This window comes from Lampris incognitus, chromosome 8 (assembly GCF_029633865.1).
Source record: "Lampris incognitus isolate fLamInc1 chromosome 8, fLamInc1.hap2, whole genome shotgun sequence".
Taxonomy (NCBI): Eukaryota; Metazoa; Chordata; class Actinopteri; order Lampriformes; family Lampridae; genus Lampris; species Lampris incognitus.
The window spans coordinates 15808064-15952242 of NC_079218.1; the positions used below are offsets into that span (position 1 = coordinate 15808064).

The following is a 144179-nucleotide window of genomic DNA, read 5'->3' on the forward strand; positions in this document are numbered from 1 at the left end:
TATATTACTCATCAGTACTGATTGCACCAACCATTGGTGGAATGCCTCTATAATTTTAGCGTTAACCCAGTGTGTCTCATACAGACGTGGAAGTAATCGCTAACCTGTTGCATTCTATACAGATCCAAGGGTACCTTGAACATCATACATCAATGCTTTGGCAAAAGGGTTAATATACTGCTATGAGAACTGGCTCTCTGGTCAGGATGCATGTCTTGGTGGGGAGGTGGAGGGAGAATCATACAGTATTAAACAAATTCAAACTAGAATGTCATCAGTATGTATTCAGGGCCAGTTTAGAAGCTACATATAGGAGCTCAGGGATGCTTGCATCTGTTCTGTTAACAACGCAGTTCAGCGGCTGATCTGTATCTCTGGGATCTCAGGAAACATGGTTGAATTTTGGGTTCGGGACACTGGAAGCAGGTCACAAATGATGTAGCTGTGCTTAAGAGTTAGAAGGAGAAAAGTTTGTCAGCAAAACCTCGATGGCGAAAGTAAATGAAATACACCATCTTCCTGTTGGAGAACTTCTGCTATTGGGGCCCTTGAGCAAGCTGTTTCAACAGTCAAGTACTTAAACAAAATTTCTCTTCACCCTTTTCTTTGGTTAAATGGAAATCTCCCATTTCTTTTCAGCCATTTATTTTGTCTCATGTTTTTAAGTACATATTATAGTACATATTGGAAAACCCCTATTGGTTTCTTGCCGTTTGTTTTTTTTTTTCATGTAAATTCTTGTCTCGTGACGTGTTTGAGAATAAAAATCTCTGAAATGATCTTGGCGTCTCTGTCTGACTAAGAGCTTTATTTTTAGGAGCACTGTGCCCCGAGGCCGCACTGTTTTCAGATGGCAGGGTGCTGTGGACCAGTGGACTCTGTTGCAGAATCCACCGGGCCAGCAAGACAGAGGGTGACTGGCTGGACATCCATTTGACTTGTGAATAAACTCCGTTGTCATTCAAATGGAGCTTAAGCGTTCATCTAATTTTCTTGCATACCTTATCAGCTGGACACAAGTATTCCCAATTAATTTTCTTTGCTAATTAAAACTTGTATTCATTGCATGTTGGCTTGAGTATAGATGCTTAGCTACATATAATTTGAAACATTCACCTGCTGTTTCCTTCCTCTGATTGCTAGACACCAGACAGAAGCAACAGTCTCTATTTTCTTCAGACAAACCTACTGTACATTCCATGTGGTGCAGAGCAGTCTGCCAAGTGCCACGTACAGCCACTTCTGAGGCAGAGTGGGAGTGGAGACAGTTATACCAAGCTACCAGTCCAACAGGTTTACTGAGCACCCACTCAAATTGTGTTGTTTCGTTTCAAACATAATTTGAACATTAACGTGCGCAAGCATGCATAGTTAATAACACAAGCACATCCCTGCATATTGTACATGTGCAGCTTTTCCAAAATGGACAATGTTCCATCGTTAATGTGGCGTTTCAGTCACGCTGAGTCATGCAGAAGGGTAGGCTGGGGGAATTCAGTAATTTTGTTTCACCTGTCATGGGTAGTCTGACCTGCTGAATGACTCATCTCAGCAATGGCAGTTGACATAGTGTATGATGGATGGATTGTCTCATCCTTGCTTTTCAGAGTTGAAGTGCTGATCTTAGTCTACTTTTAACACTTTATTGCCAATGTTTTTAAAATGCTGATCAGATCCTTGGTCAACGCTGCATTTTACTGAACTTTGATCAGTAAGTTGATCTTTTTACTTTCACTTTGCATGGTTTTGCTGACGCTACAGGTAGATGAGGAGTCATACCTTATGTTCTCACAGGTGTTTAATTCATTAAGTCCAGAGTAAAAAGATCATATAGTTTGAGATATACCATGAGCTGAACTTAACAACCCTTTCCCCTTAATGTGCATTTCTGTAAAGAATATGATATTAGCAAACAGAATCTTATGGTTGATTTTTGGGGAACACATTTTTTTTTGAATGAATGAATGAATGTGTAGTATATTTTGAACTGAAACCTTCGTTTGACCTTTCAGTGTTGACATGGTTTTTATACACAGTAATCCCTCCTCTCCGGGTGTGTGTGTCTGTTGTACCATCATGTTTGTAATAGGCTTTAGGTTACAAAGACGCCCCAGGCCGTTTAACAAATGGACGACTGTAGTCGACTGCCATCCTGTGGACATTTGATGAACTACCAGAGCTATTTTTGGTATAATCTTCCCCCTCCCCCCTCCCATTGCGGCCATGTTAGTGCCTAATGCGTGTCAGTAAAACAACTTTCACATTTTATTTATGTTGTCTGAGACGGATCCGCAGTCTTACTCTAATAGGTCCACCCATCCATTATCCGGGTCACAGGGATGCTGGAGCCTATGCCAGCAGTCACTGGGCGGCAGGTGGGCCAGACACCCTGGACTGGCGGCCAGGCCATCACACAGGGCCGACATACTCGGAGAGGGGTCCGCAGTCTTTCTCTAGTAAAAGGTCCACTTCAAAGAAATTGGGGAAAAGCAGCCATATGTTCAGATGATAGTTACGTTTCTTTTATACACTATTAGTTTTGGACCAAGTTAATGAACCCAAATGTTCACAAAGGCCCAATCCGCGATTTATCTCATCATATGAATTAGATCTATATTACATACATTATTTAAGAGTCATAGATTAAAATGTGCATTTTGTGTCTTTCTTAATTGAAAATATGGACCTGTTTTACTCCAGTATTAACAAATATTATCGATGAAAACAGACAATTTCCAGTATGAGAAGACATAAAAAAAACGTTGTTTAGTGTAAGCCCTTCTATTAATAGATCCGTCAGCCCATTTGGGAGTGTTTACATCAGACCCGCATTACGTAATCCAAAGTAGACCGTCATTACCACGCCTCTTTTTGGAGGAAAAGGAACACATCCTCAAACTATTGAAAGCTATTGAAATGCATAAATTTGAATGTCCTCAAACTGAATTAAATTAACTTTAAGCCAAAGAGTAGTACATATAAAGTTGGTTGCACCAAAAACAAAAAAACAAAAGAAACCCTGATCTCCGGTTTGTTGCCCATCCGTATATCATCAGAGACCCTGAAATAAGGGCTCCACTGGGTACCATGACCGGACAGAAATGGCATGCAATGAAACCCACGGTATTTCTCACTGTCGACTACTTCAAGCAGTGACTCGTTCTGGAGAAGTACTACTATTACTACTACTTTGGGCTGCTCTCGTTAGGGGTCGCCACAGCGGATCATCCGTTTCCATTTCTTCCTGTCTTCTGCGTCTTCCTCCGTCACACCAGCCACCTGCATGTCTTCCCTCACCACATCCATAAACCTCCTCTTTGGCCTTCCTCTTCTCCTCTTCCCTGGCAGCTCCATATTCAGCATCCTTCTCCTGATATACACAGCATCTCTCCTCCACACATGTCCAAGCCATCTCAATCTTGCCTCTCTTGCTTTGTCTCCAAACCGTCCAACTTGAGCTGCCCCTCTAATATACTCATTCCTAATTCTGTCCTTCTTCATCACTCCCAATGAAAATCTTAGCATCTTCAACTCTGCCACCTCCAGCTCCGCCTCCTGTCTTTTCGTCAGTGCCCAACGTCTCCAAACCATATAACATAGCTGGTGTCACAACCATCTTGTAAACCTTCCCTTTAACTCTTGCTGGTATCCTGCTGTCGCAAATCACTCCTGACACTCTTGTCCACCCACTCCACCCTGCCTGCACTCTTCTCTTCACCTCTCTACTGCTCTCCCCGTGACTCGTTCTGGAGGAGTACGCGCTTCGCAAATTGGATTTGGGAGTACCAACTCGCAAGATGGCGATCAAGTTGAAAACTCAATGTACACTTTGAGATGAGCGCAACTTGCCGGTGGATTCCTAGCTCCGAAAAAGTCGGAGCAAATTGTCACCCTGGTATTTATTTTCCAAAAAGCACAACTAATTTAAATCTACACTTTCGATTGGTCACCGCAGTTTTTCTCGGAAGTTAATTTGGTGACAAAGGCGGGGCCACGGTGTTGCCTGGCGTTACTATAGCAACCTCAAGATTGGACATAGCAACTGCAAAGCAACCCCAACAATTTCGTTATGAAAACTAATAAAAATATAAATTATTTAAAAACTTTTCTTTATTATTTTGGTAATATATTGTGCGAGTTTAATACGAACACAATGAATGAAAAAAATAGTTAATACAGTCTTTTCTCAAACGAAGTCGCGCTACTCGCGTCTCGTGACCAAGAGTCAGAGGTCGTGACCTTTTTGGTTCAGTTTAGCGCGCTCCAGACGCTAGCTAATGCGGGCTGAACATGGAGATTCCCTGTGCTCAAAAAGCACTAACTCCAACAAACGTCGACAGAACTGTCAACTTTAAACCTGAAACACAATTTATTCCTTGAAATGGAATCGCTACCACCCGTGGTATGAGCCAGCATTACGGGACAACGGATGACAATTAGCAGCACTAAATCCGGCGGCTCCTTGACCGAAAAAAAGCGGGGACAGATCGTGAACACTACTCAAGAATTTCTGTCTCTTCTCCGACCATAAAAGGACGCGTTTATTGATATACACCGACTTTTGTGTATGTCAGTCCCTACCCGGCGACCTGCGAGCGCAGCTTTTCTTATTCACGCCGTGTCGAGGAGCAACAGCGGGGACAAGAAACGGCAACCTTGGCTTTACTGTCCAGCAACACCCGACGAACGAGGGCCCTTAATGAACAGTGTTCATGAACCACAACAGGCGCATTGCTTTGCTATGACAGCCGTCCATTGGTGAGTAGGCTAACCTTAAGTAATATTTCGGTGACCATTTGGCATTTATGCTATCGTAACGGTATGCGATGTGCTGGAGATTCTAACAATAGGATTGTTGTTCCCAGCTTCTGTTGTTCCGGGGAGCAATTACGAGTGTCACGCAGACCGCAAGTAATGCTGGCTAGAGCTGAGTTTAATGTCAAGACTGTTACGTTAATAAAGTCAAAAGTAAGCAAGTCCATTCGCTATAGTTTAGAAAGAACAGAACAGATTGAAACAGTAGTGACAATAGACCACCGGAACACTTCCGGGTACCTTGACAACAGGACGCCAGGAGAGGGGGATAGAAAACCCAAGCCGCCGAGCCGCACTGTATTAGATACGCAGCATAGCCGTAGCTACGATGCCCAAAAGTTGCTGTGTGGTGGACTGTACTGTTAACAAGAAAAACAACCCAAATATTCGTTTTTTTGTATTGCCTAAAAGGCAGAAGGAGGGAGAACAACGATTGAAATGGCTCCAGGCGATCAGAAGGAAAGACGAGGATGGACAACTTTTGGGATCCTGACAGCAAACATGTTTACGTCTGCGGTCTGCACTTCATCACTGGTAATGTTAGCTAGTTTAACTAGCTAATAATAGGTTACGTCTATTCTACATTTTATAATCACCAAAATGTCAAGTTAGAATGCCAATAGATCAGTGGGCCCAGATGGGAAAACGAATTTAGGCAGTGTAATAGGCTAGCTACATTGAACGAGATGTAGCCGAGTTAGCTAGGCTACAACCCGCATAATGTTAGCTACACTGTAGTCTCCCTCGCCAGACTCCCTTCAGCTACACTGTAGCAGCTAGATGTGAAACTCAGTTGCTGGGTAGGTTGATTCATCTCCCTCTTCCCCTCCCCTTGCCTTCCCTCCTCCACTCATATTTTCTAAGACCCGCTCTGGCCCCTCCCTCACCTCCTCCCCTTCCCCTCTCTCTCCCTCCCTGGAACAGTTTGGTCTGGCGCAGGTTGAGCCGGTGGCTATATGGAATTCCACAGTTAGCTAAACCTGTCTGAATGGGATCACATTCTTCAAACCCATATGTATTTTTATCCATTAAAAATCATAAAATGGTCCCTCCCCCCTGAATATTTGGTCACATGCTAAATTTTGTTTATCTTTCCTAGAAACAAGGGGTAACTACCCCAGTCTCCCTTACCCAGTTAAAATGCAAACATTGTTATCACATTATTATTGTCATCCTTATTGAGTAGTATATCATGCATCATTGTATGCAGTCATGTGTAATCCAGTAAAAAGTAATAACTGAATAAAATGCAAACATTTGTTGAAAATGTAGCTTAGTTCCTATGTAATTGTAGACGTCGCCATAAGACACATCTGGCCATTGAGTGGGGTTATTAACCCATTCCCCTGTTCGATTGAAAGGACACTGGCCACCGATACTGCGAATTTTTCGCAAATATCGGTTCTTGTCCGCAGCAGCCAACGTAGCGACATAGTTAGCCATTTAAACCGTGTTCAAACTTGCCGGCTTCTATCCCCCTCTAGCTCCCCCTGCTCTAACGTTCGAACGCGGAAGTGCAGTGGTCTATAGCATACTAGTCGATAGTATTCCTAGTATTCTGGTGGAGTTTGTGTGAGATTGTGATGTTGCCAAGTGATGGTAATAGGATACGTTTAATGTTCATGATATGCCTTGGGCAGTCAATGACTGTCAGTGTGTGATGGCAGTCGCATGTTGGTGCTCGCGTGCTGTTGTTCCTAGTATAAATCAGTGACTCCATAAGTCATTTTGTATAAAAGTGTGATTAGTGCATTATATTCACTCTGTAAGTCAGTTTTAAAAAACGTGCATAATTCTCCCTGTAATAAATCTGACACCGCGCTTCTGTTCTCCATATGCCTGCTCACCAAAACTCTACTCTGCACTCTACTAGAGTAGTTAACGTTATTGGATAGGATTTGAATTGTGATATTTAAGATGAGCTCTACTACTACAATCAGCTGCTCCTGTTAGGGGTCACCACAGCAGATCATCCGTTTCCATCTCATCCTGTCCTCTGCATCTTCCTCTGTCACACCAGCCACCTGCATGTCCTCTCTCAACACATCCATAAACCTCCTCTTTGGCCTTCCTCTTTTCCTCTTCTCTGGCAGCTCCATATTAAGCATCCATCTCCCAGTATACCCAGCATCTCTCCTCCACACATGTCCAAGCCATCTCAATCTTGCCTCTCTTGCTTTGTTTCGAAACCGTCCAACCTGAGCTGGCCCTCTAACTTACTCGTTGCTAATCCTGTCCTTCTTCATCACTTCCAATGAAAATCTTAGCATCTTCAACTCTGCCACCTCCAGCTCCGCCTCCTGTCTTTTCATCAGTGCCACTGTCTCCAAACCATATAACATAGCTGGTGTCACAACTGTCTTGTAAACCTTCCCTTTAACTCTTGCTGGTACCCTTCTGTCGCAAATCACTCCTGACACTATTCTCCACCCACTCCATCCTGCCTGCACTCTTCTTCACCTCTCTTCTGCACTCCCCGTTACTTTGGACAGTTGACCCCAAGTATTTAAACTCGTATGACTTCATCACCTCTACTCCTTGCATCCTCACTATTCCACTGTCCTCCCTCTCCTTCACACATATGTATTCCATCTTGCTCCTACTGACTTTCATTCCTCTTCTCTCCAGTGCATACCTCCACCTCTCCAGGCTCTGCTCAACCTGCACCCTACTCTCGCTACAGATCATAATGTAATCCGCAAACGTCATAGTCCATGGAGACTGCTGCCTGATCTCGTCCGTCAACCTGTCCATCATCATTGCAAACAAAAAAGGGCTCGTGGAGGTGGGATTACATCCATCTGTCATTCCAACCACACACTTCACCACTGTCACACTTCCCTGCACCACTCCTACATACTTCCCTGCAACTCCCAACTTCCTCATATAATACCACACACCTCCTCTCTCAATATCCTTTCATATGGGTTCTTTAAATCCACAAAGACACAATCTAACTCTTTTTGGCCTTCTCTATACTTCTCAATCAACATTCTCAAAGCAAACGTCACATCTATAGTGCTCTTTCGTGGCATGAAATGATACTGCTGCTTGCTAATCATCACCTCTCCTCTTAACCTAGCTTCTGTTACTCTTTCCCATATCTTTATGCTGTGGCTGATCAACTTTATACTTCTGTAGTTGCTACAGTTCTGCGCATAGCCCTTATTCTTGAAAATCGGTACCAGTATGCTTCTTCTCCACTCCTCAGGCATCCTCTCACTTTCCAAGATTGTGTTAAACAATCTAGTTAAAAATTCCTCTGCCATCTCTCCTAGACATCTCCATGCATCCACAGGTATGTCATCTGGACCAACTGCCTTTCCACTCTTTATCCTCTTCATAGCTGCCCCCACTTCCTCCTTGCTAATCCACCACACTTCCTGATCCACTATCCCCATGTCATCCAACCATCTCTCGTTCTCATTTTCTTTATTCATCAGCCCCTACTCCTTCCACCTTCTCAACACACTCTCCTCACTTGTCAGCACATTTCCATCTCTATTCTTGATCGCCCTTACCTCCTGCACATCCTTCCCAGCTCGGTCCCTCTGTCTAGCCAATTGGTACGAGTCTTTTTCTCCTACCTTCATGTCTAACCTCTCATACAACTCACCATACGCTTGTCCATTGCCTTTATCACCTCTCGCTTTGCTTTACACTGCATCTCCTTGTACTCCTGTCAACTTTATTCATCTCTCTGACTATCCCACTTCTTTGCCAATCTCTTCCTCTGTATACTTTGCTGTACTTCCTCATTCCACCACCAAGTCTCCTTGTCTTCCTTCCTCTGTCCTGATGACACACCAAGTACTTTCTTAGCTGTCTCCCTCACTATTTCTGCAGTGGTTGCCCAGCCATCTGGCAACTCTTCACTGCCCCCCAGTGCCTGTCTTAACTCCTCCCTGAACTCCACATAACAGTCTTCCTTCTTCAACTTCCACCATTTGATCCTTGGCTCTGCCTTCACTCTCTTCCACTTCTTGAACTCCAAAGTCATCCTACAGACCACCATCTGATGCTGCATAGCTACGTTCTCCCCTGTAATCATCTTGCAGTCCACAATACCTTGCGCCTCCTGCATAAGATATAGTCCACCTGTGTAAACTTTCCTCCACTCTTATACATCACCCTGTGTTCCTCCCTCTTCTTGAAATATGTATTCACCACAGCCATTTCCATCCTTTTCGCAAAATCCACCACCATCTGTCCTTCCACATTTCTCTCCTTGACACCATACCAACCCATCACCTCCTCATGACCTCTGTTCCCTTCATCAACATGCCCACTGAAGTCTGCTCCAACCGCCACTCGCTCTCCCTTGGGTACACTTTCCGCCACTTCATCCAACTCACTCCAGAATCTTTCTTTCTCACATCCAGCTTGCGGTGCATATGTGCTGATAACACTCATCAATACGCCTTTGATTTCCAGCTTCACACTCATCACTCTGTCCGACACTCTCTTCACCTCCAACACACTCATGACATTCTCTTCCTTCAGAATTACCCCTACCCCATTTCTCCTCTCATTCGCACCATGGTAGAAGAGTTTGAACCCACCTCCGATGCTCCTAGCCTTACTCCCCTTCCACCTGGTCTCTTGCACACACAGTATACCTGCCTTTCTTCTTTCCATCTTATCAGCCAGCTCTCTCCCTTTACCAGTCATAGTGCTAACATTCAAAGTTCTGACTCTCACCTCCACGCTCCTACCCTTCCTCCTCTCCCGCTACCTCTGGACAAGCCTTCCTCCTCTCCTTCTCCTTTAACCTAGTTAATTTTATACATTTAACATATTAGATATACATAACTGAATCTTCCCCCAACTTGGAACATGTGGCAGTATAAAATAAAAATGTAAGAAAAAATGGCTAATAATCAAGCTACAAAGGACAAAAATTTACAATGAAAAAAAGAAAAGGAAATTATATATATATAAATTCAAATAAGAATACAATCACATAGAACAGCATACAGCACACATTCCTCGCAATAGATTAGATATTTTCAGCGTAACTTCACACTATCGGTGCCTCGTCAATGTCACCATTTTTAACAAATTTCAGAAACATCTCCCACATGTTGTACAACTCAGAAGCTTTCTTTCTAACTATGTGAGTGAGTTTCTCAAGAGCCAAACTTGATGCTAAGTTTTTTAACCAGTGACCAAGAGAGGGGCCATTAACCGTCTTCCAACACAGGATAATGTACAGGAATTTAAATGAATATCGCTCTGAGCTCACAAAAAGACATGCACTTAGTTCAGCACCATAGCCATGCCCCCCTAAGTAGATTTTTTTAACAATTAAATATTTTGAATAAAATTTTCACACTCTTGCAAATGTTTACGTAATTTTACCTGTATTGCTTGCTTTGATTAGTTCAAAACTCCGTTAGATGTGTGCGGTCAAGGTGATTCAGAAACTTGAATCCAAATTGAATTCTAACGTCAATAATAATTTGAAAAATGCTAAACAGAATTAATTATTCAATAAAAATGAATAAATATACTACTACTGCAAACCAGTTTGCTGTCTCTACCCCCTGCCCCCTGGCGATCGGATCGCATCTTGAGTAGCCACGATTGGACGACATGAAAATAGAAACAATCGCCCAATCCTAACACCTGTGGCAACGCCATGCAATGACATAGCAACTGCTAAGCTCCGCCCATGTGACCAAATAACAGCTTGCTCTCTGCCATTGCTGTAAGGACCTTACTGCATGTTTTGCATGTTGCAACATAATTACTACAAATTTTGTCTACTTTGCATTACCTCTGACCATTTCCATAACATGCCAAAACTATAACAAACCATTTCCGAAGAGTGTTGTAGATTTTTTTGAAAGCATTTTTCCTACCTTCCAGGTTTCCTTTGGTTTCCATTCATTTCAGTACAGTGTGAAAATCAATTTGCAGAGACCTGAAACTTGGTTGAGACTGGTAATCCATCACAGCAAACAATTTAGTCGGCTTTATTTCTTATTAAAGTCTTGCTTGCATTGTGGGATATAGCTGTTGAAAATGCAGATTGATTTGAAGTTTTCCAGGGCTTTCAACTGCATTAGGGGACATGACTGAAGATTAATGAAATTCATCTTTTTTTGGGGGGATTTTTTCCCCCCCATTTTATCCCCTATTGTATCCAGACAATTACCCCACTCTTCTGAGCCATCCCGATCTCTGCTCCACCCCCTCTGCCAATCAGGGGAGGGCTGCAGACTACCACATGCCTCCTCCGATACATGTGGAGTTGCCAGCCGCTGCTTTTCATCTGACAGTGAGGAGCTTTGCCAGGGGGATGTAGCACGTGGGAGGATCACGCTATTCCCCCCCAGTCCCCCCCCAACCTGAACAGAAGCCCCGACTGACCATAGGAGGCGGCAGTGCAGCAACCAGGATACATGCCCACATCTGGCTTCCCACCCACAGACACGGCCAATTGTGTCTGTAAGGACACCGACCAAGTCGGAGGTAACACAGGGATTCGAACCGCCGATCCCCGTGTTGGAAGGCAACTGAATAGACCTCCACACCACTCAGACGCCCCGAAATTCATCCTTTTGATGCATCTTATGTGTTCTATGGCAGGCAAATTGGACATATATTTCCTAGACATAGTAGTACCTTTCAGTCATTATAAATATCTGCTAGTGATGCTTACACTGCTATTTTACATTAGAGTTTATGGCAAGTTTTCCACCATGGACATGTTTTTTGGATTTTGGTAGTGGGAGACCCTTTTGCTTACATTTGAATCAAGGATTGTACCTTTAAACTTACCTTGCACACAAAATACCATAGACCTATTCAATTCAAGAGGAACACTTAAGTTACAACATTTTCCCCTTGATAGAAATTAAAAAAGGTTTTAAATAGCGTCTCTAGATATTATGCCACTGCCAGTATACATTAACAAAAACTTCATTTTTGTAACTGATGATTGTGTTTTTGACAAAGAAGCTCTAATTAGAGACCCATTTCATCTTTTTATTAATTGTTCAAACACCTACAATATCAGTAGTTAAAAAGCTAGGTTCAGCTATGTTTTTGTTTTTTTTTGCTCAGTGGTGGGAAAGTAGTTGACACTAAAAGCACAGGCAAAACTTTTTCATTTCAAAAGGATTTCAGGGATTTGTAGCAATCAAATGCCACCAGAGTTACCAGTGTCAGTAAATCAAACAAAGCAATCTTCAGGATTGTAGCTATAACCTACTGAGCGACGGCACAATTAATCTCCATGTTGAGTTTCTCAGTGCTATTAAACCAATTCACTTGATTTCTGGAGTTCATCAAACTATTTTTTTGTTTAAAAAAATGGTTTTGCTTTGTCCATCTTCCATCCATCCATCCATCCATTATGCAAACCGCTTATCGTGCTCTCAAGGTTGCAGGGATGCTGGAGCCTATCCCAGCAGTCATTGGGCGACAGGCGAGGAGATACCCTGAACAGGCCGCCAGGCCAACACAGGCCCCCTCCCCTTCCCCCCTTAGTAAGGCCAATTCACTGGACCTACATGTCTTTGGACGGTGGGAGGAAACCGGAGCACCCGGAAGGAAACCCACGCAGACATGGGGGGGAACATGCAAATTACCACACAGAGGACGACCTGGGACGACCCCCAAGGTTGTACAACCCCGGGACTTGAACCCAGAACCTTCTTGCTGTGAGGCGACTGTGCTAACCATTGCGCCACCGTGCCACTTTGTCTGTCTTAAATGATAGTTATTTCATCCCCAACCTTTTTCTCGCTTTCACGCACATTAATTTTCATGGTTGTTTTCTGACAAACAGCAGCTGCTGTTGAAATGAGACAAAACAACCACAACGATCATCTGCATACAGTTTGTCTTCCTTCACGTGTTTTGCAACTCGTTTGTTCAGGATATTGTTCTCCTGCCTTATTCCATGTATCAGCTGATGGAGGCTTAAGATGAAAACGTGCCTCAAGTTGTGTTCTAATAGACAAATTGCATCTGGCCTCATTTGCAAGACAGGCAATCCAGCAATGAGGAAAAGAGACATTATTTTCACTAAAGCCTTGTGGTTAACCCTGGTAAATCTAGGGCCTCTGTATTATGTTGACTGTAGATATTGAACAAAGAAGCAGTGACATTTAATACTTATATAGATATCGTCACTGTTCAGGGGTTATTGATGTCAACTGGGGGGGGGGGCTCTTTGTGCATGACAGTGACTGCATATACCACACATTAATCCATCAGATGAGATACTGCAGATCCCTAACTTGAGCTAGCAAAAGCCTTGAAGCATAATTAGCCTTTCTGCTTTGGGACATAATCCGTCATCCATTTACCATGGTTATCACCAAGATACTGTGACGTCTAATCGGCTCCTGAGTGGTGAAAAAGAGGTAATTGCTGCAATTCTTCCATCTGACACCATTTTGTTTGATAAATTTGGCTCTTTTAAAAAAGCAGATTATGAAATTGAGATGAGTGCGTCTTTGATCTCAGCCCGTCTTGTCTGGGAGTAAAATTTTCAAATGTTTTTTTTTTTTACCATAACTTATATTGACTTATGAGTTTGCTCTATTATGATAAATGGTGCAAAGTGTTCTCTGTCTAAATCCTTAATTGGAAATGTCAGTCTCCGTCGGGCTGCACAGATTGGTCTGCAAAGACCTGTTATTTGCCTTGACTTATTGGTGCAATATTTTTATCGCTGTTACTAAAGCACTAACGTATTTTGCATTGATGCATTTTAAAGGTTGTATTGGATATGGAGAGGGAAATGAATGAGCGATAGATGGGATGAAAGGTCATACAATCAGATTTTAAACCACAACACTGCAAGTATATGATGAACCTCAGCTGAAAGCAGGGTATATACACAATGGGGCAAACTTTGAGCTACGTAAATGGGCTGTAGTGAACTGTTGGCTCTGCGTTAAAGAGCCTATGTGAGTTTATGCACCCGAGAGTTGAGAGATGGAGGAGGAAAGAGACGTTGGGGTAGTTTAGCTCCTACTATGTGTTTTACAGTTAGGGAGCCTGCTCCTTTCTGACCTTTGTCAGCAATCTCTCTCAGTACCTTCAGGAACACATGCATCTTCTTTTAAAAGTCCTTACGGGCTGTCCTGCAGTGATCATGCAGTTATTGCCCAGCTGTAACAAACGCAAGGACAAAACACTCAACACCTTATTCAACAACGGGCCCATCCAGCTGACCATAGGACTATATCGGTAGGTCTCCGGAAGGGGAAACAGAGGAGGATGTGCACGGGCCCGGTTATGACCCGGTAAGTGTCAAAGAGCAGTTGATGAGTCAGTGCTTTGCTCAAGGGGTACGCTCTACATCTATTCCCACACTGTGCCGTGATGCCACAAGCCATGGTAGCAGACAGCAGCCTCATCATATTTTGAAAGACACCAAGGCTGTGAATTTGAACACAGAAGCGTTGTTTAATGTGGTCAGACTGCTGTTTCACACTCCTTCAACCCCAATATGGTCCTGTGAGGCTCAGGCGGTAGAGCGCCTGGTGTAACACTGGTATTTGTATGATTTTTTTTTTTTTTTATGTGAAAGATTTGTTGATGTTGATAGAGTATTTTGAGTTCCTGGCATTATGGCTCCATATACTTAAGCATGGTACCGATTCTGCTAAAGATTAGGGGTTCAATTCTCTCTGTAATGTGATGCAATCATTCTAATGTAAAACACTTGGCAGCCTCGCTTCACTGATTTTTTTTTTCTTTTCTTTCTTTATTGGCATATGATTTTTGGATAGATGCTTTTTGTTTGTGAACGTTCATCTCACCGTCTCAAATGTATTGTCTGACCATGTGACACAAAATAAACTTTGGTTCAATGCATTTTAAAGGTGAATATTTTAGATTTATGAGCATATCAAAGAAGTATGTTTAGACACAGTTTAATGTATTTCTCCCATCTGTATATAAGGAATCACAAAGAGGCACTGCTTACAATCATACAAATATATGTCATTTATTGAGTAATATTCCATAGTAAGACATTTCCCTTTGATTCACGTATGAGTTGTAGAAATGTACACTGGTGTGGCGAACTCAGAGACAGGGTGAAGTGAGGGTTCTTCTGTCTCCAGATACTGAGAAGGCATAATCCCTTATGAATCGAGGAACAATGACAGATGCATGCTTTGCAAAATACTCTGATGTCAATCTGTGATAAATGCGGAGTGCGGATTGTCTTTGTAGGCTGCAAATTCTCCCGTGTTGTCGTCGAGCCTGAAAATCCTCCTCATTGTCTTTTAGCCTGTTGGAATTCTCCCTTCGTGGGGTGCAGACTGGTGGTCGTTTTTTTTTTTAATATATATATATATATTGCTGGTCTTCAGTTGTTGCGTTCCCGTCGCCTCATTCGGCTCTGCTGTTATGAGGAGTCCAACATGGGTCTGAGGCCCCCTGTAACACTGGGGTGGGCTGGGGGTGGAGTGGGGGGGGGGGGCTGGGATTCATCCCTTCTCTTATTGGCTCAATCAAAGTCAAGGCCCATTTTTTTATGTATGGCTTTTTTTGTGTGTTTTTTTTATTTTTATTTTTTTAGCTAGAACTGTTGTTTTTGGAAGACAAGAAGAAAAGACTGAGATAGAGTAAGATTCCAGCGGAACAGGGTTAAGGGGTTTCGTGAAATTTTTTTGGAAGACTTGTGGAGGTCAGATTTCTGAGACCGCCGAGGTTAATGCTGGGTATAATAGGACACATGTTGGTGTTAGGGGTTTGCATTTCCTGACAAACTGTTGTCACATAAACTCACCCCTACCTTATCCCTCACCGCACAGCAGACTCCCACGTACGTGCTGCAAGGGGAGTATCAAAAAAGCCGTGAGCATAAAAACACTGAGCAAATACAAAAAAGTTCAACAAAATGTGAGCGGTTCGGGAGGGGGGGCAGTGAGAGGTGATTAAACCAGTTCGCCTCCTTCTGAGGAGACTGGATCAGAATAGAGACGTGGGGTGAAAGGACAAGACAATAAAAGACATTAAAAAAAATAAAATCAGCAAGACATTTTCGGAAAAATATCAGTACAGGACCCCACGGACATCAGGTAACACAACAATGTCACTGACACAATAGACATGTAAACCGACAGCCTTCCGTACACTCCCCTTTCATTTCCTGGACATGATTGATTTGATTTGAAGGAAAAATACAAAAAAAAAAAACCCTCTCACTTTCAGCTTGTTAGAAAGGACGCGAGGATGACAGTGTTTTGGACACAGAGGCTCACTTGAGAAATCCTCGTTGTCCTTTTAGCTGTTATTCAAACTCCGTTCTCGGATATTTATTAGGGTTGCCTGTCATGGCCTCATTCTCAACACACCGGTTAGTTACCACAGATATGTTCAAAAGACGAGCAGGGTGAGTAAGAAGAGTTTGAATTCACGGAGAGATTATTACATTTAAGAAATAGTCCCAATTTTTGGTGGGGGAGCTAAAACACATTTTGCTATAAAACTCATTTGTAACAGAACAAAGCATATGGAGATGTAATTGGGGAAAAAATACTTTGTCATTTGAATCGTTGGTTTCACAATTTGGGGTTAAGGGTCACCTGTACGGAATACTGCTATGTACAATCACCAACCATCAGTGGATTTTGACTTATTATAAAATCTATGGGACAGTGAAACAGGAGAGCACAAAAATCACATGTATGATGTGGCTAACACTTTGCTTTTTGTTCATAGGTTATCCTAGCCACAAACATAACAAGACTTGTGAATGCATCATAATCGCTGCCGAACATGGTTTACACAGCCCAACATCATCATAATTTGTTGAAGTCACACAAAAAAGCAATGTGTCCTTGTTTTCAAACCCTGCGTTAAAAAAAACAAACAAACAAAATAACTCATCATAGACTATCACACTGTAGTGCAATTGTATATTACTTTGAAATAGCCTCCATAACACCAAATGTGTGGAATTCACACCCCACATTTAGTGTTGCAGCCAGATATTACCATAATGGAGATTCATCAATAGAGGGAGCTAGTCATTCAAGGATTTTCTGAATAGTTTGACAAAACCCCTTAATATGTTTTCCTATGCATTGTGTGAACACAGTGAGAAGATAATATATAATGCATATAGCACAGCTAATTTTGACCTCATACTGTCATTGCCAAAGAAACATTCTCTACTGCATTGTCTGAGACAAGAGTCTGCTGTTCTCCTGATCATTGTGCAATGACTGCCAGAGGATAGTTAAGCACAAAACCTCATACAATGGCAGAAGATGGTGGATAGAGTGGATATTTTCTCAAAACCATTTCCATAATACCTTCACAGAAGGCACATTCAACCTTTCCAGATTGTTCCCATCTTTGAAAAATACAATTCAAAAATCACCCAAGGGTTCACCCTAAAATTGTTTAGAGGTAACAAATAAATCATCCATTCATCCATCCACCCATTATCCAAACCGCTTATCCTGCGCTCAGGGTCGCGGGGATGCTGGAGCCTATCCCAGCAGTCATTGGGCGGCAGGCGGGGAGATGCCCTGGACAGGCCGTGAGGCCATCAGACAGGACCCACACACACACACCCCCACACCCCCACACACACACACCCACACACACACACACACACATTCATACCTAGGGACAATTCAGTAAGGCTGATTCACCTGACCTACATGTCTTTGGACTGTGGGAGGAAACCAGAGCCCCCGGAGGAAACCCACGCAGACACGGGGAGAACATGCAAACTCCACACAGAGGATGACCCGGGACGATCCCCAAGGTTAGGCTACCCCGGGGCTTGAACCCAGGACCTTCTTGCTGTGAGACGACCGCGCTAACCACTGCGTCACCGTGCCGCCCACGAATAAATCAATAACGAGAAAAATTAACAAGTGAGGATTGGTTAACAGCAGTCTCATGGTACAGACGTTTGTACTGAATGATAATGTAACTTTCGTTATGCGGCACTCATAATTTGTTTAAATTCCCCAATGGTTCCTTAGAAGCCAACCTGCCTATACAAACACAAATGGGATTTTGCTTTATTTTTAACTTCCCTGGATTGTGGTGGTCATGTGCAGTAAAACATTCCTCCCATAACTCTTGTCAAAGACGGGGCTTCCCTGATAGCTAACCCTTTGTAGCACCTCCTACAATGGCGAGTTAAGTTTTGCAATTGTCTAAGCAATGTCTGATGCTTGTCGAGATTAATATACTTACAGCCCCCCTCCCAATCTGGAGAACACCTGTGCCACCGAGGCGTGCTATGCCATATGCAGCTGTTGTATTATTCAAAGATGAGATTCCTAATGTATGATTGCTGATGCTCATACTGTTTTGGACAAGTCCACGAAAAAGTTGTGTGAAGTTTATGGTTCAATGGGAAGTTGGACCCCTGAGGAATTGAATGAATCTGCTCCTCCTGAATGTGTCCAAAGAGGCTCATCTGTCCAGTTTACAGGTGCAATAGTGTTGGAACAAGAGCTCTCTGTTCACATCATTATCGGCAAACATGGTTTGCGTTCTCTCGTGAACTTTGGGGGAATGATTGCACTTATCACCGGGGCTATTGTTCCCCTGTTTGGCTTTCACTGAGTCAATCAATTATTATTTTTTTCTGACTCATGCCCTCTTTTTCACTCCCTGCACCTCTTGTTTCTCACCATTCGCTCTTTAACACCCCCTCACACACACACACACACACACACACACACACAAACATGAAAAATAGGTCATTATACACACTTTCACTCTTACTCACTTGAACACTCGCAGATGTATCCACCCACACATACTGTATAGACATGCAACTCGTTGGAGAGAGAATTAACAGGCTTTAGACACTTTGGACATGGTGTGGGAGAATGTACAGGAAACTGAAGCACACAAGGGGGCACATAAGTCCTTGTATTCCCCCATCACCATCACCCTTTGGCCATAAGTAACTTGGCAAAACATGTCTTAGGGCTTTCCGATCTTATTATGGACAACTGACCTACTAACTTAAGACCACACGGTAATGTGACCCCCCCCTGGCTTATTTGTGATCCGTATAATTTACATTCAACAACCGAGCTAGTGTTGATTCACAGCCTCACGGTCAAAATTCAAACTAATGAATGGCCTTCACCTCACTTTGTATGTTGAAGTCTTTTTTTTTATCAACTCTTGAACGGTCTCTTGATTACTTACCGTCTTGTACTGCATGGTCAGTACAAAAGCCCTCTCTTGATTCCAACTTTCTGTCTTACATTCTACGTCAGACCAAAACCCCTTCTCTGCTTCACATTCAATAACATGCTATGCTCAGCTTGTCTACTCACATTCAGTATCAGACCTGGACAACTTACAGAGACATTCAGCCGAACAGTGCTGGGGACTAACAGCTTATGTTCAGTGGAGGGAGGAATTCAGACAACTGTGATCTTAAAAAAAAAAAGGAAAAAAATCACAGTGTTAAAAATGTCCTCAACACAGACCTTGAAGGCTTGATGAAACTGCAAAATATTTGATCAAGTCTTATTTTAACAGCAAGGGCTTCCTTTTTTGTTATTTTTCTGTGCTCAAGGTGCTTTGCGCTTATGGAAAAGGTCTAACAATCTAATATTGTCGTCAAAGAATAGGGAAGCAATTTAAAAAAAAGAAAAAGATAAAATAATCCTAGCTTTTATGCACAAATCTGAAACAGGTATGTAGTGCACAAGTATGAATAAATTGCATAGCAACTGGTATTACAGCCAGATAAATCTTTTATCAGAGACAGGTAAGAATATTTATAAGGTGAGGAGCAAAAGTTTGCTTACTTGCATTCATATTCCAGAGGTAGCTGTGATTTTACGAGGAGGAGAAGCATACATATCTTTATACACATATGGTGGTTTTTGTCATTGTGATCGCTGACTGCAAGTGCTTGCCAAAGTTCCTAAAATAGGAAGGGATGGCATATTTTCATGGGCATTTAAAACACTTCTCATCATCGTGTGTCCTCACTTTGTGTTAGTTGCATTGCTGTAATGCTCCAACAGATTATATTCTATAGAATGGCTGCAGTCAGAATGCTGTGCCTTTATAGTTAGCAGTGCACAGTTAGTAATTCTCTACATCTGCATTAAACCGGGCTGTACCAAATGCATTGGGGACAGGGAGCATATTCCCCTATCAGAAATGCTGACTTAGAGCCCAGCTTTTTCAAAGCCCTTGATAAGAACAAAAGATTCTAAAGATTAAGACGGGCTGACCATCCATCTTAACAAACTGAAGCACAAATGGAAAAAAAAGTAAAGTAGTCATCTGATTCCCTCCTCAGATCCCCTATCATAAAATGGCATACAGCCGCTTAGACGTTTCTTTGTCTTACATTCGGTATCACATCCAAATGCTGCACAAAAAGCCTCACCAAGAATCTTAGTTACCTAACGGCAGAACATCCTCATCTACCTTCTTGAACAACATACAGTACTTGTCAATCCTTTGTGTTTCCGCCTACATGTGCTGGCCATATTTTAATCCGTACATACCGACTCCTTTTCAGACATACTCCCGCCCTCAGAAGACAACATCCTTAAAACCTCCCTCTCACATGCTGTGACCTTTCTAAAGAAACTGGGAACATCCGGCAACATTCCAGTGTACAATTCTTTCTTGGGATTACTCTTGATGTTTTTGTGACATTAATGTACATTTTTACGGTCAGTCCGCTGAAACTGGAGACTCAGTAGTGGATTTCGTGAGCAGTACCATCTCTCTTAACATAGCAAGGAGGTCACTCCAAGTTTACATTGTGTTTCGTACTGGCACGGCATCCCCGCTCAGTCCACGCATCGCTTGTGGTAACATTTTCTCCCTCAGTGACTTACTAGACTGGACAGCATCCGGGTCACACATCTCTTTGCACCCCCTCCAACCATGACAGCCCCATTGCCATGACAACAACATGTTAACACCGCTTACTCGAGTTCAACCAACGCCCCGAGACGTCTGGCTGCCCCCATGCTGTATGACTGCATGCCACCGCCGCCACCAGGTTATCGCGTATCGTGCCGAAACTATCACTATTCTTCAAAGTTGGCGGCAATGATACAGGGAAATGACACGTCCCAAATATCAGCCTCCTTGCAGAGACCACAGTGCCACATCTCGAAGAGGAAGTTACTGTCACCATGTATTGTTTTCACAGGCACACGGGTCAACACCGACTCATGCAGTAAAGACATACAGACGCAGGGGTAAAACAATCATGGAAATTAAAAATAAATAAAAAACCCCAGAGAAGCCACATACACAGACATACATTTTTTGTGGGTGATTCTTCCAAGGTGATTTGATAAGGCTGGTGAGTGGACGAGTTGCGAGACATCTTCAGAATAGTAAGTAGGTGCCACGGCTCACAGCCTCCTGCGACTTTGATGTTAGCTTTAAAAACAGCTTTATGCTGACAACACTTGCCAAGCAAAGCACACACTGAGATGCTGCAACTACCACTCTATTTTAGGTGGATGAGAGTTAAGATCCCTGCCGGATTGAAAATATAGACCTGGTTCCCCCACAAGCCCATTCTACGGCCTATTTTGTTATCCGAAAATGACTTAGTGCAATATTAATTAAATCAACGGAGAAGATAAGAGAGGCTGGCAAAAGGGTGTCACTCATCAGTCAGTCATTCAGTCAGCCAGCCAGTATTTCAGTAACTAGCCAGCAAGACAGTCATCACTCACTCACTCAGTCACTTGAAATACTCTTTTCCACTAAGAGTCTGCTATGGCTAGAATTGGTACAAATATTGCACACTTTTTTCACACTTAACATAAAGATTTGGATGGCTAACTCTCAAGTAACACTTCCAATTACTGTGTATTGTATGGCTCAGCTTCCATGGGGAAAAACACTTATTATAATTTTTTTGTTTGGGTCTTTTTTTCTGACTCAGAGGGCCTGAAGCTACATTATTTTCTCACATTTTTGGAGGCAGTAGCACCTGCACAGCACACGCAGCTCTACTCTGAGTGTCTTCTGTTATGAGCCTTGCAAAAGAAAACTACTGAGAATAAAACACATTTTTGGACATGGTGCTTTTTTCCCCAAGAATAATTATACAATTTTATAAAATGTTGGAGAACTGAAACTGAAAATGTCTGGGTCATCATATTTGTGGTTGCATGTTTTTTCTTTGTGTTATTACAAATTTATAGTGTGGTATGGTTGATTGGCATCATTATGAGCGTGATCGTCATGATCATCATTGTTACCAGCATTGGCGTCACTCCGTTACATCGTTACAGTCATCAACCCTGTCACATCATTATAATATTATCGGGTCATTATTATTGCCATCATAATCATCTTTTACAGACTGTGTTTCTCCACCACATAGAAGTACTAATCATTGTCTGCTGGTGGATTCTAATGTCCATTTATCAGCATTCACCAAAGGCTAGAACCAAAAATGATTGCTTTTCTTTTTACCTGAAGTTGGGAGGCAGAAGTTGCAGATCTAGTTTTCTCTGAGTTTTGCTTTTTTATCTACATTTTGTTACCATACACTCACCTCTCTGTACCGAATTATAACTCCAGCTTTCAGAAGACATCCTCCTATATTTACTGAAAATTGTCATTTTTAGCATCAGCCGACTATGCTATTCTTTGCGGCACACAGCCACCACTTTGAGAGAGGGCCCATTGACTGTGGACATAATGACATCTACTCCATACTGTCAATCTCTCGCCCATGCCAAACATGCACAGAAAAAACAAAATATAACAAATGGAAGTGTGTGAGTGGTGAATGTGGAGAAGTCAGAGGGAACCACTGTGATAACAGAACGAGACGACAGCAGGTCGTAGATTGCCTTTGAATGACAGAGAGATGAAGGGGGCTCTGCCAAAGATAGCCAGGGGAGGCGGAGAAGGAAGCTAAGGAGTGAGAGTGGAAGGGTCAGGGAGGGTGTGGTGGTTGTTTTAACCCAGGCCCTGATTCCATTTGTCTCTGGTGACGGGTGAAGGGGATCTCCCCTCTCAGGCCTTTGTTGGCTGCTGATGGACCGCTGATGCATTGTCCCTCAACATTTGGTACTGCACTCTGGGAATGAGGTGGCCCGTGGGAGCCATTCCTTCATCCAGCATCATTTAATCACAGTAGACTGTTCCCAGTGTCACTGGTACCCGAGGCCCACCCTCAGTCTCCTATGCTATGAGGCATCAGCCTTTGGGGCTTCTTGTCTTCCATTCTTTAGGGATGGTGAGTCGGATGTCTTCACTGTCTTCCGAGGAGGACTCTGTTCATTGGCTAGCTCATGTAGCGATGGCTCCTTATACATGGCGACTGCAGGGCGAAAGTAAAAAGGTTGGTTAAATAATTAAACAGGCAGTAAATACTGATTATCAACAAACATGAAACATCCATCCATCCATCCATCCATTATCCAAGCCGTTTATGCAAATTTGGGTTGCGGGATGCTGGAGCCTATCTGAGCACTCTTTGGGCAGCATGCGGGGATATACCCTGGACAGGCTGCCAGTCCATCACAAGCCCGGTACACATTCACACCTTGGGACAATTTAATGAAGCCGATTCACCTGACCTACATGTGTTTGGACTGTGGGAGGTAACCGGAGGAAACCCATGCAGAGACGGGGAGAACGTGCAAACTGCACACAGAGGATGACCTGGGATGACCCCCAAGGTTGGACAACCCCAGGGGGGTTCAAGCCTAGGACCTTCTTGTTGTGAGGCAACTGCACTAACCACTGTGTCACCATGCTGCCCCAAACATGAAACATGAAACGTCCATCCAAGTGTCTCTGTTCTTTGGTTTGGAAGCCGGTCTGGCCGCGCATGCGTGTTAGTTCAAGTGAGGTAGCTAGCGTTAGCAGGATAGCTAGCAAGCTAATAATTAAGTTACATAGATTTAGGTCACTCAGCAGATCAAAGAAATAGCTCCTTACCAATCTGAATATGTTACTAATAACTATACTGTAAAAGTCCATATTCCAACCAATGAAATAGCCAAGAACAAGAAATAGCCAAATAGCAAAGAACGCGAAGGTAGGGGGGAGCGGGGAGGAACAGGAAAGGGAGGGAGAGGTTTGTTTAGTTTTCAAGGCTCAGCATTTTCAGTTTTTACCGATTTTCGATGAAAAATACCCAGATTTTTCAAAAAAAGGAGCAGATCGGTTTAAACGGATCCAAAAGTTGTTCCTGTTCGTGTGAGGTTATGTAACAGTGCCCTCTTGTGGCGAAATTCGGTATGTTGGATGGCTTTGAAAAATAAAAAACTGAAAACGCTGAGCCTTGTTTGTTTTGTACTGGTGCTGAATGTTGTTTAAAGCACCTTTAAAGGGAGACCGTTACGACTTTCAACATTCTCTATATTAGGGATGCATGATGATATCGGCACGACATCAGTGTCAGCTGATTAAAAACTCAAGAATTTAAGTATCGGCATCAGCAGATAGGAAAATGTCTGCTATTGTGCCATGCCGGTAAGGTGACGCGTTAATTATGTGCACGCGATGATGCTAAATGTTTATTTTGAGCACCAGCAACAAGCTTCAACATGTCAGCTGTATGGAAGTATTCTTAAGTATCCGAAACAGATAACAACATTGCTATTTGCAATGCTTGTAAAGTACTAGTAATGTGAGGAGGGGTAAAACTATACTCCTTTAACACTACCAATTTAATTATCCATCATAAATTTTATGTCCATTATAATTCTGTTATCCTCTTTCAATGTTTTATTATGTAAATTGCGTGAACACAACATCCATTGCATGCTGTCCGTCTTGGGAGAGAGATCCCTCCTCTGTTGCTCTCCCTGAGTTTTCTTCCTATTTTTTCTCCTTGTTAAAGGGTTTTTTAGGGAGTTGTTCCTTATCCGATGAGAGGGTCTAAGGACAGGATGTTGTGTTGCTGTTAAGCCCACTGAGGCAAATTTGTAATTTGTGATATTGGGCTATACAAATAAAATTGATTTGATCTTAAGAGCCGTCCTCCTGAACACCAAGAGTTTCTGAAAAGTAGACAAGAAAAAACAGTGCCAGCGGACACAGCAGCCTCTACTTCAGCCATCTGACAAAGCTAAGCAACCACCCAAAGGTGAAAGCCCTGAACAACAACAACATTGCCAGTGCAGTGTTTCCCAGCCCAGTCCTCAAGGAACACCAATCCTGCAGATTTTCTTTGCAACCCTGAATAGGTACCTGTTTGTAGTTAATCAACAAATCAGCAATGGATTGTCAGCTGTTGCACACCTTGCATAATTAAGTGCTGTGAGATGATTGGTTGAGTAAGTACAAGCAGGGCTACCTATGCAGGGTTACAATGAAAATCTGCAGGATAGGTGTTCCTTGAGGACTGGGTTGAGAAACGCTGGCCCAGTGCAGTGCATGTTCGCCCCTTCCGGCCACAATGTGGGTTGCAATGACAGTGGCACTGTTCACACGGTGACAGACACAGACAGACAGACTGATTCCTTTCATTTTAGTTACATAAGAATGAGTGATTGTCTATTGGGTGGAATCAAATGAAATGTTTTATGTCTGCATCTACAACAAGTAAGCCATCATAGTAAGAGTAATATGTTTATTCTAGTACAGGAGAGACTTGGTGTTCTCTTCAGTGAAATAACAAAAAGATGTGTATATCAGTATCAGCATTGGCAATCAGTCAAAATGAGTTTGGAAATATCTTCATATCGGCAAAAATTCAATAGTGTGCTTCCCTGCTCCATATATATGTTGTAGGGATAACACTCCTCTAGCAGCCATAACACTAAGCTGTCTTCTCTGCATCTAAGAAAGGCAGCCAAAATTGTGTGCACCGCTGGTGAATGTGAAAACATATCTCGTGGTTTGGCAATATAGTAGGCAACATAAGAACATGTTAATGTCAGTGCCCCCTATGCACAGCTGTATAACATAGCATTGTTTTACGCATTTTCTGATACAGCTGTCCAGGATGTAAGTTTTCACATTCACAGACTACTGCCAATGACGTCACTTGCAGACACTTTTCAGCACAATTTCAGTGGTGTTTTAGACACACACAGGCTGCTAATGAAGTGTTATCCCTACACTCTGTATCGAGTTAATGTTGAGATATTGTGATCCCTTCAGACAGAATCATCAGAGCTAGGAAAGAGAAACGATACAGACCCTCTATAACTTTAGGCAGGAAGTGTGCAGCTCCTTTGGTCTTCTTAACCCGGTTGCCCTTCATGACCTGGCCATCACGGTTGATACCAATATACCAAGAGCGGCCTGACTGGGTCTGGCGATAGAGCATGGAGGAGTATGTCACGTAGTAGTTCTCAAACACACTCTCCTTGAACTTACACTCCGGAGTGAAGTGCTCCTACGAAGAGATTAGGGGCGGGGTAGGGAGGCATTTGCATTAGCAATCCAAGCAAGAAATAGAAAACAAAAAAAAAACAACAACACAGTAACACACAAGGTCGGACACAGACTTTGAAACACATTAATTAGGTGAAATTCACCATAGGGGAACTACATGGAAAGTTAGAATTCCATCTGCTCACATGTTTCTTTGAAAGCATGATCGTTCTGGTCCTAGGGGATGTGCGGCATACAGTTGCACATGTAAAAAGATTGCATTAACATCCTTAGTAAAATTAACATAGTCCCCTAAGGAAAAGTACAGCTTAGATGAAAAACACTGCTTTACGCCCATACCAGTAACATGCCCATAAACACACACACATGTACATATAAATGAATAATTTTAATTATTTTCCAGTAGATGCATCTCAAGTTATGAATCAGTACTTAAGGAGTTCCCAGACTCGTGTAATCCACATGCATTCCCACATGAAAGAAAGAAAGAAAAGAAAACCACTTTGTTTTTTCATTGTTCAGTTGTTCAGTTACAATAAAATTTGTTTTCTGCATTTAACCCATCATATTGTATGGGAGCAGTGGGCAGCTGTGGTGCAGTGCCCGGGGACCAACTCCAGTTCTTTTTCCTATTGCCCTGGTCAGGGGCACAGGCAGGAGTATTAACCCTAACATGCATGTCTTTTTGATGGTGGGAGGAAACCCATGCAGACACAGGAGAACATGCAAACTCTACACAGAAAGGATCTGGTCTGGCCTGGGGTTCGATCCCAGGACTTGCTCGCTGTGAGGCAACAGTGGTAACCACTAGGCCACCATGCCGTAAAACTGGATTTGAAGGGCAAATTATAAATGGCTGAGGATCGCATCAAATGTCTCTATGCAGATTCTAGAAGTGATCATGTTCCCACACCATTCTCGCTCCCTTTCAATCTCCAACATAGAGACTACTCAGCCCTGCATAATGTTGACTGGTGATGGTAACCAGTAGCGACAGATATACATCTCTCTTAGTCACCATCAGGGTCCTTCCTCTGTCAAAGAGCAAAGCCAATCTGCAGGATTGATTTAGTGAGAGTAGCAGGGCAGAAATGGCTGACTGGAGAATTTTTCTGGGACTTGGGAAGACAGCGGAGGGTCCAAGGATGACAACTTGGCACCAAGGAGATTTAGTAAGAGTCAAAAGTAGATTGAGGGGGTATATAAGATCTAGTGTCGGACTCATCACATATCATCACCCCTCATCTTCACAGGTAGTCTTCACGCCTCGGCCTGAACAGGACATTATATGGTTTGTGCCCATTGCTTCTGTCCACCAGACACTCTGTCTCCCTGACTACACCCATTTAACCACTCTCTCTCCCCATCATACAAAACAACCACCCTCAACTCAACAAACTCACCTATTACCACCACTGCCACATCGCAGAGCTATTTAAAGATCCTCTGACAGGTTTGATATCTTCTGCTGTGCTAACACAAAGAGGAAGAGATCGATAGATGATCCTCATCATTCATTATTAATCAGGCCCAAGAGCAAGAGGGGTGGGACGTGCAGGAGAGATGGAAGACAGGCGGAGAAAGGTAGAAGGAGAAGGGAGAGGCGAGGAGAACAACAGCAGAAAGGACAAACGGGTGCTGAGCAAAAAGGAAGAATGTGTGAAAGAGAGACCTTTTTCCCTATAGGTCTCCTCCTGGACCAGATGATGGGTGCTGAGAGGTACTTTTGGTCACCAGCAGCAACCCAGTCTCTGACATTCCCCTCTATCTGACATGAAGACCCATTGCTCCAGAAAAACACACCCTTCAACTCAACCTTTGAAATGACATGGATACCCCCCACCACAACACACACACACACACACACACACACACACACACACACACACACACACACACACAAACGCTACCTTTTATGTTCCGTTCCCTGAAATTATCCCAATGATGGAACCCACATCTAATTTATTCAATTCTTGCACAGTGAGCTTTCCAGAGGTTTGAATCTCTCCAAGAGAGAGAAATACAGTTAAGTGAGGAATTAGGCAGAACAATAAAATTAAAGGGAAACAATCATGATTTTCAACATTATGTTGTAGGGATAATGCTCCATTAGCATCCATAATACTGAGCAGTCCACTGTGTGCCTCTGAAACATGCTTACATGCTGGTCCGCCACTGATGTCAGCGGTGGACAATCTGCGAATCCCTGTCTTTGCTGGCCTTAGCTATTCATACTTACTTAAACAATGCTGCCTATTCTAATGACGGCCCACCAAATGTAGTGTCAAACCAAGAAGTAAGTGTCATTTTCACATTCACAGCCTGACATCGACAGACTCTTTTCTGCACAATTTGGCGCTACTTCAGAGACACACAGTGGACTGCTCAGTATTATGAGTGCCAAAGGAGTGTTATCCGTACACCACGAGATAATGTTGAATATCCTGTTTGTTTCCCTTTCATGTGAAGAGGAGTCATGGACAGCCCTGGGCGTTGACTCTTAAAGATAAGTGTGATGCCAGTATGATGCCAGTGTGCCAGTCTACTGAAAACTGATACAAGTGGTTTGCTGTAACTATCCCCCATCCCTGTAACTCAACCTTGTGATGACCTTCAGGGCTCAGCAGAGCCACAGGGACCACCCAGGGACTAACCCCCAAATAGATCTGTGTATCCTCAGAGCTGTCTCCGAAACCACCAATTTCGGCTGGCTAGAACAAGTGCAGAGGATGTATTGAGTGTCACGCTGAAAGTCACAGTTTTTTTTAAGGAGGGTGAACAGTTGCATGTGTGCTCGGCCAAGAGTATGAAACGAAATGGAAACATCATCGTTCAAATTGGGACTTATTGAGAGACTTGAGTCAGAATGAATTCTAACAAAAGCAGACAAGAGAGGTAATGTGTCCCATCCGTGCTGAGAATCCTGAGGATGGGAAGGACCTTGTTATCATGCAGAGTGGTGTCCCGACCTTCCCCCCCCCTCTCCTTTCTCCTGCCCTCCACCCTCCACCTCCTTCTTCATCCCTCGTGTCCGATTACATCTATTCTACCTGCTTCAGGAAGCTTAACTCTCAATGCCACTGTAGACTGGGATTGCATTTATAGCAGAGGAAGGACAATGAAGTACCCGGGCCAAAGTACACGCTCCAAAACTCATAGGGAAAAGTTCAGTGACTTTGTCTAACACACACATACAATCCAAAAATAAGGAGGCATTTGTAAAAAAAAAAAAAGTGGCTGTGGTGGTTTTCTCCCTCTTTGAGAAGCGATGTTGATTGGTTGTTTAACTCAGGGGTCCCCAACCTTTTTTTGCACTGCAGACTGGTTTAATATTGACAATATTCTGGCGGACCAGGGGAGGGGTGGGGGTGGGTTAATTACGACCAAAATATAGGTTAGGCTTACAAATCAATAGTATCCTAACATTTTTAGTAACGTTTGGATATTAAACACAGCATTCATTTTCCTCGCATTAACATTAATTAATTCAAACATTCATTCATCTTCAGCCGCTTCTGCGGGGTAGGGCCGCAGCGGCAGCAAGCTAAGTAGGGCACTCCGGACGTCTCTATCCCCAGCCCTCCAGCTCCTCCTGGGGGATCCCAAGGCGTTCCCAGTCCAGATTGGACATGTAGTCCCCCCAGCGAGTTCTGGGTCTACCTCAGGGTCTCCTCCCAGTTGGCTTTGCCTGGTAAACCTCCAAAGGAAGGCACCCAGGAGGCATCCTAATCAGATGCCCGAACCACCTCAACTGGCTTCTTTCGACGCGAAGGAGCAGCGGCTCTACTCCGAGCTCCCTCCGGATGTCCAAGCTCCGCATCCTATCACTAAGGCTGAGCCCAGACACCCTATGGAGGAAACTAATTTCAGCCGCTTGTATTCGTGATCTCACCCTTTCAGTCACTATCCAAAGCTCATGACCATAGGTGAGGGTTGGAACGAAAATTGACTGGTAAATTGAGACCTTTGCCTTCTGGCTCAGCTCCCTCTTCACTACAAGCATTACTGCTGATGCTGCACCAATCCGCCTGTCAACTCACCAATTGCAACTCACCAATGTCACTGAATCAGTGGGAGCCCTGGGCTTGTTTCCCTGCAGCAAGATGGTCCAATCGATGGGTGATGGGAGACGGCGACACCCGAAGGGTGTTACTTATGTCCAGTCTATTCCGCAATTTTGTTTTCGTTGCATTCATTACAGAAAACCCCGCTTCACAGCGATATGATGTTAGAAATGGAAGCAAAGTTTTCAGTGCTTTCATGGCTATCTCAGGATATTCAGCCTTGACTTTGATCCAGAATGCCAGCAGAGATGTTGCGTTAAACACTTCTCAGCCCACCATCATTTGCAAGCTTGTGGAGATGATCTTCCCACGCTGACATGGACGATTCGCAGAGGACATTCACAAATGGGTCACGGATCCATTCCTTTACATTTCTTGTGTCATCTGCGGTTGGGAAGTAATGCTCAAATTCTGTCGACAGCGAAGCCAGGTGATCGCGCATCAGCTGGGAGAAGGATGGTGCAGCCTCAGTCTCTCTCAAAATCCCAGCTAAAGTTTGGAACATGTCAAATATGCCCCTGTCCACTCGCCGTCCCCACGGTTCCAGTTTGGCTTTGAGTGCAGACACTTTATCTGCCAACTTGAAGACAGTTGTCATTCTGCTCTGAGGTGACAAATTGAGTTCATTGAAGAGGTTGAAGATGTCAGACAAATAAGCGAGTTTTCTTATCCACTTCTCGTCACTCCCCTTTACCAACAGATCAGCAAGGCTGGCCATACAGGCTGAGTGCTGTGACCTCCGAAGGACATGTGCTCACCTCCGCCAAGGCACCCACCCCTCAAAGAAGCTAACTAACATACGTGATGTTAAACGTTACCTGAATGTAGCCACATTATCCAACGATGTTCTTTTGGTGATGCGTCTTAAATGTTACCTGAATGTAGCCACATTATCCAGCAATGGTCTTTTGGTGGTGTGTCGCCATACCCGCTTGCTTCCTCAGCTGACTGTATCATAATTCCAAGGTTGGTCCTGGATGGCCTCCGTATGTCCCTTCTTTAAAAAATTTGATCACCCTACAGCTGGCCAGCTGAGATTGGTTGTGCAACACAATTTCTATACTCTGGACATGGATGCTGCCATCCAACGTGTCACTGAGGGTTGTCACCAGTGTGCTGCACGTAACAAAGTCCCTGTCTTTGTGGTGGACCAGTCAACATGTGATCCGCCAGTCATCGTCGGTGCATCCTTTCCAGCCGATGTGTTCAAATGTGAGCACCAGCTCATCCTTGTAGTCCGTGAGTGTCATCTCTTTCACGGAGTCCACTCTCATTGAAGATGAATGGCACCAGACACTTCATGATGCTCTGATTTGCTTGTGTATTGGCTTGCAGCCGCTGGATGATCCATTGGCTGTGATGAGAACTGACCCAGCTCCTGGCTTTGTGGCATTGGGTGGCAACACGGCACTTGCCAGGCATAGGCTGACTATTGAGGTCAGCAATGCTAAGAGCATCAACACAAAATCCTGTCGCTGAGAAGGCCATTCATGAGCTCCAGGGCGAAATACTGCGTCTTGAGCCAAATTGCAGGGCTGTCATCTCCCTGCCTCTGTCAGTTGCCACTGCCCACTTGAACAGCCGCATAAGATCCTGTAGTTTGTCTGCCCGTGAGATGCTATTACAACAGGACCAATTCTTCCACAATCAGTTGCCTATTAACGACTGGGACATCATTATGCAGCAGCATGCACAACGGTTAATCAATCATCCATATAGCATGAAGCCAAAGCTCCTATTGTTGTATCGCCTTCCATAGTTCGTCCTGGCAACCTTGCATATCTCTATATAGTGATCAAAATAAGTCTAGGGCCCGAGAGACACCTTGTCATCAGCGTTGAAGGGTCATGGTGCAATGTGCTGAAGTTCATAGGTACCCAGCTCCATCGCACTTCGTACAGAGTTAGAGTGAGTGATTGCTATCAGATGGCGAGTGATGCTCCTGACGTGGTCTTCTGTGATGACGCAGACGAAGACACGTCTGACACGGATCCTGATGTCTCCCCTGCCAAGGGCTCTGACATTCCACCTGCCATAGCCGAGCCTACTCCAGCACCCTTTCTGCCCACTGGGGTTCTCAATTCTCTTTCTCCAGACGAACCCTCTGCTGGTCCAGTTAGTGATCAAGCATGATGAGGAAACTCATGGGACTATTCTGCATAAAGGTGGGACTCTTCAGCGTTCCAACCATTCCCGCAGGTCTCCCATGTGGTTGAAGGACTTTGTTGCTTTGTAACTTTCTTGTTTTTTCCTCCACATCACTGGTGGACATTCCAATAATTCCTTCAGGCTCTGTTTGTTCTGCCTTTGCAGCGTGTTTCAGGTTCTGTTACTGTTCTATCCTATAGTGCCTTATGCTCTGTGCCCTTTGTAATGTTTGTGCCCTTAGTGGTGTTTTTCTACACTGTTTTTGGGTTGCCTTATGGTTGTTATGGGTGGGTTTGTTTGTACTGGAAAAGAAGGTGGCGCCAGGAATGTATTGTGTACTTCCAGGTTACTTGGGTTGTGTACGTCTCTCTCGTTACCTTGATATCATTCAGTAAATCATCTATGCACTTACCAGATCGTGTCTGTAGCTTTGTGAGTGTCCTCACCTTATACTAGTACAGTCCAGTTTGCCTGACATGTAGTCATCCCAGTTGTGTTAGTTGGCAGTGACAGAGCACACAACATAACCTCATGCACATCAACTTGAAATATATATATCGCACATAAACCAGCAGTATTGCCTTGTCGACATCGGTAGACTCATTGACCTGGATAGCATACCACGGTGACTCATTAAGCCGCTCCAACTGTGCTTCTATGTTCGCTATTTCATCAGTTCCCCTTGAAACTGTGGTAGCTGAAAAAGGAACCTTTGCCACCTTGTTAGCTGCAGCTTCCCCCAACAGTTCACGGCACATGTCCTTGGCAGCAGGCAGAATCAATTCTTCGCTGATAGTGAAAGGCTGCTTAGCCTTAGCAATAGAACTAGCCACTAAGTACAACGCTCTCAGAGCAGCAGCATGTGTAGAGGTGGTGGCTCTCAGCACTTGCTTCTGCCCCGCTTGCTCGCGTTGTTTTTGCTCAAAGAACTGCACAGGTTTGTCTTTAAGTGGAGGGTGCTTGGACTCAAGGTACCGAAGCAGTTTTGAGGGCTTCATGCCTCATTAGACAGCGTGTCTCCACATATCACACACAGGGGGCTCGGAGCATGCCAGTCACCAGTCGCAATAAACCCGTATTTTAGGTACGAATCATCGTATTTCCTATTTAAGGAAGCTTTCTTTTTTTCTCTGCTGTCTCGGCCTCTGCTGTCTCTGCATTATCATCGTCATTAGACCTTTTACCTCCCCTACCTCTTCCGAAGAAACTCTCGGGCAACATTTGTTTTTTTACCAGTACTCATGGTAGCTAACTAGCTGCTAGTAGAAAGCTGACTTGAGTTCGTCTCTGAGTTATGAAGTTAGTTACCATTGGGCTGCCGAATGCCACGTGCATTAGGGATAAAATTACATCATTGTACACACTTCAAGCATCCGTTTCAAATTAAAAGCACTCTAGCATTACGGGCTTTTATTTGAATATTGTATATCATATTGTTTCCTTGTGGTCCAGTAGCAAATGCTTTGCGGCCCAGTGCTGGTCTGTGCCCCAGTGGTTGGGGACCCCTGGTTTAGCGTATCAAACATGCGGAAGAGGGGGCTATGAATGTATAACAAAAAGCCTGTGCTCTTGTCATCCCACAGATCATGCAAAGGACAGAGTTATTAGGCTATAATCGATTCTTGAAAATTAATAGAGATTGTCTTTGCAGGTGGAATACTTGAACTCAACTCGCAGATTAACTCTGTCTAGGACAAATTGGCATGCAGATTCCCTGTGCTGTATGCCAAGCCTGCAGACAGCACATGTAATTAAAAAAAAAAGGGGGAGGGACTAAGACAGGTATTGCTGCTCCCATTCTGGACAATTGCTACTCCCAGTCTGGACAATGTAGACAGAAAAAATATCAAATTTATTTCATAACAAATGAAAATGTTAATTTGATTATTTTTGCTTTAGTGTACCTTGCAACAGAACAATGTCATACAAGCCACCGTATGTTCAGTGCCCCTACTGAAGTCCCCTAAGGCGCAGCATTTACATTGGGATGTAAAACATATTCAAGGATTTCTTTGAGGTGTCAATCCATGCAGTTCACTTTTTCTCTTTTTTTTTTGTTTGACATGCTTGCAGTCCCTCAGTCAAACAGCAGGAGTCGTAGTGTCATACAAGCTGCCTGTGTTGATTGACCGTTCCATCCGCTCCCTGGGTAATCTATGGAAAGCTGTGAAATCTGCCTAGTGCAGTAATCCTAACATATTTCCATAGTACTGCATTATTACTGCAGCAACCCACTCGAATGATAGCCTCAAATGTAAAGCTCCTTAACAACCCCCCACCCTGCCCCGCCTCCATCTCCACCCCGAATCTCCAACTCAGGAGCATACACACCCCGACTAACGAACACATCTTGCGAGTGAGGGAGTTTAGTGCAAGTGTATGCTCTTGAGGATACTACTACCACATGTTGTTGATGTCGTCGAAGGGCCAGATGTAGATGCTCTACCTACATGTCCCCATTACATAAGTCAATAAGGCATGGATGCACTTATTGAGAGGGGTTTACAGAGGATGAGAGCGGCGGTAGGACATAATACCGTCTGGCACCAAATATGTATATGGTTTGCCTCTAATGCTTTCTGACGGGGCTAGTTTGGCACGATGTTTGAGTGGCAAGCACAGAGTGGATGATAAGGTGCAGGGACTCGTGCCCCCGCTATGTTGACTGACATCTGGAGAGCCCCCTGTCAGTGTGCTACAGCTGACAGAGGAGTGTCAGCTGACATCCCTCCCTGACCCTCGGTGATAGAGGTGACCATCTCCATGTTGCCTTCTCCCTTTACACTCTCATTAGTGGCCGGTACCCCCTTTACCCCCACAGCCCACCCCGTATCCATGAGATAGAACACAAATAGCGAGAAAGTGAGATCATGGTTTGAGGGAAATTGGATGCCCTTCCCTATATTATATGCACCGAGTGTCATCTACCCTGACATATCGCAACGACCACAACCAGATGTTTTTTTGCATCCTACCAAATCTCAGACAGCACTTGCGGGAACAACACCAATGCAGAGCTCATGAATGAATTGGAAAGAGGTTTTGCCTCCTCTACGCTAATTGTACTGAACTGGCTGCCTGAAAAAGAACTTCTCTGTTGTTTAATTTTTCCACTTTATCTCCTTTTTCTTGCTCTTTCCTGTACAATCATTCTCTCTGCTCTTTCTCAGGTGTTTTACCTTTCTCCTCTCCTGTGATGAGGGCGATGCTATCTAGCTGCCGGTGTTGTCCTGCATCCTAATAACAACTTCCTTGGTAAATAATAGACAGAGCAACTTAATAGTCTCCCTCTCTCTTTCTTGCACGACACGTGCCACACACAAACACACACACAAATGTGCATACTCTATTTATCGCTTACCCTATCCCTCTCCCACAAATACAGACATAATCATACACATATTGATCATTAAAATAAATTTACCAACATACAATAGTCATTAAATTCACAAGTACCAACACTATGGAAATCTGCTCAGAGACCTGTATACAAAGGGTACACAAACAACATCCAGATTAGAGTAAAAAAAGGTAGATATTTGTATATGAACAAATAACAATGAAGGCACAAACATGCAAATGTTTTGAAATGGAATCAGCACAAATCATTTCAGAATTGGGATTTGTATGAAAACAACTTCGATGAAAATTTACCTTTGAACAGTGATACCTATCAACCAAAACATTAAAACGACTGACCGGTAAGTGAATAACATTAGTTATCTCATTACAATGGCACCTGCCAAGGGGCAGGATATATTAGGCAGCAGGTGAACAGTCATTTCTTGAACTTGATGTGTTGGAAGCAGGGCAAATGGGCAAGTGTAAGGATCTGAGTGATGTTGACAAGGGTCAAATTGTGATGGCTAGATGGCTGGGTCTGAGCGTCTCTAAAAGGACAGGTCTTGTGGGGTGTTCCCAGTATGTAGTGGTCAGTACCTACCAAAAGTGGTCCAAGGAAAAACAACCGGTGAACCGGCAACAGGGTCATGGGTGCGCCAGGCTCATTGATGCATGTGGGGAGTGAAGGCTAGCCCGTCTGGTCCGATCCCACAGAAGAGCTTCTGTAGCTCAAATTGCTGAAAAAGTTAATGTTGGCTATGATAGACAGGTGTCACAACACAGTGCATCACAGCTTGCTGTGTATGGGGCCTCGTAGCTGCAGACCGGTCAGAGTGCCCATGATGACCCCTGTCCACCACCGAAAGCGCCTACAATGGGCACGTGAGCATCAGAACTGGACCATGGAGCAATGGAAGAGGGTGGCCTGGTCTGATAAATCCTGTTTTCTTTTACATCATGTGGACAGCCGAGTGCGTGTACCACCTGCGTAGACATCGTTGCAGACCGGGTACACCCCCTCATGTTAACGGTATTCCCTGATGGCAGTGGCCTCTTTCAGCAGGATAATGCTTCTTGCCACACTGCAGAAATTGTTCAGGAATGATTTGAGGAACATGACAAGGAGTTCAAGATGTTGCCATGGCCTCCAAATTCCCCAGAACTCAATCCAATCGAGCATCTGTGAGATGTGCTGGGAAAAAAACAATCCATGGAGGCCCCACCTTGCAACTTAAAGGAATTAAAGGATCTGCTGCTAACGTCTTGGTGCCAGGACACCTTCAGAGGTCTTGTGGAGTCCATGCCTCAGTGGGTATGATCTGTTTTAGTGGCACGAGGGGGACCTACACAATATTAGGCAGGTGGTTTTAATGTTTTGGATGATCAGTGTATTTCACCATCTCTCTAAACAACCCCCCCTTCCCACCTATCTCTCTCTCTCTCTCTCTCTCTCTCTCTCTCTCTCTCTCTCTCTCTCTCTCTCTCTCTCTCTCTCTCTCTCTCTCTCTCTCTCTCACTCTCTCACTCCTGCCCCCTCCTCTCTGTTGGTCTGGGGGTTTTCCAGAGCACGTAGATTGTAAAATGGGGCAGGACTGAGCCAAGTTCTATTTTCGTCTCAGGATCAGCCATTTTCTCGTGTCTCCTATAGGTAGTGAGGCTGAGATGCATGTCAGAGACAAGGTGGTAGTGGCATGGACCTGCTTGTTGAAGCAGCTACTGTAGTGTGTGTGCAAGTGTGTGTGTGTGGGGGGGTGGGGTGAAGTAAAGAGAAAGAATGGGAGTGTGACAGGAGATTATAGGGAGATAAGTGTCGAAGCAGAGCAGAGAAAGAAGAGGCAACGTTTGCAGCAGGACAGGAAAATACCTGAGCTCCCAAACTGCTGCCATTCACCTCAAAAGTGACAGTGATGAGCTTGCTTATCATGAATTCTTATCATGGATTTATGTGCACATCTTCTCAAGGTGCTCGACATGCGCACATCGCCTCAGCACAACGTTTGTAACGCTCACAAATACTCACACATTAGCCACTAAGTATAACTGGCACATGTACTTAGAGAACATAGTACATGTAGTGGTGATACAATAGCACCTATACACGCCACTATAACAGCAAAGCAGTGTCCCAGACACACGCCACTAGTAGTCAAAGCAGACATTAAATCTAACAAGCATAATATGATGAGAAGTGACAGCTGTCTACCGTCAATATATCTGCTCTAGTGTGTGTGTGTGTGTGTGTGTGTGTGTGTGCACAAGAGAGTGAGAGAAAGAAAGCAAAGAAAAGAGAGGGAGGGGGGGATCCTCTGAAAGAGGCCATAGTGGGCTGCAGTACGGCTTATTGACTTCTGCTGAGGAAATCCCTTCTCTTCTCTGTTCACAGAAGCCTGGCACAAAAGCCTCTCTGCATGCTAATCACAAGCCTGGGAAATCATAAGAGTCAGTGGGTTGGCCATAATTCAAGCTTTAACTCTTACTTGCAAATACATCCACACACTCTTCAATTTACATCTCATGCATAAAAAACGCGCTCACACTTATTACTTTAAGTCACAAAGTGCACAAAAATAATCATGTACGATCGGATATTTGTATAATCACGTGCGATCGGATATTTGTTACTGAAACCAAAGTGCATTCAGCAGTGCAGGTTATGCATGCACATAAAACCTCACACATTTACGCACTCAGATGAACTGTTCCATTCACCGAACATAGGCTACCGCTTGCATATAAATTTACTGAATGGCTTTCAGATTCAAAATTAAGTCACGGTTTTTCTAAGGTTCGAAAATATACAGTATGTGTCTTCAAAACAAATGTGTTCCAGGTATCTCGGATGTGGTATGTAAGAGGTATTCCAACAGAAAAGCAATTACATTAGCCCCCAAGCATTAGCATAAAGCTAATTTGCACTCTCTGGACAGGTGCAGAGGACAACATTTCATATTTACAGCAACACCTGCGTGCTGATAATTGTGTTTAGAATGTTATATACCTTAAAGGAGAATCATGGTGTTGCTGGTTTGTTTTTTTTTCCTCACACAAACACAACTAAGAAGTTTCTGGGCACAGGAACAGATACACTGGGATGTCACCAGAAGTCTTAATGTGATTATTATATTATCACCATCACTTGTAGTTGGTTTGTGATCGAGTGTGCGTTAACCAGAAATACGTCCTACTGTACATTTACAGCAATGATTGGCTCTCCGTACACAGTGGAGATTCATTCATACCATGATTTACAAGTCATTTTGGGCCTCTTTTCCACAAGTTAAACGCCAGAGGTCATCACTTTTAGTTTGTGTCATGCAATTTTCCCATTATCAAAGTTTTATGTAAGCTAACAAACGTATGACTCAAAACAACTTGACAGTACTTCAAAATGTGCTTAGAATGTCCAACAGCTTGTATTTTTTAGTGACCTTTCCTTGGTGTCTGACAAAAACACTTTTATTAAAAGGTGTTTGCAAATGGGGGATAGTGTGGGGGAGTTTCCAAGCCTGGTCGGTACACACCAGGGTTTGCAAACTCGAAACAAATGGAAAAAAAGGCCAATATAGTATCTGTGCATACCATGTAAGAATAACAGTAGTTATAGCCCTGTGCAGTGGTTCTATGATGTTACAGTGATTAACAGATTTGATTTGAACTGGATAGGACACAATGCTATAACCCCACATGGTAATGAAAATGCAACTGATAAAATAACAACTTACAAGCTTCTCTAAAGTATTTAACTTTTATTGAATAAATAAACCCCAAATTAGTGCAGAAAACCAAAAAAAGAATTATTACACACTTGAGGAAATTCAGTATGCAAATTACCCTTTGACCAAAGATTTGCCTATTCTGTTACTTAAGTAGAGCTTACTCTGAGTCATATGTGAAGTAGTTTACTTAGACATAATTAATAAAAGAATGAAATCTAAGTAGAAAAAGTCTCAACTAAATATTTGATGTGTGCTTTTTAATGACGGATTATGGGAAAAAAATAATCCCCCAAGAACACAGTTCTGCTGTTCAAACACTGTGGTAATGGCGAGCTGGCACAAATATACAGTAGGTTAACTATTATAAGATATTGAGATTCTACTGATGGGATTATGCTATTTGATGTTCATTTGATATTGCTGGGTAGCTGTTTCTTGCTGACCTGCTCTATTAGTGTTAAAGACATGCAGCTAAATAGTTGCAGCAAGCAACTGAAAGGAGAGACTGCAACAAGATAGCATGATTCATTTTCAGATTATAATCAGTTGTCAAGGGAATAACAATTTGTAGACACATTGAAAAGAACAGCAAAATAGACTGGTTGATATCACATCTTCTTTTTTTTTAAGTAAAGGGGGGAAACGTATTTTCCAAATATGCTACATGGCTACATTACAATTACATTGCATTACAACAGGCTACATGGTTTTCATTTGACAGTTGTACATTTGCATTTTGAATAAAGAATTATTATTACAGAGCAAATATTATTAGTCTAAATCAAACATTTCTTCTACTTAGTATTTCCTTTTTGCTTTGACAATTTACATCTAGGTAGGACATTAATTTTGTGTCCTGTTATGCCCCACCACTGTTGCTTTATTCAATCAAAATTTTCCTTTTGCTCAGTTGATAAGACGCAACAAATGAAAAGCATCGATAACCGACTGTTATTATGCACATTACATAACTCGCTAAAGCTACTGAATTTTATGGATTAACTTAGTCATGCATTGGCTTTCTGTGCAGAGTTATACCTTTGTGCCTAAATGGCTGACCTCTTACTGAGTCTTCATGAGGCATAATAAATTTATTACCATTAAAACAGTCGGGGTTTTTTTTTTTCTTCAAAATAGGCCAGGCAACAAAATTATGCAAAACTTCAGGAGCTTGAAAAACAGATCAGAATTGCAGAGTCAAACTTTAAAAAAACACATCCCCTGAAAATCTTACCAGGTTGACTAGACTGAAGTATGAGTTTAATTCAATTATGACTCAGAGGGCAAAATTCACTCTCTTTCAAGCCAGACAGAAATATTCTGAGGAGGGTGATAAGGCTGGTAGACTACTCGCTAGATACATTAAACAACAAGAAGCAATGAGCACTATTCCAGCCATTAGGAGGGAAGATGGGCATCTTCTGTCTGATCCCAAGGAGATAAATGTCGCTGTTGGAGATTTTTTATGTTAAACTTTACACCTCTGAGTCAGAGGTGGACAGAAATGACATTACTTAATTTCTGTCAACCCTCAATCTTCCATTGTTGTGAGAGAACCAGCTTGGACATCTTGATTCACCCATTACTATTGAGGAGATAATTGACGTTATCAAGCACCTACCCTCAAGTAAAGCACCAGGTTTAGATGGCTACACGGCTGAGTTCTACAAGCCGAGAAACTAGCACCATTACTCCTAGACACCTATAACGAGAAGGGAAAACTTCCTCCCTCTCTATCAGAGGTCATTGTTACCCTGATTCCGAAAGAAGGGAATGACCCTTTAGATTGTAAAAATTTCAGACACATTAGTTTGACCTCCTGTGACAGTAAGATACTATCTAAAATTTTAGCTAATCAGCCGGACAGGGTTATAACCTCTTTGATCCATCCTGATCAGGTTGGTTTCATATGCTCCTGCTCCTCAGCCAACAATATTAGGTGATTTGTAGATATTATATGGGCTACTCAGGATAACACCTCTCCTATGGCTGCCATCTCGCTGGATGCCAAAAAGGCATTCGACAGTGTGGAGTGGCAATATCTGCTCTCCACCCTGGAATGTTTTGGTTTCCGTAAGAAGTTCATAGATTGGATTAGTCTCATATATAGTATATATATATATATATATATATATATATATATATATATATATATATATATATATATATATATATATATATATATATATATATATATATATATACCCAACCCAAGGCATCTGTGCTCACCAGTGGCATAATATCTCCCCCATTTGAACTCGGAAGAGGCATCAGGAAGGGGGACCCTCTCTCCCCTCTGCTTCGCTGTTGCACTAGAACCATTAGCAGTGGCTATCTGTAGAGAACCTACATTTCCAGGCTTTCAAATTGGTGACAAATGTCATAAACTGATGTTGTATGCAGATGATATTCTTTTGTTTATGTCCGATCCTGAACTCTCTCTTTCCTCCCTATTTAAAATTATTGACAAGTTCTCATCCATTTCAGGTTATAAAGTGAACTGGACAAAGTCCTAGGCTCTCCCTCTTATGCCATATTGCCCCAAAAACGTCTCCAATCAGGTACTTTTGCTTGGCCTAAGAAAGGCATCGATTATCTTGGAATAACCCCCCCCCCACTGTCTGACTTGATTAAAATAAACTTTGACCCCCTATTGGACAAACTGCGGGCTGATATAGAGCATTGGTCTCCATTGTATCTCTCTATATGGGTAAGACAAACATCATTAAAATTAATTGTGCTTCGAAATTCAACTACCTACTGCAGGCTCTCCTGATCCAGATCCTACTACACTACTTTAAACAATTTGATCAACTTTGTAATAAATTCTTATGGAACAATAAGCGCCCAAGAATGAGCCTGTGAAAACTGCAGAGGCCAGTGGACAGAGGAGGCTTTGGGGTGTCTAACCTGTTATTTTATCATTATGCTTTCACTCTCAGGCATATGGCACAGTGGTCCTTGCCTCCAGAGAGAGCTCCCCCGTGGTTCCATCTTAAGAGCACCATTTGCACTCATCTTATGCCCATGAACTATATCACAGCCAAACCAGCCCCACGGTATCGGTCACATCCTTTTTTGCCCCATATTCAGTGAATTTGGAAGAGAATAGCTCAGATCCTTAAATTTGACCCCTTTCTTCACCAGTCCGCCAGGATCTGGCTAAATCCCAAGCTCTGTATAGATAAATCACCCTTCCTCTGGAAGTCCTGGTTTCAGAAAGGTATCACAGTCCTAGGGGACCTATATTAGGAAGAAGCACTAAAATAATTTGAGACACTTAGACAGGAATTCGACTTACCACTGGAAGTGTTTGCGGTTAAGACACCTGCTGGTACAAATTTTCAGCTCCCCCTCAATAGCCCCATCTGGTGGTGACACTCTAGAGAGGGTCCTTAAGATCTTTGGCTGTGGTCAGGAGGCTTCTGTCTACCATTCTATGATCCTTACGGCCTCAGATTCCAATATATTGATCCCAAAATTGACATGGGAAACTGATTTAAAGGTTTAATTTTCAGAGGCACAATAGGGAAGAATACTTAGGAATGGGGAAAAAAAGTATCAAGGGAACTGCAAACAAGGCTGATCCATTTCAAAATTATAAACAGTCTACTGAACGCCATCTCGGCTGTATAGATTGGGTTTTGTGGACAGCTCAGAGTGCTAGAGGTGTCTTGACACAGATGGTACTTTAGTACACATGCTTTGGAGTTGCCCAAAAATACAAGAGTTCTGGTCTGCTATACATATTGATGTAAAAAAAAATACTGGTCTAGACATCCCTTTCTCCTCCAGTCTGTTTATTTTGGGTGACCCCTCTAAATTAAGTGATTTGACTCCACTGCTTGCTGACTGGATCCAGACTCCCTTATGTTAGGACGGAAACTCATGGCCAAAGAATGGAGAGCCTCCTCTGCACCAGCGCCATCTTTTTGGCACACTTATCTTGGTCAGCCGGCTGCCCTAGAACAGTTATCATATAGGCTGCTTGATAAAGTGGAGGAATATCACTTGAAATGAGTGGCAGTACCATTCTTATATATTGAGTGTTTACGGGTGTTTCCAGCTCATAAAAATAACATTAAAATATCACGTAAAATGCAAAAAACTGAGAGATACGTATACATTTGGTTAGAATACCTGTTGACAAGCAATACTGTACACTTTTAAGCATTCCATGCATCACAGTCGTGTTTTTTTTTTGTTTCTTCTCTTTTTTCTTTCCTTATCTCAGTTTGTCACTCCTATATTTTATTTATTTTTGGTCTGGTTGTGTTTCTTTCATTTCCATCGTATTCTGGTTTAATATCCATGCCATTTTTAATTGAAATACTAGTATTAGTAGTAGTATATATGTTTTGTTTATAGTGAAAAAAATAAACAATTAATCATTAAAAAAAAATAGGCCAGGCAAATAGTTTAACTGCTCATGCATTATGTCCTTTATTTCTCTAAGCAGCACTTGCATTTCTCTGTGCATTTCTCTGTGCTCCACTTGCAAATACACTTTTTGTGCATGCAAGAATACGTCATTGTTTTGGAGCACATCTTAGGTACATTATTGTACTGCCTTGACTAACTGGCACCAATCAGTTCTTGACACCTGGTGTGTTTTGTTGCAGGTGTTGTCTGCAATGAGAACATTCACAGACGTGTTGTCTGGACTTTCCCAATCTCTGCTTTCACCCTCCCTTTATCAGCTTCGAACGTTTTTGTCATCTCCTTTAAATATGTTCTTGAAGTAAAAGTCATCTCTTGTGCTGGCATAATGTCAAAATTATAATGATAATAACATTTATTTGACCCTTTATTGATCGTCGTACCTAAAATCCTCTTTTTGTTTGCCCTCCTCCATGGAAAGTCACCGACGTAACAGTGCCCTTGGAGTTGCAAAGATTTGGTGTCCTCCTCAAAAACATTCTGCGGGATGCTTGCCAACGCATGTGAAGCTGCTCCCTTAAGGGTGGTCTTCCAAACCGCTAGGTGAACGTGCTGTCCAACTGTACAGTAACCATGGTTTTGAAATGTCTTAGTGTATTAACTCAATAAATCAGCTCAACTTAGCATAATGTAGCATAGTTACCTTGGTATAGTGAGGTAATTGCCTTCAATTTTTTCTTTGTATTTGTTTAACTGAAGCCAATGACTCGATTCAGAAACAATAAATGAATGAATAACTACAGCAACTGATAAAGTTCATCGTAATAGCATGCTTGCTCTCTAGCACCATTAACCTGGATGTATCAGTCATTTCTAAATTTCCATTGTTTGCCTGTTATGTCATGGATCCACTCTTAAGAAAAAAGATGACGATGGCCATGATAGCTTGAGCATCTCCAGCAGGTCTCGCTCTGCTTCCCTAATTTGGGCCTGTTATAACTGCTTTCATCAACTGATCTACAGCTACTTAGAAGTGTAAAAGTTTAATTTTTCTCTTGCTGCTTGATCTTTTTTTGCCGAGTATTTTCCCTGTGCAGAAAATAACTGTTTGGTCCTCACTATGGATCAGCGCGAGGTTTCCCTACAAACAATTTGGGACACCATTCAACCGATAAAAGTTGAAATGATGGCTCATTTTGACCCCAATATTGAGACCATCCAAACTGGTCTTATAAACATTCAGGGATCTTTATCCTCACTGGGTGAGCAAGTCTCGGAGCTCGAACACAGGGTGAGCTCTAACGAAGATAACTTTAATGACCTAACAAAACATTTGCAAACACCCAAAAAGTAAAATGCCTACCTGAAAGATAAAGTTGATGACACTAAGAACAGAAGTCGGTCATCCATCCTTCATTTTATTAATTTTCCTGAACAAAGCGAAGGAAAAGACTAGATATCCTTCTTGAAACGGCTGATCCCACTGTGCCAGTCATCAAAAAGGCTCACTGCTCTCCCACTTTCAGCTGCAGAACTAGATCTGCGCCTAGACCCATCCTGGTCAAGTTCTTACATTTCCAGGACAAAGTGAGGATTTTACATCTGGCCAGGGGGAGAAGGGAGCTCACCTATATTATAGCGACAGGCGTTGGTAAACATCTGATCACAAAGGGCCACGCATATCAATAGCTCTGACAACGACTCCTAGAGGATAAATACTGAGTCTCATCACCAGCCAGTCAGACTAGCTTGGTCTAGTCAGAAAGGCACGAACTGAGGAAGCCTCTTGGATGAGAAGCTAAACGTCTTCACGGATATATACTAAGTCCAGTTGCACTTGATTCAACTCCTTTGGATAACCATGACCTGGATGAATGAGAACATTCACAGACTCTCTGCTGTATCCTTGCACTCTGGGAGTTATGGTGGAGGGAAAGCCAAAACTGTTGTGCTATCCTGAGGAAGCTGAGCTCTTTTTCCAAGAACTCTCCTTCTCCTCCCCATGAAAGTATTGTGAGTAGAGCACCCTGTTTGTTTTTGAGCTACAGACGCGTGAAATATATCAAGTCGAGTGGCTCGGTCCCACTCAGGTTGCTACAACAAAGACATCTCAAACAATGCCAACTTTGCATTAAAAATGACACGTTTGACCGAATTACACTTAATGACAACAGTTATAAACATATTCCTTCATGTTTGTGACAGGTGTCATGTCATGGTTATAATGCTTGCAACTGAGGATTTTATTAACACAGTTTTGAAAAAAGTCATGTAATCGATATACTCTATACTGTACAGCAAATGTGACAAAGAGATTTGTGTGTAGATTATGAGGCGCTCAAATAAAATGCATTTTTACATTAAAATGGGGTGTGTAAATGTCATACATCTGACCTGAACCCCTATTCATCTGGATTTAAAGTAACTATCTCCCTAAAGGTCCCACCTCTCTCCTACACTGTTCATCTGGCTTTTTCTCTCCTCCTGCCCCATGCAAAGAATGAGAATGGACAAGTGGGTACTCAGAGACTAACTTTTACTATTACAGCATGTTATAACTGATCTTAAAATGTCTTATGGTTTGTGATATTTCGGGCTGTCGTGGTATTTCAAAGATCCAGCTTCTGCTAACTTCTCCTTGCCTACCTGGCTCTTGTTGCCTGCCTACACACAGCCCAGTCTACAAACATGCATACCAGAATAGCGAAATTTAGGCACCAAAAGTTGGATGTGACTTGGAGGTGTTTTATTCTTTCAGTACTTTCTATCTTTCTTATACTGTGACTCAAGTCAACCAAGCTTCTGTGCTGTGCCTGAGTCTTAGACCAACTAGTGTTTCTTTAGTGGGTAGATTTAATGCTTGTGTCAGAGGCTAAACAGTGATTGTGCAATAGCACGTATTTTTAAAGAATTTGTACACCCCACATGCTTTCTTTCTCTCCATTCCTCGCTTCCCCATCTCTCTCTCTCTTTCTCACACACACACACACACACACACACATGCACACACATGCACACACAAACAAACAATCACACAATCTACATAATCTATTGTGTGCACTCATGCTGTTACTCTCAGTATTTCACTGTTGCATCAAACACAATGTGGGTAATTACTCATGGCAACTGGCCTTTACTCTACTTCAGCCTTTTAATGTAGGACAGTTAAGTAAGTATAGGTACATAAACCATTATTTATAGAGCTTTTATAATTAACACACTCACATGTATGCATACACACATACGCACATGTACACGCACACACACGCATTTACACCCACACGCACACACACACAAGCCCACCAGTAATCACACAAATGACTGGTATTCTTGATGAGCATCTAAAATACCAAATCATTAGGCAAAGCCACACATTGTCCATTCCACCCTGAAATTGCAGACATGCACCTGCAATAAAGACCGAGCGATCAACTGAAAACAACAACACCACAAACAACAAGTTAAAGTTATATAGTGCCTTTCAAGGGATCCAAGTATGCTTTACACATATTGGAGAGACAAAACAAATAATACAACAGAAAATAATAAAAGCAAAGATTGCAGAGGATGATATAAGTAACTAGAGACCATAGGCCTTGGTGAACAGGTGAGTTTTCAAGAGTTTTGTAAAAGTGTGCAAAGCATCAGCGTTGCGGATCTCTGCCTGGAGAGAGCTCCAAAGGGTGGGGGCTGCCACACTGAAGGCTCTGTCCCCAAAAGTCCGCAGGCTGATGTGGGGGATGGAAAGAAGGCCTGTGTCTGTGGGCTACAGATTCCGGGACAGAATATAGTGGTGGAGTAAGTCTGATAGGTACTTGGGGGAAAGGGCATGGAGGGATTTATTGGTTAGGAGGAGGATTTTGTAGGAAATGCAGGACTTGACCGGGAGCCAGTGAAGGTGGACAAGGGTGGGGGTGATGTGCTGGCATCAGGGACCAGAAGCTGCTGGTAGATAGAATCCACTTTGGCCTGGAAGGAGTCCAGGAAATTGGAGCAGAGGTTGGGGTATCTGAAGGGTGGGAGGCATTGAGGGGGCAGAGTAGCCAGTTGATGGTGGAGAACAGCATTCTAGGGTGATTTTGTTAGTTGCCAATGAGAGTGGAGTAATATTGCATCTTGGCCTGGGAGAGAGCTTTTTTATAGGTCTTCACATGATCTTTAAAGGCCTCAAGGTGGACAGTGAGACCAGACCTTTTATAGAGACTCTCCAGTTGACAACCCATCTTGCCCCCTGGTCTGGAATTCGGTGGTCAACCAGGGGGCAAGATGGGAGAAGGAAGACAGTCTGGGTTTTGAAGGGGCAAGAGAGTCAAGGCTGAAGGATAAGGCTGCATTGTCGTGGGCTACCGGGCCATCCACTGTGGTGTTGGGAAGATCTGAGGCACTCACTGTCTTGATGTTCTTGAACGTGATGATACGTTTTGTGTTCTGCGTTGGCAGGGGGTATGGGAACAATAAAGTGAATGGCATGTTGGTAGGATCCAGCTAGATCCAGGCACTGCAGATGGGAGAGAATTGTACCAGTAGAGCACACTATATCCAGCGTGTGACCTTTGACGTGGGTGGGACCTTGGACATGCTGTGTGACGTTGACACAGTTCAGCAGTGACACGAACTCAGTGGCAAACCTGCAGCTGCTGGAGTCCACATGGATATTGAAGTCCCCTAACAGGAGTGTAGATGGAGATATGGAGCAGATAGAGGTGAATAGCTCAGATAGCTCAGACATGAAAGTAGTGGAGGCTTTAGGGGGGCGGTAGACAAGGACCATCTGGAGCTGTCTTGACACAGCCGGTGTGAAAGCAACACACTCAAATGAGGAGACTTTGAGTACTGGAAGTTCTTTAACCAGAATGTCAGGAAGACCCAAGGCTGAGGATGAAGCTTGGCCATTCAGCTCCATGATTAGGTAATGGTCTCCTCTGGCACAGAGCTCAAGGCCACGAACATTCATTCATTTATTCACTTCCCAAGGCGCTCATCCTAATTAGGGTTGTGGGGTGCTGGAGCCTATCCCAGCGCTCTTTGAGCAGAAGGCGGGGAAACACCCTGGACAGGTCTCCAGTCCTTTGCAGGGCCGACACACAGACAGACACATTCACGCACACATTCACACCTAGGGGTGATTTGGTATCTCTGATTCACCTGACTTACATGGAGGACTGTGGTGAGGAAACCAGAGTTCCTGGTGGAAACCCACGCGGACACGGGGAGAATATGCAAGCTCCACACAGGGAGGACCCTGGCCAGCTGGCCAGGAATCGAAACCCAGGACCTTCTTGTTGTGAGGCAACAGCGCTAACCACTTAAAACTTGCAGAACATTAAAATGCATTGTTCCAACTACAGCATCATATTATTGTAATATGAAAGATGTGATTCAAATGTGATTTAATTTAAAAAAAAAATTATGACTAGGATTTATATGTAGCAAATACTTACAGAGGTATAGAGGTATCCTTCACTGTTCATGGCAAGGTATAGCCCTGTCTTTGCACCCTGGATTGCCACAATCCTCAGTCCCACAGGAATCAAGTTGAACTGTGCTAAATTGGAAAAGAAAGTGGAAGTAAGAGAAAGAAAAACACAATGAGATAGATAGATAGATAGATAGATAGATAGATAGATAGATAGATAGATAGATAGATAGATAGATAGATAGAGGAATATGAGTATGTCACTCAAAGCTTATCTTGATTTGCACAGTAGTAAAAGAAAGTCTGTTTTTTGAATTGGTCTAGTTTGTGAAATATTGTATGTTTTGAACTGAATGTTTGGATTTCAGATTTCAATACATCCGTCCTCACAAGTGCAATTCTTCACAAGCCTACTGGCTTGCCAAAACCTAATTTTGTGAGATCTGAATACTTCTGTAAAATAGTTATATATGGAATATAAAGGGAGGTATATAAACAACAACAACAATGACAACAAAATAACACTTCTTTTTTATGTTTAGTTAATTTTTCTGCATCATGGTAGGGTACAAAATTGCTGCTTTAATTCTTATTTGTTGGAGAAACCCAGCAACAATAAAACCGAAACCCGGTTTCATATCTTGTGGGTGAGGTGAACAGTAGATCTGAGAGACATCCAAGCTTATTGGCTTGTCCAATTATCCACACTTGATCGGCCATAAAACGCTTTGTGCACTTGGCCCACATGTTAATGTACTTAGTGTAAGTGTGGAATTGTGTACTGTTTCTCTAACAAGCCAAAGAACAGTGTGCTTGATGTGCACTTTATTTGGTCTTAAGCTAATACTGCCATGGAACAGTATTTGGCAGTGTATGTGACCCACAAAGCACCACGTTGGTGATGCTGTGACGCCAAGTGCCCAAATATTCAAGCTGGGATCGAGTGTGGATAACGGCCCTATATTTTCCCTGTGAAATCACCATAGGGAGCAGTAGTGGCCAGCGTTAATCAGTTTGGAAAGTTGAGATCGTATTGAGATAAAAATTGCTTGACAGATTGGATGCATTCAAAAATGAGGAGTGGACCCTAATGATTCTGGAAAAGTATTTCAGCCATACCGCATGAGGTAAAAATTTTATCATGTAAGCAAGAAGTAATTAAAATTGCCCAATTTTGGCATGAAGTTAAATGTTATGCTTATATATATACGTACATATCCAAACCCCACTTATCCTGCTGTCAGGGCGGCGGGGATGCTGGAGCCTATCCCAGCATGCATATATATATATACGGATACAGGAAAAAATATTTTAATATATTGCAGTACAGGCCTGTTTCATGCGTCTCGCACTCATCTATGATTCTTTGTGAGAAAAACATTAGCAGCTGATGAGCGCGAGACGCACGAAACAGGCCTGTACTGCAATGTATTAAAATCTGTTTTCCTGTATCCGTGTTGATATTCCACTCCTCATTAGTCGAGCACTCAACACCATTGACAGTTTCAGAAAAAAAACGCTATATATATATATATATGTGTGTGTGTGTGTGTGTGTGTGTGTGTGTATATATATATATATATATATGTATATGTACACAACTCCAGTGTACTGGCACAAGTTGAGGCTATAATATATTTGATGCATGAGGAACCTATTTAGCTTGAAGCTAAATTTCTTTTGCCAAGCTTACGAATCCTGCCATACGTATCTGTATCCAGGTGTACCTGGATACATACATGTATATGTATGTATGCATGCCACTGTGTAGCTTATTTTATGCCACTAACGACGCCACAGTCAGTGATGTGATTCTGTCTGGAGTAAAAGAAAGTGGAATGTAGTGTTTCATACTTAAACGTACAAAGGTTTCAAAAGAAAAAACGGTGTGAGTTATTGTGTACAGTGCGTGGCTCTTATACAGCATTGATTTGCATTTCAAAGAGTCAACACCCTGAGTCAACAAGACCCCGAGCAAAATAAAATACCTGGCAACAGTGTTAACACAGAGATGTTAAAGATGACAGTCACGTGCACCAGCACACATTCATTTACACCACTGCGCTGAAGTAATTTCAACTACAAACACGCAGACACACTCACAGAAGGAGCTGCTTTCGTCCCTTGTGCCGTCCATGGTGCCATCTGGTTGCATCTGCAGGTAATATCCATGTTGACTGTACAGCCGGGTAACGATGCCCTTCAGCTGGGGCTCTGCAGAAAAATAGGAGGGAGAGTTTTGTGTAAGGTGAGGTTTGGCCAAAAAGCGGTAAAACATCATCACCTAGACAGTCACTGGTTAGCAAAGCCTGTAAGAAAAACAGTTGATAAAATACACCAAGGTGAGGAGACACGGTGTAATGTTTGGAAACTGTAGCATATGAGCGTGTTGCATCTAAAAGGGCCAAAATAACCAACATTTAATATTATACTTTTTTCCCCTTTTTTTATTTATTTTTTATCCCCAATTGTACCTGGCCAATTACCCCACTCTTTCGAGCAGTGCCGGTCGCTGCTCCACCCCCTCTGCTGATCCGGGGAGGGCTGCAGACTACCACATGTTTCCTCCGATACATGTGGAGTCACCAGCCGCTTCTTTTCACCTGACAGTGAGGAGTTTCACCAGGGGGACACAGCATGTGGGAGGATCACGCTATTCCCCTTAGTTCCCCCTCCTCCTTGAACAGGCGCACCGACCGACCAGAGGAGGCACTAGTGCAGTGACCAGGACACACACCCACATCCGGCTTCCCTCCCGCAGACACAGCCAATTGTGTCTGTAGGGACGCCCGACCAAGCTGGAGGCAACACGGGGATTCGAACCAAAGATCCCTGTGTTTTTAGGCAACAGAATAAACCGCTACACTACCCGGACGCCCCTGAATATTGTAATTGTGTTATTTTTATGGTGAAGAGCCCCCTCGTCAGATTTAGTGAATATTAGCAACTCTCCCCCAACATGCAGTTACAACCTGGTAGTTGGTCTTGAAAAATGTAGGAGACGTATTTTTGTCTAAATTTTGTTCAACCGTGTAGCTTTATTATGGTAGTGCTACCAATTTATAAACTCTCATTCTGATTTTTTTTCCTTTTCTCCTCCAATTCATTCATCATGGAGCTGTGATCACTGTGGTTTCAGTAATAATTGAACAAAGAACTAGAAAACCTAGCATATGGCTTGTTATGTATGTAGTTTTGTTGCACGGTCCTCTGTGTGGAGTTTGCATGTTCTCCCCGTGTCTGCGTGAGTTTCCTCCAGTTGCCCTGGTTTCCTCCCACAATCTAAAGACATGTAGGTCCGGTGAATTGGCCGTACTAAAATTGTCCCTAATTGTGAATGTGCATGTGTCGGCCCTGTGATGGTCTGGCGGCCTGTCCAGGGTGTCTCCCCGCCTGCCGCCCAGTGACTGCTGAGATAGGTTCCAGCATCCCCACAACCCTGAGTAAGAATAAGCGGTTTGGATAATGGATGGATATACTACAGTCTATGTAACTGTGCATTGATATCTATTGTGATGTGGGCTACGTGACCTGAGTTGAGTAAGTAAGAGAAGACGGAGCTAAGCTCAAGTTCCTCATCACACAACATGTCTGTGTCTCTATTAAGACAACGTTTGGCTAAGGTTGAATGCGAGTGTGTGATAAGAACATACACAACAATTGGCACAGTGCTCCATTTCACGTGAGTGAAGGATAAGAAAAAATTCACGAGGGAAGGAAATGAGAAAGTGGTGCCTTATCAGAAGAAGCATCTGGACAGACGGGACCTGTGAGTAGGCTGTAGCGAGTTAAGCTGCCTGCCGCTAACTTGGATAAAAAATGAACACAAAACAGATAAATAATGGCTGAAGGTATTGGAAAAATTGACAGTTTTGATAGCTCCACAGAAGATTGGGCAGCATATGTTGAAAGATTAGAGCAGTACTGTCTGGCTAACGACGTTAGCGAGGGAAAGAGGGTAGCAATCCTACTTAGTGTAATGGGAGCTAAAACCTATAACTTGCTCTGTATTCTACTGGCTCTCAAAACCAGCCGTCAAGTCTTTTAAATATACTATCTTGGATGTGCTGCAGAATCACCTGAACCTAAAAGCCACTCATTATTGCTGAACCTTTTATGTTCCACAAACTAAACCAGCTGAAAACTGAGTCAATTGCAGATTTTGTGGCTGAGCTTCGGACTTTGGATTGAATCTGACAGATTGAATCTGACAGATGTACTGAGAGATAGATTTGTATGTGGCTTGCACAGTCCCAGCAAACATGCCTCTTTGGGGCCCATGTGGGGCCACTGCGGGCAGGAACAGAGGGCCCACTGTGGGCAGCCCACTGTGGGCCCCATTACCGGCATAAAATGCGGGGTACGTGTGGGCCCGCAGCATGCCCATAGTATGCCCACACTTTGGGCTGGGAGCAGTGGTCCCTAGTGCCCCATGTGTACCTGGTATGCTAGTGACATTTATTGACATCCAGCTCAAACAAAAAATGAAGAAAATAGAAATTATACGAAGAACAAATTTATTGAAAATTGGAAACAATTGGAATTGAAAAACAAAACTATATACCTATAAGTCTAAAAAAAACTCCCAAACATTAAATCTATTTATTTTTTGCTCCATCTGCTCCTTCCTCCGTCTCTATCCCTGGCATTTCTTAGCCACATTTTGATGGCAGCTTCCACCTCGGATGCTGTGGCCGGGCTGCTTTTTGTCACAGCATCTGAAGAAAACAACAATTGAAATGTAATTGCACAGTATGCGTTAGCCACAGGTGGAGCATTTAATGTAGCCTGGGATTCCATTCACCTGTTGGGGTAGAGGCAAGTCTCGAACAGAGATGTCTCGAAACCTGGGCAAGTAAAGCCAAAATTATCTGTATGTGACCGTGTTTTTTTATTTAGGTAAATGGACACTTTGATTGTTCCGTGGACTCAGGCGGGGCAACATTCAAATTAAACTACCCAAATCCAGCTTCTTGGAGTATTTAAAGTAATGAGGATTGGCACCACCTTGTGACCAAGCCCAAACTGAACCAGAGCTATAGGCTATATTTACTTGTGTACTGCTAGAGTGATGGAGTGTGTCAAGTTTATTACTGCACACATGCACAACATGTCAGATGTATTGCAGACTGTATGAGACTACAATAAGCTGCTGTGTGTGTATGTTCGCTAAATTTCTGGTGGTTCAAAATTATTAAAATTGTAAAGTTATGAGTAATAGTTAATCTATAATTAAGTCGGTTAAATAAACAGCATGAGCTGCTCTATGGGAACATTTAAGGGACAAACAATTAACAGAAAAACTAGTGTTCTTTCTCTTAACTATAATATGAAACAGCTGCGACAAACCAAAAAGTTTGAGACAGTACTTGTCTTGTTGGATGGGCAGTTTTAGTTAAATATGGGATGGACCGGTTATACCTTGGACAACTTGTTTACATTTTACTGTCAGTTTTGCAGAGGTCTGACTATATGCAGCATTGGGCATGGGCAGTAAATAAAAAGTTTGAGTACCGCTTACCCTAAAGCAGTTGTAATCTTAAAACGTTTTACTGTACTGTCAACAGGGGGTTGACCTCAAAGGTCAAAACTGTTGTGGGCCCCACATGGGCTAACCCACAGAGGGCCCATGTGGGCTTGCCCACAGTAAGCCCACATAGGTGCCTCAAAGGGCAAAACTGCTGTGGGCCCCGCATGGGCTGACCCACATGGGGGCTATATGGGCTTACTGTGAGCAAGAGCACAGTTGGGCTTGCCCACAATAAGCCCACATAGGGGCCTCAAAGGACAAAACTACTGTGGGCCCAGCATGGGCTAACCACATGGGGCCCATGTGGGATTAGTGCGGGTTTGCCCCTGCCCACATTGCCCCACAGTATACCCACACCTACCCACAGTAGGCCCACACAGGCATGTTTGCTGGGGTGAGAACATACAGAAAAGACTGTTAATGGAGAGGGTGCTGATATTAACACCTGCAATTGAAATGGCCACTTCAATTGAAAAAGCTGCCAAAGACACAGTGGAATTGCAACAGCAGGTGGCACAAGCGTGCACTGTGTACAAAGTAGACAGAAAAATCCCACATGCTTTCAGTGTGGAAAGAAATCAAACACTCCAACTGCCTGTTGGTTTAAAGACAAAGAGTGCAGACAATGTCAGAAACCAGGTCACATTCAGAAAATGTGCAAAGTGAAAATAAAAGAAAAGGTTTCACAAATACAAAAAGAAAATCCAAAATGTGCATGATGTTGATGAAACTGACATTTCTGATTCAGACTTTAATGATTTAGCTTGCTTTGACGTCTGCTCACTCAAAGGTCACAATTCCCCGGTGGAAGGTGGACCCAAAGACACTGGGTCCGCCTTATCCGTGATCTCCAATAAAGATTACCAGGCACATTTCTCACACCTGGAATTGCAGTCTACAGCTATGATGCTAAAAACATACACTGGGAGAGAATAACGCCAATGGGAGTGGTCACAGTGCAAGTCCAACATGGTGATCAAAAGTGTGTTGCCCCTGTATGTCATCGAAAGATGAGGTTTGCCTCTTTCTGGATGTGAGTGGCTACAAGAAGTGCGACTAGATTGACAATTGATCAAGGAAATGCAAGCTACAAAAGTGATGGGAAAACTGCGCAGCTGCTCTACAAAAATTAATTGGCATAGGTGTACCCACAGATGGAGATGGATGAGTCATCCAAGAAATACCTGATGATCAACACCAAAATGGGGTTTTATCAGTACAACCGCCTGGTGTTTGGCATAGCTACAGCCCCAGCAATATGGCAGAAGGCCGTGGAACAAGTCTTGCAAGGCATACCAAACACAGTGTTACCTGGATGATATTGTAATTACAGGAGCAAATGATGAACATTTTGGCAATGGTCCTTAAGAAGCTAGAAGATTTTAGATTTAGGGTGAACAAAGCCAAGTGCGAGTTCTTCCAGGATCCCACTGAGTACTGTGATCACTGATAAAGATTGGGTGACTGATAAACAAGGGTGACCCATCTCTGCCAGCTTATTCCAGTCAATGTGTGAACCAGGGATGTGTTTTGTGGGAAGCAAGGGTTGTCATACCTCCAAAGCTGTGTTCCAAGGTCCTGACTGTATTGCATGAAGGGCACCTACGCATTGTGTAAATGAAGAGTCTCACCCAAAGCTTTCTATGATGGCCGAGAATCGATGAACAGCTGTAAGCTTTGGCCAAGACATACAATGGGTGTCAACAGAACCAAAAATCACCATCAACAGTGCCTGCACATGTGTGTGAGTGGCCTACCAAGCCTTGGCAGTGGGTGCATATTGATTATGCAGGACCTTTCCTCAACCACATGTACCTGGTCATGGTCAATGCACACTCGAAATTGCCCGAGGTTTTCTGTACGAAGACAGCAACATCCTCAGTAACTGTTAACCTCTTAAGAGCCTTGTTCTCACACACAGGACTTCCACATCAGATTGTGAGTGATAATGGAATACCTTTCACTTCTGAAGAGTTCCAACGCTTTGTCAGGAAGAATGGTATACAACACACTACCATTGTGCCATATCACCCGGCTTCCAGTGTAGAGTGGAACGCTATCTAGACCTTCAAGCAATCCACCAAGGCCAAAGACAGTGGTCATGTGGCACGCCACATCTGGACAGACATCAGCAATGCTTTTCCTTGGACGTCCACTGAGATCACATTTGGACTTACTGAAACCCAACCTACACCAGCGTGTTTACACCTTCCATGTTAGGCAGAATGTACTGGCCAGAGACTACTAAAACAATGCTCAGAAATGGCAGTTGGGCACCATTGCATCACAGATGGTACCGTTAACCTACACTGTAAATGTGGGTCTTGATAGGGTCTGGCGTAGACATGTTGATCAGCTGCTGGATATGGCTGGACAGACGGCCATGAACTCAGAGCCTACACATGACTCATATGGACCTTAGTGTAGAAGCCAAGTGCCTGACATCACTGAAGATGATGATGGTGGCTCTGAGACAGTTGCAACTACAGCTCTAAGTCCTACTATTAGTGTTACTTCAATGTCTGCGAGGCATTACCCAGAAAGAGTTCGTAGACTTCCAGAGAAACTCAGAGATTAATTAATGACACTTGAATGGATGTAGTGCACTATTAGTTAAAGCATGTAGTTAATATGACCTCCTATGTGTTTCTGTAAGTTTTTAATGTGAATATCAATGCTGTGAGGGAGGAGTGTTATGAATGTAATTTCGTTGCACTGCGTTTTGCTCACATCATCAGAATCAGAATCATGTTTATTGGCCACGTAGGCTTGCACATACATGAAATTCTCCCTGGTTTCCTGGCTCTCTTAGTGTAATTAACATAGAATAACAACACTACAACGCCACAATCTTCAGATATATACACAATGATTGACTTATACAAGGAAAATAAGGGGTGATAAAGTGCAATGGTGCAGAGAATATATCAGAGATGCTGAAATAAATGTTAGAAGGTTACTTACATACTTGAGGTAATCAGACATGAAAGCATACTAGTATACGGACAATGTACAGCACAGTATAGTACAAAATGGTTGGATTTATTTGATGGTGTTAAGCATTCATTTGAATGACATCCTGCGGAGAGAAACTGTTTTTATATCTGGTTGTTTTGGGGAACAATGCTCTGTAGCGCCTGCCAGAGGGGAGGAGTTGGAACAGGTTGTGACCAGGGTGTGATGGGTTTACAGTGATGTTGCCTGCCCGTTTCCTGAGTCTGGAGGTGTATAAGTCCTGAAAGGAGGACAGGTTGGCCCCAACAATTTTCTCTGCAGACCTAACTGTCCATTCTAGTCTGTCCCTCTCCTGTTTGGTGGCCAAACCAAACCAGACAGTGATAGATGTGCAGACTGATGGATGTGCAGACTGATGGATGTGCAGACTGAATTATTGCATTGTAAAACTGAATCAACAGTTCCTGAGGCAGGTTAAATTTATTGAGCTGGTGGAGAAAGTACATCCTCTGCTAGATGATTGTGTCTATGTTGGATGCCCACCTTAGGTCCTGAGACATTGTAGAACCCAGAAATTTATAGGTTTTCACCATAGACACTGTGCTGTTGAGTATGGTGGGGGGGGGGGGCAGTGTTGAGGGACTCCTCCTGAAGTCCACTGTTATCTCCACTCTTTCTGTTTGGCACCAGGTTGTTATGGCCACACCAGCTGATCAACCTCCCATCTATATGCAGACTTGTCACCATCCCGGATAAGGTAAATGACGGTTGTGTCTTCCAGAAACTTCAGGAGTTTAACAGACTGGTCAACTGAGGTGCAGTCATTTGTGTAGAGGGGAGCACACACATGCCTGGGGGATGCCAGTGCTGTTTGTCCGGGTGCTGGATGTGATTTTCCCCAGCCTTGCCAGCTGCCTCCTGTCTGTCAGGAAGTTTTTAATCTACTGGCTGATGGAGGCTGGTCCAGTGAGCTGGGTAAGTTTGGAGTGGAGGATATCTGGGATGATGGTATTGAACACTGAGCTGAAGTCCACAAACAGGACCCTTGCATATGTCCCTGGGGGAGTCGAGGTGTTGGAAAATGTAGTGCAATCCCTTGTTGACTGCATCCTCCACTGACCTGTTTGCTCAGTAGGCAAACTACAGTGGGTCGAGTAGGGGGCCTGTGATTTCTTTCAGGTGGGCCAACACCAGTCTCTTCAAGGATTTCGTGACCACAGGCATTAGAGCAATGGGCTTGTAGTAATTGAATCCTGTGATATGGGGTTTCTTGGGAACTGAGATGATTGTGGAGCTCTTGAAGCAGGAGGGAACTTCACACAGCTCCAGTGATCTGTTGAAGATCAGTGTGAAAATGGGGGCTAGCTGGTCAGCACATACTTTCAGACAGGAGGGTGACACACCATCTGGGCCCAGTGCCTTCCTGGTCTTCTGTCTTTGGAAGAGCTGGTGCACGTCCTCAACACAGATCCTGGGTGCGGATGGGGGTTTGGTGAGGAGGGGAGAGTTTCTTGCAGGGAGTGGAGTTGGTAGTGTATTGTGGCCGGAGAGGATGAGGGGTATGGAAGTTTGTTTTTCAAACCTGCATTAAAATCCATTGAGGTTGTTAGCCAGTTGATGGTTCCCTGCAATGTGGGGAGATGGCCTCCTGTAGTTGGTAATGTCTTTCAAACCACGCCAAACTGATGATGGGCCATTGGCAGAAAACCTATTTTTCCACTTTTCAGAGGAGTAACTTTTTACCACTCTAATCTTCTTTGTGTGTATATTCCTGGCTTTGTCATACTTGATCCTATCTCCACTCCTGTAGGCTTCCTCTTTGGCCTAAAGAAACTGCCTGAGTTCTGCTGTGAACCAGGACTTATAGTTGTTAAAGATACAGAAGGTTTTGGTGGGCACACACATGTCCTCACAAAAGCTGATGTAAGATGTCACTGTGTCAGTAAGTTCACCCAGGTCTGTAGATGTGGCCTGTAAAAACACTCCAGTCAATGCAGCGGAGGAAGGCCTGGAGCTCCAACTTTGACTCATTAGTCAATTTCCTCACAGTTTTAACCAAAGGCTTTGCAGATTTTAGTTTCTGCCTGTAGTTTGGGATAAGATGAATCAGACAGTGCTCATAGAGGCCCAGGGCTGCATGGGGGACAGCGCAATAGGTATCCTTTAATATTGTGTAGCAATGATCCAGTGTTTTTGTCTCTGGTGTGGGACATTTAACATGCTGTCTGTATTTTGGCAGTTGGTGGCCGAGGTTTGCTCTATTAAAATCCCTGGACAGTCTGGATATTTGTTCTCCATGTTTGTAATTTGATCAGCCAGGTGTTTTAACGTCTCTTTAACACAGGCCTGGGGTGGGATATAGACACTGACCAGAATAAATGATGAAAATTTCCACGGTGAATAGAATGGTTTACAGTCAATGAAAAAGGTATCTTAAGTGAGGGCTGCATGATTTCTTCAACACTGTGACATCTGTACACCAACCTTTGTTTATATACTAGAAGCATATCCCAATGGCTCCGTTTCGTGGTCCGCCTGGAGGAGTTGGAGCTGTGGCAGATGAAGTGTACTGTCCGTGATATGCTCATTAAGCCAGGTTTCAGTGAGACACAGAGCACCAGATCTAGAAAAGTCCGAGTTTTTTTCCATTTATGAGTAGCAGCTCGTCCATCTTGTTGGCCCAGACAGCGGACATTCGCCAGATGGTTTGACAGGAGCACAGTTCTAAATCCCCACTGTCACAGTTTAACGACTGCTTCGGCTTGCTTTCCTCTTCCGCATAGTCTGCACAGGGCTATACCAATCAAGACCTTGGCAAAACTTTCGTTAAAATGTTCAACTAAAGTTGGTAAAAAAAAAGCGTGTTCAGTTTGTCCAGTAGATAGTTGGAGACTTAAAAGTTCTTCCCTGCTGTATGTGGTCAGTGAGTGGGCGCTGGAAACTAAAAAAGAAAAACAGAAAAAGTACAAGATCCATGGCACCACCTTGATACTACAGTCTATCTAACTGTGCATCTGTAGTGATGTTGGCTATGTGACCTAAGTTAAGTAAAAGAGAAAACGGAGCTAAGCTCAAGTTCCTCATAACAACGCGTCTGACTCTATTAAGACATTTAGCTAAGGAATGAGGCAAGGCATTCAGTCTATCCCAGACTACAAAAGCTCCAATAGTGGTCCCACTGTCGATGATGCCTCTCTCCCAGACAAGCTAAATCATTTCTACACCCGGTTCGACAAGGACAATACTGAAACAGCCTCAAAAATCCCCACCCATCCAGAAAACCGGGTGCTCGCTATCGATTGCAGAGGTCAGAGAATCACTGCGCAGAGTGAACACATGGAAGGCTGCCGGACCGAACGGCATAATGGGTCGGGTCCTCCGGGAATGCTCCGACCAGCTGGCTGAGGTCTTCACAAGTATATTTAATCTCTCACTGTCCCAATCCATAGTCCCAGCATGCTTTAAGGCAGTGGTCACCAACCCTGCTCCTGGACAGCCACCATCCTTCCGGTTTTCACTCCAACCCCAGTTTAACACACCTGATTCTACTGATTACCTACATACTAAGATCTTGATCAGTTAATTCAGGTGTGTTAAATTAGGGTTGGAGGGAAAACCAGCAGGACGGTAGCTCTCCAGGAGCAGGGTTGGTGACCACAGCTTTAAGGCCACCTCTATCATTCCTGTCCCCAAGAAATCAACACCCACATGTCTGAATCACTACCGACCCATATCACTCACCCCCATTGCCATGAAGTGCTTTGAGAGATTGGTTCTGGCTCACATTAAAAACACTATACCCCCTACATTTGACCCACTTCAGTTCACCTACCGTCCCAAAAGGTCTATGGAGGATGCCGTTGCCACTGCCCTGCACTTTGCTCTGACCCACATTGAATTTAGCAACACATACTTCCAGATGCTGTTCATAGATTACGGCTCTTTCAACACTATCATCCCCACCAAACTAACCACCAAACTCCTCTCCCTTGGCCTCAACCTCTCCCTCTGTAACTGGACCCTGGACTTCCTGACCAACAGACCTCAGCCTGTTAGGTTAGGTGACCACACCTCCTCCACCCTGACCCTCAGCACAGGTACCCCTCAAGGCTGTGGTGGAGCATCTGTGGTGATCTAAAAGTATTGGCACATGCAGCTCGAATATACAAAGTACTGTTGTTTCCTTTGTGAATGGGATAGCTGTGCTAAAGAGTCATATTACATTAAAAAGAACTGGCCACTCCGTAAGCATTTCGTTCCATGGCAGACAAATGTGGTGCATAAACCACTTGTCGACCCAACATATATATTTCTTTCTGTCTTTCTTTCTGCTCTTCATATAAAACTCGAATTGATTAAAACATTTTGTGAAAGCAGTGAATAAAGAAGGTGATGGACTTCGCTATTTGCGACAGATGTTTCCAAGAACAACTCATGCCAAGATTAAGGAAGGCATTTTTGTTGGTCCACAGATCAGACTGGTCATCAATGACAGGGAGTTAGAATATCTGCTCTTGGGGCCAGAGACAATAGCATGGAAGGCATTTAAGGATGTTGTTGAGAATTTTCTTGGCAACTACAGAGCACCAAACTACATTGAGCTACTTGACAAGATGCTTAAAGCACACAAAACCATGAAGTGCAACATGTCATTGAAAATTCATTTCCTGCATTCACACTTGGACTTGCTGATACCTTTCCGGTGTGGGAAGATGGCGGCGCAAATTCCCGTTTGCAGCAGCCTCACCCAGTCCCATCCATGTAGTGTCTTTATCCATGGCTGCATTTGTTTGTCTTTGTTTGATGGTTGGGAGAGCTGGTGCTGGATCGGCTGAGAGAGCTTGGTCTGCTGCGTCCTGTGGGCCCAGGGACCACGGCCCTGCCTGGAGCTGTACCCAAAGAGGTAGCACCGAGGGCCGTCTGACAGGACGTGGAAGCGGGGCAGGCTAAGCTAACTGCTAGCCCATGCAGACTGGCAGTTCTGATAACACCGAGGGCGGTCTGGCGGCGGCCTCACCTAGCCTTGACTGTGTTTTTAGTGTTGTCATGTGGAGTACGGGGAGGGGTGCCGACAGTCATCCTGACTGGTGATTTTATTATTTTTTTTCTTAGTTTAGATATTTGTGTTAATTTGGATATGTGTGTTCTTGTAGTTCTTGGATGTGTTTTGTCTTTGTGTTGCACTGCTGTGGGCTGGGGAAAACAATGTTTCGTTCCATTTCATGTGCGCAAGTGCATGAAATGAAATGACAAATAACGCGTTTCTGATCTTGGTGCAGTCAGTGATGAACATGGTGAAAGGTTTCACCAGGACATTGCGACCATGGAAAAGAGGTCCCAGGGCAACTGGAATCCATCAATGCTGGCCGACTATCGTTGGACACTGACATGAGAGGCACCAGATGCTGAGTGCAAACGAAAATCAGTTGAAAAACATTTTAAGCTCAGTTGAACTAACACAATGTGTCAGCATCATTATGCAATTAAACATGTTAAATGCAATAAGAGTTAATGTTTCTCCAAATTCCTACGTGATTCAGCAAATCTGAAACTATTTTTGTGTTCAGCTTGACATTGTCTCTCATAATCTCTCCTCTTTCATCCGTTTCTATCCGTGGACGTCTCTTGTTTTTTCTGAGACTCACTATGTATTGGCGGTTGAATTCACAAAAGGATTGCGCGGCTTTTAGGACAGCTAAACCTGCACAAATAAGACAAAACGAAACCATGTAATTCTCTAAGCAAACGCAGAGGGTGAAATGCACCCCCTAACTGCGCTGCCAAGTAAATAGCGTCTCGGTGCTCCAGTGCTGTTTGCTGTCACATTCCCATGGTGGTGGCATAATTCCTCTCTATCCGTCTGTGTTAGTCTTTTTTTCTGTTAGCCCCATGAGTCTACACACACACACACACACACACACACACACACACACACACACACAACACACTTTTCTTACCTGCCATCCTCAAGCTGTCCACCAGATGCCCTCGGACTTTCCCTCCTTTCCCCAGCCACACACCTGTTCCCATTTCTCATGTCCTGCCGTTACCTGGCCTACTCCGCCAACTCAGCACCTGCCACTCATTCCCTAGTCAGCACTTGCTGCTTACACCGGTTCACTTGCATTGGTCTTCTCCAGATTGTTAAGCTGCCATGTGCTTCATGCCGCGCTCTCTAGCCTCTGTTCTGGTCTGTTTATCTGCAACCTGTTACCTGCCTGTTTTGAAACTTACCTGTTTATTGGACATTTGATTCTTGCTTGCTTTCTATCAGATTTGTTTGCCTGGACGGCCTTTTCTGGTTTTGACCCTTGCCAGCTTCACCATCCCCGTAAGCCTTTGTACCACCATTTTGTGTGTTAAAGTCATTGAACTGTATCAGTCTGCCTCGGTCATCTGCGTTTGGGCCTTGTCCTGTATTCCTGTTACCCTGCTTGCACCAGCTGTGACAATTTGCATGTATTTAAATTATGTAATATGCATACATTTGACCCAAAATTGGCCCCTTTCAATGCAAATGAGCCTCATTGCAAAAAAAGTCCCAATTTGCAAACATCAGTGCCAACTGCCACACGTAGTTGGAGTGAAAATTATAAGCGCCTTCAGAGAGTTGGTGGTAACTTAAGTGCATTAATAATAAGGGGTGTCACGCCCACACTTTTCCAGTGATCATAGCAGCAGTGGCCGGGTTTCCATTAATCTGCCCAATGCGCAGTTTGGAATTTCGAACGAAAAAAAACGAGTAATGGAAACGTGAATTTCAAAACAACTCTCAAATACCGCCTAAAAGTTTATATGTTCGCATGAGGTGGTTTTCCAGATGATTCGACAGAGCCATATTTTGCGAAATTGAAATGGAAACATTTTTCGCATTTAAGTCAAGGTAGCCAGTTGACGAGCCATGGGCTAGGTCAGGTCTAGTCAACTACTTTCGTATGAGGGCCAAAATATTTAAATGTAAATGATAAGGGGGCCAAACTTTTTTCAGAGTAATTATCGGATCTTAGCACTTACATGTGAACACGAAAAACAACCCTAAAGACCCTTAATACTGTGTATCAAAACTGTTTATTAACAATGTGTTTATATAACATACAAAATAGGCAGCCATTTCATACTTTTATCTATTTATATAGGCTACCTTTATTTGATCTAATGAATCACTTCTCACCATCACCAATACTGATGACCAAAAGGCCCCAATTAAAGATACATTCAAAACAGATTATATTACATTGGTAGATGAAAAAAAACAAACATTGAATTACTTTTAAAAATATTATGATCATCTCTTGCCTTCTCACCAATGTGCTACTACTCAACACATCACTCAAATTTCATAAGTAATTTCAATTCAAACGAAATTGTCTCCGCCATAAACATCTACAAGTGCTGTTTGTCTTCTATCAGTGAGTCATGCCATCTCACCTCTGCTACCTCACCTCTTATCGCTCATAATTAATTCCATAACAAGTAATTTTTTTAGTTTTATCAAATGAATCACTTTTCAAAAATGCTTATGATCAAAGCCCCCAAACAAAGATGCATTCAAAAGAGATTGAGGCAGATGGACATGTACAAGTGCTCTATTTGTCTTCTAATCAGTGTCATTTCACATGTGCTACAACGGACCACCTCTCTTTCAGTTCAAAAGAAATGGCTTCAGCCATAGATACATTTAGAAACCAGTGCTCCGACTATTTGTTGTCTAGTCAGTGACTAAAATTGCACTTATTTGACTTTGCAAGAGCTGTAAAGTTAGGCTCATAGGAAGTGAGAGCAATCCACAGACACTGGTGGAGGTGGGTAAGGGAGGCACGTGTGTTTATTTTTATTGCATTCATATATGAGAAGCTTGGCTCACATGTATACGTTGTACCAAACATAGTCAGTAGGAAAAAAGCCAACCTTCTGGTGTTTGAGAACTGGACCAGGTTAAGTTGCATCCGAAACTGCTCACATCCCACAGATTTAAGTTTTTGCTTTAAATCAGATGATGCTTGGATGTCTATCAGTTCTAACTGCAGGGAGCCTTCATCCAGTGACGCGAGCACCTGTTTGGCTTTGGCTGCAAACTCTCCCCCAGCATCAATAGCAAAGACGGCCTTGGTAAATACCATCACCTGTGTGGGTATATTGAAATGATCAAACTTTGCTGCAAAATTCGCAATCAGTTTGTCAACGAATGCTGTCATCGCTGGGGTAATCTGTGCTGATGACGAGTTGTCGATCAAATCAGGCAGTGTTGGAAAGTGCAGCATTTTCGTGGGGGTCAGGTCGGTAGAAAATAACTCCAGTTTCTTTTTAAATCCATTCAGATTGTCCACTATGTCGCTAACAGTTTTGTCCTTACCTTGCAATTGCAGATTAAGTCTGTTAAAGTGGTGGAAAATGTCACTTAAAAATCACACATCTGCCATGTGCTCCTCATCTAGCATTTGGGCTAAGCCGCGGAGAAAGGCAATGGCCTCATGCCTGAGTTCACAAACCCTTTTCAGTGCGTTACCCTTACTTAGCCATCTGACGTCATTGTGTAAAAGTAAGTCACTGTATCCGGCTGACATATCTGATAAAAGTTTACGAAACAAGTGGTGCTGTAGGCTCGATGTGGCTCTGATGAAATTGATCATCGACATCATATTGTCCATGGTGCTTTTCAAGTCACCATAAGTTTTGTGCCGAGAACGCTCTGATGTATCAGACAGTGCAGTGGTTTCATCTGTGGCGTGAGGGCAGCAAGGTGAGATGAGAGTCCCTGCACTCTCCCCGACATGGAAGGGGCTCCATCTGTGACTAGCATATTGACTCATTGAAAAATGAAACAATCGTCTCAAAAATTATTTGACCGGTTGTTTGTCCCTCCAATGGAATTAAACCCAGCACATCCTCACGAAAGCACTCGCCATCAAAGAATCTCACATGAAGACATAGCTCTGCTATATCGCTGCCATTGGTAGACTCATCGACAGCAAGTGACATTACCTCCGCCTTTTTTAACTTGTCCAAAAGCGTTTCGAAGACATCCGTTGCTAGTGCTTCGACTCTTCTGATTGTAGTTGTGTCAGACATTGGTATTTTCCAAATAGATGAAATGATAATCTTCTTTACCTTTTCATCCATCACCACATCCTCTAGAGCGGCTAGCATGCACTCTTTCATAGCATCTGAGTCGGTGAACGGTTTTTTCTTTTTCGTGAGAATCCATGCTAGGCGGAGTGAGGCTATTGTAGTCCTCTCTTGCGTGGAACATGACTGGGCCATGAAGCTCGTCTCTGCTCATAGTTCATGGTTAGGCTCTGCACCTCCTGTCTGCGTGCATCCGACCCTTCTGGAAAATTTGTGTTGAAGCTCGAGTGTAGAGTGTTGGAAGTGTCTTCTCAAATTATATTCCTCTGAGACAGCGATAGATTCGTTACACAGCAAACATATTGGCTTCGTTCCGATATTAGTAAACATATATTTCTCAGTCCATTTGTTATTAAATTGGCCATTTCCATTGTCAACTTTCCTCTTTTTCAAAGTGGACAGTGACATTTTGGGGTTGTTTTGTTTGCTAGTTAGCAGCAGCAAGCAGGTTAGCGTGGCACACTCACTAGCTTGGCAGCTGGTGGCGCGCACGTAGGGAGCGTCGGGAGCAGTTAGGGCCGGGACAAAGCAGTCTCCCATTGGAGGAAATTGATTGGGAGTGCATTCTTGCAGAAAAACAAAATTTTCTTCGCGGGAAAATGCATTATAATGTTTAATGTTTTTATAAAAATTGATCAAAGGGCCGGAAAAAATAATCCTAAGGCCAGATTTGGCCCGCGGGCCACCAGTTGACTAGGCCTGGGCTAGGTGCTTCTCAATTGGAACTGGCTCCCTCGGGCATGATACCAAGCACCATTAGGAGTCCTATTGCGTTGCATAATTCATCACATGTTTAGCGGGTTATTCTGAAGTCGGAATCACAGGACCTCTGTAAAATCATTGCGGACAACGACCGCCCATAAATCCCTGATACATGGCCATTGCCCCAGATATGTGGGGTTTGCGTTACCAGATATATGGGGTTTGCCTCGCCGTCATTGCGTGCATCACATGCCCTCGTTGCCTTCGATTAAAAACTACCATGATCAGCCGGGATCAGCTGCCAACATACCCGTAAGGGGAGCAGCCGAAAGTAGCAGTAGATTATATATATGTTCTCTATGCAAAGATTTGTTTCTCTGAAGGCTAGTACAATAGGTATACATACATATTCACAATAAAAATGCAAAGACAGTTTAGGCTGCAGTAAACAGAAAACACTCAGAAAAAAACTGGTGAGATAGCCTACATGTGAACTGTTTTTCAAATTGAATGATGAATTGCTGTGGTTTCATCTTGTGTATCTTATTTTTTCTTTTAACACCATATGTATGCGATGGGCCCTCTTATGCATCCAGAATGAAGTTTGAATTGAATATATGGTAACCACTTTCAAGGGCAGTCAGTAAACTGCACAAAGTACATTTATAGAATTTATAATAATAAATATACAATCAATCTGTAAACTAATGACTAGTAAAACTAGATCTGCAAGATGTCGAGGATGAGGGAAACCGTCAAGGAAAGGTAATGCTAAGAATTTAAGTTTAACACATGACTTACTTTATGGCACTCTCTTGCTACAGCTGGTATTTCAGGCAACATTTTGGGTCATGGGAGGGCGAATTCAAGTGAGAAAGCTAGTCTGTCTCCCACAAAATAAAAGATAAATAAGCAAGGGGACAGGGTGGCAGAGGAGAAGATGGAGGATAAATAGCAGGGGGCTTAATGTTGCATGAGCCCAATCCCTGCAGCCTACTTTGCGTTCAGTTAAGAAACTGACGGAATCGCTGCAGCAGCTCTCAGGCATCGCCGGGGTCTCCCTCAGTTACAGGAAGCATTCTGCGTGTTTTTGGAAATATTAATTTGTCTCCCAAGCCCGGCTCCTCCTCCCCGGGCAAACACTTCTCCAGCAATGGAGACAGGGGGGATAGCCCTGCAGGTCGCCTGCCCTGGGTTAGAGCTCAGTCACTTTCATTTAGAGAAAACAGCCTGGTTAGGCCCAGTGGACTCAATCTCCTCCGATGCGGCTCCATGGAGGAGGATAAAACATGGAGGGATGAAGCAGCTGTTTATGACAGGAGAGGACTATCCAGGAGTCCCCCTTTCTTTAAACCCCACCCATGCCCTCACACACACTCCCCAGAGAGGGACCTAGGGCACTGCGCAATCTGCTCATCTTATCCGTGTACTTTGGACCACCACAGAGGGAGGGAGAGAGAGAGAGAGAGAGTGTGTGTGTGTGCAGGGATGTAATTTGGAGGACGATTTCCTGTAGGAATAGCACCAGGGTCAAGACATCAGTAAATTGTGACAGACTCCTATAGTTTCCAGCATGATTCTACAGCACTCCCACTGTATCCTCTCCTCTAATCTATTTCCATAGTTTCTTCACCCTCCTCTCTCTTGCCCTCCATTTTTAAAGGCTGCTTGCCAAATCTTCCCTGTATGTCTTCCCCACTCCTTCACTTTCCTCTCTCTCTTGCTCTCTCTCTCTCTCTCTCTCTCTCTCTCTCTGTCTCCATTTCATATCCTTTGAGCAATGTGCGCTTTCATCCTACCTAATAACATCATACATCACCCAATCAGTGCAGGGAAGCCGTTCATTACTTGTCCCCACAGATATGTGGGGAGAGAGAGAGAGAGAGAGAGAGAGAGAGAGAGAGAGAGAGAGAGAGAGAGAGAGAGAGAGAGAGAGAGAGAGAGAGAGAGAGAGAGAGAGAGAGAGAGAGAGAGAGAGAGAGAGAGAGAGAGAGAGAGAGAGAGAGAGAGAGAGAGAGAGAGAGAGAGAGAGAGAGAGAGATAGGCGGTTGGATCAGGGAGTCAGGGAGAACAAGAATGAGAGCACAGGAGCCAAGCGAGTGAGATGACAATGTCACTTCATTAAGAGTGACGACTGTACATGTTGTAGAAACAGCACATTTAGGCAGGAATTCAATAGAAAGCCCATGCAATATGGGGCAAATCAAAACACCCATAGTTGCATTAGGGGCTCTAAAATTGATGCTTCACTCACTAGCACGTGCTCTAGCCTGAACATCTGATGTTGAAAGGCCAGCATACCCATAAATTGCAACTTAGGGTCTGAAAGTATGTCTGAAAGTATGCTCGCTTATATGGCCCTGAGTCTCCAAACCAAAACCAAAGCCCTTGTGCACCACTGCTGACACATTAGGGATCTATAGATGGTTATTATGGCCAGAAGAGCTCTTATGGACTTTTACCAGCCGAATACAAAACTATGAAACAGTGAAGCACATTTTTCATTTTGGAACAGTAATGGCCTGAATGATAAATACACCAGCTAGCTAGATAGATAGATAGATAACTGTACTTGGAAGAAGAAGAAAAAAACCCAGCCCATTGCATAAAGTTGGACACAGAAGAGGAATAACCATGTTCAGCTGTAGATGTGTCTTCATTTGACACTGGGTAATGTATCCCTACTGAATGGCAGCTCAAGTGAATTCCTCTTGGAAATTGCTTTCCAGGACTGAATAGTGTAACAGAAAATCTCTGGGAAGGAGTGGGATTGGCTTATAAAGTTGCAAAGTGTGTGTCAGTAAGTGCCGCTTGTGCTGTTTTTCGACCAGTGAGTTTTGTTTGACCAACAACAGCCCCAATTTGGTGTTATTTGAAATAAATGAGGCGGCTTCTTGAGAACTTCGAAAGTTTTAAGTTTCATTTTGATAATAATAATACAACATACTGATCGGATGAATAGGCACTGATACAGTCGTCAGTATTAGCTGAGCCATGATGATCATACACGATTGTGTTTTTTCCCATTATACCAAATAATACAGGTTGCCTTGATATTCTATAACAATGCATTGAAGATGTTAGCTGATATTTTTAAGTTGTCATCAGTTTAGTGGGAATTTGAGTTTTTTTGTATTTGGTAACAAATGCAACTTTTAAGATCAGTGATAATTCTCGCAAAACAGCCCCTAAAAATGTGTGAGTCATTCTGGATTCCAGTCTCAAATAAGGGATTTGGGTCTTGAAATGTCTTTCAGTTTAGTTTCATTCACATGAGAAGTGTCTGTAAATGTGGGTCACTGCCGTCTCCACCTCTCTCAGAGTAAGTCGTTCATGTCTTTGCTTCGTCTCGTATTGACTTGCCTCAGCCATCAAGCTCTTTCTAGTTTCCTACTAATTTAGTGTACAACTGAGGTGTAAACTGAAAATGAGAAATGTGTTATTGCTACTTCTATTTTGGCTGTCTTCCCTTTGCTCCCAGATTCATGATGATGATATTCAGATTGTAAATTAATTCAATGGCTGTAAAACAAGACATCATAAAAATCCTTTCGTTGATTTTAGTGAATTTTTAGTTTTATAGCGATGTATGCCTTGACCGCTGCTGAGGTAACTTTTAACAGAGCTTTCACCTTCCAACATTCAGTGATGTAGTCTTTCATATGCGAATCCACTTCCAAAGTCTAGAATCAAAGCCGATCGTCCCGGGTCATCCTCTGTGTGGATGACCCTACAGTCAAGACACGTGGGTCAGGTGAATCGGCCATACTAAATTGTCCCTAGGTATGAATGTGTGTTTGTGTGTGTGTGTGTGTGTGTGTGTGTGTGTGTGTGTGTAGGTCAGCCCTGTGTGATGGTCTGGCAGCCTGTCCAGAGTGTCTCCCCACCTGACGCCCAATGACTGCTGAGATAGGCTCTAGCATCCCGTGACCCCAAGAGCAGCATTATCCAAACCGCTTATCCTGCTCTCAGGGTCGCAGGGATGCTGGAGCCTATCCCAGCAGTCTTTGGGCAGCAGGCGGGGAGACACCCTGGACAGGCTGCCAGACCATCACAAGGCCATACCCGAAGGCTGTTATGAAGGTCTTCATCAAGGCCTGCAGGGCCTGAGGTCAAAGCATTTAGATAATATGAAGATGTTGTAATACTTTATAAAATACTTTCTGGGGTCCACCCTGTCGTAAACCCACATGGGGACTACACTATTCAAATTTTATTAAATTATCATTTTAATATTTGGCAGTAACTTTAGCAACAGTTGAAAAAGTAGTAGTAGTGAAAGTAGTAGAAACCCATGGCAGAGCTAACTTTTGGATTGGCCGATAAATGAACATAAACATCATACCTAAACCACTCTATTGCTGTCACGCATCCGTACATACAAGCCAATGTCTGCATGTACATCTATAGTGTTTAGTACAAGTACATGCTCAATACATGCAGTGTTTTCTATCTTTGACTATGAAATGAGGTAAAATTTACTGTAAATTAAATTGGTGTGAATACACTGATGTTCTACTGACGGGCCCATTCTCATTCTAACACGAAGCAAAATGGATACCGCAACACAGGCACACACACACACACACACACACACACACACACACACACACACACACACACACACACACACACACACACACACACACACACACACACACACACACACACACACACACATTGTTACTATAATCCCCATTTCCTGAAGGGATGAAAGGTAGGACAATGTAACTACAGAGAGCCGGTGCTGTGGATGCACAATTGTTTCCTTTCTCTCACAAATGGATATAGAAAGACTTCACACATTTCGAAATGCTGAATGCTAAGCAAAGAAAGGGAGTCCAAAAATCTCAAAAATGTTAAATAACGTGGCCATGTCAATAATAATGATAAACTAATTATACTTTTTAAAGCTGATGTATTAAAAAAAAGAGCACGGTTGGCTGGAGTGTATCATTCAGTAGAGACATGCTACCTCTCAAATTAAGTGAATTTGCGGACTGAATATTTGCTTTACATCGAGATTGGATGGAGGATAAGCTCATTTTCTTCGATTGTTGTATAACACTGGTAAATAGTTAGGTAAAAGCTGAACTCGGCAAGAGCAAGGGTTCATACCCAAGGTGTAGTGGCGTGGTTACAAACAAGCAATTCAATTTGTGCTTTACTTACATATTGCCCCTGTAATAGTGGACACCTCAGTGGAGCAAATGCTGGTTATGTGAGCAGAAACCCTGTGTCTATATCATGACGGTGCATAAACCACAAGGGGTGAACAAATACTCCCTAAGGGGTAAACAGTAAAGATGATAAGTTGTTAGGATTGAAGGACAGCGACTCATGGGCAGTGTGTAACACCTTAGGTGTGTATTAGAGCATGTTTGACATATATGAGGTCATAAAGTGACCTCAAAGAACTATCCGCAGCAAATTATATGGCACATGGACTGAACCAACAGTACATGAAGATCACCTTCACTTTGAGCAGGGGTAAAAAGCATCGCAGCTTTATGGGGCAGTGTTTCCTGGCCCAGTGCATCAAATGTTTCAAATGAGACATCATATAATGGTCACGAGACCAACACAGGATCCCATAAGGGAACAGCTCCCTTTTGCACTTCATATAAAATGCAGAGCCATGTTGTGGACCCCTCGTGTTTTGCCATCAGCATCCCAGTGGCACACTGATTTGGCAGACGAGTACGCTTTGAAAAGGGAATTAATCCAAAAGCACCTAGATGTAAGAATGTCTACAATACAAGCCTTGACGCACATCATGTCGTCACAGTAAGAATAGTGGTGCAATGCACAAAATTTGAATATATTCTGTGAAAAAGATTGTACACAAGTATGCAGCGTAACATTGGGTATGGCACGGTATCCAAGCAAGATACAAACACAATGCATGCACATACATGCAAATACACTGATGAGCCAAAACATTATGAACACCTGCCCAATATGCTGTTGGTCCTTCACAGCGCCGACCCACCGAGGCATGGACTCTACAAATGGTAATGGTAAATGGACTGCATTTATATAGCGCTTTTCTAGTCTACTGAACATTCAAAGCGCTTTTACGATGTACACCTCACATTCACCCATTCACATGCACATTCATACACTGATGGCGGAGGCTGCCATGCAAGGTGCCAACCTGCTCATCAGGACACATGCTCAGGGACACATTGACACACTCTCTGGAGGAGCTGGGGCTCGAACCAGGAACCCTCTGATTACTAGATCTACCTCCTGAGCCATGCCACGCCATACAAGTCCCCTGAAGATGTACTGTGGTGTCTGACACCAAAACATTAGCAGTAGATCTTGTAAGTTGCGAGGCGGAGCCGCCACGGTTCAGACTTGTCTCAATCACATTGAGATCTGGAGAATTTGGAGGCCAGGCCAACACCTTGAATATTTCATCATGTTCCTCAAACCATTCCCAAACAATATGTGCAGTGTGGCAGGGCACATTATCCTGCTGAAAGAGGCCACTGCCATCAGGGTATACTGTTGCCATGAAGGGGTGTACCTGGTCCACAACAATGTTAAGGTAGGTGGCACGTGTCAATTTGACGTCCACAGTAATGGATGAACCAAGGGATTCCCAAATGAACATTGCTCAGAGCATCACACTCCCGCCACTGGCTTGTTGTCTTGTGCATCCTGATACCATCACTTCCCCAGGGAAACGGCGCACATGTACACAGACATCCATGTGATGTAAAAGAAAATGGAACTGATCAGACCAGGCCACCTTCTTCCACTGCTTCAAGGTCCAGTTCCGACTCTCACGTGCCCAATGTCGGCACTTTCGGCGATGGACAGGCGCCATCATGGGCACTTTGACTGGTGTGCGGCTATGCAGCCCCATAAGCAGCAGGGTGCGATGCACTGTGTTGTGACACATTAATCCCGTAACTGTCATTAAAATGCTCTGTGACGTGCCACAGTGGACCTTCTGTTGGTTCGAACCAGATGGGATACCCTTGGGCACACAAAACCCTGTCGCCGGTTCTTGATTTGTCCCTCCTCGGACCATTGTCAGTAGGTACTCACCACTGCTGACCGGGAGCACCACACAAGCCCTGCCGTTTCAGAGGTGCTCTGACCCAGTGGTCTGGCCATAACAATTTGGCCCTGGCTTGTCAAAGTCGCTGAGGTCTTTACTCCTGCCCATTTCTCCTGCATCCCACACGTTGACTACGAGAACTGATTATTAGCTTACCATCTAATCTAGCCTGACCTTGACATGTGCCCTTGTTTGGACATGATCAATGTTAATCGTTCTTTTGTGAGTGGTCATAATGTTTTGGCTCATCAGTGTATCTACGTAGGGTTGGGGTTCAATAGCTGGTTCTGTTTTGGAACCGGCTCTGAGCTGCTAAAACATCCAAATTCGATAATCTATGATTTAAGCTATTATGTTTAATCAACAAGAAATAATCCAGTCGACACGGAAATGGGTTTTTTCCTGTTCTTTTTACTAACCTCTGCCAGACATTCTCACAACGCATGCACACACACACACACCCCACCTCAAAACCGCATAACAACCTATACTACAGTGTGTACACAACATAAATGAATCTTTTATTGAACTTATTTCCCCCAAAATTCAGACCTTTGCTCTACAGCTGCCATCGGTTGCTGTGGCATGATGAAACCGCACACAGTATAAAAGTAAAAAAGTCATTAAATCTTTACTGAGGATTCAGCAGGTGGTGATGTCATGCAGGTAAGCCTACAGCCACAAAGGCAGCAAGCTTCATTTTATTTACTTCTGACATCATGGTCAATCAGCAAACATTTTTTTTTTTTTCTGGAAACCATCAATGGCGTTGATAAAAGTGCCCAACAAATGAACTGAATTAGCAGCTGATGAGTGCGTGACACTCGAAACTGCTATGTATTTAAAGTTTTTTTCATATATCTATATTATATATATATATATATATATATATATAAATATATATATCATAGGCTACCAACATTGCTGAAGTCACAATTGTCCTGGGGATTTCCTCTAGAAAGGAGGTCCACGCCCTACATTCAACTCCTGGGATATGTGTGGCCTCGAGTGACAAAGAACATTTGCTGATCCAGGTCAGCAGAGAGTGGGTCAAACAGAGCTCCGTGTCTGTTTATGTACATCACTAAACAGGTGTTGTCAGCATGTTCTGAAATACGGTGACTTGTCAACAGGCCCAACTCCGAGTGTGTCTCGACACAAGAAAGACAATATTATTTTTGTAACGATACATAACAGACTGATGAAATCTCTGGAAGTTTTTTTTTTTGAAGGATGTTGAAGGCACTGGGAGAGGTGAAGAGTGAGTCAATTTCACTTCAAAGTTTCTGTCGAGACAATGACAGGAAATTAAGTTATAAGGAGCAGACAGAATGTCATTACCGATAAAGCTATTGAGGATCAACAAAGGGCTCAATGAAGCCACTATTATCACTTAAACCTCACTTGTTATCACGAACATTGAGTATGTGGAAATGGATGAACTTACCCCTCAATGCTGTTTAGGGGACATTTGTCTGTGCCAAAATTCAAACTCCTTTGAGTGCATCCCAAGGACACTTGTGTGCATCACTAATACCAATGCTCAGTGTCGCCAATCTAAAGTTAGTGCGTCCACACTCCTGCATCCCACGTGAGAGACCAGTTTCCCCGTGGTTAACGTGACGGGGAGGTCAAACGTGTGAACCAAACAGCCCTAAGATGCAAAGGTAATAAAACGATACAACTTGCTTTCATAAGAAGACACGGTCATAAAGAATAGGTACAGTTTTGGATGCTTTATTACAGAGTAGCCTTTTATCCACTGATCAGCCCCTCTGTGCTCCACGCAGGGAGGGCCCCTCATCAGTTAGTATGAGCTTTAATCACCTGGGGGGAGGGGGGGGAGTAAAAGTCCCCTGAGGGACCCGAGCAAACGCACAGCTTACACACAGCTAGCTAGCTACCTGCTATGTGATCTCACCAAATGAGGTCAACTCACACTAAAAACCTAGATAAATACTCCACGAGATGTAAGCAACATCAAGGACGCTTTCTGTGATGTAACGGCCTCAGAAAAAGAAGCAGCAGTGGCGGTTTGTCTGATATCCGTGTAGCGTACTGCACTGTGTAGGTTATCATTATGCTAATGTGTTTATCTGTGTATGATTTGTTGGTCTTTAGCTCACTGCGAGCTGTTCTGTGGCTTGCAATATTTGCTGTCCCTGAGCCCCACTCGATAAGGTTGGAGGTAATTACTGGGAGGGGGGGCTGCTTGACTGAGCATCCAAGGGCATTTCTCACTCTGCTCCGACCGAAGCTAAACCAAGCTACGGGGGTTTTCCTTGGCTTTTATTTTAAGGACTCCATTGTTTTCCCCCTCCCCTCTCATCGATGCTCCCTTTCACTTTTAAACTCTTCTCGCTCCATCCTCCCAATTTTAAACCAGTTTGTGAGTGTGTTTGTGTGTAAAAGAGGGGTAGCAGTCTGTCTCATGAGTAGTGTTTGATTCTGCCTCTAATAAAAAGAGAACAGGGTTTCTTTTTTTCCCTCTCTAAACTGGGCCATAAGCTCTGGAGTGTTGCTAGTAATTATCAACCTCACGAGCAGACGGTGGGAGATGGCAGGAAAAGAGGGGGGGTAGTAAAAGATGGAAGTGAAAGGAAGAAAGCCCGTTAACAACACCGCACCAAGGCTGAGGGATGGCCTGAATTTGTCCGGGGTTGAACAGAGGGAGAAGTTATCGACAGGACGGACAGGAGTGAGAGAAAAGGAGGATAATAAAGCAAAGAGCGATCAGAGAGATACAACAAGGGGAGTGTAAAGGAGAAAGGACGATCAGAAAGGAAGGGCGGTTTATCAGCGAGAGCGGAACACGGGGAGGAGGAGAGCGATGAAGAAAGGGTAAAATGAGCGGTGTGAGCACCAGTGAGGCGGAAAGTGGGTTCATCTGCAGATTCAACACGACTCTCCTGCTTTCAATTAAAGGTCATTGAGGTCCCGGTGACATCCATGGCAGACCAGTCAGTCGAGACAGAATTATCCCTGCTCATTAATGACTGACAAGAGCATATCAAACAAGCACAGAAGCAAATAGGAGCCCAGCAGATTGCCTGACACGCATGAAATACTCACACATTTAATATTTGCTTTACTGGCATTATGACAGATACATGTCAGGGAAGATTATTAACAGAGCCATCATCAGAGGAGTGCGGGACAAAGGACATGATGTGGTGCTGGGTACCAGTGTTTCACTGCACTAGCTACATACATCATGTTATAATAGGACCACCATTTGTGTCTTCCTGTCACCGGGTATAAATCCTCTGCCTACTTGATATGCTTTATGCTTTTAAACAGCTTACAGATAGTAGAATAAGGTGTAAAGGCGGGTGAAGAAGTATAGAAGACAAACCAAGTGAAAGAACATCATAAACACGCCCCCCCCCACCCCACCCCACCCAAACCTCATCAAAGTAGCTCCCCAGGACCCGCGACCGCGTCGTCTTTCCCATGAACCCTTGAGAAGCATTTAAAGTATGTTTAGTGTGTCGATAAATGCGTGAAAAAACCCAATGTGAACGCTGTTTCGAACGCTCCCACACAGGTGCAGACCTCGGCCCGGTTGTGTGATGATCACACAATAAAACCAACCAAGCTCAGCAGCAGCAGCAGCGGCAGCACCGTGATGAACAGAGCATAGTTCTGAGCCTGAACTTGCTCACTGAACTGGGTGAACGTTTGCTGAAACAACCTTAAATGAGTCCTTATGTACTTTGCAATGGGTTTGTTTTGCCACAAAGGCGCAGAAACCCACCAGCAGTAATGCCGGGGAGCAGTACGACATTGGTGTTGGGGGACTGTTGTAGAGTTCAACTAAACATTGGCTTGGATAAAGTACGGCTCACACAAAGTCAATACTAGCCTCACACTTGCTCAGTTTGCACACAGTTGCATGTAAGGATATAAGGAAACACACACATGGATGCATATGTAGTACATCTCACTTGTTTAATCTGCACAAAAAGTAAAAAAGTGCAAATTTTTAAGCCGTTTCCCATAGATTATGAATAAACTTTTCTCTCATGATTCCTTTTCACCATCTCCACCTGAGTCAACCTCACTCTCACTACTTCCCCCTTTCCCCTTATTTTCACCATTAAATCTGTAGGTGTCTTAGGTCCTCACTGCCGGTGTTTTCTTAGAAGTTAAACTCCATCTGCCCACATCAGGTTTAATCAAATTCAGTCAGGTTCAGTCATATTCAGGACGGGAGAAAACCGAAGAGTTGTCCACTACGTCTACCCTCCACCTTTCCCCCCCATCCTCAACACCCTTTCTTCATGACACAGCCTCCTCACAAGCTAACTCCAAGATCTGTGACTGCAATAACACAAATGCTATTTTTGGAATAAATCCCTAAGACATCAATACCCTCTTCTCCATGTTCTTCATCTGCTGAGTGACTAAGGGGCTCGTGGCTCTTGGAGACATAGAGTCAGATAAACCCTCATAATATATAAATAACAAAGTAAATAATCCCTCAATTTCATTTTTTTCTTCTTTAAAGTCAAGCAAAAAAATCCTTAGAGACAAGTCAAAACTTTGTTGTTTAACTGTGGTTTATCTGATATGTGCATCTAGAAAACTCCCTTCATCAAGCCGTTTAAGAAAGGGTGTGAACCCTTTTCATATGTGCTGCATGAAAACAGCTGCATCCTGGTCCCTTTGACGCAGCTCGCTGACAGATGTTGAGTGCTCTCCGATGAAACAAGGCCTGTTTATGTTCACAGCTTGAACATAAAAGTGATTTGAGTCGCTCACGGTGAAAGGGGACAAAGGGGAAGTAAAATTTTTCAAGCTAGCATTGCAGATATCCTTCCAGTTGTGCACCAGTTGGTGCTATGGCATACCATTACACTTCGATTCAAGCTAATTAAAGTGACACAAATGCATTAAAAATACTGGTGAATGGTTAAATATGTAGTCGTAGATTTAATTAAAGGCATGCTGCATTCCATAAGGACATTTGTCTTTGGAAAGCTACAACTGAAATGATTTTGTTAGTAGTGACAGTTCTCTCTGGATGTCTGAACCCATGGCTATAATCTCACCTTCTTCCCCATGTGCTTTCCTTGACAGGCTGATTCACAGCTCTTTCCGATGCCACCCACCCACCGCTTGATCTCCACAGCCATCTCTTTTTCTATATTTCCCTCCTTTTCTGATTACCTATTTATCTATATGTCCACCTCCAACTTCCACAACCGCCTCCTCCCCCTGACACGCTTTGCTCTTGCATCCATTAATAAACTCACTGCCACCTTTGTTTGCCTACGCTTACCTCCTCAGACTCCTCTCTCTCTCTGTTCTCTTTTTCTGTCTCTCTCCCTCTCTATCTCCCTCTCTCTCCGTCTGACCCCTGTCGCAGTCAGTAAAGTTCTGATGAGAAGCTACCTAACACTGCACTGTCTGATCAAGTGTTGCCAAGTAAGCAAGTTTAGAGCCCTGATCTTTTGCGGTCAGCTTAAAGCTATCCTCTGCTGGAAGTCTCCTTGTAACCTGGTCCACCGCTTGCCGGCTGAAGTCTACTTTTGTGAACCAATTGTCGACTGGCCCCTTTTGACGCTTACTCCCACAACATACTACAGTGCACTTCCATGCCAAACAGCCCACTCCATGCCAGAGAGTGTCTGGGGCTGCGCTAAGCCCCGTATGACTGTATTTGCATGCAGACTGCCAGTAGGTGTTTCATCTTCAAGTCCTTCATATGGTTTGATTCTAAATACTCAGCCTGCAGTGCTATGGTTCCTCATGCAAATTTGTATGATAATATTACCACTACAAATTTTAGAGTTGTTTCTGTTTTGGTGAGCAGCTCATCATGGGACCAGGTGTACAAGTCTTTATAATAGCTGGTAATTTCTGAGCTTGCGAAGAAAAGTGCTACAATAATGAACTTCCAGCTCTGCGTTGCACTTTCTGCTTGAGAAAATTAACCCTGGCTCTAATAATAACCATGTTTATGGGAAATTTTGAATAAATGAATGTATAAAAATATTTGGCAACATGTTCTATGATGCCCATTTTTATAAACCACAATGAGAGTATATATTCAGATATGTGCGAAGCCTCATAGAGCTGCTTATATCTATTCATAAATCACTCTAGGGAATTATAGATAGTTTTATAACATCCTGATAGTGCAAGTACTGTCATGGTGGTGTATAAATATGGTATTCATTGAACTGTTACAATTGATTCATTAAAATAGTTTTTCTAATGTCATATTTCTTTTAGTCGTGTGTAATAGTTAACATAGTCCTTATTTCTACCAGTAGGTGTGTAATACTGAGGATCCAGATTGGACACTGCCTTGCTTCTGTATACGGACACATGCACATGAAAAAAAGGACGCGTGCTCATTTAGTCTTTGCTAGCTCCTCTTAGATGGAGGTAACAAAGGGGATACGGGGAGGCTTGAAGCAGGCGGTTCAATATCCTGCTCTTCAAGTCAGATTCCACCTTGAAAAAACTAAAGGGGTAATTATTGATTAATGAGTATACATTAATGAGCTGTATTGATCTGAGAAGGTGGCAACACTGCAGATCACTGACAGTCGGCTATAGCACTTTAATAAGATTGGCCGGTAGCCTCCCTAAAATTAACAGTACAGGATGAGTGTGGGAAAAAGAAGTGGAGGTTGATGTCGATGATGATGAAATCAAGCCAACACTGCAGTTTGACGGGCTCTCGTAGAGCATTAGAAGCTTTGTGTCAACCACAAGTAAGCGGCTGGGTTTATGTCCATCCCTGATAATATAGTGGCCCACGGTGTTATGGCAGTAGTAAATATAGCTCGTGGTGTGATGGTAATGTGACAGCTGACAAAAGACAACTATGCTTAGCTCTCTGCTCAGCAAAGCCCTGCTTAGCTTCAGCTAAGGAATGGTCCAAACAGTGAGCAAATACACTGATCAGCCAAAACTTTAAAACCACTGACAGGTAAGTGAATAACACTGATTATTTTGTTACAATGGCACCTGTCAAGGGGTGGGATATATTAGGACTCAAGTGCACAGGCAGTTCTTGAATTTGATGGTTTGGAAGAAGGAAAAATGGGCAAGCATAGGAATCTGAGTGACTTTGATAAGGGATAAATTGTGATGGCTAGATGGCTGGGTCTGAGCATCTCCAAAAGGACAGGTCTTGTGGGGTGTTCCCGGTATGTAGTGGTCAGTCCCTACCAAAAGTGGCCCCAAGGAAGGACAACCGGTGAACCGGCGACAGGGTCATGGGTGCCTAAGGCTCATTAATGGGCATGGGGAGCGAAGGTTCGCCTGTCTGGTCTGATCCCAAAGAAGAGCTACTGTAACTCAAGTTGCTGAAAAAGTTAATGCTGGCTATGACAGACAGGTGTCACAACACAGTGCATCACGGCTTGCTGCGTATGGGACTGTGCAGCTGCAGACCAGTCAGAGTGTTCATGCTCACTCCTGTCCAATGTCAGAAGTGCCTACAGTGGGCATGTGAGCATCAGAACTAGACCATGGAGCAATGGAAGAAGGTGGCCTGGTCTGATGAATTATGTTTTCTTTTACATCATGTGGACAACCGAGTATGTGTGCGTTGTTTACCTGGGGATGAGATGGCACCAGGATGCACTATGGGAAGAAGGCAAGCCAGCGGAGGCAGTGTGATGCTCTGGGCAATGTTCTGCGGGGAAACCTTAGGTCCTGGCATTCATATGGATTTCAATTTGACACTTACCACCTACCTAAATATCCCCGGGCGCTGCACGGCGGCTGCCCACTGCGGCTGCCCACTGCTCCTAGCTACACAGCTAGGATGGGTTAAACGCAGAGAGTGAATTTCATTGTATGTATATACAAATGACAAATAAAGTCTATTCTATTCTATTGTTCCAAACCAAGTACACCCCCTCATGGTAGCGGTATTCCTGATGGCAGTGGCCTCTTTCAGCGGGATAATGCGCCCTGCCTCACTGTAAAATTGTTCAGGAATGGTCTGAGGAACATGACAAAGAGTTCAAGGTGTTGCCTCGGCTTCCAAATTCCCCAGATCTTAATCTGATTGGATGTCTGTGGGATGTGCTGGAAAAACAAGTCCACTCCATGGAGGCTCCACCTCACAACTTACAGAACTTAAAGGACCTGCAGCTAACGTCTTGGTGCCAGATACCAGAGGACACCTTCAGAGATCTTGTGGAGTCCATGTCTCGATGGGTCAGAGCTGTTCAGGTGGGACAAGGGGGACCTCCACAATATTAGGCAGGTGGTTTTAATGTTTTGGCTGATCAATGTATATGCGAGTGCATTGCAGTTCATGTTAATGTTTGCATGGTTAAGGTGCACTGTGAGAGCTATAAGCCATTTTACTGATTTCCCCCCCGTTATTGATGTCATTCAGCACTGCTTTTGCAAATACTGTGACCTTTACAAAGCAATAAGGCACGGGGACTCCGTTGCACATGAGGGGATATGAACACACATTGTGAAGTTAAGCATCTGTGAGGCTGCTTGTGATCATGCATTACTTTGGCTTTTGTGTACCCTCCAACATAGAGACTGAAGACCGAAACACACACACGCCCTAACTTATGAGGAGGACATTCGATTCATTCTCTCAACCAAACCTTGAGCAGCACATGAATAATGCTAATATTAGCTCAAACCCACACTCTGAACCTAACCCTCAAATGAACCCTTAGCCTAATGAACCCCAGTGAATGGGCCTTGCACGCCACACTCTGCCAGGGTTTTTATTCTTCTGACAAACTTGGACAGCCCAAAACAGTCAACCACACCATGTGAACACACCATGTTGCATGCACATATATGTTGCCTATGTATAAATGCATACAGGTGCATGCATTTACACAAACCCCAACATACACAGAGACACTGGGACTGCACTTAATGCAGGAGCACAGGAAACATCCTCCCCCAATGTCACCACAGAGCACCACCGTCCCAACAGCAACACGTTTTAGTAAATATCTGCACAAGTTTCCCTCCATACATACACACACTTGTGTGCATAAAGGCACATGCAGGCACACAGTGTGCACATAAAAAAAGGAAAACAATAAGCAAACATACATTTTCTGCACATACACACACACACACAACCCACATAAACACCCTCACACACCAAAACCCAAGTGAGTATTAATACACATGTGGATCATCTATACAAACTTTCCAAACAGCTAACGCACACACGGGGCTTCTACAGTGGCTCAGACGGCGGATGAAAGCATGGGCGATGTGACTGATTATATAATTGTGTAACCGTAAGAATGAGAATGGGCTTTGCGTTGTGAACACAGAGTATTTTCTTTCATGTCAACAATCAGCTCCTTTACACAGCTGCACAATTAAGGGGAACATCTGGCAGACGGTTTTGTTATGTAAACAACTTAAAATTTTCATTAAAAACAGTAGGGACCCTAAACCCAGGGATGTTTTCCTGCGCTGTGCAGAGAACACAAGAAATTTGTTTAAATATGTTTGTTTTTCCAAGAATAAAAAGGCACCGGATACATGTTTTGACAAAATTTTTTTTTTTTTTTGGAAGCTTGTTGGGTTTTTCTGGATTCATCTTTAACATCTCCACTCGAGAGGAGACGGCATGTTAAAGCCAGTGAAAGAATTGGGTGGAATAGTGCTTGGTCTCGCTTGACAAGAATACACGATGCTCGTATAAAAGGAAAATGCTGCTTCAGTTTCTTTATCATGCAAATCGAAATAACGTATGTAACTACGAAAATAGTCGTCGTCTTGGTCAACCCCGGAGGGGCCGTTCAACTGCCTCTAGAAGGGTATTTGAGAACATTAGGAACACTGCCGCAGTCCACTCAGCTTTCGTAATTCTTTTTATCTTATTTCTGTTGAGTTAGGTGAGCAGAAACATGGACCTCTATGTGCCCCCCTCTATGGAGGTACATAGAGGGGGGCAGAATAGAGGAAACCCAGGTGAGAGATGCCAGTACTGGTGTGGGTTTATCTATTTCACTATCTCTTCTAACCTAACAGACGTTTTCAGTTGAATTGAATTGTATTTTATCCAAACACACTCGTTCATTAACCCAGTAGGAAGGTTGTTTGGATTATAAATATGCCATTTTATGGTAGATTATTATTTGGCAAAATCCCAAAATTGATTCCCAGTTTTTCTGAACGCTCAATGATAACTGAGAGGAGTATGGATCTTATCGGCTGGCAAATCTTCTAATTGTGGGTGCATGGGGGAGATATTAAGTTGCTCGCAATAGAAAGTAGCGTAAACTGAAATGTCTGTAAAAGCATAACTGACAAGCCAAAGAAAAATTAAAAGGGGGGGATGACATAAAAGCTGGTCCAATAGACGCAGTCGTAGGGGCTTTTTAGAAACCCTAATTCACAACTAGCAATTCGAATTATCAGTGTAAAAGCAAATTCACTTCCTTAGGTAGCCGAGTGATAAACTGAGGACTAAAATGTGTTTTTGCTTTGCTTGCAACTTCCTAAAATCCTCTCCTTATTCGTCCCTTCTGCCCTCGGCTTTCATCGTCCTGCATGCATGTCTGTGCATCTGCTGCATGCAGCAGCGCAGATTCTGCAGGGTCACAGAGTGCACAGAGACAGAACAGAAGAAGGTCCCGGAATTTTTTTTTTTTTTTTGCACTTTCAAGCTATAAATATTTTAAAAGCTTATTCGACCATCAGAACTATTCTGGATGACCGGGTCGGGAAAGTCCACACTCGCTATACTTGATGAAACTCCGCAATGTCTAATTCCTTCTGCTGTTTTAAAAGTAGACCTCTATAAGTGGAGCAGCACAGAGTGAAATTAAAATCCTCTCATTAAGCGTAAGGCGATGCACACACTCCGCCCTGTCCCTTATCTTTCTCACGTTCACTCCAAATAGATGCGGCTCTCCAAGGGGGAAAAAATGCTCCAAGTGAAAAAATAAAAACTCAGCGTTTGCTGTATTTCCTCATTCATCCATATTGGAAAGAAATATTTGTGCTTGGACATTTCTGTAATATGCAAAATTTGAATTAAGACTCCTTTATATGCTAATTTGCACGGAGAGGGCAAAACATTTCTTGGTTATCATTTGAATATACTCGGTTCTCATATAATTCAGAATAAGGGGAAAAACAGCATACTGCAAAATGATTATGTAAGAGGTTGTTCTTTCACCCACAAAAAAAAAAATCAGAATCATAGTCAAAGTCGGTTTTATTGGTCATGTAGAGGCATACAAGGAGTTAGACTGGGTGGACTTCTTAAATAGGTCTCATTAAGCGTTAAAGTTACCAAATTGATTTATTTAGAAATAAGAATAAGAATGAGAGTACATAAGGAAATAATAAAAAGAAATGTGGGAAATATAAAAGAAATGTCGGATTTGAAGGTCTCTTGAACACAATGGAAGAAAGCTATGGATGCAAATGATAGAAAGCATACTGAAAATATTGTGCTGAGCTCTGATTTGAAAGCACAAAAAGAAGCTTCATAGAGATTGTTCCCACTGTGGTACAGTAGAGATGTGTTATATATTTTAGCTGGAGATATGATCAGAGATGCCTCTTGGGGGAAGATGCATTTCTTTTGCATAGTTGTAGTTTTGGGGCTCTGAAGCCCCTCTCTGAAGGAAAAGTTCAGAAGATATAGTGACCAGAATGGGGGGAATCAGTGATGATTTTGCTCTGGCATACCCTAGATTGAGAACATTAAGGTTCTCTGACAAGATAGCACATTGTTCTCTTCTCTTTGTGGCTTTTTTCCCCTCTTTTTCTCCCCAATTGTACTTGGCCAATCACCCTATTTTCCAAGCCGTCCCGATTTCTGCTCCACCCCCTCTGCTGATCCGGGGAGGGCTGCAGACTACCACATGCCTCCTCCGATACATGTGGAGTCCCCAGCCGCTTCTTTTCACCTGAGGAGTTTCACCAGGGGGGTGTAGCACGTGGGAGGATCACGCTATTCCCTCAGTTCCCCTCCCCGCAAACAGGCGCCCCGACCGGAGGCGCTAGTGCAGCAACCAGTATACATACCCACATCTGTCTTCCCACCTGCAGACACGGCCAATTGTGTCTGTAGGGACGCCCGACCAAGCCGGAGTTAACACAGGGATTCGAACCGGCGATCCCTGTGTTGGTAGGTAATGGAATAGACTGCCACACCGCGCTGACGTCCCTGTACATTGTTCTCTATGGCTCTGACCCTTGTGGTTAACAAGTTGCACTAGACTTTTATGGAGAGGGTGAGGGCGAGGGCGGACTTGTTTGATTGAATTTTATTTTCTATCAGGAAGAATTTTTTTCAGCTGTCAGAAAAAAGTACTTCCTCTGAGCCTTTTCGCCAATGAAATCAATGTTTTACTCCCAGCTCCTGTCCTCTGAGGTGCTCCCAGGAACGTGGATGACTGTGAAGTCGTGACTGCAGAGCTACCGATGTTAAGGGCAAGCTTTGAGGGGTGAGCCATCTCCCTAAAACCCAGGATTATCTCCACAGTTCAACTGTGTTAGCTATAACAGGACACCGACCCCTTGACCTTCTGTGTGTACACTTACTCATTACTGGTGTATATGAGTTTTATCTTTATTGCACCTGCAAACTTGAGAAGCCTCACAAGGCACATTTCTCACTGGCGTAAAAGTGGAGAAAGTGGAGCAGGCTGCTCAAGGTTGCTATCCAGCGTGTCATTTCAATCCTAAAAGAATACTAAACAATGACCAAAAAAAAAAAAAGCCTATGCAAAAATGTAAACAACGTTCCCAGAATAGGGCTATTTTTACAAGCATCCACGGGGACACATTTAGATGAGATGAATAAAAAAATAAATTGTGCAAAGTACAAGCCAAGGTTCCTGCTTTTATCTGTTCTTCCCCAAAGTAATAAGTAGGTTATGAAGACTGTCAGGCCTGAGCAAATTTTGATTCAATGAAAAATCCATTAATTATAAATGTTTTTTTTTATTAAATGCAAGAAAGATCAACTAGGGTTCCTGTGATGACACATTTTCCAGCTCTTATCCAAAGGTTGTTCTGAAGAACTGACCCCTGATCATTTCTGTCCGTGATGTTACAGTCAGTTTAAAAGTAAACGTCACAAGTGAAAAGTTTCAAAAAAGTTGCCGCTTGAACAACAGACTACCATGTGGGCATTCAGCCATTTTGAACTTTCAGAGCAACAAAATACAAAGCCTTACTGGTTAGACTTTCTCAAAAGGTACGTGTCAAATATCATTTTGCACACATGCTTTGCAGCCAGATTTATCAAAATATCCATCGTCTGATTGATGCAGGTGGGCAGGGCTTGTATCAGACAATGGCTTTCACATTCAGATGGGTTCGAAATCTCCTCAAAGGCACATACAAAGCTTCCCTCAAATCTGGCAGCACTTAAATGAACATTCGCTTCATAGGTTCCTCACTACAATGTCAGTAGAACAAAACAAAAAACCAACTGTCATTGCCAATACCTTTATTACCCTTGCTGTCAATCTAACATATGAGAAGAAAACATGGAAAGATCATACCTCAAGAGAAAACATCACAATTAGGTCTTGTAAATACTCCATAGAAGTCATGAAAAGTCATCAAAAAGTAATGGACAGCTTTGTGTGTATCCTAGTAGTAATGACTGCAGCAGCCATCTCAAGCTTGTGATCATTTTATCAAAGATGTACTGTAGCAGGAGATGGGTATTCTCTCTGTGGCAAATGGTAAACACAGATTGTTTGTGATGGTAAAGCGCCCCCAAGTATGACAGCCATAGAAACTGCTCTTCCCCTTGTCTTTGCAGTGATTTTCTTTGATTTTTGGTCTTGGTATATGTTAAGCATAATGTCAGTGCCCAATTACAACACCCAGTAATTCTATCAGTCATTTGAAGTTGCTATTAAATGTCTCTTATCTCGCAACACAAATATCTTATTTATAGCTTACCCTCTGCCAAGCCAATCAGTGATAATGCATTGCTTTCTAAATGTGCTTGGACAGAGCTGGCAGGTGAACTGATGTCATCAGCTGCTCCAGCGAAAACCCAAAAAGACGGCGGGCTTACACTGGGAAATCAGCAGCTTTGCCTACATCACAATATGTCTCAATTAAAGTATTTTTGACAGATGAGAAGCAAAACATGCAAAATGTTAACGGTCAACAACCCTCTAAACCTACTACATTTTGCAAATTTTTTCACAAGTCGCTTTGAAATGAATTTGAGTTAAGAGCAATGGAGAATTTAGGATTTTAAATGAAAATTAAAAAAAAAAGAACTTAAATGTCACCAATTCTGATATGTATTAGTAACTTAAATATAGCATTTATTTCATGTTATATCTCAACACAGAGGAAAAAATAGCTAGAGGATGATACTCACCGGGTCTTTTTTCGTTTCGACCTTTTCGACCCCCACATAGTCGTACTTTGGAGATCAGGACTAGGATCTGTTTCTGGCACAAGGACTTGTTGCTCTTCGGACAGGGTTTGCGCTTGTTGGCTACCGGTCGGTTGGCTTGGTCGTCCTTGACCGCCCGTTTCTGTCTGATGAGAGAGCTGGCGAGAGCTGCCATCTTCCCCCCCTCTCACCTTTGGGAGGGGGGTATCTTCCTTCCCAACTATCCCTTGTCTGCTCGGACGCTTTCTGACAAAACGCAAGTGTGGGGACGGAGGTTCACAAAGTAGCCCCCGCAGGGAGCGCTGGGCCTCCGGGCGGGTTTAAGAACAAGAGTTTAGCTTCAAGGCTCCCCGGGAAAGGGAAAAACTTGGAAAAGATGCGAGTTCACCTGCAGTCCAATGTGAAGACCTCACTTTGACAAGAAGAAAAAAATAAAAAATACACACACCAACACTAACTAAGCACACAGAGCAAGTAAGGAGTGCTAGGGTCACATTTTCCGTTTTAAAAAGGCAACGAGCCGGGTTAGAATGACTGTCCTCCGAAAAATGTTAAGGCAGACACAAATGTCTAACCCGCTTCCCCACTCATCTTGCCTACACAACTGTAAACGAACTACTACTACCAAGTTCAAAATTCTATCCAAAAATATTTTTTGCATAAATAATCCTAAAGAGAATGAGATCAGACTGTTTTACATATAAAATAACTTTTACTGAAAAAAAGTGAGATCATTGTGAATGCTATCAACCGCGTAAAAATGCAAGAGGAAACAAGCCGGCTGTCACCATCTGTATAGTCCACGGAGGTCCAAGTTTGCCTCCGATTTAAATCTGGAAGCAGAGAATAATGAGCCCAGATTCCAAGCGGTAATCCAGCCGATTTAAATCCAGAGGTAGAACAGCAGGCGGGACACTGACGGTCTCGTAAGAATGAACCCAGGAACACAACAGAGAACAGACAAGCAGAGAGAGAGAGAGAGAGAGAGAGGGAAAGAGAGAGAGAGAGAGATTCCTCTTCTGCCTCCGATGGCATGCTCTTTCCCCACAGCCCCCACCCCCCACCCACCCACCCACCCACCCACCACCACCACAGCCACCACCAACCAATCCCCCCTCCTCCTCCTCCTCCTCCCCCTCCGCCCATCCAAAGTCAGCGAGTGATTGTGAGAGTGTGTGTGCATGGATTCCACAAGCTACCACCATCAGTAGAGGTGACATTCATGAGAGAGAGAGAGAGAGAGAGAGAGAGAGAGAGAGAGAGAGAGAGAGAGAAAGAGAGAGAGAGAGAGAGAGAGAGAGAGAGGGAGAGAGGGAGGGAGAGAGGGAGGCTTTGATGTGTGAGAATGAGCTTGACTAGGAACGAGAGGAAAATGAAGACCAGGATAGAGAGACAGGCGACAGCCTTTTCTCAGACTCAGCGCTCACAGAGGCGACCGTGCCTGTGTTATAACCCCACACATCCACCTGACCGTCCTGTGGCAGAGGCAATGCAGTCGCGAGAGGAGAAGAGTGAGTGAGAGTAAGGAGAAATTTGGGAAATGGAGGTGGTGGTGGGTGGGTGGGTGGGGGGGTTTGAAAGTGCTTAAGGCACAGATTGTGACAGTTCTCCGTCTTTTGCCGGAGGAACAGCAGCATCACTGTCCGCCACTGCGCCGTGGCGTGCACGCAGAGAGGCAAACAAACACACACATGGCAGCGTGCACAGTGCACACAACGCATCAGCATATTGTGTTGTGCGGGGGAGTGCACACTGTGCGAGGACAATGTGCTGTATAATTATGTGTCTCTCCTCAGTTTTATTGACCGTCATCCTTTATGCACGCACGCATGCTGTACACCACCCAACACAGAGTTCTCCGCCATGCCCGCCCGCTGTGCTCTCACCCCCAAAGCTCAACATACGAAACGAAGGTTGGAAAAACAAATGCAGCGGGGCTCACAGAGACCGACAATTAGTTTCTGACATCACAGACTGCTGGTTTACTCTAACCCTGGCAGAAAACATGAGCTCAGATAGATTGAGTCAGACAGCCACACCCCACTCCCCCTCCAAATGCTCCATGCAACACACACACACATACACACACCATCAAATGATAACAGCATCATCCCATAATTACTAACACAAGTAATGTCCAGTTCATCAACACTTGGACAAATTCAAGCGTTGAAATGGGTATTTTGTGCTTTGCATGACAATATCTGAAGCTGCTCTGTTGCCGAATACAAAATAATTATTTGGATTGTTTTTGCAATTTAGATTTGAGGTGAACGGGCCAGTACTTGTCTGCTTGTATAACCATGGATGTGCTCTCTCTGGCCGGGAGCATCGTCGCTCTCCCTGTTATGTTTGTGTTCAAATGAATCAATACAGACTTTTGTAGAAAATGTTAGTCAAGGCTTTTGCAAAAAAAAACCTTACTCCGTTATATCTCACGGGTCACTGTTTATCTTAAATCAGGAGTCCGAGTGAACAGAAAATAACATGGACTTCTTCAGGCCTGTACCCCCCCCCCCCCACCCCCGAGACTTAACCCGGTAAATCAACTTTATCTGACGGCCGATCAATTCCGTTTTATTTGGAGCGGCATCTCTTTTACAAGCTAATTGCCGGGGAAACCAGCAGTGAAAGCAACTTGAGAATGCAAGGTCAATTTAAACTGTTTCTAACAATGCCGAGCAAGGTCACTGTCTGTCAGGCCTTGATTGACAGGTGACAGCAGATGTTTGGTTTCCACAGAGAGATGAGGGCATTGGGGTGGGGGGGGCAGGGAAAGAGGGCAAGAGATAATGCAGTTAGTATTGACAAGGAAACAGAGTATATGTTCTCATTTTCTAACCTTTTATTCTCCGTGCTGCCCCCCCCCCCCCCCCGGTTCTGAGGTGCGTTCGTGCTCCTCTGCAGTAAGTTAAACAATAATGTCATTATGGACATCACATTGCGTATGTTTGAGATTTACTTCCCTCTCCTTTTGCCTATCATAGATATAGGCCAAGTTACACTGAAGGACGGATAAAGAGGGTGTTCTTGGAATATCATGTGGGTCCAAATTTGATGACTGTTATGATCAGTTTGATGGCATTCAGTGTTTCCGGTCAGTTTTTCTGTATCACATAAACTGTTCCCCTTGCATTCTGCACGGTTACTGAATTCCTCATGACCTCGTCTCCTATCCGTGTGTGTTTAAAACCATCCCTTGCTGGTACCATTGCTGTCTTTTATACGTTTGGCTTGGGCACCTGCCTTGTTTAGGGCGGTTGCATTGAATTGTGTCTCCTCTGTGGAGGCAGAAATTAAGCATAACCACCGTAATTGTGAAACAAGACAACACATAATACATTCATTTGCCGGTCAGAATTGCGTATTGTTTTGTTTTAAAGATGATTTAATGATATACACTACCGTTCAAAAGTTTGGGATCACCCAAACAATTTTGTGTTTTCCATGAAAAGTCACACTTATTCACCACCATATGTTGTGAAATGAATAGAAAATAGAGTCAAGACATTGACAAGGTTAGAAATAATGATTTGTATTTGAAATAAGATTTTTTTTACATCAAACTTTGCTTTCGTCAAAGAATCCTCCATTTGCAGCAATTACAGCATTGCAGACCTTTGGCATTCTAGCTGTTAATTTGTTGAGGTAATCTGGAGAAATTGCACCCCACGCTTCCAGAAGAAGCTCCCACAAGTTGGATTGGTTGGATGGGCACTTCTTTGAGCAGATTGAGTTTCTGGAGCATCACATTTGTGGGGTCAATTAAACGCTCAAAATGGCCAGAAAAAGAGAACTTTCATCTGAAACTCGACAGTCTATTCTTGTTCTTAGAAATGAAGGCTATTCCATGCGAGAAATTGCTAAGAAATTGAAGATTTCCTACACCGGTGTGTACTACTCCCTTCAGAGGACAGCACAAACAGGCTCTAACCAGAGTAGAAAAAGAAGTGGGAGGCCGCGTTGCACAACTGAGCAAGAAGATAAGTACATTAGAGTCTCTAGTTTGAGAAACAGACGCCTCACAGGTCCCCAACTGGCATCTTCATTAAATAGTACCTGTTAGAGCGGGTGCAATTTCTCCAGATTACCTCAACAAATTAACAGCTAGAATGCCAAAGGTCTGCAATGCTGTAATTGCTGCAAATGGAGGATTCTTTGACGAAAGCAAAGTTTGATGTAAAAAAAATCTTATTTCAAATACAAATCATTATTTCTAACCTTGTCAATGTCTTGACTCTATTTTCTATTCATTTCACAACATATGGTGGTGAATAAGTGTGACTTTTCATGGAAAACACGAAATTGTTTGGGTGATCTCAAACTTTTGAACGGTAGTGTAGTATTAAAGCAATTAATTAAGATGAAAAGGTTGATTTGATAATAGTTCCACTTGTTTATGTAGAAATGTTTGCACGTCGTCCAAATCTGTCTGGGACAAGGTTCAGGCACTCTGGAAGAAGGACACATTAAAAAGTATTCGCTAATTTATGGGATTAATTAACAACACAGTGTGTGAGAAGCCCAAGCACACGGTAAACTGAATTCTTTTTAGGCGTAGTTAAAGTCCATCATCTTCAGCCAATAGAGCCACAATTTAAACCTTTAAAAAAATAAAATAAAATCATCACGTGAAACCTCTCACACCAGCCAGCGTATTAGCATTCCCCACCCACACACAAACAGGCCGGGTTAATTTTGATCAGGCATTCCTCTTCGCCCGGACGAGATAAAATAAGATAAGATGTACTTTATTAATCCCCGTGGGGAAATTCATCCTCTGCATTTAGCCCATCCCAACACGCGCTGTCGAAAGGAGCGGCGTCCGGGGACCAACTCCAGTTCTTCTCTCCACTGCCGCGGTCAGGGGTACAGGCAGGAGTATTAACCCTAACATGCACGTCTTCTGACGGGAGCGATTCCTGACCCCACCCGCCGCCGTACCGTACAGGAGACCCTCATGACAAACGCTGCGCCGCCTCAGCACCGCAATACGCAGGCTCTTGAGAAAGGAAAATGCCACGACAAGTTTATGGACTTGAAGCGGGACTGTAAATTTTTCTGCAAGATATTTCTCAGTGTTCATCTCTGGGGTGCAGTCTAATGCAATGCCAGGGTTTTAAAATAACGCCGACAATCCTGCATTCCACCCCCTCTGTCTTTCTTTCTCTCTCTCTCTCTCTCTCTCTCTTTTTAGCAGTGCTGTTGAGCAGGATGGTCAGATGAAAGCGAGTGATCTTTGTGTCGGGGGTTTAAACTGTGTCTTAGCTGGCGTCAGCACATCAGAAGAGCTGGAGAGAGTTTCACTCAGAGCCCCCAAACCTCAATTATATATTTGAATAAATACCAGAAAACCTCCCCAAGCTGCTCATGCTCTCTCTCCCCTCTCTCTCTCTCCCTCTCTCTCTTTCCTGCTGTCGCTCTCTCACTCTCTCTCTAAATATCAGCATCAACATCTCCTCATTAGCAAAATAACCCATTAATGCACTGGGCTGTGATAGTAGTGCTTAAAATTAGTTTGCACATGCACATTCATGTTTACACACACACACACACACACACACACACACACACACACACACACACACAAGCATACAACGCTACAAAGAGTTGAGAACATCAAAACAATTGGCCCAGTTCTGTCTATTCCTCTCTTTATCCCTCTCTCTCTCTCTCCTTCACTCCCCCCTCAGCCCATCATTCTGTCTGCAGATGACAGGCGGTATTCTTCATTAATCTGCCTTCTGTTATGTAACCATGTGAAATATGATGCCCTTCATTCTTGCATTCAGTAGCAATATGTGTAATGTCCATGACCTGTGGGAGAGCCACTCATTAGCGATGAGAGCCATGCAACATTCTCAATTCCGTTCACTATTTAGGCCCTCCAAGACCAGTTCCTGGTGATCAGGTTTCTGTCTTGAGAATCAGTCCATATGTTTTAGTCAAACACGGGATCTAAAGTTGATGTAATTCCATCCATTATCCTGCTCTCAGGGTCGCGGGATGCCGGAGCCTATCCCAGCAGTCATTGTTGATGTAATTAATTTTTTTAAATTTAATGTAATATTTAGTCAATACTATGGGTACATTATATGTTATATTATTTATCCATTAATTGATGAATTTAAATATTCATTTCCATATTTACTTACGTTTATACACATTCATTTATTTCAAGGCCACTACCAATGGCGGCTGGCCAGTACAGGGCGCTGGGGCACCGCCCCCTTCAGATATCAACAGCTGAAAATCTACTTGAACATGTTAAATATAATTTAGTTGTATAATGCAAATAACTATGAAATAAAAGTGTTTTCAGTCCGTGAGCGCCTGTCAGCAGCCATTAAATATTGGTTGCAAATGGTATTTGGTTGATTTCTGTGTGAATACATATACTTCCTGGGTGAGGGGCACCGGCCAAATGATACCTTATGTAAGCCCTCAAACTTTTGACGAGCAGGTGACCTGAGGCTGCTGTCTGATTGGTTTCCTCAGATTTTCCATGGGGCGCAGTTCTGTGCGCCCCAGACACTCCCACTTTTATTGGCAGTGAATTGGTATTGTTTTAATGTTTTTTTGATCTAATGTGATTGGACAATTCTTGTGGCTGTCAATCATGTTCACACCCACCACCACGCCTCGTCTCGACTGTCAATCATTCACCGTGTACGGACCCTGATAAAATATATAGGCTACCACTGTCCTTAATAACTCTGTGACTGCGTGGACATTAAAGCAGCTGTCAGGTGTGCTGCGCCAAGGTAAATTGTGCCCACCCTGAAACATTTTTAGCACCAGCCGACACTGGCCACTACATGTGCACCATGAAACCATTAAATCAGTCATAGAAACTGTCAACAGTCAAAAGACCAGTGGGCGGGTCTCTACATTTAATTGGTTGGTTAAATGCTTTTGTCTGCATTTTTCCAAAAACCGGGATTTGCAAATGTTATGAAACAATTGCTCATTAGTTAGAAAATATATTGCATGATGTACCGGTTTTCCGTTGTGTTGCGTTTTTTTTATTTGATGAATCCTGGGAAATCTGACTCGCTGACCTTCAGGAGAGCCAGGCTCAGATGCAGCACCACCAAACCCAAGCCCTGAAGGAGCTGGCAGCTCAACAGACAGAAAACCGGGTTCTCCTGAGGGAGCCATTGCATTCCCCTTCAGCTGCCCACAGGGGGTGATCTGGCTTCCCAGACTCATCAGCCCAATATGACCTTCCCCAAGATGACCTCCGCCGACGATCCTGAAGTTTTCCTCAACATCTTCAAAGAAATGGTGTCAGTATTCAGGTAGCTGGAGGAGGAATGGGCTGTGCACGTGCTCCCCCAGCTCACTGGCGAAGCCCAAGCTACTGTGCACAGCCTACCGGCATCCTCCCAGGGGGAATACCCAGCCATCAGGTGAGCTGTTCTGGACCAGGTGGGGCTCGCGCCAGATTGATATCCGTGTCGGTTCAGGATGCTCAGCCTGGATGATGCCGGCCACCCTTTAATCCTGGCACAGCAGCTCCTTGACGCAGCAAGACAGTGGCTACGACCAGGTCCACAGGACGTCAACAACATTATCCACCAGGTGGCACTGGAACAATTCGTTGCTTGCCTGCCTCCTGCGATGGGAACTGATCTTCCAGGCGGCCCATCACAACCCCATGGCAGGTCAGCTCAGTTATGATAAAACACTTACACACTGAATAATGGCTCGATTTTACTGGCCAGGCATTCAAGGCAATGTGCAGCGGTGGTTTGTGGGAATGTCAATTGATAAACATACGGGCCACCCTAGAGCACCTTTGCGGCCATTATCATTAATTGAAGTTCTGTTTTAGCATATGGGCATAGACCTTTTTGGGCCATTACATAGGAGCACGTGGGGTTATCACTTTGTGTTCGTCATAGAGGATTACACAACATGCTATCCTGAAGCTGTGCCATTGTGCAACATCTCAGTAAAAGCATTGTACAGGCAGTCTTTCATGTCATCTCCCACATCAGAATCCCAAAAGAGAACCGGGGCACATTGTTTATGTCACATACACTATGCGAACTATATGAGTTATTGGGTATAAAATTGATCTGCACGAGTGTGAATCACCCCCAAACAGACGGGCTCTTTGAGATATTTAATAAAACACTAAAAGCCATAATTCATAAGTTTGTGAACAAGGATAGCCGCAATTAGGATAAATAGTTGGATCCTCTGTTATTTTCAGTGCAGGAGGTGCCCCAGGCCTCCACAGGGTTTTCTCCCTTCGAGCTGCTGTTTGGCAGAATGCCGAGGGCCGTGTTGGACCAAATTAAAGAAAGCTGGGAGACAATCCAAGCGCCAGTAAAAATTAGGTACAGTACACCCTGGAGCTGGGAACAAAACTCCATACACTTGGGCGGTTATCACAGGAGACTTTGCTTTAGGCCCAGGAACGTCCGCAGTGCCTATATAGCAGAGGGGTGTGACTGCGTCAATTTGCCCCGGGAGAGAAAGTCTGTGACCACATATTGCTTCAAACTTCCAGCTCCAAATTTCTCAGCAAATGGCAATGACCCTTCATGGTCACACGGTGAGTGCGGGATGTTGACTATGAGGTCATGCACCAATTTACCACCTCAATCTCCAAGAAACATGGGAGAGAGGCAGTCCCTGTTTCTCTGGCCACGGTGGTATCAGGGAGAGAAGAGTTGGGGCCAGAGGTACAAAAATTAAACAATCCTGCCTCTCTCCATTTTGAAAACCATCTCTCAACCCACCAGGAAGCCAAGGTTGCTACGTTGCAACAGCATATTGCTGATGTGTTCTCCCCCCTGCCAGGATGCACAAACCTCATACAGCACCGCATATTGACATCTCCAGGCATGACAGTGCGCTCACGTACATACACCAAACACAAAAAGAAAACCGTTCAGGCAGAAATCAAGGCCATGCTGGAAGTGGGAGTAATAGAGGAGGCTAGCAGTGGCTGGTGTAGCCCCATTTTCCTTGTGCATAAGTCCGATGGGTCTATACGGTTCTGTGTGGACTATCGCAAAGTGAATGATGTGTCTAAATTTGATGCTTATCCAATGCCGCAGGTTGATGAACTTCTGGGCCGGCTTGGCTCTGCTTGCTTTTTTACGACACTGGATTTAACCAAAGGCTACTGGCAGATTCCTTTGTCTCCAGAGTCTAGGGAAAAACAGCTTTCTCTACACCGCACGGTTTGTACCAGTTTGTGATACTACTATTCAGGTTGTTCAGATCAGACAAGACTGTCTTCTTTAGGGTGAACACAAACAAGGCATCTCCATCCTGCACAGTGAAATGCTCCCTCAGCTTTTGCTGTATGAGAAGGATCTGGCAGCAGGTTGGACCCTTCTCAGTTGAGACACAGAGTGTGGATGTGTGCAGAACTCTCATGACTTGCACAAAGTACACTGCTTTTCTGAAGTCCTCATCCGTTAGTTGAGCAAGTCTGTTTTGGAAGGAAAACATTTTCCATGTTCAGAAATCAAATTGTGAATTATTCTTCAATCAAAGAGTAACTAACCACTTACTATTCCACCTGAATTATTTATCATTAATTTCATCCCGTTATGCTACCATTGACCACAACACATCACTGTGCTCAAAAACTGTCATACCTGTCCTGCTCCATTGGCTTTCTCAGCCACTGATCCAAAGAGGCTGCTTGAATCACAGGATACTGCTCAAGGAACCTCTCAAGCATGAGGTGAAGAGAGTTCCAGAGAGTTCTGACATCAAGAAGAACAGAGTGCTGGGGCAGGTCTACAAAACATACAAACAGTAGTGATACTATTAACTTCAGCTTACTAATACCAATACATAGACAATGATATCTGATGTGTAACTTAATGATGAGTAATAATTCTTACTCAGAAACGTGTTGCTTCTCTCGGAGCACAGTCTTGGCCATGGAGGACCTCTTCATCCACATGATCACATCCTGGATCTTTGCCGTCTGTTTGGCCACAAGTATTTGTGTACAGACTTTGAGCCCCAAGATTAAGTGTGTGTGTGAAACAGTTTATTTTAATGATGTGCAGCTTTTTACTGCCACATCCGTGTTGGATGCATTATCCACTGTGATAGCTGCAACTTTGCCCCTTATCCCAAACTCATCCAAAATGTCTCCAATTTCCTCGGCTACCAGTGCCCCTATTTGTGCTTTGTAGATGGCTTTTGTTTGAAGAACTTCCTGATTCACCCTTCCTTTAGTGATATAATGTGCCGTAACTGTAATGTAATGGTCCTGACAAATGCTTGTCAAGCCATCACTGGTAACTTTCGGTCAGCAAAGTAGCAGTGGCTGGGTTGGTGTTCTGATAGACAATGTCAGCATAATCAATAATAGGCAATATCAACTGAGAAATCATTCTTTTTCTTACTTGAAGTGTAAAACAATTGATTGGGTGATAATGTGAACTCGGATCTGATTGTATGTTTGCTTTTTCTATGTTGTACCAGGCTGGTATCAAGTGATTGGACAGACTATCCCTTGAGGGAGGGTTGTTTTGGGGATTTTATTATGCTACACCTACCATGGGGTAGGCCTAGTCGTAATTTACTGTAGACTATAATGTTAGTCATTCTGTCAGCTGTTTCTGATGTGCTATGACACAGGAAAATATCAAAGAAGACCTAAGTCCACGGATATTGCTGTGAAAAACTGGATATCAATAATGCATTCTGCATACCTAAATGGGGGAGATTCAACCGTAGGAAAGGGATGTAACCCCTTCACCACAAATCTTCTCACGGCTCAGTGACATTGATTCACTTTGTCCTTGCTCATCTTCCCCTTCATGGCTAAAGTGAAAGGAGTTTCTGTACTAGATGGGGGGCTCTGGTGGTGGGGTGCTCTCTGAATTCGTATCTAAGAAAAATATATTATAGAATAATTTGTGGACGTCATTCATTTACCTTCAATATAAAAGGTAACTGTCAGTTCATCTATGTTTTGTACCTGAGCGTGAGATGTTGCTGCTGTTAATGTTAGCTGTATCTGGAGCGTTACTGTGGCTGGGAGACCATAAAACATAGGACATGGTGCATTCCTTCAGATTCACGCCGTGTTAGAGTAAACGCTTTGTAAATTTGGAGGCGCTTCCTCCCTTGCGTGAAATATCCTTACTGTAGATGTTGCGTTTTGCTGTGTCGTTATCTTTTTTAGGCTAAGCCAAACTTCCAAGTATTTGCTGCGGTCAGCCATGGTCCAGGATTTAAACAGAACTGCCTCACATGTTTGGTGATGTACTGCATACTAACAAATGACGTGATGTTAGGTCTGTGTAGCAGGGAAGATAAGTACAAATTTTATGGACTGTAAAATGCTCACCGCAGTTCACTCAGGAGAGCAACTTGAAATATGCAAAAGTTAGGAACCAAAGCAGACTCTAAATGCACATTTCTGATCGAATCTACGGTTCTTGGACATTTGGAACCAGTTCGTAATACCCAATCCTAGTGGGGCTATGTGGTAGCTGTGGTTTAGCCTCGGCTGCAAGTGAAGAGTGAGGGGCATGGCCGGATTAACCCACCGGGGGGCCCCGGGGCACGCACGTCCATTGCCCCCCGCCCCGCCCCATCCGATAGGCTACGCAAACAATACTAAACATTGTTAAATGTAAAACTAATGCAAATACCAAACATGGTAGTCGACGCTTTGCCAATCTGCATGGGATTCGGATGGCGACTACAACGTACAACACAATTTTGAATCACAAAACAAACAGAGATGAATAGCAGCTCACAGCATCACAAACATATTGCGAAGCCTTCTTCCCACTTACAATGGCTTACCAACAGGAAATAAATGTGTTTGCTTCAGAGCAAATAATTTGGTGAAATATGGGCATATTTTAGAAAACTATCCATTGAATTATTTTTCAGCTTGGGGCCCCCGCATCAATAGAGACTAGCTTGGGCCCTGCATCGCGACACAGGGTTGGAACAAACACCCCTTGTAGGGTATGATCTGGGATCCCTACTACATGTGAACGTAGTACCCCTGACCTTTTGGGGCCCCTCGTGGTCCGAGGCCCTGGGGTACTCGCCCGGCATGCCCAGTCCATAATCCAGCCTTGGTGAGGGGGCATGGGTCGTGGGGTTGCAGACGCAATAGTGGGGCTGATTGATGATTAGTCTCTGGTGTGCGAGACCTGCTCTTTATGTTCTGTAGTAAAACTGGGCCCTGGAATGATACGCTTACAAACACATGAGCAAATGCAGCAGACGGAGAAAACGAAAAGAGGTAAAAACAGACAGAAGGTTCAAACACTGAGCACTGGCCCGTGCAGCATACAAGCAAAGACTTTGAGTTTGCATTTTGTAAATAAAACCCCACTGTGTTATCGTTAATCCGTGTCCGTCCCCATCTCTGAACTCTCCCATGGCACAAGTCACAAACCTTTATCATGTTTATTTCGTTAGGCTTATTGTGAGGAAAAATTACTGTCACATGTCTGAGAAACAGTTGTTTCATTGTACAATGCCAAAATAGTGTTTATAACTGACTTGTGTTGCTTCATTAGAAGGCCTGTCAAGGCTACAAAACACACACACACACGTACACACACATGCACGCACACACACACAAATATATATATATATATATATATATATATATATATATATATATATATATATATATATATATGACACAACTGTAGACAATTGAAACACCTGCAAACACAATTGGCTGTGTCTGCAGGTGGAAAGCCAGATGTGGGTATGTGTCCTGGTCCCTGCACTAGCGCCTCCTCTGGTCAGTTGGGGTGCCTGTTTGGGGGGGAGGGGGAACTGGAGGGAATAGTGTGATCCTCCCACACGTTAAGTCCCCCTAGCGAAACTCCTCACTGTCAGGTGAAAAGAAGCGGCTGGCGACCCCACATGTATCGAAGGAGGCATGTGGTAATCTGCAGCCCTCCCCGGATCGGCAGAGGGGGTAGCAACCAGGACAGGTCGGAAGAGTGGAGTAATTGGCCGGATACAACTGGGGAGAAAAAGGGGGAAAATCCACACAAAAAAAATGTTCTTTTTCTTAGTTGAAGTGTAAAACAATTGAGTGATAAAGCGAACTCAGACAACCATATATTGTTTTTATAATACAATCTTTGTGGGGTTTAAAGGAGAGTTCAGGGTCAATCCAAAATGCAAGATGTTTGAACGATTAAATTTTCTCAAGGGGTGACCCATCATCAAAATAAATATGTAAATCGACTGTGTCACATGCGAAATATCATGTCGCAGGACTTCTTATCCAATACGAGATAGTTGTTATGAAACCAGTTTTTGACCAAATTAAGATTGAACTGTAAAGAATTCTGGATTTGTAATATGTCAGAATTAGAAGAGTAAATAACAGTGTCATCAGCATAAAGATGAACAAGACAGTTGGAATATGTTTGAGGTAAGTCATTAATAGAAATAGAAAAAGAAGTGTTTGCAAGGTGGAGTCTTGTGGAACACCCTTTTCAACAATTAAACAGTCAGACTGAGGACCTTGAAAGACAAAACACGGACATCTATTATGAAGATAGGCATTAAAACAGAAGAGATCATTTTGAGTTAAATAAATTGAACAGAGCTTATCAAGGAGGAGGGGGTGATCAACCATGTCAAAATCCCCCGAAAGATCAATAAAAATTGCACGTTTGAGTTGGCCTTTATCAAATGAAGAGAACACATCATTAGTGAATTTTAGAAGAGCTGTGGTGATGGAAAAGGTAGGTCTAAAACCTGATTGAGATGGAGATAAATTATTGAATAGTTTGAAGTACTGTGATAATTGATTAAAAAAAGTTCCAAAGACTTATTTTTAATCAATTATCAATAGTAATTAGCAATATTTGTACTTTGCAATAGTACAAATAATAGACATTGGTCGATGGTTATTCACATCGGATGGGTATCCACTTTTGAAAAGGGGGGGGGTTAATTCTGGCACATTTCATATGGGAGGAACTGAACAAGTAGACAAGAGACAAGTCACATAAACCTGCAAGAGGTTACATTATTAAATGAGCAGCAAGTTTAACAAATTTGGCCTCCAATCCATCTTGCACAGCACAATTTCTTGTAACTCACATCTAGCACAAAGCACATCAATAGACAAGATTTTTCTAAAGGAAAATGAACCATTAGAAATGGTAAGGTTTGAGGAACTGGCCATACCACAGGAATTAAAGTGTTGGGGACCACAGATAGATGAGTAATGCTGATTAAAAGAATGGAAAATAAGTAAAGGATCAAAAATAATTAATTCTTATCCGGTTTATGAAGCTGTTGTTAGTTTTATTGAGAATATGGTTCAGTTGATTCCAAAACTGTCTAGGGTTATGAAAATCCTGAGAAAAACTATCTCTGTATTAGTCAGATTTGGCATCCCTTGTTTTGGTCTTACATAAATTCCTCAATCTGTAGGTTTCCCAATCAGCGGAATCTTCAGAAGAGTGATATTTGACCCAGGCTTTATCCCTTTATTTGAAAAGACTGATAAGATGTGAGCTGATCCAAGGTCTACACCTTTAACTCCCTTTTCATGGGACTATGTTTATCAGTTACATCAGCAACATCCAAATAAAAGAAGTTCCATGCTTTATCAACAAAAGGAGTTAACTGAAGTCTGTCCCAGTTAATAGCAATTAAGTCTTGAATAAAACAGAATCAGAATCAGAATATTTTATTCATCCCCGAGGGGCTCATTAATATTCTTTCATAGTCTCAGTCTAATATATTTAGGAGGAGAACTTGGAATCTTGATTTTCCAGACCCAAACTATAACAGACTGATTACTTAATCCGACATTACCCCGGATTTAATTATCCTTTCAGGATTAGTGACAAGTATCCAATCCAACAAAGATGAAGACCGATAACCCACTCTAGTAAGGTTCATTAATTAACTGAGTGAGGTTTACACTACCAAATAAATTTCTATCATTGAAGGAGGAACAATCAAGCCAGTTGCTATTGAAGCCCCCCAAGATAGTCATCTCATTACGCCTCTCAAGAGAATTAATAGTTGACAAAATACACGTTGTAGAGTCAGTTGGAGCAGAGGGGGGCTGTAAATGTTGCCAGTCATTAAATGTTTTTATCATGAAGAATAATGTTAATGAAAAGACATTCAAAATGAAATGGCTGTACTTTAGGAATGACACACTCGGAGACAAGATTTGCAGCAACATATGTAGCCACCCCCCCTCCTCTAGAAGCCCTATCAGCTCTATACAGAGCAAAATTGTCCATTTTAATTTCATCATCAGTGATTTTACTCTGTAGCTATCTTTCAGAGGTGGCACAGTGGCGCAGTGGTTAGCACGGTCGCCTCACAGCAAGAAGGTCCTGGGTTCGAGCCCTGGGGTAGTCCAACCTTGGTGGGTCATCTTGGTCGTCCTCTATATGGAGTTTGCATGTTCTCCCCATGTCTGGTTGGGTTTCCTCCGAGGGCTCCGGTTTCCTCCCACAGTCCAGAGACATGTAGGTCAGGTGAATTGGCCGTACTAAATTGCCCCTAGGTATGAATGTGTGTGTGTGATGGCCTGGCAGCCTGTCCAGGGTGTCTCCCCGCATGCCACCCAGTGACTGCTAGAATAGGCTCCAGCATCCCCCGACCCTGGCAGCAGGATAAGTGGTTCAGATAATGGACGGATGGATGGATGGCTATCTTTCAGAAATAGTAATAATATCGGGTTTGGAAAGAGTAACCCAGGCTCTGAAGAGACTGGTTTTTGGAACATTATATTAAGATGAATAACCTTTAAACCTTTAACTGATTCAATTAAATCTATAGAAAAGCATAAAAAAACTCAAAAATCAACAAGTCAGAAAAGTTAACTGGGAAAGAAAGATGATGGGGGTGGGGAGCAACAGCAACAGGCAGGAGACAAACACCACACATACACACACACACACACACACACACACACACACACACACACACACACACACACACACACACACACACACACAATGAAAACATAAAAGAAGTGAGTGGCAGGTCAAATAGAATAGAGCAAATAACCACAGGCTCAGACTTTTGTTACATCAAGAGACAGAAGTTAGCAAACATTCAGTATTTCATGGTTTACAGCAGTGGTTAGCCTACAACATTGCATCATTATGAAAGTCTTGGCTGGCGTCAGTTTACGGCAAACATTGACTCACACACCATGACATTATCACATAATATGCTCACCAAAATAAATATTACAATAAAGTTATTGTTTGCAAATAACAGAACAGAAAGAAATAAACTGAATTGTTCGTTTTGAATTGTTGTATAGTCCATTTTCCACATCTTTAACTTAAACCATTAATGTCTTAAAGGAAAAACAGTCTAAAGGCTGTCTGTTAGTGCAATTTTCTCATACCTCTATGTAGTTATTTATCCAAATATAGATAGAAGGCGTACAGTCAGGTCCCTGGAAGATTCATCAGGAATTGTGTAGCTATGTTTCTGTGCATCCACTGTCACAATGAGTCTTGCAGGGAAGAGCAAACCGTAGCGGAGCCCGGCTCTGAGTAGTTTCTTCATTACGTCTGCATACTCAGCGCGTCTATTTTAGATCTCAGCTGGAACACATGAAAGGTTTTACCTTTCCAGACCAGCTTTTTCTGCTTGGATGCAGCCCTCAAAGTGAGTTGTTGGTCGCTCCATCTCAACAGCCGAATAATATACGGCCTTGGTACAGAGACCTGTGATGCCTGTCCACCTCTGGCCCTGGGTCCTACTTGATCAAGGATATAGCGCAGGACTGCTGCCAGCTCTTTGCCAGGATCACAATTCTCCTATAAGCCTTTCTCTAGGCCCATGATAAGCAAGTTTTTTCTCCACTGTTTGATGCCAGGTAGGAGACTTGGACTTTTAGATTCCTTATCTCCTTTGTGAAGTCTTGAATTGCTTCCTTGTGGGTGATATGTTGGTCCTCCGATGTCCTGATAAGTTTCTCAGCATGCCCCACTCTATTCACCAGGCCCAAGTAACCTTTTAAGTTATTTTATTGAATTGTTCAAGTCATCAAACCTTTTTTGGAAGGAGTCTTTTATGCTTTTGACAACCTGTGTCAAAAGTTCTTGTGCCCAGGCAGGTGGTTGCTGCTTGGCCATGCTTTGTTTAGTGGTGCACAGCTCAGCTTCTTGCTTTTTCGCCATTTGTCTCATTTCTCGAGAGCATACTGATCTTGACAAACAACTGTCTTTGAGTAGAAAATTAATTTTCTACTTTTAATTTCAAAACATTGAGCTATTAGAGGTATTTATTTATTGAATTCTCCAGCCTGTGGACACCAAACGACTTAACCCACCGTACTCTCTTTTCACGTGCCCGGATCAACACTTCGCTGTATGTCACAACCTCTATCAGCCAAGACGATGTCCCCTGGCAACAAATTGTCAAGAACATCACTGCTCTGTGTTATATGTTTGTCACTTGTACGGCCACCCCATCCTTTAGGAAACAGATAGAACCCTCGGGTGTAATACCTGTCAAATACTTCATAGTGTGATTGTGCTTGTAGCTGGAAAACATTTGGGCACCCGCTTTCAGATTGGATGATTTCTCTGTGAAAATCTCAAAACAGCCAATCACTGCCACTCTGTGTCCAAAGGCTTCCACAACCTGGCGAGTCATAATGTTGTGCTAAGTGTCTCTATCTGGCCATACAACTGAATGTCTCAGGTTTACATATAAAAATTAGACATTTTCATTGACTGTTCTGTAAACTGTATTTGGGGAAACATGAAAGAGATGGGCTAGGTGTTGTGCAGGCAGATCTTCTGATTGAATTTTCCTTTGACCTGACATGAGAGACACCAAAAAATGGAATAAGGCCATGGAAAGATTCCCAGGTTTGACAGACTCATATGGTAATTTATCATCATTGTCTCCAAAGAAACCGTCAGACATCCTGTACTCATTGAGTTCTCTCCGCAGCGCTCTGATTTCTTCCAACAGGCGGTCTACTTCTGCACACCTGAGCACACAGAATGTACATCCAGTCTGTGCCAGGTCTTGACTGGTGTCGTGTGTCCCCTCTTCAGTGTCTACCTGGGCACTTTCTCCAGCCTTGTGTGCTTCATCTTCAGTGTGTAGCTGACGTTCTCCAGCCTCATGTGCTCCCCCCTCAATGTGTAACTGTCCACTTTCTCCAGCCTGGTGGGCCCTCGTCTCGGCTGCTTGCAGTGTGTTTTTCCTTAGCTGCTCCTGCTTATTTTGTCTTGCAGAGCGTGCAGTGTCTGTGCTTAATGTCTGTGTGGCCCAGATGTAGGGATGGTGCTCAGCTTGGGTCAGTCTCCATCATTTTGTATGCAGGTTGACCTGCAATGACATGAAAAGGTTGTTTTTTGTTTGTTTGTTTGTTTGTTTGTTTGTTTTTGTAGCTAGCTACATAACATCAGATGATTCACTGACATTTTACAGTCTTAACAAAACCGGATTAACCCATTTCTGCTGCCCTCCCCGGGTGTCTGTCGTTTACTAATGTGCCTAATCCAAAACAATGCTTAGCTATAACAATAATGCTAGCTACTTAAGAAGAAAGAAAACCAGCACATTTAGTAACATTACTTAACAAAAACTCTCTTAATTACATCTTAATGCATGCTCGATAATCCAGGTAAGAAAATCAAAGAAGGTCGAATCAGTTCATCTGGATACAACTTACTACATTAACTTGGTGGACAAACCACATCAAGTTCACCAGGGAGGATTTGTAAAATGACAGGTTAGCCTTCTTAGACTGTGAAATTGCAATTGGTGATGGGGGACGTTTGATTGCTGATGTTTACTGCAAACCAACACATACTGATCAGTACTTAAGGCTTGACTCTCATCATCCACTGGAGCACAAATTAGGAGACATCAGGATGCTGTACCATCAAGCTGACAATGTCCCCACCGACACAGCAGCTGGGGAAGGAGAGAAATCCCACATTAAACAGGCCCTGGTTAAGTATGGTTATCTTAACTGGGTGTTTGTCAAAGCCAGGAAGACACCCAAAGCAGCCAATCGAAGAGAGGAGAAGGACAACAGCCGCCTAAGTGTAGACCAGTGGTGATTCTGTATTTGGCGGGAATGTCGGAAAAGCTGACACGCGTATTTTCAAAACACAGTTCTCAGTTGCTTACAAACCCCAAAATATGCTGCGCCAGAAGTTGGTCCACCCCAAGGATCGGGTCCCCTGGCACAAACAGAGCAATATAATGTATGCTGTTAAGTGACAGGAGGATTGCCATGACTTAGACATTGGGGAAACTAAACAGATGCTGGCCAAAAGAATGGCACAACACAGGAGAGCTAACATGTCAGGCCAGGACCCTGCAGTCTACACATGTGTACAGACCAGTGGCCACTCTTTCAGGGATGAGGATGTGCACATACTTGATAGGAAGGAGCAGGGAGTCAAAGAGGCCATCTATGTTAAGACGGATCGACCATCCCTGAACCGAGGGGGGGCTAAGAGTACACCTGTCGCCATCTTACAATGCTATGATTGCAAACATTCCCAAATCCTCTATGAATAGTACACATGGCCTTTGAAACTCTAGTTAATGGTCACACCCATATTTGCATATGAAACTGGTCTGATGAGACTCAGAATTTTAGAGGATAAATTCTGAGTCTCATCACCAGCCAGTCAGACTAGCTTGGTCTAGTCAGAAGGCACAAACTGAGGAAGCCTCTTGGATGAGAGGCGAAACGTCTTCACGGATATATACCAAGTCCAGTTGCACTTGATTCAACTCCTTTGGTTGTAGTAAAAATGTGAAGAAGAAAAAAAAAAAAGCTTAATTCACCACTACATTCAAAAACTTGGATTTGTCCAGCCCACTTTCAAAGTGACCATATCATGCTCATTCCAGTTCTATATCCTTATTCTGAAGCTCTACTAGAGTATCCATCCATACATCCTGATCTCAGGGTCACGGGGATGCTGGAGCCTATCCCAGCAGTCATTGGACAGCAGGTGGGGAGCCATCCTCGACAGGCCGCCAGGCCATCACACACACACACACACACCCATTCATACCTAGGGACAATTTAGTATGGCCGATTCACCTGACCTACATGTCTTTGGGCTGTGGGAGGAAACCGGGGCCCCCAGAGGAAACCCACGCAGGCACAGGGAGAACATGCAAACTCCACACAGGGGGCGAACTGGGACGCCCCCCAAGGTTGGACTATCCCTATCTACTACCCTATCTACTAGAGTACCTTTTCGAAATTCACAGTTAAAAAAAAAAGTATTTCTCTTATACTGACCCTTTATCCAGCCCCTCACATCTGAAACAAGCAGTTTTAGCTCTTTTTAAGCCCCCCGCTCCCTAAAAGCCCACTGCTGTCTTCTGATTGGCCAACTTCCGGAAGTCTGCCAAGGTGAGCAGTACTGCCTCAACCTCGGCTCAATGGAGAAGGAGTTTGATGCAACACCGATGTCGCAGGTTCCATAAGCAAAATAGAAACCTACTAAGTAACAAAATTTCTCATTCTTAATTGGAAATGGCAACTTCTCAAATCCATCCTTACATGTTTGAGCCCAAATACGACCTGGAATATGAGAGTGGACAGCATGAACATCCGCAGCAACAAAGATTACAGCAGGATTGTAAATAACCTTTAAGTGAGTTAGTATATTATTATTTTTGATAAGTGCTCTTTTTGTGCTCATACATATTATTAATAAAGCGCATCTTTATAAACCATCAGTTGAAGTCTACGACCATCAATCAGCTGGGGATGCTACAAGGATGTCTCTGGTAAATATTACGCTCATTACCTGCTTACTGTGTGACATAACGGTGGATTTAGTCTTTCAATTACAAGCTTTGCATAAAAATGTTTCTATATATGCCTCTGTTAATCGGTGTACGTGTGGAAAATGCGCTGAAATGCCAACTGAAGTGGAAAACAGCTGATGTCAGAAAATAGCAAAGGTTACGTAGCTAGTAAAACGTTATTGTTATGTTACGTTATGTTATGGAGGGGATGGTGCTGTACTGCCGAGGAATAGCGGTAAAAACTAATTTTAACCACTGAGTCTTCATTTCTTCTTCCTTTGTAAGTGCACACAAAGGGAATATGTCTTCGCACCGAAGAAAACTGTGTCTTCTCAACATTACGATGCGTAACCAAACTCTTACCGGTGTTGCACCAAAATCTGTGACCCGTCCGCTCTAATGAACTTTGTTTGAGGGCGGGACAAACTAGTCGCTACGCGGGCACTATGAAAATGTGTTACATAGTGACGTAATAACTAATGGAAGAACACGGTGGACTACAAATGAGGCATTTCAGGCAGTGTTTTCTGTCGGAGAGAATAACTCCCTTTGGCGTGGACTTTGAGCTTTGTGACTCTGCAGGCGTTTTACAGGCACATCCTAGCTATATAACACACTAAAGGAAAGGGGGGGAAAACCCCAAAATCATGATATGACCTCTTTAAAAATGCTTTATAGTAGTCAAACTGTAACAAGACAGAAACTGGACTCTTGTAAGGTCTGTTTGAGTGGCAAAAAAGAGGAATACCTGTGACATGGATTTTATATGTAGGACCAGTCATCCAAAATTTCACAAAGAGAGCTAGGGGTAAAGATTTATTAATCTACTAAAAGTACTATTGCTATTGCCAACAGGATTTGAGCCAGATATAGCAGAGCTGGAACTGCTACACAGATTTGACTTTGACTTTATCTGCCATGTCAAAGAAATGCTGTAGAGCAGTCATTCTTATCCCATTTTCATTGCATAAAAATGTTGAATGAATTGGGTATTTTGGCATCAAATTAGAAAGACCAAACAAATTAAGGTGTCAAAAAGAGGAGTACATGTAGTACATACTGCTCTAGTGTTTGTAATAACATGTGTGTGCTAGCTTTTTTGAAGCTCATATGCTATGCTTAGTATTTAGACAGGGCAGGGCCTTAAGATGTTACTACCCAGAGGCAAAAGGATGCAAACTGGAACAATATCACCCTACCAAGGTCGTGTTTTCTCCACGGCCTCATTATAATCTCTTGCAATCTCTTGTTTTAGGTCATGAACCACGAAATGAGAAATGTTCCAGGTATGATGGATCTTGCCTCACAATTTTCTTCTTCTTTTTTTTTTTAAATGTACCTATTGCTTTTCAAGTATGCAGTCATGCTTTGTGTTTTCATGGCTAGTAGGTAGGGAACAGCTAACAAAACATTTTACAACAGGATTCCTACTTTGTTGATCTCAATCTTAAATTTCTTAATCTCACTGTAATATTGGCTGTAATTTCCGTTTTTGACAGCTAATCTAATTTTATTTAGTTATCTGTGTTTGGTTACAGAATATATGTGTATTTGTTGGGGTTTAGTTACCTCAGATTAGATTTAGTGAAAGTCAGTGGAATTAAAGTAAATGATGTTTGACTTGAAGTTTTGTTTAGCTTTAAGATTTAGCCTAATTTTTTAATATTCCATCAAACTGTGACATTTCGTTTCCATATCAAAATTCAAACTTTTGTGTAAATGTCTGTTTTCATCTGTTTTCCCAGGAAAGTCATTGGACGGATACAGAAAATAAATTTAGCTGCAGACATGAGAGGGTAATGTTTAATCTGATTACAACAAACTAAGATGATCAGTGCTATCCAATCTCCAATCTTTTCCTCTGTCCACAATCATCAACCCTCATTCCTGCAGGAATTTTAAAAAAAAGATATAGGGAGATTACAATGACCTTTAATCTAAAGGATTACAAAGAACAACCCCAGATTTCTAAACTAATCTAGCCAAAAGAAAATCTCATCATTCTGCTAAAATGCTCCCAGTAAACCCAATCATGCAGAAAGGCAGAAAAGAGATCCTGAAGACAAAAATATCTGCTTGCATGCTTGTGTGCATTAATATACATATGCAAATGTGGTTTATGTATGTCTATTCATGTGCATTTTAGAGAGGATACATACAGACAAGGGAGTTAAATATGGGGACTATTTATATACGGTAAAATTTTCAAGCATTGGATGCCAGCAAACTTTGTTCACAATAACTTTGGTCACTTTGCTCACAATAATTGTGTTTTTAGACTAGTTGTGCATTACACAGAAACGTTAAATTTGTGTCTTCATTGTGTCTGTAAGGCTTTTTATTTTGTCATCACTTAAAGCCACAGTAGGTAATATTATTTCATTATAATTTTTGTTGAAATAACAAATTTTGACCATTGCATGTCACTAACAATATTTAATTGATGGATTACATTTATATAAGATAGATAAAGATGGTGGCGCGGACTCGCTTTTGCAGCAGCCTCACCCAGTACTGATTATGCAGTGTCTTTGTACACGTCTACGTCTGTGTCTAAATTTGTGTCATCGTGTGAAGTTTTTATTTGGAGCGTCGATTTCGCTTAGCTGGGAGAGCCGGTGCTGGATCAGCTGAGAGAGCTTGGACTGCTGCGTCCTGTGGGCCCGAAGAGGAAACATCGAGGGTGGTCTGACAGGACGCTAAGCAGGGCAGGCTAAGCTAACTGCTAGCCCACGGCCCTGCCCGAGAGGAAACACTGAGGCAGTCTGGCTGCGGCCTCGCTTAGCGTCGACTGTGCACTTGTTTTTGTCTGCGTCTGCATTTGTGTCGTCGTGTGGAGTGCGGGGAGATGTGTCGAAGGGGTCTGGCTGGAAAGCTAGTGTTGGATCGGCTGAGGGAGCCTGGTCTGCTGCATCTGATGGGCCCAAGAACCATGGCCCTGCTTGGAGCTGCGCCTGAAGGGGAAACACCGAGGGCAGTCTGACAGGACGTAGAAGCGGGGCAGGCTAAGCTAACTACTAGCCCATGCAGACCGGCAGTTCCGACAGTCAGCCTAGCTGTCATTTGTTCTCTGGACAGTGGAGCTTTTTGGACTGTGATGCACTGGATGGACTGTGTTGTTGGCTGTGTTTTGTTTTTTGTTTTCGTTTTTTTTTTTTGTGGTTTTTTGCTTTGTTCTCTCTGTTTTTGTATGCTTTTGGTGGTGTTGTTTTTGGATGTTTTTCGATATGTCTTTTTTGTCTTTTTTGTCTTTTGTGTTGTACTGCTGTGGACTGGGGGAAATGGGGTTTCGGTTCTTTTGTGTACGTAGTAAATAAGATGAAATAACAAATAAATTGTTCCTGATTCCTGATATAGCACTTTGTCTTGACACCCAAAGTGTTTCACAGTGAAAGGGAAAAACTCACCTCAATCACCACCAATGTGTGGCACCCACCTGGGTGACGCATGGTAGCCTTTTTTTTTTTTTTTTTTGCCAGAATGCTCATCACACTAGCTTGAGGTGGGGAAGGAGAAATTAGTGAGCGATTACACAGGGGATGATTAGATGGCGAAATGGAGAGAGCCAGGTTGGGAATTTTGCCAGGACACCTGGGGACCCCCTACTCTGCGATAAGTGCCATGGGATCTTTAATGAACATAGTAAGTCAGCACCTCAGATGGAAGGACGGCATGTCTTACAGCACAGTGTCCCCATAACTACACTGAAGCATTGGGATTTTTTTTTTCTTGTTGTTTATTAGGACCTGGAGGAAGACTGCCCCCTACTGACCCTTCAACACCACTTCCAGCAGCAACTCAATTTTCCCATGAGGTCTTCCATCCAAGTATGTGCTAAGCTCACACCTTAGCTTCTGTCATTCAGCAGAACCAGGGTACATGTTGGCATGGCTGGTGGCAATTGAACTAATTGAAGGGTTGCTTTAAAAAAAAATTTTTTTAAGTGTGTTGTGAGTGCCTGGCCCTTTGTATTTAGTTTAAAAAAAATGGACCTGATGTGACTCAAACAACCAATCAGGGTTACTTAGCACTTAACTAGCCAATCACAGCGACTCTGTACAAATAAGGGTCATCTGGGTTCTATATGTCTTGGTTCTGCACAACGGCATTCACACAGAAGTTGTGTGAAGCGCTATGGCAACGTCTGCTAAATTTCCAATACCTCCTTGGTCTACAACAGCGTATAGTACAAAACAAGCCAAAAGAAGGAAGATCTTGGAGGATAAGAGAGAGACAGAGAAAGAAAGCACTAAATAGAAAGAAATCAGATGAGGGTCAACATCAGAGAGGCATTTTTGAGATGGCGAGAGCTGCGGGAGTGTAAGGGGCTGAAGAGCAATGCGGAGTGATATGAGGCAGTAAAGAGAGGCAGAAGGTTTCTCATTGGATTGTTCGTGTTGCCTGCTGCAGCTTTAATACTGGCTACAAAATATGAAGAGAAGATCCTGAGGTACAGGTAGTAGCAACAGCAATGAGCCTAGTCTTTTTTATACGCTGTTTAAAATCTGAAAGTTATGACTACATGATTCACTTTACATATTAGATTTTGTAAAGATGCTACCAGTCCAATAAAAACAACACAAAGGTTACTGAGATCAATGATCTACTACTACTTTGGGCTGCTCCTGTTAGGGGTCGCAACAGTGGCTCATCTGTTTCTATCTCTTCCTGTCCTCTGCATCTTCCTCTGTCACACCAGCCACCTGCATGTCCTCCCTCACAACATCCATAAACCTCCTCTTTGGCCTTCCTCTTTTCCTCTTCCCTGGCAGGTCCACATCCAGCATCCTTCTCCCAGTATACCCAGCATCTCTCCTCCACACATGTCCAAGCTATCTCAATCTTGCCACTCTTGCTTTGTGTCTCCAAACCGGCCAACCTGAGCTGTCCCTCTATGTTCCTAATCCTGTCCTCCTTCGTCACGCCCAAGGAAAATCTTAGCATCTTCAACTCTGCCACCTCCAGCTCCACCTCCTGTCTTTTCGTCAGTGCCACTGTCTCCAAACCATATAACATAGCTGGTCTCACAACCATCTTGTAAACCTTCCCTTTAACTCTTGCTGGTACCCTTCTGTCGCAAATCACTCCTGACACTCTTCTCCACCCACTCCATCCTGCCTGCACTCTTCTTCACCTCTCTTCTGCACTTCCTTATTACTTTGGACAGTTGACCCCAAGTATTTAAACTCATACACCTTCGTCACCTCTACTCCTTGCATCCTCACCATTCCTCTGTCCTCCCTCTCATTCAAGCATATGTATTCCATCTTGCTCCTACTGACTTTCATTCCTGTTCTCTCCGGTGCATACCTCCACCTCTCCAGGCTTCCCTCAACCTGCACCCTACTCTCGCTACAGATCACAATGTCATCCGCAAACATCATAGTCCATGGAGACTCCTGCCTGATCTCGTCCGTCAACCTTTCTATCACCATTGCGAACAAAAAAGGGCTCAGAGCTGATCCTTAATGTAATCCCACCTCCACCTTGAACCCATCTGTCATTCCAACCACACACCTCACCACTGTCCCACTTCCCTCATACATATCCTGCACCACTCCTACATACTTCTCTGCAACTCCCGACTTCCTCATACAATACCACACCTCCTCTCTTGGTACCCTGTCGTATGCTTTCTCTAAATCCACAAAGACACAATGTAACTCCTTCTGGCCTCCTCTATGCTTCTCCATCAACATTCTCAAAGCAAACATCACATCTGTGGTGCTCTTTCGTGGCATGAAACCATACTGCTGCTCGCTAATCATCACCTCTCCTCTTAACCTAGCTTCTACTACTCTTTGAGATGAATTATGAATCTAAAAATAAGCAATTTTCCTGGTATGCATATGAAAGGAACAAATCACACCATATCCCCAAGTTGACCTTTTATGACTATTTTAGCATTCACTGCTATGAAAAAACACTTGTGTTGTTTTTTTAAATATTTTCCCCCTTTTTTCTCCCCAATTGTACCCGGTCAATTACCCCACTCTTCCGAGCTGTCCCGGTTGCTGCTTCACCCCCTCTGCCGATCCGGGGACGGCTGAAGACTACCATATGCCTCCTCGGATATATTTGGAGTCGCCAGCCGCTTCTTTTCACCTGACAGTGAGGAGTTTTTGCCAGGGGGACATAGCACATGGGAGGATCACGCTATCTCCCCCCTGAATAGGTGCCCCAAACAACCAGAGGAGGCACTAGTTCAGCAACCAAGACACATACCCACATCCAGCTTCCCACCCACAGACATGGCCAATTGTTTCTATAGGGACGCCCGACCAAGCCGGAGGTAACACGGAGATTCGAACTGGCGATCCCCGTGTTGGTCGGCAACGGAATAGACCGCCACGCTACCCAGATAAGTGTGTTATTTAATAGCAGTGAACAATAATAATAATAACACTAATAATAATGATAATTATTATTATTATATTAGTATTATCAGTAGTAGTAATAGTAGACATAAAAACTACAATCCAATCCAGAAAGTATAGTTCTAAAAGAAACTTGAAGCCGATGAAAGCTAGCGACAATGGGAGCTATTTGATTCCTCCACTTATTTAATGCATTCCCCATCACAATTTTTTATATAATCCTTAAACTTTCCTGACGTTTTGGCCAGATATTTGTAGTGTCAAGAATGTCATGTCTTCTAGAAGTAGCAATATGCTGGCAAAATATACCCCATTTGAAAATGTACATGAATGTATCATTCATTCAAAGGGTCATAGGGCAAACATCACAAGATAACACAACACAGTAACATCCCAAAAACAATATTCAAAATATGTCACAATGTTATTTAGAAAATATTTTTTTTAAAAAACACACAGTTTAGAGCAAACTTATCCAGCATAGTAATCCAGAGTCAATACACCCAAACTCAAATGACTGACATTTGTATGTAGTTAACTGTAGTTTACTTAGCCTCCTTTTAAGGCTAACTTATTTGCCATAATCTTCATGACTCCAACCTGTAGTAAACATTGTGTTCGGAAGTAGTGAAGATTTACAGTACGGTGATAGTTATATGATGATAGGATCTTTAAAAAACACACACACACAAATCAGTGCTTTCCTTAAACTGACTGCTTTTTATTTTACTGATGCCTGTAAAACATTTTGATGATCTCAAATATGAGCTCATAATTAACACTCACAATTAAATCTCTCACTGTACCACCATAGTTTCTCCCGTCAAAGCTGTTCATCTTCAGCATACCAAACACAACTGAACAGTGTCATACAGAGGCAAGTAGAAGAGCTTTTCTCGACAGAGCCAAGACGGATGTCATGTCACAGCTGCTCATCCTACCGTCATCATATTAGATATATCGGTGTTTACGTCATTGCATGTGCACCTATGGCAATTCTGCATATACCAATACAAAGCTACTGTGAGCCTCCCTTGTACTAATCATGGGAAGACCCTGTACTGAAATCTGTATTGGATGAGAGAGGGAAGCAGGAGTGGATAAGAGCGGTAATGGCCTTGGGGTTGTCGGTGGACCCCTCCCATCACAGCTGTTTTGCTGAATTAGGCCAACAACACCTCCAGAAGTTCTGGCATCATGAAAACTGCTGCCTTCCATACTTGCCCGCAGCACTGATCAGATTTATGCTAACATTACAGCTACTCTCCCCTGATTTTGCACCCACAGCTTGTATACAACATCATGTTAAGTATTTCTTGAACTCGCCATCAATCTCAGCACGTGGGCAAGCTGAAACAACCTGCTCAGCAGGTCAGAAACCAAATTATACCCACAATTGAAGTCTGAGGGAGGGACCTTCAGCAAACATTAAGCTTTGGCACATTAAACTATAACACTATACCAGATGCTGAGAACAGTGTGTGATTATTAACATCTGCAATCAAAGTCATGCAATCACACGTACATAATCATCTTAGTCAGGACTCATGAGATAGATTCTCATGCTTCGGTCCCAAATATAAATTTTGAGCCAGAGCCACTGGCTTATTATATTCACCTTCCTTGGAAGCCATTTTTATGATCCCCTCTAAGCTTTTACTGGACCAAAAATACAGATTCTTTGAGAGTAATAAATTGATACGCCGACATCGACTTTAAAAATAGAAACATTTCAAGACAAAGTAAAGTATTTCACTATCTATATCTCTTCCTATTTGATTCAGAGTCCACTAGTCAGAAGATGCTCAGTGTTTCAGAGACTCTGTTCATGTAGTTTCCATTATTTCTTCCATACATGACAATTCCTTTGTTAGGTTGTATAGTTGTTTTATGGGAACCCTTTTTGTTACAGTGCTATGCTGCAGCTGTATTGGACTGCCACTCCCCAACAAATGAGATAACCCTCTTCTCTAACCTCAAGATCTTAACTGTGGCTACCGCATCTTTACATTGCTTGGTACAGTTGACATCTATGCACTTTAAACTAGAGATGCATGATGATATTGGTCCATCGTCAGTATCGGCTGATAAAGGCTTTAAAACAAAATATTGGCATCGGCCCGAAATGTCAATATGACAGGCTGATAAGATCACACTAATTATGCACATGCGACGTAAACTGTTGACCAGGCATTGATGTGGTGCGTCACATAGGCTGGGCCGGATTTATGTTTTGGCTCGTGGGTGCCCAAGTTAAGTGAACACCAGCAAGGTGTTGATTGTCACAAAATCACTTTTATTGTGCTTGCTTTAGTAATTACTGTGATGTACGCTTATTAAGCTGCTGTCGTCTGTTGGACATAGACACAAACCACAATGAAATGCGTCACTGCTCTTTTAACAGGCTACACCATACCAGCACGCAGTCTTGTTAATTTATTCAATCATTTATTTTTTTGATCGGCCTTCCACGTGGGTACTCAACCTTTACGGTGGGTGCTTGAGTACCGGAGCACCCACGGGATGGGCACCTATGGTGGGGTGCAGCAGGGTTTTTTTGCCTGTTACACCAACTGCGGCTGTGTTGCGTGTTTTCTGAGGAGATTGCAATAAGGCTACTTTGGAAAATGGATAAGTTAAGTGGCAAATGCTTTAACTGGTACTGAGTTAATTAACTAGATCGCTTTAACTACCCAGTCATGGATACACATTGATTTGATTGATTTATTTTAATGTGCCATGACAAAAAAAAAAAAAAAAACAAGGTTGCATTGCTGCATCACATTGCCTCTGGTACAATGAGGTATTTATTCTAATAATTTTTAAAAAGATCGGATTTGTGTTTTACATAGTTCTATGTAGTTTTTACCTGTTGGAGGGCCGTGTAGTCATGCGTAGAGAAATAAAAAATCGACCAGCCGTGTAAAAATAGAGATCAGCAGCGCAGTACGCGGTTGCATGTTGCTTCCATAGTCAGTTTTGCACCCTCAGTTCAGTCCACTACAGGAGAGACCTGATATTCTGTGCAATTGGGTGAAAAAAACATATGTGCATATGTTGTATCGGCATCGGCAGTCGACCAAAATGAGTCGGAAAATATCGGCATATCGAATATCAGCAAAACTCCCACATCATGCTTCCCTACTTTAAACCCTTTCTTACATCCTTTAAGTCCTGAATTGGCCTCCTTGTTCCCAACTCAGCAGATCTCATCACCACTGCTAAGGACTTTAATAGCCCATGACACAGATCATTTACTCCACCCTCACTTTGCACTTTCTCTCCTTCGGCCACAAATACAAGACCCTTGGGTGCAAAATGGCCTCTTTCACCAGGAAATGTGTTCCCTCCGCAATACAGGATCCACACAAACTCCTCTTTCGAGTCAACCCATGGCTGTGCTGACTGTTATTTCCTTTCTTCTATGTTGTAACCTAAGGGGCCCTCCATATTGACTGTTGCAGGGTTTATCGTGCAGGTGTGTCTGCTGCTTGCCTATGTGAGTCTGTACTGTTGCTCGCATGAATGTTGTTGGGTTTTTCGCTGCAATGTGTGAATTTTGTTTTTGTTTTATTCTGTATTTAGCTACTGTACTCTGCATTAATTTCTATCTGCTTTGTTGTATGTAACGTGCTCTGTGGAAAAGGTACATCTATCTAGCTAGCTATCTATCTATTTATCTATCTATCTATCTATCTATCTATCTATCTGAATCCTTTTTGTCTCAGATTCACATGCCGTATTTCGAAACAATTGGCAGCATTCTGCTATACTGCTGAAAGTGCATTTTGTCCATGTTGAGTCTTTTATTCTCAGTTTCTCCATGTAGACAGAGCTTCCTCTTGATCTGCATGGTGTCATATCTTTGATGAATGCCCTGATGGTCAGGAGGCAGCCTCCTCCTTTATTTACAACCAGCTTTGCTGTGGTAGCAGTTACCTCCATAGCCTCAGTTAATGCTAGAGGGGAGATCGGGGCCTTCCATGAGACCATTTCCACATTTACTACCACACAGTACAAATATGTCATGTTTATACATTATCAAAGTATATACGTCAGCCAGATTTTTTATTGTAATTGGATCGTTTGAGGAGAAGATAAGATAAAGCCCAAAGAAAGAAGGATGTAAGTGCAATATAATATGTGCCTTCCTGTCAACTGTCTCTCCCAACTTTTACAAGGTCTGTCCTTAATTGCAATCTTCATAACAGTTATGCAATAAATATAGCTGACACACTGACAATACACAAGATCTGATGAAAAGATCTCTAATATTATTCAGGGTAAGCAGCAGTATGTAATGAATGTTAGAGGAAAGGGAGGTCTGGTGACAGCAGGTATTTCTGTTGAGTTATAATCTCAACACCTTCATCTCAAACATGTTGATGAATTAGGCCCAGTATGCATCCAGAAGGCTTAACAAGTATGTTAGGAAACCCAGAACTGTCATCCTACCTACCCTTTTTCATTATTGACCAGACCTTTTACCCTTCTGCACTTCATCTCTACTAACTTTGTGACAAGCTGTTGAGAAGGCTGACCCTGGAGATGTGGGAAGATTTTTATTTTTTACTTTTTCCTCAAAAGTGGGTGAATTTATTTTTGAGGTACTTTGGTTGATGGCTAACATTTGTCTTCTTCCCTTTGACATAGCTCTCTGAACAATAACAAAAAGATTTTCTTTAACAATAACACCAGTGCGGGTGTCCGGGTAGCATAGTGGTCTATTCCATTGCCTACCAACATTGGGATCGCCGGTTTTAATCCCCGCGTTACCTCCGGCTTGGTCAGGAGTCCCTACAGACACAGTTGACTGTGTCTGCGGGTGGGAAGCCGGATGTGGGTACGTATGTGTCCTGATCATGGCACTAACACCTCCTCTGGTCAGTCAGGGTGCCTGTGCATGGGGGAGGGGGAACTGGGGGGAATAGCGTGATCCTCCCATGCACTACGTCCCCCTGGCGAAACTCCTCACTGTCAGGAGAAAAGAAGCTGCTGGCGACTCCACACATATCTGAGGAGGCATGTTGTAGTCTGCAGCCCTCCATGGATCGGCAGAGGGGGTGGAACAGCGACCAGGATGGCTCAGAATAGTGGGGTAATTGGCTAAGTACAATTAGGGAGAAAAGGGGGTGGGGCATAAAAAATAAATAAATAACACCAGTGGTTTAGTTATATCCATAACTGTCAATGTTATCTTGGCATGGTTGTAATTCGAAAGTATGTTTTAGTTCTTGCTGATAATTAAAATATATTGAGAGCCTTACATAAAAGTATTAGCGATTTTGAGGCTTAGCCATCACAGGATTTACACACTGAAACCATTTTCAATTAGATTATGACAGCAGACATAATGTGGCCACGGCAAAACTGCACAGGTCAGATTATGGTTTGGCGTCAACAGGTTAAATCAAAACAGTTTCCATGAAACAAACATGACCTCTGCATCTGTAGAGACACATAAAGGTGCAAAAGTGAAACAAGTAATCATGAACCGGATAGAAACAAGTGCTGGTGACCTGTAGAGAAAATAAATAGTTTAACTGCGAACAAACTGCATAAACTATTTTTTTTTGGCGGGGGGGGGGGTGAAATTAGGTTGACTAAGCAAATATATGACAAATGATAGTTAAGGCACATTTCCAATAGGGTCGAGGACCCAGTTCTCAGTTTCTTGAAAGCGATAACTTGATCATATTAGCAGAGGGGTGCTTTCAAACCACTATGGCACTTCATTTTAAACTGATTCTTTAGCTTGATGGAGCATATTCATATCATACACGGGTGTCTCACGTTCTGGTGAATTATTTCATTTTTCTTACCTTTGTTTTCCTCAAAACTCCTCTTCCTCTTCTATCTTCTACAGGTCTTGATAGACCCTATAGTGTGTGCTGTACGATCGTGATAAGAATTTGTTTACTTGGAATAAAATAACGCATCGTTACACAGTTTTGATATAGACTAACAAACTTCAATGCTCATTTTTAGAGCAGAATTGTTGGGCCATGTAAAATCTTTCAAAAACTAATTCCAGTATTATTATTTTTTTACAAGGCATAGTTTTATCATCTCTGTCAAGATTGCAGCACTTGGTCATCAGCTTTCAATTTGGACTTATTAAAATAAATTGAAATATTTCATCATGTGTCACCGTGCATATTTGATCCAGAATCCATTAGAGTCAGTCGATGGTGAACGCCTCCACAGATCTGATGGGCTGTTTATAAGATGTCAAAGCGTCAGACCTGTACAACGGCATGGGCACAGGCTGCATACTGTACATTAGGATTGCAAAAGAAAACCTCATCCTTGTGACTTTTTGATTAGAATTTGCATATTATCAGCAGTGGAGCAGAAAGTTTGCTCATAATGAGTTTCTTTTTTTCATGGAGATAATACTGATGAGAAAAGCAAGCACAAGCTGCAGAGGAGAACTACAAAGATGTTGTTGGAATCATTTTGATGTTGACCCACAGGCCAACAATTAGCTCAAGAGGTGGCAGAAACCACATTAAGCATGTAGACAGTGCATATCCACTGAGTTTAAATGAGTCAAGAAAGAAGTTTGCATCAGCAATAGCCTTCTGCTTTCTTAAGGTTTCTGTTGTGAACCCAGTGAAAATAAATATATCAGTGTTCGAAACCAAAGTAGAAGATTGGGATACAGCCTCTGGTTGCTGGGGTAGCTCTGGTTTAGGATGAAACTTCAGCGTTCAGCCTGTTATCCCGATGAGTGGTAGTCCGTATTTGATAAGGGTGGTACTAACATTATCTGATTTATATGTTACTACTTTGATAATATCTAAGAAAGCCTTTCAATTTATTCGCCAAGAGAATGGAACCATATTCCTTTTCCTATTCCTTTTTTTCTTTTTTTTGCACAGAACTCAATTTGTCTCTTTATATCAGGGCAGATGTGCTTTGAGATGTGCCTTTGAAGAAGTTGTTTTAGGGAAGACACAAGGAATGTAAAAGTTATACTTAGCTTTTCGAGGGTCATGGTTGCCCAGGTCATTTTCATCAAACCAACCTTAATTGTGTCTCTTGTGAATCCCAATGACTTTTCTCCAGCATGGTAAATAGCTGAGCGGAGGGTTCCGCCTTGCGCTGGTACCCTTTGTAGGAGACTGTTTTCTTTGATGCTGTAAAGCTGTGCTGAGAGACAGCCTTTGAACTGGAGGAGACTGCCGTGAATTAATGGGCAGCAGACAACTCCTCACCGGGGGCTTAGTTCTGTCATTGTTGGCAGACCATGCCGATCTTTGTTTTTGGCTGGACTCAGCCAGCGGGGCCAGCCCCACAACTGCGAAACTCTTGTCAGTGATCATGTTAGAGTGACTGAGTGAACAAGTTATACGATTGGGCTGCTGGATCAGGTGACCAACAACATCACTGAAGTTACACGATTGATTGATTGATCGGCCGACCAACGACGTCTCTGGTAGACACAGAAGTGGGAGTTTCCTTATCGGCTGTTGCTCGTTCAAAATGAATCGGCGCAGCGGTTCCAGCTCATTCCACATTTATTGCATGCTCACAAACGGAATATGTCGCTGCTCGTGGGTACTACCAAAATGCTAAGAATGGAATAAGCACCCCAAATAAGCACTCTGACAAAACACTCAATACAGAGGGAGTCTTAGAAAAACGAGAGGCAACCGCAGATAGAAAAGGATGAAAGAGGAAGGGGATATAACAGATAATAAGGATAGTTATAATTAATTTAACAAAAAATATTACTGGGACCACTCCAGAAAATTGTAGCTGAACATTTTACTATCCAGGTATTCACATTATAGACACTACCACTGACCATTTCTGTGGCAAATTGGCCACAATTTTGAAAATTGACCATACACAGTCAAGCCATATACGAGGTTTTGACATAGTCTCATTTATCAGCTTGCCCACTGATGTTTTGCACATGGCCCAACCAAAGATGCTGTCAGCACTTTTTGATTTTTAGAGAGTTGAACAAGGAGCTAGATGCTCATGGAAGACACCCTTACCATCCTTGTCTGAGACATTGTGATGACAGTGCATTCTTAGAGAATTGAATATGATCGTTAAAGCAGCTCTTATTTTCAGATAGTTATTTTATCGACAGATTGTCCTTCCAAGCCACGGTTCAGGCATTGTCTCACCTCAGAAGAGCAATTATCTGGTAGAGAATCAGGTAGATTTCATACCTGGACTCTTTGGTGCAGACTTTATGTACTTCGAATGAAGTTACAATTTTTTGTCAGGTGTGAACACTCAGGGTCTCGGTCCAATTTCAGCTGGACCATGGTGTGGAACATCTCTGCTGTAAAACCCACTTCATCAACATTTGAACCAGAATATGAAAATTGTTCCACGATACACTACACTGGGTGTTCACGGTAGGTGGGATGTTTTGAATTTGTATGTAATCAGAAAACACGAGCATCAGAATGACAACATGAACCTGGTTTTGGGGAGGGGTCAATGGAGGGAAGGAGGACGTGGGGGGGTGGGAGTGGATTTTTTAGGGGGCACTTGGTCAAAATGTACCTACATAAGCTTTAACACATACTTGACCTGTCATAATTCAAACTAAAATATCTGAAAATATAATTTTTGACTAGTCAGAACAGAATTACAGATATCTCCAATTCATTCAGTATGTGCAGAGCTGAAGGATGATATCTGTGACATCATTACAGACATCTTTAAAGATATTTTTACTAGTCAAAACGTAATCACACATATCTTTAATCATCGTTCTTACTAGTCAGAGTGTAATTGCATTTTTAAAATGCATTTTGTATCTATAATGTAATTATGGATAGTCAAGCGCAAACATTTTGTGTTGAAAGGGCTTGCCATATAGCACAGATCTAAGAGAGAAGAGTAACATTAATACTGGGGATGACATAACCATTAGTATATGTCGTCTCAGGCACGGGACCTCATTAATCAGCACGAGGACATGCCTCCATGCCATCATAGGCTAGTCACCCTTGAGTCAAAACCGCAACATAATCTGTTCACCAACGCTGTGCTCTCAATTCTCATGGAGGACAGCCAAATCCTCGTTCACCCCTGACCCTCATCTGCCACCCCACTAATCCTGTCTTTAAACAGAAGGCCTGGCACTGCCGGTAATTTAAATATTGCTATGATACATTTAACTACAACCATTTGACATAAGCAGTATTATACTCACAGGAGCCTCTCTCCCAAATTGACGCTGTGTTCACATTGTATAAATGTGGACATGCTGTCTTGTGCACATACATACACACCAAAACACCTACTCATGCAAACACACGTGTACATACACACACCATGTTAATGAACGTGTAGGATTACCAGACGAGTTGATGTGAGCAGATGCCGCAGTATGTTTTCATTGTCTTTCAACTGCTCTATGAGTAGAGATGATGTGACTGGATGTGTTCTCCTGCTTCACTCGAACACAATCCTATGGAAGAGGATTTGAAAAGGATGGCGATGGTGATGTTGCAATTCTGCAAAACCAAGCACATTTTTTATTTCCGCCAGGTGATAGGCTGGAAGGGATTATAAATCTGGTCACCCGCGACTAATCTTGCACACTACTGGACCTATCGGCCCAATTTTTTTTTTGTGCACAATTATGACTGGATGATGAAGAATCTCTTGTGGTTCCGGTCATTAAAAACCTTCGAAAAACGTTTGCTCTTGCTATCGCCATCCCCTCTCCTCATTCTCCCTCTAGCTCACTCAACCAACGCTGCTTTCAGTCGCTGCCCACTCCGGGACAACCATGCACAGGCATTCTGCCTGTTATCAGACAGAATTGTCAACTCGTTACACTCCATTTCCATCTTCAGTCTGACATTGCCTCCACTCTATCTGATTTCCATGGGAGAGGGGGTTTTGATTTGATCTGCAAAGCCTTTGGTTAAAACTGTGAGGAAATGGACCAATGAGTCGAAACTGGAGCTCCAGGCTTGCCTTGACTGTACTGATTGGAGTATTTTTGAGGCTTCATCTACGGAGCCGGATTAACTTACTGCCACTGTGACATCTTACATCAACTTTTGTGAGGACTTGTGTGTGCCCACCAAAACTTTCTGTACCTTTAACAACAACAAGCCCTGGTTCACAGTAAAACTCGGGCAGCTTCTTCAGGCCAAAGAGGAAGCCTACAGGGGTGGAGATAGGATCTGGTGCAACAAAGCCAGAAATACACCCACAAAGGAGATCAGAGTGGCAAAAAGGTGATACTCTGAAAAGTTGAAAAACAGGTTTTCAGCCGATGACCCAGCATGAGTCAGGAGAGGTTTGAAAGACATTACCAACTACAGGAGACCATCTCCCCACACTGCAGGGAACCATCACCTGGCTGACGATCTAAACGCCCCTCTCCCCTCCCCACCGAGACCCCACCCGCTCTCCGGATCTGTGTTGAGGACGTGCACCAGCTCTTCCAGAGACAGACCAGAAAGGCACCGGGCATGGATGGCATGTCACCCTCCTATCTGAAAGTCTGTGCTGACCAGCTGGCCCATCCCGGTCCCCAAGAAACCCCTTATCACGGGAAATGACTACGGGCCCATTTCCCTAACATCTCTGGTCATGAAATCCTTCAAGAGACTGGTGTTGGCTCACCCGAAAGAAATCATGGGCCCCCTGCTCAACCCCCTGCAGTTTGCCTACTGAGCAAACAGGTCGGTGGAGGATGCAGTCAACATGAGATTGCACTACATCTCCCAACACCTCAACTCCCCAGGGACACACGCAAGGGTCCTGCTTGTGAACTTCAGCTCAGCATTCAACACCATCATCCCAGATATCCTCCACTCCAAACTCACCCAGCTCACTGTACCAGCCCCCATCTGCCAGTGGATTAAAACCTTCCTGACAGACAGGAGGCAGCTGGTGAGGCTGTGGAAAATCAAATCCAGCACCTGGACAGTAAGCACTGGCGCCCCCAAGGAATGTGTGCTCTCCCCTCTGCTCTTCTCCCTCTACACAAGTGACTGCACCTCAGGTGACCCGTCTGTTAAACTCCTGAAGTTTGCGGATGACACAACCATCATTGGCCTTATCCAGAATGGTGACGAGTCTGCATATAGATGGGAAGTTGATCACCCAGCCCTCTGGTGCAGCCATAGCAACTTGGAGCTGAACATTCTTAAAACTGTGGAGATGAGAGTGGACTTCAGGAGGATCTGCCCAAGCTCTGCCCCCCCCCCCCCATCAACAGCACGGTGTCTATGGTGAAAAACTACAGTTTTCTGGCTTCCACAATCTCCCAGGGCCTAAGGTGGCCATCCAACATAGACACAATCATCAAAAAGGCCCAACAGAGGATGTACTTGCACTGCCAGCTCAGGCAAATCAACCTGTCTCTGGAACTGTTGATTCAGTTCTACACTGCAATAATCCAGCCTGTCCTCTGCACATCCATCACTGTCTGGTTTGGATTGGCCACCAAACAGGACAGGGACAGACTACAGTGGACAGTTAAGCCTGCAGAGAAAATCATTGGTGCCAACCTACCCTCCATTCAGGACTTAGACATCGCCAGAGTCAGGAAATGGGCAGGAAACATCACTGCAGACCCCTCCCACCCTGGTCACAACCTGTTCCAACTCCTCCCCTCTGGTAGGCGCTACAGAGCACTGTACCCCAAAACAACCAGATATAAAAGCAGTTTCTTTCCGCGGGCTGTCATTGAAATGAACGCTTAACACTGTCAAATAAATCCAACCATTTGGTTTAATATACTGTACTGTACATTGTACGTATACCAGTACACTCTGTCATGTCCATCTACCTTAAGCATGTATGTAAGTAACCTGCTAACATCTATTTCAGCATCGCTGATATATTCTCTGCACCATTGCACTTTACCACCTCTTATTTCACCTGTATGTAGTCAATCCTTGTGTATATACCTGAAGATTGTTGTGTTGTGTTGTTATTCTATGATAAATACACTGAGACAGCCATGAAACCGGAGTCAGAGTCCATGCATGTGCAAACCTACATGGCCAATAAACTTGATTCTGGTTCTGATTCTGAATTTCCTAACCGATCAATAGAAATCAACATATCCACCTGAATCTCAACACCTTTTTAAGTCGACACTGATGCTTAGCCATGACTACATACTGGTTTCGCGAGTAGAGCGGAGAGAAGTAAAAACAAACTATAATGTCGGGCGATATTGAAAAGACATACCGTGTAACCCTTGACAACACAGCTTTAGTCACGCTGACTGGCTAATCATTAGTCCCTCTGCAGCGCTCATCGTATAATCGCTTTTTCAACTGAGAAAGTGCTGTTTCATGTGCTGATGCCAGATCAGAAGAGTCAGTCAACTTGGTGGAGTGGGCAGATTCACAGGTCTGGATGCGGATTCAAAGGTTGAGTCAGATTGGGCAGTGATAGTGTCAAAACCAAAACATTATGTATTTGGATATGAGTCTTGAAATTAAACGAGAAGTTGATTGTATTGCGCAAACAGGCAAATCATTCAATGCTAATCTCAGCATAGGAGAACTGGAGGAATACGGGATGTACCAAAAACAATTTGCCTTATTCACCTTGCCGCCACACGGAAGTGCCATAGTCTCCGATGTTAAAACTCCACTATGAAAATACAGTTTCAAAAGTAGGATTAATTAGTCACAATTGGAAATCATCTCAGTAGCAACATTAAGACATTTCCCATGGCTGAGCTATGTTTTCTTACCGTTGTTTTATTGCTTCAGAATGAATAAAAGCCAATCAGCAAAGCAGCCTTTCACCTTCATTAATTTTATATCATGAAAACCACGACAGTTAAACACATTTGAAGTCTTTTAATAAGGGTTTTCTAATCATGATAGCCTGATCTTTGTCTTTTCATATTAGACTTGGACACTTTCATGCGAAGGTCTTGCTTATGAGGCTGTGCATCCACAGACGGACAGGCAAAACATTTTTATTAGGTAGATTTTTTTAGCTTGATTATAAGGTGGATTGTTTTAGCTTGAGCATTGGATATTGAATTTTTTTTCATATTTCCCATTCTATCAACTTTGGCACTGCGCAGAAGTCTTATAATGGCAGGGAAAACACTGGTTTATCAGTCTGAGTGTATGTATGTAGAAGGGGATATGCATACACCTGGCTGAGATCTGCACTTTACTGAGTGCACTCCTCTAGTAACCGCTCTTTTATATCTCTGCCAGGCAGTAGCCTGGAGAGGATTATATTTTTGGTTGTGTTGTGTTTTGTGTGTGTGTGTCTGTCTGTCTGTCCGTCCGCAGCTAATCTCGCAAACTGCTAGACCTATCAGCCTGAAATCTTTTGTGCAGTTATGACTGTATGACGACGAACCTCTCGTGGTTGTGGTGACTGAAAATCTTCATAACGGTTGTTCTTGCTATAATTGCTCCCTCTCCTCATTCACTTTCTAGCTCTCTCGACCAACGCTGTTTTCTGTCACTGCCCACTCTGAATCAGCCGTGTGCATGCGCAACTCACATCTATGGTTGAGTCAGATCGGGGGAGCGATAGTGTCAGAATAAAACATTATGTATTCAGGCATGTCTTGAAAGTAAATGAGAAGCCAGTTGTATTTCTCAAACCAGCAAATCGTTCACTGCTGATCTCGGCACAGGAGAACTGGAGGAACACTGGCTGTATTAAAAAATAATTTGCCTTATTCGCCGCAGCGTCTCGCGCAAGTGCCATAGTCTCCACAGTTAAAACTCTGCTTTAAAAATACAATGTCAAGAGTAGGCTTAATCAGTCACAGCTGGAAATCAACTCGGTAGCTACAAGACAACATTTCCCATGGCCGAGCTATGTTTTCTTACCGTCGTTTTATTGCTTGAGAAAGAATGAAAGTCAGTCAACAGAGCAGCCACTCGCCTTCATTCATTTTATGTCCTGAAAACCGCGATGGTTAACCCATTTGTGTGTCTTTTTGTAAGGGCTTTGAAATTATGATAGTCTGATCTCTGTCATTTCACATTAGACTTGGTCGCTTTCGTGCGAGGGTCCGCCAAGGAGGCTGCACATCCACAGACTGACAGGCAAAACACATTTATGAGGTAGATTTTTTAGCTTGAGTGTTGCATATTGAAAACTTTTTTTCTCCCCATATTTCCCGTTCAATCGACTTGGATGCCATGCATAAGCCTTATAATGGCATGAAAAACACTGTCCATGTGTGCATGTATGGAGAAGGGGAGATACACCTGGCAGACATCTGCACTCTACTGAGTACACTCCTCTGGTTAGGATGGATATCATGGGTCAGTGGTGCCAGGAGAGGTTTAAATCGTGGGTAGAATCTTTATACAATTTAAATACCAATATGGCACTCAACTGCGTCTCTCAGTGTTGTCAGTTACCTATGAATAGAATAGAACTTTATTTGTCATTGTACAAGTACAACGAAATTTGAAAGTGCAGTTCTTATCAGTGGAAAGATCAATATAAAAAGAATAAAAAACATAAAACACACACACATTCATTTCTGCATTCTACTGGACACCAACATATTGCACAAAAAGTCAGGAATCAAGACTTAGCAGCATTTAGTGCGGTTATGGCTCAGGGATAGAAGCTGTTCTTTAGTCTATGGTGTGGCCTGCATAGCATAGTATGGGGAGCATGTCTCTGTTCCCTCAGCCCTATGTTCCTTCAACCCTATTTCATTGAACTCACCTAAACTTAACACAACCTATCTTAACCTGACTTAACCCCAACCTCTACCTAACTCTAACCTTAACCCAGTGCTTACCTCAACCTAACCTTAACCGATAGCTAACCTATTCGATAGCTAACCCATAGGGCTGACCCCCATAGCATAGTATGTGCTTGGACATACTATGCATTAAATTCTGGGCAATTATTTGACTGTAGTTGAATTATATTCAGTAGTCAGCACATGTATTACAATAGATTATTGGTACACATTAGCACTTCACGTATGCTAATTTTTATATTAAGTCTGTTTTCATTATGTACAAAGAATACCTGTGTAACATTTGTGACGAAGGTATGTGCAAACTCGATGACAATTTTTTGGTGGTCATTTAACAGTAATGAGGCCATCATATCTTATCTTATAATAATAATAATAATAATAATAATAATAATGATAATAACAATAATGATATCCATTATTCATTCCATCCATTCATTATCCAAACTGCTTATCTTGCTCTTAGTGTTGCGGGGATGCTGGAGCCTATCCCAGCAGTCATTGGCAGCAGGCAGGGAGACACCCTGGACAGGCCACCAGGCTATCACAGGCCAACACACACATTCACACCTAGGGACAATTTAGTACGGCCGATTCACCTGACCCTCATGTCTTTGGACTGTGGGAGGAAACCGGAGCGCTCGGAGGAAACCCACGCAGACACGGGGAGAACACGCAAACTCCACACAGAGGACGATCTGAGATGACCCCCAAGGTTGGACTACCCCGAGGCTCGAACCCAGGCCCTTCTTGCTGTGAGGTGACCATGCTAACCACTGCGCCACTGTGCCGCTCTAATAATATAATGATAATATAATAATAATAATAATAATGATGTGTTACATCTATATAAAGCTTTATCTTGACACCGAAAGCGCTTCATAGTGAAGGGGGTAACTCACCTCAACCACCACCAATGTGTAGCACCCACCTGGGTGATGCATGGCAGACATTTTCCATCAGAATGCTCACCACACATCAGCTTGAGGTGGCGAGGGAGGAATCATTGAGTGAATTACACAGGGGAAGATTAGGTGGCCAGATGGAAGGGGCCAGGATGGGAATTTTTGCCAGGACACTGGGGTACCCCCTACTCTTTGCGATAAGTGCCATGGGATCGTTAATGACCACAGTGAGTCAGATCTCGGTTTTAACGTCTCATCCATAGGACAGCATCACCTACAGCAGTGTCCCTGTCACTGCATAGGGACGTAGGGATTTTTTGTTATTTTTCTATTAAGATCAGGAGGAAGACTCCCCCCTACTGGTCCATCGAGTCCACTTACAACAGCAACTCGGTTTTCCCGCAAGGACTCCCATCCAAGTACCAGCCAAGCCCATACCTGTTAAGCCATCATTCGGCAGAGCCAGGGTACATACAGGCTGCTGGCCTAACGTACTTTCATCCCATGACGACATGTATTGACAGCTTTGACAAGATGGACAAGTGTCTCATATTTGATGCATCTGCATAGAGACGTGGTGTGTGTTCTGTAAACCAATATGAAATTTCTGCTCTGATTTTTGATATGAAGTACATACGGGTTACTGCACCCTGATCACATGTGTCTCATGCAGACGCCCAAGGGTACCATCCACATAATTAATCGACACCTTGTCAATAGCATCAATATATGTCAATATATGATGCCGTGGGATGGGGATGGGAAGGGGCTCTGTACGCTATATGGCTTTTTCTTGATTTAATCTTACCTAAGCATATTAGCTACATGGTAGTTCGTAACAGTTATGATGACCAGATTACTCACCATCAAATGTATTCTAATATGCAACATTTTCATAATTAAGATGGCAATGAGTAGTGTGAGAGCAACCGTAACTGTTTTTCTCAAAAAGCTGAGATGTACATTATTATCCTTGTATAAATCAATAGTGCTTATTCTGTTTCCTTAAACTTGTCAGTACTTGCCAATAATAAGCCTGAAGCCTTTTTTTATGCTGAAACACATCATGATAGAACATTTGATTATATAGAAAAAGAAAAGTTGTGTAGCTAATTTTACACACATGCAACACATCATTTAAGAACTTTGTTTTGATCAAACAAACCAATATATGAAGTCAATATATATAAAACCTGATATTACATAAATAGTCATATTCATTACTGTGTCATGAAACTGCTATAAATCTTGTTTTCAAGTATCATTGCGTAACTGACAATTTTAAATACTATCAACATTGTAAAATAAATGAATCAAATCAAATCAAATCAAATTACACTTAATTGGAGCTTGCCCTTTTCCAGCAGTGCCTTTCTTCACCTTCGTACCTGGGAGCTGAGCAGAACAACCGCTCTTCATACGTCTGAACAGTTGCTGCTTTGGTGTTTTGATACAAGGCCACTTTTCAAATAGTTTCTGGGAGATGGGAGCACAATCTTTCACTGTTTTTTTTTCCTTTCAAGCCAGTGCAGGGGAATGGAACCAGAAACCTCTCTCACCTCAACCTCATTTGTTCTCTCAGCTTGTAAGTATGAAAGCCATTTATTATTTTGTATGTTTTGAATTTGAACTTTTATTTTGATGGCTTGTTTTTGTATTTGTTTTAAATACTTGGGGTCAATTGTCCAAAGAACGAGGCGTGCGGAAAAGAGGTGAAGAAGAGAGTGCAGGCAGGGTGGAGTGGGTGGAGAAGAGTTTCAGGAGTGATTTGCGACAGAAGGATACCAGCAAGAGTTAAAGGGAAGGTTTACAAGATGGTTGTGAGACCAGCTATGTTATATGGTTTGGAGACAGTGGCACTGATGAAAAGACAGGAGGTGGAGCTGGAGGTGGCAGAGTTGAAGATGCTAAGATTTTCATTGGGGGTGACAAAGAAGGACAGGATTAGGAACACGTTTATTAGAGGGACAGCTCAGGTTGGACAATTTGGAGACAAAGCAAGAGAGGTAAGTTTGAGATGGTTTGGACATGTGTGGAGGAGAGATGCTGGGTATATTGGGAGAAGGATGGTGAATATGGAGCTGCCAGGGAAGAGGAAAAGAGGAAGGCCAAAGAGGAGGTTTATGGATGTGGTGAGGGAGGACATGCAGGTGGCTGGTGTGACAGAGGAAGATACAGAGGACAGGAAGACATGGAAACGGATGGTCCGCTGTGGCGACCCCTAACAGAAGCAGCTGAAAGGAGTAGTAGTAGTAGTAGCATTTTGACAGCTTGTTTTTGCTTCAGATCTGAGATGTAGACATTATCATCTGGTTGGCTCTCTGGTCTGGTGGGCTTTTGAGAGGTTAATCAGCTAGTGGATCTAACATGAAGCAGAGCTCACAAAGTGCCTCGTGATGGACATTTTTAATGAGTTCATGATAGGTATCAGATTAAGTTTTTCTGCAAAAGACAATCACAAAACATGTATATTTTACTATCTACCTATCTGTCTAACTAGCCATCTATCTAGCCATCCATCTTGATGATCTTTTCATCAAATATGAGTCATCAACAACTAATTAACATCTCATATTGGTGGGTGAATTCCAAAGAGCATGACATGAAACAGATCAAATAAATGTCCAGTTGTCTTTAACAATTAGCCGACAGTAAGATAAGACCTTAAGCACGAGGCAGTGTGTTGCTGTAGGCATTCCCCTGCAAAGTGCAACACCTTGTATGACATTGAGCAAAAAAGTGCAGCAATGCAGTGAGCGGGGATCTAAATTTGTCTCTATTTCTGCTTGTGCACTTTAGATAACAATGAGAGGGGGACGGTGTACTGTAGGAGATTGCGATGTTCGTCTGCCAGAGCAGCTTAGACAGGAATAATACTGAAAATGGAGCAGAAATGTTTAAGTAGGAGGGGTTAGTGAAAAAGCAGGACAAAGAAAGAGAGAGGAAGCATGAAAGAGGGGTAGATTAAGAGAGGGAGCATGAGAATGCAAGTGATAGAGGGGGGTAGAAACACTGATTACTCATTACCCCCTTGACTCTTAATCCAGTTTTCAATAGTTGACTTCACCCAAGCAATTTTACTTCAAAGGTTTTGAGACGTGGCCAATTATGTTGCATCCAAGGATTCCTTTTGGAAATTTGGAAACACGTAATCAAAGAGAATGCTAATTAATATCAAGTCAGAGGCGGAAAGTAAATATTTTAGCCGTCCGAGTGTTTGTTTTAATGAAACCAAACGTAGTCCCTCTGCCCTTCAGTCTTACACAGACCTGCCAGTCTATCAGGAGCTTGAATAAAAGAGCAGACAGATCTGTTCTGTGTGCAGAACCGCCCGGTTGCAACAGTGAATGCCATTTTCCCCAACAACATGGATCCCTGGACGGTACGAATTTCAGCCCATTACTTCATTTCATACTTGTCACTTTAAAGGGGAAAAGATTCTACCTTTGTATCACATCACGTTTCACATTACCTAATATGAAACGTTTTCTGTTGTTGGCATTTCTCATCGAAGCGAATGGGCACACTAGCCAATGAACAAATGTGTCAGTTAACGCGTACATACACCGATGAGCCAAACCATTATGACCACCTGCCTGACCACCCCTGAAGGTGACCTATGGTATCTGGCACCAAAACAGCAGCAGATCCTTCAAGTCCTATAAGTTGCGAGGTGCAGCCACCGTGGTTCGGACTTCTCGGTCCAGCACATCCCACAGATGCTCAATCGGATTGAGATCTGGAGAATTTGGAGGCCAGTGCAACACCTTGAACACTTCATCATGTTCCTCAAACCATTGCCGAACAAGGTGTGCAGTGTGGCAGGGTGCATTATCCTGCTGAAAGAGGCCACTGCCATCAGGGAATGCCACTGCCATGAAGGGGTGTACCTGGTCTGCAATGATGTTTAGGTAGGTGGCACATGTCAAATTGATGTCCACATGAATGGCCGGACCCAGGGTTTCCCAGCAGAGGAGCATCACACTCCCTCCACCGGCTTGTCGTCTTCTCACGGTGCATCCTGGTGCCAACACTTCCCCAGGTAAATGGCGCACACATACACAGCCAACCACGTGATCTAAAAGAAAATGGGACTCATTGGACCAGGTGACATCCTTCTACTGCTTCAAGGTCCAGTTCTGACGCGCTTGTGCTCATCATAGGTGCTTTCGGTGGTGGACAGGGGTCATCATGGGCACTCTGACTGGTCTTCACCTATGCATCCCCATACACAACAGGGTGCGATGTACTGTGTGTTGTGACACATTCCTCCCGTAACCATCATTAAAATATTCTGTGACTTGTGCCACAGCAGACCTGCTGTCGGTTCGGCGGTTCAGACCAGGCAGAATAGCCTCCGTAGCCCTCACACATCAGTGAACCTTGGGTGCCCAACACCTGTTGCCAAGTTGTGGTTTGTCCCTTGGCCCACTGTAGGTAGGGTCTCACCACTGCTGACTGGGCGCACCCCACAAGCCTTACCATTTCCGAGATGCTCTGACCCAATCATCTGGCCATAACAATTTGGCCCTTGTCAAAGTCGCTCAGGTCTTTACTCCTGCCCAGTTCTCCTGCACCCAAAACGTTGATTATGAGAACTGATTGTTCACTTACCATCTAATCTGCCCAGACCTTGACATGTGCCCTTGTTGGGAGCTTACCAACGTTTTTCGGTTCTCCTGTGAGTGGTCATAATGTTTTGGCTCATTAGTGTATGTGCACACTGATAACAGGGAGACTAATGTGAAAAAGATACGCATGCACAAAAACACACGCAAGTGCACACACGTGCACACACTCGCACAAAAGCTTGTATGCACACGCACAAATGGAAAATACCCAGTCAATGTCCATTATGTTCTCCCTGCTACAACCCCAGCAGCTCTCTCCTTTTTGTTTCACCCCAGAAACTATTAATACTTTCACTGCGTTAATGGAGATTAATGGACTCGGACAACAAGCAGAGGCGGAAGAGCAAAAGCAAAAAACAAAAACAAAACTAGCATGCGGAGGGGGTGTTCACTGTTGGTAGAGGCAAGGGAACAAGGGCAGACTAAAAGATGGATAGATGTCATTGTGGAAAGGAGGAAAAAAAAACACTAACTTATATGGTGAAAAACTTCTTGATATGTCTATAACCCCCCCCGTCTCTGCCAAGGTGCTCTCCCAGATGATCACACCTTGTCCCTGCTCAGTGTTTAGAGGGTGTCGGCCACATGGCGCCGTTTACCGCAGTATGCAACAACATCAAAACTGTCCTTTGTCCCTCTTGTACGTGGAAACAGGATTTGAGCGAAATCCAGCACGGCAGTGAACAGAGGGGGCTGCGGAGTACCCAGCAGGGCATAGTGCAGGCAAAGCTGAATTATAACTAAATGATGAAGTGAGGGGTTTTTGTTCCCGGCTGCGATGACATCTTCGATAGTATCTAAACAAGGCCAAAGAGGGCAGGCTATTTTCCTGGGCGCTGCCCGGTGACTCAAAACAGTACTGCAGATTTGAGTGGAGGGGCGAGGACTAGCGAGCATGTTGAACAGCTTTGGGGGTGGAAAAGAGGATGGGGCTGTGCTTATGTAACTTCAGCTTTGCCAGAACCAGGCCTCCAAGCACAAGTCCACACCGCAGCCTGGAGAAGACAGACAGACAGACAGACAGAGAGAAAGACAGTATTTGTGGTGTGCATGTATTTGTGTGTGTGTGTGTGTGTGTGTGTGTGTGTGTGTGTGTGTTGGGGGGGGGGGCTACAACAGAGTACATTCCAGGAAACTCAGAGGCATAATCTTCTTAACCGTGGCAGATTGGTTGAGTTTGTGATGTGCAGTGTATGCACGTGTGGGTCTGTGTGCATGTGTGCATGTTTTTTCAGTACGTTTCATACCGGTCTCGCCCTTCCACTCCCTCAACTATTCACTGCTTCCGTTCTTGTGTATTCCAACCCACCAAACCCTTTTTGGCCTTCACTGCATCGTCAACGTCCATCCGCTTTGTCTCACACGCCGCACTGCAATCCATCCTTCTCCATTTTTGTTCTCATCAGTGCCCCCTCCCCCCCGGCCATGTTGGGGTGGGTGGTGGGCTGGGTAGAAGGGTAGATGGAGGGGGACCAGATTCCGCTGATTGTAGGAAATCATACCCTCCAATTCCACCTGCAACTCCAAGAGACACAGGCCTTAGGGAGAGAATAGGATGAGCATGTGTCTGAAGACAAGATAAGACGGAGAGAGAGAGAGAGAGAGAGAGAGAGAGAGAGAGAGAGAGAGAGAGAGAGAGAGAGAGAGAGAGAGAGAGAGAGAGAGAGAGAGAGAGAGAGATGAGAATAAGAAAGAAACAGGTAGAGAGGGAGGGAAAAAGAAAGAGAGAGGGGGTAGTGTGGAGAGAAGAGAGGCAGCCATTGAGGAGAAAATGGCTCCACTTCATCAACCCATAAGACCAAAAGGACCACAAAAAGGTCTACCATCTTTAGCATGTGTGCACACACATACACACACACACACAATATTTACCCCAGATTCTTCATTAACACCTTACTACTGTACCACTTCTCTTGCCTGTCTTTGTGTATCCTCCCATCTTCTCTCTTGATCCTGGTTCCCGTCTCCCCCCTGATAGTCTTACTTAAACGCCGTGACTATCGCCTCCGAACAGAGCCGCTACAGGATTAGAGGAGACAGAAGAAAGCCACCAGCAGGCAGACAGCACTCCCTGCTGTCCAGAAACACAACTGACACTTAGGTCTGTCCCCTCGAGGTACACAAGGGCTTTTTTTTTTGTTGCTTTGGTTACTCCTTTTGGTGCCAGTATTTACAGTGTAATTTCAAGTATTTATTTTTCTTTATCAGTTACATTGCAGAATTAGGAATGATTATATTAGAGGGACCGCTCAAGTTGGACATTTTGGAGACAAAGCAAGAGAGGCAAGATTGAGATGGTTTGGACATGTGTGGAGGAGAGATGCTGGGTATATTGGGAGAAGGATGCTGAACAAGGAGCCACCAGGAAAGAGGAAAAGAGGAAGGCCAAAGAGGAGGTTTATGGATGTGGTGAGGGAGGACATGCAGGTGGTTGGTGTGACAGAGGAAGATGCAGTGGACAGGAAGAGATGGAAACGGATGATCCGCTGTGGTGACCCCTAACCGGAGCAGCCGGAAATATTAGTAGTAATAATAATAATGATAATAATAATAATAATAACAAAAAAATAAAGTAGTAGTAGTAATAATAATAATAATCACAGCACCAGCACACACGGGCCAGTTTGCAGCTAAGTGTGAAATGGCTGGGACGAGAGTCAACACCTCCAAGTCTGAGGCCATGGTTCTCTACCGGAAAATGGTGGATTGCTCCCTCCGGGTTGGGTATGAGTTGTTGCCTTAAGTGAAGGAGTTCAAATATCTCGGGGTCTTGTTCACGAGTGAGGGTAGGATGGAGCAGGAGATTGACAGGCGGATTAGTGCAGCATCAGCAGTCATGCGGATTTTGTACCAGACCGTTGTGATGAAGAGGGAGCTGAGCCGGAAGGCAAAGCTCTCAACTTACCAGTCAATCTTCGTTCCAATCCTCACCTATGGTCATGAGTTTTGGGTAGTGACCGAAAGGGTGAGATCGCGGATACAAGTGGCTGAAATGAGTTTCCTCCGTATGGTGCCTGGGCTCAGCCTTAGAGATAGGGTGAGGAGCTCGGAGTAGAGCCGCTGCTCCTTCGCGTCAAAAGGAGCCAGTTGAGGTGGTTCGGGCATCTGATTAGGATGCCTCCTGGGTGCTTTCCTTTGGAGGTTTACCAGGCACGGCCAACTCGAAAGAGACCCCAGGGTAGACCCAGAACTCGCTGGAGGGACTACATGTCCAATCTGGGCTGAGAACGCCTTGGGATTCCTAAGAAGGAGCTGGAGAGCGTTGCTGGGGAGAGGGACATCTGGGGTGCCCTACTTAGCTTGCTGCCACGGCGACCCGACCCCGGAGAAGCAGCTGATGATGAATGAATGAATCTAGACACCCAACGCACTTGACATTGAAGGGGGTAACTCACTTCAACCACCACCAATCTGTAGCACCCACATGTGAATGCCTCAATATGACTAACGGTATGATAAGCAAATGATGTCATCAGTGAGAAGACCAGATATTGCTTATCTCCTGGTCGTATTCACTGTGAAATCTGACGAAGTGATTTACGGCACACAGACAGGATGGATACACATCCTCAATTAGAGATGCATTACCTCTTCGCTGTGTATTTCTGCAAACTACTGTTTTTCCCAAAACACCACAATGTCTCTTACTCTTCTCTTCAAAACAAATACAAGAGCTACTAGAGGGTGAATGTGGATCTTGGAGTCTTAGACCAGAGGCAGTGGAATCGTTCTGCAGAGAAACACTGCCACTTTTGTCCATAGGGGTGCGCAATATCGACTAAAATCCAAGACTCCTCGCAGCAGCTTTATGGGCACTACCTGCCATAAAACCAATGAATCTCATGTGGCCGCTTCTCACCAGCCATTTCACACAGTGACACAAGTGGGACAATCCTAAAGCTGACGAGAAATGGGGGGTAACACGTCAATGTACAGCGTCAATGATTTAATTACTACAAGGTATGGGTAAATTACCAAATCTATTATGATATATGATTCTAATATAGGCGGCACGGTGGCGCAGTGGTTAGCGCCGTTGCCTCACAGCAAGAAGGCCCTGGGCTCAAGCCCCGGGGTAGTCCAACCTTGGGGGGGGGGGGGGGTCATCCCGGGACATCCTCTGTGTGGAGTTTGCATGTTCTGCCCATGTCTGTGTGGGTTTCCTCGGAGTGCTTCAGTTTCCTCCCACAGTCCAAAGACATGTGGGTCAGGTGAATTGGCCATGCTAAAATCGTCCCTAGGTGTGAATGTGTTGGCCCTGGGGTGGACTGGTGGCCTGTCCAGGGTGTCTCCCTGCCTGCCGCCCAATTACTGCTGGGATAGGCTCCAGCATCCCGTGACCCGAATTCGGATAAGCGGCTTGAATAATGGTTGGATGGATGGATGCTGACCCCACCAATCACACAACGACATGGCTGCACTGAAGTGTCTTCATGTAGCGCTCCAATCATGTGGCTTTGACATAAGACACCAAAAAACCACACAAATAGCTCCTCTTGTGTGCTTTCTGCTGATGTCATTGTCCTTCTTTGACCTTTTCTCGTAGTCAGGAGTCTAGGGGAACCAATGGTGAGCACCTCTGCTAAGTAATTGAGAGAAACGAGAGTGTTTGAGAGGAAAGAGACAGAGAAACCGAATGACTGAGACTGAGCCTCAGATTGCTTCTGCGCTCCATGGCAGGGGGTTTAAATCCTTTAACATGATTTCCCTTATCCTATTAAAACATAGCTATGAAAATCAACTGTGTGTGTGTGTGTGTGTGTGTGTGTGTGTGTGTGTGTGTGTGTGTGTGTGTGTGTGTGTGTGTGTGTGTTGTGGGGGATTGAAAATAGGTTGTAGGAAACACAGAGAAACATACACAGAGTGTGTGCTAGATATGGGGGTCCCACCATCCCATCGTTTCACTTCCACCTCTATCTCCAGTCAGGCAGCTGAATGTGCTCTTCATCTCCTCAAGACTGGGACCATGACCTTTTTAAACATTTCCATTCCTTCATCCTCTGTCTTCTCCTTCTCCATCTCTTCACACGGACACCAGATCTAATCTTTCTTCTTCACCTGAAAATGACAATGTGACACCAAAAACACATTATTATTGGTATGTTGTATAAAAGTTTATAGATGTTATTTCTGAAAGTAATGAATGATATGAAGGTTACACAAATATTTAAGTTATTATCATTCATTTATTAATTAGATAATTCATACATTAATTGACTCATTAATTTATTAACTGATTCACTACAAAGCTGGTGCCTGTCCCAGCAAGCAGTGCGCACAAGATAGGCACTGAGCAGGAGGGTAGTCCATCACAGGACATTATTATTACTACATGTAGTAGTAGCAGTATTATAGTAATAGTTGTTGCTGTAGTAGTCAAGTAGGCAGAATAGATGAATTGCCAAGTCGCACAAACGGCCAGGTCTGCCAACTAGTCAAATTATGGAAATGCGAGGCATTAATGCGAGACATTATTCACCCCAAAAGGCAAATGCTCCCTTGACGTGATCATCTTAAGAGAAGTCAAAATGCAGAATAACCAAACCGAGGAGCATCTCTCATTCTGAAAAAGATAGATAGGTGCTGCGAACTTATCTCCAAAACACAGTATCACTTTATGCACATTCAACGATGGTGGCAATAATTGTGGAGAGGCTGGGCAGATAGGTTAGTGCAGGCTGCAGCTAGGCCGGTGTTCAATAGCCCAGGATACACTAAACGAAACGCTGTTCACTGAACATCCACAATGACATGTAGAGCTAAGCAAGGCCAGATAGCAAGGCAAGGTTAAGTCCTATGGTGAACATAAGACACAATGTCATGCTGAGAACTGTAGCTGAAATTAGTATCATATTCTGCGAGATAGGCGTAGACTTGTTCCATAAATTAATGTCGTAAAATAAAAAGGAGAAAAAATGGTTTAACTTAGAAAATGGGCCCTGGTAAAACCTTTGTTCAAGTTCAACTTTATTATCTTGTGTATTGGAATACAATGAAATTATTTTGCTCTGCATCTCTGCCTTAACATAAAGGACACAAAGGCACCCCCCCCCCCAAAAAAACAAACCCTACATAGACTATGTACATATGAATTCATACATTATATACACAATATACAGTACATGATAACGCAACAATATGAGGAGTCAGCAACCTGACTGCATGTAGAAACTGTTATTACTGAGATAGGTGGTGTGTGATTTGATGCTCCGGTAATGTTTTTTAGATGGAGGGAGCAAGAGCAGAACTTGAGCGGGGCAGCTGGTGTCTTTATTGATTTTTAGGGTTTTCCTTTTGCAGTGAGTGGTGTAAATATTATGTTGTGGAAAGTTCCATGCCAAGGATTTTTGCTGCTGTCTTTACAGTCCTCTGAAGCAGTCTGTAGTCCTGAGCTGTGAGGTTGCCAAATCACACTATGACACGGCCTGTAAAGACACTTGATGATACTGCTATACAAGTTCATAAGAGTTTGGGGATAATGGGTTTGAATCCCTATGATACCTCTGGCTTGGTCAGGCATCCCTACAGACACAATTGGCCGTGTCTGCGGGTCAGAAGCCGGATGTGGGTATGTGTCCTGGTTGCTGCACTAGCGCCTCCTCTGGTAGGTCGGGCCACCTGTTCAGGGCGGAGGGAGAACTGGGGGGAATAGCATGATCCCCCACGCACTACATTCCCCTGGCAAAACTCACGGTCAGGTGAAAAGAAGCAGCTGGCAACTCCACATCTATTGGAGGAAGCATGTGGTAGTCTGCAGCCCTCCCTGGATCGGCAGAGGGGATGGAGCAGTGACTGGGACGGCTCAGAAAATAGGGTAATTGGCCAAGTACAACTGGGGAGGGAAAAAAAGAGGGGGGAACAAGTTCATAAGAGTTTTGACACTCATACCAAAATTATTGAGATGCCTCAGAAAATACAGTTTCTGCTGTGCGTTCTTGAGGATGCAATTGGTGTTGAGACCATGTGAGGGTGTCTGATGTGTAAAATGAAAAATCTAAAACAGTCCACAATTCAACAAATGACCCCTTGTTGTAAATAGGAATGTGATTTTCTGATCATTCTAAAATCAACAATGATTTCTTTTGTCTTATTGACATTTCGAGAGAGGTTGTTATTATGACAGCATATGGTTAAATCTTCCACTTCCCTCCTATAGGCCCCCTCATCTCTGTCACTTATTAGTCCAATCACTGTGATGTCATCTGCGAATTTAATGATGTTGTTGTTGTCATATTTCGCAACACAGTCGTGTGTAAACAGACTTCAATAGGGGACTGAGACAGCAGCCCTGAGGTGTGCCAGTCCCAAGAACTGATGTAGATGAGTAGGTTTTACCTATTCTCACAGTCTTGGGCCTGCCTGTCAGGAATCAAATAGCCAATTACAGATAGAGTTGCCCAGACCAAGACCTTTGAGTTTCAACACCAGTTTGGATGGTACATTTGTATTAAAAGCAGAACTGTAATCAATAAACAACATTCTGACCAAGGTATTTTTCTTTTAAATGTGACTAAAGCAGTATGCAGAGTAAGTGAGATAGTGTCATCTACATATCTGTTGGAACAGTGGGCAAACTGTAATGGGTCATGGGTAGCAAGAATGTTACATTTATTTTATGATATAACTAATCATTCCAGGCACTTCATAATAACAGAGGGCAAAGTAAAACATTGGTAATCATTAAGGAAAGAGGCAGGTGTTTTCTTAGGTAAAGGCACAATTTTGTTTTTGTTTTTTTTTAGCAGTTTTGATGGCTCTTCATAAGGCATACCTGGATTTTTTGTAGCATTCCTTGTCCCCCAATTTAAAAGCAGTGGTAC

General features: G+C 43.4%; 1 protein-coding gene across 1 annotated transcript; it reads right to left on the reverse strand.

Moving 5' to 3' along the window:
- Positions 1-22973: 22973 nt before the first annotated feature.
- fgf11b (fibroblast growth factor 11b) lies at positions 22974-89124 on the reverse strand. Its single transcript, XM_056284792.1, has 5 exons — positions 88932-89124; positions 51309-51419; positions 49231-49334; positions 25942-26140; positions 22974-23107 (listed from the first exon to the last, which is right to left on the reverse strand). The coding sequence occupies exons 1-5, from the start codon at positions 89122-89124 to the stop codon at positions 22974-22976; spliced, it is 741 nt and encodes a 246-aa protein (XP_056140767.1).
- Between the last annotated feature and the right edge of the window lie 55055 nt (positions 89125-144179).

Excerpts from the sequence above, each read along its gene's own strand:
- fgf11b (XM_056284792.1), bottom strand. The coding sequence starts at position 89,124 with ATGGCAGCTCTCGCCAGCTCTCTCATCAGACAGAAACGGGCGGTCAAG. Across the intron at positions 51,420-88,931 it reads TCGAAACGAAAAAAGACCCG|AGCCCCAGCTGAAGGGCATC; the intron begins GTGAGTATCATC and ends ATTTTTCTGCAG. Across the intron at positions 49,335-51,308 it reads GGACGAAAGCAGCTCCTTCT|CACAGTTCAACTTGATTCCT; the intron begins GTGAGTGTGTCT and ends TTTCCAATTTAG.